The sequence below is a fragment of the Syngnathoides biaculeatus genome, chromosome 16 (genome assembly GCF_019802595.1).
Source record: "Syngnathoides biaculeatus isolate LvHL_M chromosome 16, ASM1980259v1, whole genome shotgun sequence".
In the NCBI taxonomy this organism is placed as follows: Eukaryota; Metazoa; Chordata; class Actinopteri; order Syngnathiformes; family Syngnathidae; genus Syngnathoides; species Syngnathoides biaculeatus.
In genome coordinates this window covers 14,304,050-14,408,854 of record NC_084655.1, presented here as the reverse complement: position 1 = coordinate 14,408,854, position 104,805 = coordinate 14,304,050, and the positions used below count along the sequence as shown (strand labels likewise).

General features: G+C 41.4%; 6 protein-coding genes and 1 non-coding gene across 13 annotated transcripts; 2 read left to right on the top strand and 5 right to left on the bottom strand.

The window, feature by feature from the left end:
• Positions 1-1,259: 1,259 nt before the first annotated feature.
• On the bottom strand, positions 1,260-7,004 carry desi1a (desumoylating isopeptidase 1a). Its single transcript, XM_061845063.1, has 6 exons — positions 6,815-7,004; positions 6,508-6,529; positions 6,207-6,276; positions 5,265-5,374; positions 4,045-4,167; positions 1,260-3,421 (listed from the first exon to the last, which is right to left on the bottom strand). Exons 1-6 carry the CDS (start codon positions 6,903-6,905, stop codon positions 3,331-3,333), a joined length of 507 nt encoding a protein of 168 aa, XP_061701047.1. The 5' UTR covers positions 6,906-7,004; the 3' UTR covers positions 1,260-3,330.
• A 351-nt stretch (positions 7,005-7,355) lies between these two features.
• flii (FLII actin remodeling protein) lies at positions 7,356-19,359 on the top strand. The gene is made up of 31 exons (XM_061845060.1): positions 7,356-7,513; positions 8,655-8,765; positions 9,545-9,616; positions 10,462-10,542; positions 10,758-11,005; positions 11,215-11,318; positions 11,490-11,665; positions 11,752-11,909; positions 12,007-12,091; positions 12,189-12,336; positions 12,541-12,671; positions 12,743-12,850; positions 12,939-13,043; positions 13,134-13,313; positions 13,739-13,821; positions 13,905-13,979; positions 14,142-14,225; positions 14,376-14,547; positions 14,637-14,744; positions 14,949-15,140; positions 15,367-15,465; positions 15,671-15,760; positions 15,847-15,986; positions 16,875-17,085; positions 17,165-17,319; positions 17,969-18,029; positions 18,122-18,250; positions 18,430-18,536; positions 18,805-18,910; positions 18,977-19,042; positions 19,124-19,359. Exons 1-31 carry the CDS (start codon positions 7,451-7,453, stop codon positions 19,256-19,258), a joined length of 3,783 nt encoding a protein of 1,260 aa, XP_061701044.1. The 5' UTR covers positions 7,356-7,450; the 3' UTR covers positions 19,259-19,359.
• Positions 19,360-20,444: 1,085 nt separating this feature from the next.
• llgl1 (LLGL scribble cell polarity complex component 1) lies at positions 20,445-50,953 on the bottom strand. Of its 2 annotated transcripts, none has more exons than XM_061845062.1 (24): positions 50,541-50,953; positions 47,230-47,327; positions 38,891-38,972; positions 38,646-38,806; positions 38,179-38,325; positions 35,855-36,017; positions 35,490-35,625; positions 34,549-34,603; positions 34,084-34,238; positions 33,721-33,941; positions 33,187-33,254; positions 32,566-32,740; positions 31,064-31,168; positions 30,091-30,383; positions 29,857-30,007; positions 29,620-29,758; positions 28,802-29,115; positions 28,114-28,305; positions 27,959-28,031; positions 27,756-27,870; positions 26,162-26,226; positions 25,068-25,203; positions 24,893-24,975; positions 20,445-22,434 (listed from the first exon to the last, which is right to left on the bottom strand). In XM_061845062.1, exons 1-23 carry the CDS (start codon positions 50,619-50,621, stop codon positions 24,897-24,899), a joined length of 3,204 nt encoding a protein of 1,067 aa, XP_061701046.1. In that variant the 5' UTR covers positions 50,622-50,953; the 3' UTR covers positions 20,445-22,434; positions 24,893-24,896. The 2 variants fall into 2 exon arrangements, with proteins under 2 accessions (XP_061701046.1, XP_061701045.1); XM_061845061.1 differs by having other exon boundaries at positions 20,445-21,534.
• trnas-gga (transfer RNA serine (anticodon GGA)) lies at positions 42,628-42,700 on the bottom strand. Its single transcript has one exon. It is a non-coding gene; the product is annotated as a tRNA-Ser (tRNA).
• Positions 50,954-51,556: 603 nt separating the features above from the next.
• On the bottom strand, positions 51,557-86,663 carry myo15aa (myosin XVAa). Its single transcript, XM_061846461.1, has 66 exons — positions 85,608-86,663; positions 85,006-85,313; positions 81,234-82,071; positions 81,000-81,082; positions 80,752-80,815; positions 80,526-80,635; positions 80,363-80,437; positions 79,204-79,294; positions 78,733-78,836; positions 78,589-78,652; positions 78,393-78,506; positions 78,112-78,273; positions 77,121-77,234; positions 75,632-75,690; positions 75,279-75,402; positions 75,004-75,099; positions 74,775-74,906; positions 74,557-74,682; positions 73,657-73,734; positions 73,320-73,477; positions 73,199-73,244; positions 73,006-73,130; positions 72,443-72,560; positions 72,151-72,326; positions 71,771-71,855; positions 71,590-71,643; positions 71,429-71,510; positions 71,194-71,330; positions 70,509-70,604; positions 70,149-70,384; positions 69,871-70,061; positions 69,661-69,733; positions 68,612-68,803; positions 68,399-68,514; positions 67,882-67,976; positions 67,297-67,414; positions 65,556-65,620; positions 64,381-64,527; positions 64,255-64,306; positions 63,814-63,946; positions 63,634-63,727; positions 63,447-63,537; positions 62,975-63,090; positions 62,835-62,894; positions 62,336-62,411; positions 62,010-62,125; positions 61,738-61,856; positions 60,776-60,917; positions 60,140-60,251; positions 59,944-60,018; positions 58,578-58,780; positions 58,320-58,444; positions 58,169-58,232; positions 57,985-58,057; positions 57,835-57,908; positions 57,685-57,767; positions 57,469-57,599; positions 57,290-57,384; positions 57,126-57,203; positions 56,946-57,042; positions 56,453-56,613; positions 56,160-56,293; positions 55,391-55,524; positions 55,194-55,327; positions 53,024-53,164; positions 51,557-52,910 (listed from the first exon to the last, which is right to left on the bottom strand). The coding sequence occupies exons 1-66, from the start codon at positions 86,661-86,663 to the stop codon at positions 52,809-52,811; spliced, it is 9,123 nt and encodes a 3,040-aa protein (XP_061702445.1). The 3' UTR covers positions 51,557-52,808.
• A 7,463-nt stretch (positions 86,664-94,126) lies between these two features.
• Positions 94,127-100,260, bottom strand: drg2 (developmentally regulated GTP binding protein 2). 6 transcript variants are annotated; one of them, XM_061846879.1, is made up of 14 exons: positions 100,121-100,260; positions 98,638-98,730; positions 98,221-98,381; positions 97,381-97,470; positions 97,226-97,286; positions 97,032-97,122; positions 96,880-96,952; positions 96,439-96,529; positions 96,271-96,368; positions 96,105-96,181; positions 95,946-96,034; positions 95,805-95,863; positions 95,671-95,724; positions 94,127-94,437 (listed from the first exon to the last, which is right to left on the bottom strand). In XM_061846879.1, the coding sequence occupies exons 2-14, from the start codon at positions 98,699-98,701 to the stop codon at positions 94,351-94,353; spliced, it is 1,095 nt and encodes a 364-aa protein (XP_061702863.1). In that variant the 5' UTR covers positions 98,702-98,730; positions 100,121-100,260; the 3' UTR covers positions 94,127-94,350. The 6 variants fall into 6 exon arrangements, with proteins under 6 accessions (XP_061702863.1, XP_061702864.1, XP_061702861.1 ...); XM_061846880.1 differs by having other exon boundaries at positions 98,638-98,725; positions 100,121-100,231; XM_061846877.1 differs by lacking the exon at positions 100,121-100,260 and adding an exon at positions 98,946-99,088.
• On the top strand, positions 99,863-103,486 carry gfer (growth factor, augmenter of liver regeneration (ERV1 homolog, S. cerevisiae)). Its single transcript, XM_061846881.1, has 3 exons — positions 99,863-100,287; positions 100,632-100,840; positions 102,636-103,486. Exons 1-3 carry the CDS (start codon positions 100,072-100,074, stop codon positions 102,796-102,798), a joined length of 588 nt encoding a protein of 195 aa, XP_061702865.1. The 5' UTR covers positions 99,863-100,071; the 3' UTR covers positions 102,799-103,486.
• Positions 103,487-104,805: the final 1,319 nt, after the last annotated feature.

Here is a 104,805-nt window from a genome sequence, read left to right as displayed (position 1 = left end):
AATTGTTAAAGGTTTACCTACTATGTAACAGAGCTCACCATGACTAGTGAATTTGCCCCTTATTTCTTATATATTTTTTTTATTATAGGATGAAGACTTCATAATTTTCCGGTCGCCATGGTGTGGATGTTTTAAGCCTTTATTGAAATTACACCATCAAATAGATTGATGTTACATTTTTGTCTCAAGGGCTCTGTTCACAAGGACTTTGCATTGGAATTATATATTTCTATATAGAAGAACCCGCCATTGTGTTTATTTATTTTTTACTATTGTATAATATCTTGATATAATCCCTTGCTGGAGACATGACAGATGACTTAATGAGCACTATTGATGTGTTCCTTGTTCCATGTTGGAAATTGAATTGAAATGGGGGGGGCAAAAAAATAAATATATGCAAATATTTTAATAGCGCCGTGCTGATTTAGCAGCTCGCCAGACAAAGATCAAGATCCGAAGTCTGTTTGCATGCATTAATTATCTATTCTAGGCACTCACCCTTGGGAGGGGAACAGATCTGAGATCAGTTAAGCGCGACTGCTGCACAAGTGTTTGCACAACCTTCAGTAAAATAAGATTTGTGGAGCAGGCACAGTGGCTGCGTGACCTGTGACCGGGCGACGCGTTTTAAATCACAGAGCACACAAGGCAACCAAACTCCAGCCACCGTCGGAGAAAAAAAATGCATTTCAAGTGCAAAACGAGAGAGAAACAGTGTCTCTTTGTGGTTGCGCAGGGAATTGCGGGGATATTTTATCATCACGGTGCACTACCTTCACCTTCAAACTTCCTCCATTGTAAAAATGTGCATGTTGTGCATTCAAATAAGTGTAATTTCAAAATTTCGACATTACCGTAATATTTTCTTACTTTCATAACTAGCTTATATTTTATTATGTGTCAAGATTTTTATGTTATTATCAGTAGTAGTATGTTTACATTATTATGATTATTATAGCTGTTACTATAGCTCAGTATAATTCTACACTTTTCCCACCCAAACACCAACATGTAATACATTTACTTTACCTAAGAACAAAAACAGAAGTGAGGTTCATTTTTTTTTTTTTTTTGGGCGAAAATACTATTGGATCCCCCAAAATATTACGCAAATAGCAAAATTTGCAAATACATAGCGTTCACTGTACGTCATAACAACTCACGTGATTGTACTGTATGGTAGTGGTGTGTGCAGTCCATTCGTGAAGTCACCAAATCGGATTTTTGGCCCAAAATAACACCAGTGACTCTCAAGGTATCGTCAATGGCTTTATATGTAGGTCAAGTAACAAAAACAATCACACAAACAATAGTAACAATATGCAATATCTATAAATATCTGCTGTTTTGAAAGGATAAGAAGATACTTACAATGACATTAAGCGGCAAAACAAAAAGTTTAGTACATTTCAGTGGTCAGGTAAATGTCAGTTAATCGGGTATCATAAGAGCATTTCAGAATAAAATGTTTTTTTGAAAGGATTGGCATGACTTGGCAAAAAACAGGTACTGGATGCAAAACGTTGATGGCTGGCCGCAAATGTAACGTCTTTCTTTTAATGCTGGTTGAATAAATCTTGTTTTTTTTCTCTTCACTTACACGGTGTCATCTGACCTCATACGTGCCTTATCATTTACGTGGCAGCCATTCATTCCCCACAAATGAGAATGAAGAAAGTGGCGGCTTTAGAGATGAGAATGTTGCTGCTTTCAATTAGTTTCTAACGATCTGTATTTAGAAACTTGCAGTTCAAGCTTCCCGAACACCTCCAAAGCTTTTTACACTCACTCAGCACATTGAAGAAGAAATGTAATCAAACATGCTAAGTTCTTCATCAAAATAGCAACAGGGAAATGAAGGCACAGATTTGGAGTACCGCACTCGCATGCACAAAAACACTCACACACACAAGGTCTGGTGTATGAAAACCATAAAAGGTTGCTTAGTTTCAAGCTGAGTTGCTGTTATCGATTCCAAAACTGTAGTGGCTTTCCAGTCAACCACATGCTTACTTCGTAAAGAACAGTGCAACAAAAGGAACGATGGCAGAAGGTAAGAAGGCGGCAAATATTGGCTTGAATCTAAATGTACAAAAGGATCTGCGATGGAAAATTACCGAAAGAAATGTTGTATCATCACATGAGTTAACACTAAAAGACTTGAGATTTCAAAGTTGTGACCCTAAAACAATATATTAAAGATATATTAAAGATGTCTCTGAAATAAATGTGTTCCATTGAAGTCAGCAGCAAAAGGCTCACGTCTCTGACATCATATGAAATTTGTTGGTTCAATAATGTTGTACTTCAGTACAAGCTGTATAAAGCGCTAAACTACTTTGGTGCACCACTTTGCAAGAACTACTTCCAATCCTTCAAGAATGGGGCCCAATCACAGCTATGAAATGGAAGCTACTAAAAACTTTGCAGTATGCCAGTTATATGGTTTGAAAAGTATAAACTATCAGGATATGAGATTGGTCACATTAGGGTCACCTCCACAACTTAAATGTAAATACCAAAGTTTGTCAGGAAAGTTCCAGGACTGGCATCACAAAAGAAATATGTCAATGTTACCAAATGAGTTTGCCCCTTCGGTGTGGACCAGATAATCAATCAGCACATCCACAAGGAGATCCTTTGGGGTCTGCTCCGTTCAGTGCGCGAGAAGAGGAGATAGTTGTGGAGGGCCAAGGAGAACGCTGCTGTGTTAGCGCAACTTCCCAAGTTCAAGGGAGTCATTGATGTGATTGTTTTAAAGATGAAGACAGAGTGGTAACGGCGCTGCGGAGGATCCCAGAAAAAGCCTTCGAGGAGTCCATTAAGATGTGGCTTAGAAGCCTTCAAAAGTGCAAGAGACTTAAAAGGAGAACACTAGTAATTTTGTGGCATCAGTCCTGGAACCTTTCTGACACACCTTAAATATTATAAAACACTTCTTGGTACGATGCAGTGCAGTTCTACACCACCGCAAACTGAAAGCATAATAATAAACTTTTGTTAAATTAATATCATTCTGACAGAGACACTTAAGATGAGTGTAGATTGTTTAGCACAACACTTGTATATCTCACTAGATTGCAGAGGTGTACTTAATGTTTGGGTAAGTGACAAATTAACTCAACCTTTATTGCCGCCTCTAATTCAAAGGCTGAGTATTGCCTTATTATCCAAAGACGTACGGTACCAGGTCTTAATTCCAGTGTTTAGTAATAATGTCTATGCTTGTTAAGGGACAAGAAGAAGTGGAAAAAAAATATTTAGTTGCTGTCTCTTAGCTGCCTGACTACAATGGAAGTGAGCCTATGAGTGAATTGCTCCTTCAGTTTAGATGTTTCTCCCTCCGTTGATGACGTTGCCGCCAGGGGGGGCGATGTGGATGGAGTCCAGAATGGGCCGCAATATCTGCCCAAACGGTCTGGAGATGAAAGCAGATTAGATTGGTGCCCTTTACGGAATCCTTGTACAATTAATGAATAAGTAGGGATTTAGGTATGAAGTAAGATCATTAAACACATATACGGTACAGCTCATTCACGTGCCATGTGTATACAAAAGACCTTTATCTTGAAAGTTAAGAAAAAACTTACTTTTTATGTTCTAATTTAAAACACATCAACCAACATTTGCTCATCTGGATAAAGCTGTCACTTCTTTAGTGCAGGTAAACGAATGTGACAGAAAACCCTGAAAAGAATTTCAAAATGTATTTATATTGTATGTTTGTTTACAAACACTGTAAACGCTATATTACGGTTAGAAAGGATCATTTTCAGCTTGCATGAGTACAGAAGCAACAAGTCACATCTTTTTGTTTGCTTCCATAACCAAACTTTCCTCCCTGACTGATCACTATAAAGGCTACGAAAAGATTGGTCTTCATCCAATTTTTTTTTTTTTTTTTGGTAATAAACCAATTCCCTCTTGGTCATGCCTCTCTTGAGAGATTCTAATCTGAAATGAGACCGACCTGATTAAATAAAGGATAAAAATAAGAAATCTCAGATATTAACACAAGTGGGCGGGCGGGGTTAAACTCACGTGGCGAGGACTTCGGACGGGAGGTCAGTGATGTAGGAGGGGATGGGCATGCCTGTTAGGAACTGAGCCACCTCGTTGCTGAACGTGTTGCAATTGTGCTCAAACAGTCGATACCTGTCACCTCTGGAAAAACACAACGGGGAATACTTCAGACAACTACACCAGGAAAGGTCCTATGGCAATTTTATTTCAGATTTGTCTTTAGCAGGGGTGTCAAACTCAAATTCACAGTGAGCCAAAATTTGAAATTGAACAAAGCGGCGGGCCAAGGATGAACAAATGACCCTTTTAATATGAAACCAAACAAGTTTTGATTAAACAATGAATATTGAACAAGCAAGGCTTATATAGTTTAAAAGTACAGGCGTGCAAAATCAAGTTGCTAATAATGCCACTAATAATAAAAATAGTAGTAATAATAATGAAAAAAAAACATATCAATGTCATATTAAATAAAATTTAAATAAAAATTGAAAGCCTCCTTTCTGTTTGCAGCCTTCTGAGATAAAGGTCAAAATTAGCTTCTTACACAGGCTAATAAATTTGAAAATAAAAAAACAACTATGAATAAATCAACCATTGAGGCCTTAATTTGAAGTTGACTCACGGGCCAAATATAATTACACTGCAGGCCAAATTTGGCCCATGGGCCAGAGTTTGACACCTGTGGTCTTTAGGCTTCGACACAGTTTATGTTTGACATCTAAACTGCTGCCAAATGAGTTATCTTAATCCAATGAAGAAAATAGAAAACTTTTGCCATGACATGTTCTCACCCTGCATACAAATCTAATAGCCAAGTACCCTTTTTTAAAAAATTGTTTGGAACATTTTAGATGATATTTGTAACAACCACTTTTGTGACAAACAGACTTGCCGCAAACATTAATTTGTCACCTGGTACCTGATGAAGTTAATAAGTGCGAGACCGTATGTGCAGTACCCAATGTGAGGATGGTGCTACAGTATTTGTCATCCGCAAAAAAATGTTTTCTTTTTGTTCTGTCATCACTAAAACACATGCAGGGCGAAGCTCCTTTACTAACGTGTTGTTCTACAACAAAAAAAAAAAAAATGGAGAAAAATAGAGATGAAGCAAATCATTATTTCTTGATGAAGATATACGACTAATTATTGTTGCCTTGAAGGCAAAAGTCTCAATATTTGGATTTTTCTGTGGAAAACAAACGTAAATTATTTGAATATGTTTTAAAGGACACCTGTAAGTGCTTTCTCCCAAGGACGAGAGATATTCCATGAAGATCTCCTCCGAAACTTCGGTCTCACCGAGTTCCACAACTGTGTCCGGAGGTCCCAGCATCGTTCCACCCTGGAAAATGCACATCAAGAAGATAGGAAAACCTAACCTTTAACTGAACCGGATCTGAAAATATCTGCTCACTTATAAAATCCCCAAAAATAAACCACACGGGCAATGCCTCAGTAACAAGATGTGAAAATTTAATAAATGAAACATGATTATTATTAGTACTGGATTGAAAAATAGCATTTACTGTAAATCTATCTTTCATCACTTGCCTGGTTGAACATTATGTTGAGTTTCTATTGGACTGTGGTTTACCCAAAGCTAAAGATCTATTGAATTTGCAACAGAATATAGTTGCTATTTTTAAGAATGTGTCATTCAACTGTTATTTATTTATTTTTATTTAACTGTGTTACGTATTTCTGTATCCGATCAAATGTGTTTGCTTAGGCCTAATGTTCATCACAAAACTTTGAATAATATTGTAATAATTTCCCCGCAGATTATAATTAAAAAAAAAAAAAACACAAATAAGCGGTGTTCTGATTTGCACTTTTAAAGGTTCCCTTCCACTAAAATCATTTTGAGTTTGATGCATAACAGGACAAAAGGAGTCTGTCACCTGGTATGTAGGCGGGTCGTGTGCGTTTTCAACCCAATTATTTCACAAACCCGATAAAAGGACAAAGATTATGAAAAATATTTTGCAAAAATGTGATGGAAGGGGAACTTTAAATGCACAACAAACTGATCAAAAGGTTATTTACTTACGTAGTACAGTACTGTGATATGAAACTGTCGGTCGCTCTAAAAATTCCTTTTTTTTTATTGACTGTGTAAGAAATAATTAGCTAATATTCTAAATGTAAAACATCATAGAGTATAAACAACTTACAGGTGAACAGCTGGAGATGCCTTCCCCTCCAAAAAAGAACTCATCCCCATACGCCACTATGGCAGTGTGCCTAGAGAAGAGAAACATTCTATTCTAGAATGGACTGGAATCATTTTCCATGGGTTTTACAATTTTTCTGGAACCAAAAAATAACCCCACGAGAGGTTGGTTTAACATCATGTGCTCCAAAAGGGTGATATAATATCATTTGCCAAGGACAACTCAAGATGACAGGCAAACCTGAAATGACTAAGCGTTTTAAGTAACTACAGGTTAAGATGAACAAAATTTAATTTCATACCATATGCCATCCAGTTGCTTTCCTGTTAAAACCAAAGAAAATGCGTTTGAGGTGATGGGGGCAGGAAAATATACATATATATTTTTTTCAAGCATTTGGATTTGTAGCAAGTGTGCATTTAAACGCAACCAAAATGTATCTTTCGAAATTTGCAATAGGGTCACATTTGACACATTATTTACAGATATCATTCGACGCAGAGAACTACATTTTTAAAAAAATAGACACTGGTTAGTAGGAGAGAGAAGCAGACTGTATGATGCTAGTGAGGCCAGGGGCAACATCTCATTTGGTCCTCTGTACTCACCCAGCATGATAGGACTGAGGCTGCGCGCCATTCCCCTTGATAAATCATAAATATATAACTGTACATTATATCTTGGAGAATTCTTGTCCATAGTGGAACCTCCTAGAATAGCTTTTCAGTGGTAGCCGTCTACGATTGAAATCTTTCGAGTCACAGCTGAGTGGGAGGGTCTTTAGATATGATATCATTGGAAAACGTGCTTTTCCGATTCAACGCATTCAAAATAAAAGAAGTTATGGAGAAAAGGTACGTTCATAACGCTAAATCAGTGTATTTATTTTGAAAAATTATGTTCATTTCCGGCATTTATGTTAAGTGGTAAATGACATGACAGTTTAAGAAGAAGGATATTTTTTGACGTAAATCGAATCGTTACCGAAAGTGAAGTATTACTATTGAAATGAAAACATTCTTTGTTTTATTTACCTCTTGGCTGTAGCACCCCAAATTGAGAAGTGGTACACGATTGAGGCGACCGCCGGGAGGCACTGTCACCTTGGAATTATTTGCGCCACGGAAGAGGGCGCTAACGAGCAAGTGACGCTAACTTTCCTCCTTTCTAAACGTTAAAGAAGAATCGTTGTTACCAAAATAGCCTGGCGACGGCTGAGCAGCTGATGAGATCACTCAGCAGAAATGGCTGCCACAGGAGTGCTTCCCTTTATACGGGGGGTAGACCTCAGTGGGAACGACTTTAAAGTAAGAATTTCAAGCCCTATTCGCACTTTTATTTTAAGTATATGACTGTTTAGAAAACTGGTGAAATGAGGTCCAGGTGAACGGAACGCTAAATAATTGAAGATTTAAACGTTAGCTTACCTTCACGCTCGCTGGGCGTTAGCCAGTTGACAGTTGACATACATGAGCCAGTGCAGTCAAAACAGTTTGAAACATCGTGATTCATAGATTCACAAAATGTCATTCTTGCCTGGTTAACCGTAGTATTTTGTTGTTGTTGAACATTGCTGTTCGTTTCCATTCGCTAATAAAAAGGCAAACTTGGTTCACGAAAATTAAGCTCACCGAAGAGCATTAAAATTAGTTATTTGTGTAAAGGAATTCTGACCCATATTTTTTTGACAGCTGCCTTGAGACGTATGCAATGTCTAAACACTATATTTGCTACACTGTCTGTAATTATTTCCTCCTATACAAGTATATCGTTCCATAACTTCAGTACTAAACGTTTATTAAGGTGCCTGGTGCGGTAATGCCACATTCGACTTAAATATAACTAAGAGATATGCCAGTGAAGCGACATTATCTCTTGTTTTTGTACATCAGTGATTCGCAAAAGTACTGGACATCCACGAAAGTCATAAACGGGACCATCAAGTATCATGAAGTGCTTAATGCAGACAGGTTCAATTTCAGTGAGCTTTCCAGGGTTTATAATTTTTGATGGTAGTTGTACAGGGATGAAGAATTGGCCCATTTAATCATCTTATTTGAGCTAGCTCCCTGGGATAAAAATTAATCAAGCTTCAACGTTGTTTTTCAGCAGGAATGCAAGTTAATAGCGATACAATAATTTATTATCACTATTCAGACATTCTATTAATTTTAAGGAACCTTTACTTACAGTTGTAGTAACCATTGCAGTAACATTAAACAATTTTAGTAGTTACTAATTATGTGGAACTCTGGCATAATCTTACACTGGGTGGTGGTGCAATAAATGTGTACATAATGATTTAATGTTTTTGCCATCAAGTTCAATTTAAGCTTGTAAATTGATTAATTTAGACCAAGCTTACGTATTTGTCAGGTACAGAAACACCCTATGATTATGTCTTCAAGGGTTTAGTAAATAATTTCTCCTATTTTCTGTACCTTTCAGGGGGGATATTTCCCTGAGCATGTCAAATGCATGAGCAGCCTGCGATGGCTCAAATTGAACAGGACAGGACTTTGTTACCTACCAGAGGAGCTCTCCTCTCTGCAGAAGTTGGTGAGAACTCCATTGCCGTTTACTTCTTAGCATGGCACCTCTTTATCGCATAAATTGTGAAGGTATTTTTCATCCACAATGCAAATATTTGTACAGTAATTGGAATCTTTTGCCACACTGACACGGGCATGCTGTCAGTCACGTGTCATGTCTCATTGCATAACAGTGTTGCTACAAGCACACTTGTTTGGAAATGAACGGGGTGAACAAGAAAAGACTGCGTCAGTTAATTTCTTTGTGCCAAATTCATCTGAGTAAGATCCATTTCTGTTTAAACAATCCATATCTGATGATTACTGTGCTCAAAGCGAACTAGGTTGATTGTTCAATTAATGGGTTAACGGGATTAGCTTGTTTACCCAGAGACAGTCACTGTGTTGAGTAACTGCTTGTGGTCACGCAATTTTACTGAAATATGACGAGTGGGAGGTACAAAGAACATTACTATCCTAGCGTTTGGAGTGACTTCTGTAGGGTAAAGCTTTGAGTCGAATGGTGAAAAGAAAATGGGACTGCCTGCTGGAGAGATGCTCCATCTCAGCTAAGGGTTGCAGCCACCATTTGCGTGCCACATTACTCTGAAATCTCTGCTTGAATGCCCATACGAGTGCAGTCTGCATTAAAAAAAAAAAAAAAAGAATACAGCTGAGTGCAAATTGAATTTCCTTTTGAAGTATTCAAGTGTGTGCAAAAAAAAAAAAAAAACAAATACTCAGTGCGGTGGTTTGTTTTTCTTTGAAATAATTGAATTGCAGATTTCTTTTTATTACTTTCCTTAGGAGCATCTTTCAGTGAGCCACAATAGTTTGACTACCTTACATGGGGACCTCTCCAGCTTGCCCAACCTGAGGGTAATTAACATCTACACAACACAATATACAGTCGAAGCTCTGAGGTCAAACCAAATCCGTTGCTGGGCACTGGAAACAATTTTGTGTCATTATAATCTATTCCACGGTTCAACAATGGCCAATATAAAACCTTTATTAATTGTGCAGGCATTAAGTAACATTGTACCATTTAATGGGGCATACAAGTGTAGAAATGTGTTAACCACTGTAGAATATACAATAATTTAGAAATAATACTGTACACATCTCTAACTTGATGAAACAGGAGGACCACATTGCGCATCACACGTCTTAAGCTACAATACGAGTACAATAAAGTGAGAAAGTAACCTTTGAAGACTAAAGCTTAATAGTGTTTCTCACCTTTTACTTGCTCCAGGCAAGGTAAGCAATGTGCAGAAGGAGAATTAATTGCTTTTTCTTGCCACTTAGTATCTTCATTCAGCTGACTGGGCTCCATACAGTCTGTTCTTCTTTTATCTGTGATGTTAACCGATTGCCAGGACAGCACTGTACCGCTTTTCCATTATCACTTAATCACGCACACCATCACATACTTCCTGATGACTCCAAAGCACTTTTGTGGAATTCATCCTTTGAATGCCCACACACAGTACTCAATTTTCCAAAGTTTCAGTGCACTTCATGCATGATGCGGTTTGACCTCTGATATTTGTGCGAATGAAGCATTTTTTTGGGGGGGAAAATTCTCTTCACATCTTATTTTACATTTGTCCTCTGTGACATTGAACTGTAGTTTATGGTGTTTTTGTGCCTACAGTCACATTGTTTAATGTGTGGCAACTTATTTAATGTGGATTAAAAGTGTTCTGCTTTTTGTACAGGCCGTGGTTGCCCGTGCCAACAATCTAAAAAATTCTGGAGTCCCAGATGACATCTTTCAACTTGATGACCTCTCTGTGCTGGTAACAGTTGTCTTCTTTTGCGTTAGGCTCACTGAACACCAAGTGACATGACTGAACGAAATGATCACCAATAAATTACATTCGGCAACTCAAACCTGCACACCTCGTACTCATAACTCCTTACTGTAATGGAAATACTGCAACCTTGTTGTTTTTATCGTGAAACAATATTTTAAGGCTGGAATCCATTGTACACTCATTTTCACGACTCATAGGACCTGAGCTACAACCAGCTGACTGAGGTCCCCCGAGACCTCGAGAACAGCAGGAACATGCTGGTGCTCAACCTGAGCCACAATGGAATCGACTCAATCCCCAACCAACTGTTCATCAACCTGACAGACCTGCTGTATCTGGACTTGAGCGACAACAAGCTGGACAGCCTGCCACCCCAGATGAGACGTCTTGTTCATTTGCAGACTCTCATCCTCAACAACAACCCGCTGATGCATGCACAGTTGCGGTAAGAAAGCTTGACTTCTGTCATTTTAATTACTTTGTGATTAAAAAGGAACAGCAGATCAATAAAACGTGTGTGAAAGGGACGCTTTAGCGGCCTGAATCCTATTAACTTTAAAAAAAGGTTACTAGTCTTTGTATATTAAGATGAGATTTTTTTTTTTTATTGAAGTGGGGGTGGGTCTTTTTTTGCTTCTGCCTTTGTGTGAGCAGCCAGCTGCCTGCCATGGTGGCATTACAGACTCTCCACCTGAGGAACACCCAGAGAACACAGAGCAATATGCCCACAAGTTTAGAGGGTCTGATGAGTTTAGCAGGTAACACACACTCTTGAGCCCAAAGTATTGTTTTGTTTTTTTGTTTTTTGTGACCTACAAAAGTTTGACAACCAAATTACTAACCCAACCTGTTTCAGATGTTCTCAACTGCTATAGATATCACACTCTCCTCACCCCCCTCACCGCACCCCTCCCTCTGCGTCCCTACAGATGTTGACTTGTCTTGTAATGACTTGACTCGAGTACCAGAGTGCCTCTATTCACTGGGCAGTTTGAAGAGACTCAACTTGAGTAGCAATCAGATATCTGAACTGTCGCTCTGCATTGACCAGTGGACCCAACTTGAAACACTGAACCTTAGCCGCAACCTGCTCACCTCGTTGCCTGTAAGGAGGTTTTTTTTGTTTGTTTACTCCACATGCCCTTCTGATAATCGAAATAACTGTTAAAAGTTCACTGCATCTCTATCCAGTCGGCCATCTGCAAGCTGTCCAAATTGAAAAAGCTCTACATGAACTCCAACAAACTGGACTTTGATGGAGTTCCACCCGGCATGGGCAAATTAGCCAATCTCACAGAGTTCATGGCAGCTAACAACAACCTGGAACTCATCCCTGAGGGACTGTGTAGGTGAGTGTGAGAGATCATACAGTGTGTACAATGCGTTGGGATAGGATTACGCTCCACACATCACTTCATCATCACGTGTATCTTTTTTGGTGTGTAGGTGTGGCAAGTTGAAGAAGCTCGTCCTGAACAAAAACCGTCTTGTGACGCTGCCAGAGGCTATTCATTACTTGACTGACTTAGAGGTAAAAGACCTTCATGTGCACTCTTACTAAATCTCCATTAAATGTTTGAATTTTATGAACAACTATTATATGTGTATGTTTATCTTCATGTTTTGAGATACTGGATGTACGCGAGAACCCCAACCTGGTCATGCCTCCGAAACCAGCTGACCAGGGTGCCGAATGGTACAACATTGACTTCTCCTTGCAAAACCAGCTGCGACTGGCCGGAGCCTCACCTGCCACTCTAGCCGCTGCTGGAGGAGGTGTGTGTAAACAATGTATTTTCTTTAACAGCAGTGGTTGCTTTCCTTGTCGCTACCTTGTCTTAAGCTGTGCTTATTTTACAAGACGTCACTGAAAGGCCAAAAGCGTATATGTACTCTTCCAATGTGCTTTTCTTATGTTTTAAATTGTCCCAGCACATGGGTTTTGTTTTATTTTATTTTATTTTTTTGTACTGTGTGCAGGGGCCAGCCCCAAAGATCCCCTGGCGAGGAAAATGAGGCTAAGGAGGAGGAAAGGAGGTTCCCAGGACGATCAGGCCAAGCAAGTGCTGAAGGGCATGAGTGATGTCGCACAAGAAAAGAAGAACTTGGAGGTAAGAAAAAAAAAAAACACTGATGCTGACAGCCAAATAGAAAGATTGATTACGTTGTCAACATTTTGCAGGAAAATGGAGATTTGAAATATGGAGATTTAAAGGTCCGGCGCTGGGATCAGAGTCTAGAGAAGCCTCAACTAGACTACTCAGAGTTCTTTATGGATGACGCGGGGCAGGTAATGTTCTCTCTTTTAAAACAAACCTATGAATTCTCCTCTTTCTGTGTCACAAATGCACAGTAAGCATGTCCCCTCCTCATTACAGGTGCCAGGTGTGAGCGTGTGGCAGATTGAGAATTTTGTTCCCATGCAAGTAGATGAAACATTCCATGGGAAATTTTACGAGGCCGACTGCTACATTGTCCTCAAGGTGACCCGGGCAGGCACCCAGTCGCAGCTATCCCTGACATGGTTTAGTTCCGACTTGGCTCAAAGTTCTCCCTCACTCACTTGCTTGTAGACATTTTTGGATGAGAACGGAGCGTTGACCTGGCAGATCTACTACTGGATTGGCCAGGAAGCCACGCTCGACAAAAAGGCTGGTGCCGCTATCCATGCTGTCAACCTCAGGAATTTCCTTGGAGCGGAGTGCAGGACAATAAGGGAAGAGATGGGAGACGAGAGTGAGGAGTTCAGTGAAGTATGTAAATGTAGCTTCTTAGTGGATCGAACTATGTATTGCATAATCACAGATTGGCAACTGCAGATTGACCGATGGGGATTTTTTTTTGTTTGTTTATCTTCACTTGTTTTTTTTTTGTTTTTTAAGACAAACCATCCCCCAGAAGGCTTATTGACAGTTTGAAAAAAATAAAAACAAACGAAAATTGTTTTTTTTTTTTTTAAATCTCTCCCATTTTTTTTTTTCAATGCAGTTGTAACGGGGCGGGGGGGTCATATGGCCACTTCTGATATTTGTCCTTATACCCCAAAAATAGCCAGGGTCCACTGTACACGTACATGTCAACCTTGACATGTTATTTTACTGATGACTTTCTTCTCAGCCTGTTAAACCTGATGACCTTTACATGCTGCTTTCAATGACTGTTCATATCTGACTTTCAGGTGTTTAACAATGAGATCTCATACATCGAGGGAGGCACTGCCAGTGGCTTCTATACGGTGGAGGATACACACTATCCTGCAAGGTAGGCAACACGGTCATTGTCCATAATATATTGGAGCCTCTCCTTGGGCTAAAAATACACATTTGTGTCTTTTTTTTTTTCAGGTTATACAGAGTTTATGGCAAGAAAAACATCCGACTCGAGTCTGTATCTGTGAAATCTTGCTCTCTTGATCCACGGTAATGCTCTCACTTTTTATTTATTTTTAATTTTTTTTAAATTATTTGCTTTGCTTACAAGTTTAGTAACTGTTGACTGTAATGGGTCTGTTTGTGTTACATTCCTGGTACTTTACACATAGGATATTGCAGTGATTTTTGTTTTCCATCTCTGTTCGGCAGCTATGTGTTCTTATTAGACACTGGACTGGAAGTCTTTATCTGGAGAGGAGCCAACGCTACATTGAGTGCCACCACAAAGGCCAGGTCAGGGAATAATAATGGAATGATTTATTCAGTTTGGCACACATCTATTCTTGAAGTCCAGGAGTTAATTGAGAGCTTAAATCTGTCTTGAAGATGGATTAAATCATTACTGGTGCATAAGAAAGCAGGCTCATTGTTTTCACCTTTCAGGTTATTTGCAGAGAAGATCAATAAGAACGAGCGCAAGGGGAAGGCAGAGATCACAACTCTGAGGCAGAGCCAAGAGCCTCCCAATTTCTGGGAGTTTCTGGGAGGACAGCCAGAGGAGATCAAGAAACACGTTCCAGAGGACTTCACAGCCATCAGACCCAAACTATACAAGGTAAACAAAATTTTTTGGATGAGTGTCACAAATCAATCCCCACAATGAAAGTACTAAGAGGAAAGTATTGTTGATGTGTTGTCGTGCAGGTGGGTTTGGGTCTTGGCTACCTCGAGCTTCCACAGATTAACTACAAACTGTCTGTTGAGCATAAAGACCACAAGATCAAACTGGACACACTGCCAGAGCTCAGACTGGTACGTTAATCCAGTTTAGGTTACCCAGAACAGTTTTACAACTAATCCCGAATGATCTATATAAAGTCAAAAAGTGCATTTTTGAACTGTACTCCGATCACGCTTGCGTTCCTAATCAAATGCCGAGTTTCCATTTGACCTAATTCCATCCACGCAACATTCATCACTTCCTATTTTCACCCCACCCCCACCCCCCCACCCCAGCTGCAGTCGTTGTTGGACACCAAGTGCGTGTACATCCTGGACTGCTGGTCTGACGTGTTCATCTGGATCGGGAGGAAGTCTCCCCGACTCGTCCGAGCTGCGGCCCTGAAACTGGGTCAGGAGATTTGCTCCATGCTGCACCGGCCCAAACACGCATGCGTCACTCGAAACCTAGAGGGCACTGAGTGCCAGGTAATATCGCACCGTAAACTTAATCTGACTGGTACTATTGGTCTTACTTGCTTATGGTTTGTATGTATTCTTATGCCAGTGCGCAAGGTCATTGGTAACCTTGAAACGCATGTAGGCACCCTCATAAAGTGAGGACTCCCTGTGATGTATTAGATGATACAATTCTCTCACCCAGCACATTACGTTTAATAACTGACCTTTGAAACGCTCTCCTCCTGTTTGTCAGGTCTTTAAGTCCAAGTTCAAGAACTGGGACGATGTGCTGAAGGTGGACTACACCAGAGCGGCAGAGACTGTTCAGCAGACTGATAACCTCCAGGGCAAGGTCAGTGATATCAAAATCAGTAATAATAATGCACAAATTTAAAAAAAAAAGCAAACTAAAAAGCTTACCCAAGTGAACATGATTTCCGGACTTTAATGATGATATATTGCATTCAATTGTTACGTTTATCCACCCCTCGTGGCTTGGGACTTTTTTTTTTTTTCAATTGAAAATGTTTACTTTTGGTTTTCAATGCTGTCATCAGGTGAAGAAAGACACCGAGCAGAAGGACCAGATGAAAGCCGACCTCACAGCACTTTTCCTTCCCAGGCAGCCCCCCATGCCTCTCACCGAGGTAGCACACGCATGCACCGACTGACCACGCCACAAACGTCCAGTCCACACTGAGCCACACGTCCATGCTGTCTGTGCTGTGTGCAGGCAGAGCAGCTGATGGAGGAATGGAACGAGGACCTGGATGGCATGGAAGGCTTTGTGCTGGAGGGCAAAAAGTTTGCTCGTCTTCCAGAAGAGGAGTTTGGTCACTTTTTCACTCAGGATTGCTACGTTTTCCTCTGCAGGTGTGTCTCTGTCTCAATACCTCCTTCATACAATCGTTCCACCGAACTGGCAGTAGAGCTGCCATATATTCACCTTCTTGCTGCTTTTTGCATTCAGATTGTTGGTGACATCAGCAACTGCTTTCAGCAGTTCTGCATAGATAGATGAGTAAATAATTTTCCAACTGATTAAGTGCAGTCAATTTCCTGCGACATACCTGATAATCTTTCACTACCCGCTGATTTGCTCTAGGACCAATGTTCCCTCTAAGATGCGCAACTGTGCATTTGCGCACTTGTCGCACACAGATCCAGCACAGTGAATTACAGCCTACGTGTTTTTTTTTTTGTTTGTTTTTAAACACGGCAGCACATAGCCTCTCACAAAGAGCTGCTGCTCAGCCACACCAGGCCACAGCCTCGACTTCCTACTTTACCTGACACTGCCCCCATCCATTTTGAAGGGGTACACTCATAATTACAAGCACCGGGGTATGTGAATAATAGAAGAAAAAATGGTGAAACTGGACAAGACTCTCTTTTTTGAGCGAGAAAGGTCAAGTCTGGAGCCAAAGTAGAAAGTGCAGGGTGAGATGGGGTGTAATTTTGAAATTCCACCTCGGCACGGCCTGATTGAGGATGAAAGCACAGATGACACATTGCCCAAAAAAGCCAATTCTGTGTTTTAAATATAGGAGTTAACATTAACCTTAAAACAAAGTGCATACGCCTGATGTTGCTCACAGTGGTCAATACGAGTGCTCACGGCCTTAGTGTGTTTTCTCAGACACGTAAAAATTTAGAGGGAACATAGTCTAGGACAGTGGTTGCGAACCACTGCCTCAAACACAGGTGCTGCTAAAAAGCTACCCAAGGGTTGTGTAAAACCACCTCACCGTGCTTTGGCAGATACTGGGTTCCTGTGGAGTACGAGGACGACGAGGAGAAGAAAGAGGGCGAAGACAAAGGCAAAGAGGATGAGGAGGACAAACAGCCGGAGGAAGACTTCCAGTGCGTCGTGTACTTCTGGCAGGGCCGACAAGCCTCCAACATGGGCTGGCTCACCTTCACCTTCTCTCTGCAAAAGAAGTTTGAGAGCCTCTTCCCGGGAAAACTGAAGGTAACGTGAGAATGTCTGCACACACGCCTTCTAAATAATGGTCGGATAACTCATCTGCTCCACGTCGTCCTTTGTTCAGGTGGTGCGTATGACCCAGCAGCAGGAGAACCTCAAGTTCTTGTCCCATTTTAAAAGGAAGTTCATCATCCACAAAGGGAAGAGGAAACAGAAGACGGATTCGGCCCAGCCCTCGCTCTACCACATCCGCACCAACGGGAGTGCACTTTGCACCAGGTAAATAAATGTTCAACAGCAGATGTCCTCTGTGTCACCTGTCAGTGGAACCTTCACTTTATAACAGAAAACAATCCTCCCGAGCCTCGGTAAAGTATCTACACCATCTAGAGCTGAGGCATGTCTCAAATCTTAATCAAGAACCTTACAGTTCGACAAAAATGAATAATTAACACCCACCCGAAAAGGTTTGCAGTTCCACATATATGCCACAGGATGGCAGCAAAGCACTTTTTCCCCTCGTTAGCCCCGACATTGTGCCTAGCCCGTCACCCAAACAATTTATACATTAGACCTTTTAATAAATAACCAGGGATATGCGCTGCCCCCCCCCCCCAAAAAAAAAAATGGGTGAATCGACGAATCCTGAATCCCAAGTATGTGGGGATTCGTGATAAATAAGACCTCCAAGCCACAGTTGAACTACTTTCCATGAAAACTGATGCCAATAAGGTCGCATTGGTTAGCTAACAATTCAATAATTACAATCCTTCTGAAAATGCTCTCAATAGCCGCACTCGCTCGCTGTTTTTAACATTTTGACACACTTATTGGGAAGGCACATAGAAGTTTGACTGCCTGTAGAAAATCTCATTTTTCAGACAGGTTTGAGGTAATACATAAAATAACATCTCATCTTTCTCCTCAGAACCATCCAGATCGGAACAGACTCCAGCAATCTGAACTCCGAGTTCTGCTTCATTCTCAAAGTGAGTCGTCTGGTCTTTGATCCAATACGTCGAAAAACTTAACGAGTGACTCTGAGCGCAAACACTAACGAAGCATCCGTGTGGGTGTGCAGGTCCCCTTCGAGAGCACAGACAACCAGGGCATCGTTTACACCTGGGTGGGCCGAGCCGCCGACCCGGACGAGGCCAAGCTGGCCGAAGACATCATGAACAGCATGTTTGATGACACCTACAGCAAGCAGGTACCATAACAACAACATTGTGGCCCTTTATTGCAAAAAAAAAAAAAAAAATCTGTATCCAACCTAAAATAGAGAGAGGCTCACATTGTGTAGCCTTCCAATATAAAACTTTTATTGTGGAAGGATGGATAAATTTGTGCGTTTTTAAAAGTGCACACATGCCTCGTTTGCTCTCGCAGGTGATCAACGAGGGGGAAGAACCAGAGAATTTCTTCTGGGTCGGCATCGGTGCTCAGAAGGCGTACGACGAGGATGCGGAATACATGAAGTACGCTCGTCTCTTCAGGTGAGTTTAAAGGCGGCAGCACACGACGTGACTATTGAACGATTCAGTCGTGCAGCGTGCGGGTTTCTGCAACTAGTCTTCAGGACTAGTTGCTGCCCCTCTGCGACGAGTTTGGTTGTGACTCCAAATGTCCAATTGTAAAATGAATGAGTGTCCATCACAACAGCACAAATGTACTCGCCATCACATCCCAATCTTTCCCCCGTTTCATTGTGGTTCAGTAAAATAACAGAGAAGGCACTTGAAAACATTGCCCTCTTCTTCTCAGGTGTTCCAATGAGAAAGGTTATTTCTCCGTGTCGGAGAAGTGCTCTGACTTCTGCCAGGACGACTTGGCTGATGACGACATCATGTTGCTGGATAACGGCCAAGAGGTAGGCAGCCATTGGTTAAATGTATTTCTTGGGTGAAGTCAAATCTTGGTGTCTCGTCCCGTGCAGGTGTACATGTGGGTCGGTACGCAGACGAGCCAGGTGGAGATCAAACTTAGTCTCAAAGCCTGTCAGGTCAGTAAAGTTTTTTGTTTTTGTTTTTTTTTTGCCATGGTGGATTTTGCACCTCCAACCTTCCCTTGTGCATGTTTGCAGGTGTACATCCAGCACATGCGTTCCAAAGACAGCCAGCAACCCAGAAAATTGCGACTAGTGCGCAAGGGAAATGAGCCGCACTGCTTCGCACGCTGCTTCCACGCCTGGGGGGCTTTCAAAACTCCCCCCGCGTAGATTTACACGCTCCCAACTGCCAACTTCCTCTCTTGCAGCGTGTCCCAAACTTTTTCAGCTGATCAATAGTACACACTGAGTTACATACTTAAAAATTTCTCTTGTCTAGCGATTACAGAATTACAGTACATCAATGTTAGCACAACAAACAATCACAATTTGCCAAGAAATTATCTGCCCGGTTAACAGAATTTTTAATTGATTCAGAAACAACAGCATTACTATGTTGGAACATGTCAAGCTATTTGAATCTCACTAGTGAGGAGGAAAAAGCGTCCTCGTACATGGAATAAATGTGCAAATGGCCATTCCATAGATTGTAGTCTTTCTCCTGTTGCGAATTTGAAGATTTGCAACACAACTGCCTACTGCTGAGAATGTTTGGAGGATTGTTGTAAATGCTTGGTGCCATTTTGCACAGCTCATCTGAAGCTCGTTATTTTTTTTTCCCATTGAGAATTTTAAACAGGCTGTTCTGTGGAATGTTTTTTCTATGTACTTGATACTTTATACCGTACACTGATCGGTGGCGATGCTGCACCCTTCTTTCCTTCCTTATTTTAGCCAGCATGTCATAACACGCGTAACATCGAGATCTTTTGAATGACCTGCTGTGCAATCATTCCACGTGCTTCTCATTCACTTGGACAAAAGTTACTTTCTTGGCGGTTTGCACGCAAATGCCACCACAAAACATTTTATGGGTTCAAAATCTACAGATATTTTAATGGGAGCTCATCTTGTATGACATATCTATATATACCGCCCCCCCAATGATGAAAAACAAACAGACCGGTCATGCGGTTGTCAGAGCATGCCATTTACAAATGTTTTTCCTTTGAGGTGACTTGTGTGCCTGTTGGGCGTGTACAAGTCCTACACGCACTTAAGGAATGTGCACCTACTCCTGATGCCACCTGCAGATGCTTTATTTATGTATTTTGTATTATAAAAAAAATAAAATCTCACTCTAATTATTCTTGTCACTTTACTGCTGTATGTTGCACTTAAGTAGCCAGGCTCTAAATTTAAAGTCTCCAAAAACAACACAATGACATTTAATTCTAAAAGCAAAAGATTGTTGGAAACAAGATCCCTTGATTTTGACCAAATATTACAAACTGGGTTCTTAGTCAACCAATTTTTTTTTTTTTTTTTGGCTGGAAATAAACCAATTAAAACAATGACAGAGTACATCATTTTATTAACATTCACAATCCATCAGCTGAAATGCTAAATGCTATGAAAATACCAATCACAAAACAATGACCCCAAAAAATAACATTAAAAAAAAATAAAGTGTGCCAGCTGTAGCATGGAAGGGTTACTGATTCGTCAGTGGGAAACGAAACTAAAATTACAATTAAACAGAGGTGGCAGAATTTCTACTTAACCTAGATAAGTTAGTCATGAGGTCCCTTTTTAGGCTTGTGATAAAAAGATGCTGGAACCTTTTTTTTTTTTTTTTGTTTAGGCTCAAACATGTGACTCATGTCATTTGTTAACCTACATAAAGAGATCATATGCATACATGTATTTTTACACAGTAAAAGTTTGAGAGAGAGAAAAAAAAAAATACCGGTGATTCAAGCTCCGCAGCCAGCATACATTACCCACAAAGCATTCTTAACACTCACACAGTAGCGCACACTTTGCATTCGAGCCCACTTTACCTTACTCGCCACGCTTCCCAAAAAGCACCACGAAACATCTGCTGTAGAACGAGAAGCTAAAAAAGGTAAAACAAAACGATGTTAAGTCAGGGGGGGTACTTGTCATAACCGTGTCAGTGTAAAGTGGCGATGTAAAAACAAAAATCTAACAATCACAGAACGATCATCAAACTTGCACTTTGTCCAAATGTCACCCAAAAGAGAGGAAGAAAAAAAAAAAAAAAACACACACACGCACACTGGGCATCCATCTTCATAACACAACCTTCTTAAACCAGCTGGACAAACTTCCCTATCAGGCTTTCTTCTACCCTGTACCATATTGTCGGTGGTAGCAAAGGCGACGCGAGAAATTGACACGCACGTCATGCCAAACCTCTCTGGAATGACGTCTAACTGTGAACAGTTAATGGTCCTATGTTAAGTGAAGCGGATGGGGGGGGGGGTCGGTGAGTGGTTTTAGTCCTCCCACTGGGTTTTCAAGCTCAGAGGAGTCCACACTGCAGGCCGGGCGAGTGGGCGAGAGGGCTTCACAGTGGGCTTGAGATATTTGTGGCCCAGCACTGAAATCAAGGCCATCCAAAAGACCACCTGAGCCCCTCCCTGCAAAAATGGAGGAAATATGACAATTTGTCATATCTGTTTCCAGGCAATAGAGGAGCAGTAGTAACTGTTTGTGCTTGACGTTTTAAGGTTTTAACACAGCATTGATACTGTATCGGTCAGAATTTTGGTACCAAACCAACATAAAGAAGTAGAAGTGGACCCAGTAGTTGTACAGAAAGTCGCTCAAGCATAAAATTCTACAAATCAATTTATATACCACTCAACACGCAGATGTCATTTGGTGCAGTTTTGCCTCCCGAGTGACATGTCATTCGACTGTTGTGCGGAAATGTCATAAAGTTGAGGAAAAACGTTTGAGCAAAGTATGTGAAACCACACATCATAAACGGTCAAGATTTGAGAAAATTGAAAATGCCACTACCTAACGGGCCATCGTGAATCAGCCTCTGAACTGGCATAAAGACCACAAGCCGCGCCGCCGCCAAGATTTTCCCTCTATTGAAATTTGGCGGGACGACTGGGTGCAGTGGCCAAGTAAGGGTGCCCCATATGCGGCCAAAGCGGGCGACACGCGCCAGTCCCCGTGGATACGTTTTACTGGCCCTCCGGCAACCACTCTGACCACGTTTGGCCTGCCAACGGGCTCTCATCTGGTTTAGATTCCTCGCAACCCAACTCGTGGTGACAACGGTATGACGGACACATAGCCCGAATGACGTGTAACGCATTACCACTTCGGGGAAGATGTTTTTTTTTATTTTTCCAAGTTGTGGGAATAATTTGATGGCCAACTGCATGTATTACTGGTAGAAGGGAGTACATTTATTCATGAGCAAGGGAAAAACAACTGTGCAAAATGACCGCCGGTGGCGGGGAGCGGAATCCTCGTGACGTCATGGGGCGACTTGTTATCGCCGCCCACAAAGTCAGGAGAATCTAGAAGGTGAAGCAAAGTGTTAAACCATCTCAACAATTCAGTACTACATGTACATACGTCTGTCTTGGCACACATTTACTGTAATTTCCGGCCTATGAGCCGCAACTCCCCCCCACCCGGGTTCAACCCTGCGGCTTATGCGGTGATGCGGCTAATTTGTGCATTTCTTCCCCTCACTGCCGCAAGGGGGCACTCAAGCGGAAATAAGATTGAGACCAGTGGAATACATGTGCCGAGGAAGTGACTTTTACTGGTAGATTTTTTTTTTTTAAAAAACCCTGTTAGCACTAGCATTAGCGCCGCACTAGCATGTTTCTGCTGTGTCTGTGATTTAGGTATGTTTTTTAGAGAAGAAGCAGTAAGTGACAAAGGACAGAAGCGCCCCCAAGTTGATTCGTTTGTTTCCATGAGTTTTACCTCCGGGAAGGTAGCTCGCTGTTCCTTCGTGTTAGCCAAAATGCCGGCTCGTTGCATTGCTGGACATTGCTTGAACACTCGGGAGGATGAATTTACACTTCATAAGTTTGCAAGAGACCCGGTTTGTCGTGAAAAATGGATTGCACGGGTGCAAAGGACGAGAGCTTCGTGGGTTCCAAATAACAGCTAGGTGTGTATACAGCTACTAAAAAAAAAATAATAGTTGGGGACGGACCACGTAATCAGTCTCTAATAACGTAACAAAAGATCCGCGTACGAAATAAGTGCGGTTCGGATGGCGTGCAGCGAAGGCTGCGCTGCGGGCTTGCGGACGACGGCGGCTCTGAAGAACCCCCTAAAGCAGCAGGGCTCAGCTCCATTATAAGCCACCACAGCACCGAAAATGCTGAGGCGCCGCATTCGCCGAAGGCTGCGCGTCAGGCTTGCGGACGGCGGCGGCTCTGAAGAAAACAGCCGACAATGCCTCACTCAGCCGCGTGCGACGACACAGTAAAGCGCCCCGGTTCGACGGTGTTGTTCATCACGTACTGCGGCGGCTATGAACAACCCCCAAAAGCAGCACAGCTCAGCTCCGTGTTAAGCCACCTCGGCGCCGAAAATGAGCCACATCGGCTGGCTGCGATGAGCCACGATGGCTCTTTTCCGCCGCGGAAGAGGATCGGACAGAGAGGCGGTTTGGCCGAGATCGCATATCATCTGAATATGGCTCGAAACAATAGTGTAATATTGCCCCAGTAACTTCACTCAGTTGTGTGGTGTTCTTCCGTGTCAGAAGGGGCGTGTTCGTCTCCCATAGTAGGGTGCACCGCGTGTTTTCATTGGCGAATATCCGGGCGACATCACGGACAGAGGATGCAGTCAATATGGTGCGTTCTGTAGGCCGGAAATGACGGTAATGTATTTAGACAAAAAACACATTATGGGGGTCTTTTGTACACTCTTTGGCTCCCCTAGTAAGACAATTCAGCACAGGCATAAAACAACAATGGTACACTAGTAGAATGACGTTTTTAAACTGGTGTCTACACTTTATAGTGCACTAGTTGAACATTTCGCAAGAGAAGCAAATTATACACTAGGTGACAACTGTGTCCTACTATTACCACTAGTGACAAATATTTTACTAGTGAACATCTAGCACTTCACTAGAAGTCAACATGTTCTTATGTGCCCTAGTCATTTTACGACTACACACAAATGACACAGTAGTAAGTAGTACTAAGGCAGTTGTTTTCCTAGTGCACCCAAGTCAATCTACTAGCGCATTGAATTGTCTTACTAGTGAGGACAAAGAGCGTACTAGTACATTAACCTTAATGTAAAATATTGAATGAATGGTATGATTAGGATATTTCTGCAGTAGTAGGGAAAAAAATGTTACAAGAGAGGTAAAATTCTGCACTTGTTGACATCCGTAACCTCGTCGTACTATTAGTGAAGCGATGTAGATGACTAGTACAACTATCATTTGTTTTTTATTTTTCTTGAACAATGTGCTGTGTGCTGCTTCCCCGCTGTGGAGATCATTAAAAAGATGAGCTTTGATTATTTTTTGAATATTCTTAGCCTAATAGTGCCTGCTTTTGTTCTTTTCTTAAAGTCTTGGTGAAAGGTAGTCAGCCGTCAAGCTCGCCCTAATCAGCGAAGGTTTAATCGAGGCAATTTGATGTTTATGATTTGTTGCTCTTGTGAGGATAAGCGGTGAAGAAAATGGATGATTTGTTGCATCCTGTTTTTTTTTATCGTTTAAGAACTGTTGAGAAATTAGCTTTAAAATAGTTACACTGTTAGGCTAAAGACTGAGCTTCATATTTTACTATTTACAATAAATCTATTTGCCACTTACTTATTGATACATTTGAAAAAATAAATACACTTTAATTAGCCAATGTTAGGACAGTGAATGCAACAAATCCACCAGAAGTGCTCGTAACTCCTCCTGACTCCTAATAATTGAAATGGGTTCTACAACTGGTCGAAGTCAGTTTGGAATGTGGCCGTGTGTTCACCGCTCGTCACCCGTTTAGTTGATGAGGATGCCGGCGGGTCGTCCTTCCTCCTCTTGGATGTTTTTTAGGTTGTTCTCCTCCTCGTCCACGGTGCTGCACGGGAAGTGACAAAAACAGGGTCTGGTGAACTGGCTTTCAGGAGCAATTTCCATCAAGACGGGTCGCGCTTCGGAACGGGTGCCTACGTCAGGAAGTCTCTGACGTCTTCCACGGTGAGCTCCCCGGTGGATTCCAGAGTGACGTCGGCGCAGCTGAGTGGCGAGTCCAGGGGCGTGTCCGACAACGGGGAGGACAAAGAGCTGGGGGTCTCCTCGGCACGTCCTGGAAAGGGACAAAGTCGGAATATTGCGATGAAACATAGAGTCGAACATGTTCGGGCCCGGTTCGAGTATTCTAAAAAGCCAAAAACAACACCCCGACTCTAAAACGGAAGAAAAATTGCAGTATAAAGACCAGGTGACAAAGATGTGATGAAATCTAATTGACCGTAGTTATAATTAGTATTATTCCAAGGAAAAACCTGATAAATAAATGAATGAATTAATGAATAAAGCTCTACTTTGCCAAATACACAATGACAAAAGAAAAATGAAAAAAAAAACGTAATCTTACAGTTCATGTCATCACATTGAAACAATTTAAACAAGAAAAAAAAAAACATTCAAAAGTCACAATTGAAGTCAAAGAAGTTCTAATGTCATAAAAAGTCAAAATAGTTGAAAATATTCTGGTGAAAATAGTGCTAATCCATAAAATATACGAATAACAAGAATATTAAAATATGAACAAGTTGTAATAAAGGGTCGAATGAAGTCCTTTTAATCCCAGATAAATTATTTTGTAAAAATTTTTGGGAGGAATAAATTGTAATGTTACATGATTTTTTTTTAATTGTTGAACAAAAACTCAGGTCTAATATGCAGTAAAAAAAAAAAAAAAAAGAAAGAAAAAGTCATTTAAGAAGAATAAAGTTGTAATATGAGAAAAACAAATGTAAAGTAGTTTTGCAGTTCATTTCTTTACGGTACTAGGAGAGCGGGAACGGGAGAAAGAGCGGGAGCAGGAGCCGGACCGGGAGCGGGAGCCAGAAGTCGTTTGTTTTAAAAAGCAACAAACATGACAACAGTGGCCTCCACAGGCGTCACTGAATGGTCACCCTGGAGACCGGAGGGGACCCCTGCTTGAATGGGCCTCAACGGTCCACATCGGTGAAGAAATGAAGAAGTAGTGACAGATGAGAAAGAAGGAAAACAAGGAATAGAAATGCATGCGGGTGTACCTTCGGCCTGTCCCGTTTGATTCTTGTGCGTCCCATTGGCCTGTGGCGGCGCAGTCATGCCGTCGCTGAGGAGACATGGCGAACACACACATCCACACTTTACTTGGACAGCCACTGAGCAGTGTGTTACTTTCATATTTAGACCTAAGTTACATTAGCAGCCTGAAGGGGGCGCTCAACTGTGGACAACACTTTTAAACATCTAGTGCCGTGATTCCCATGTGTTGTATACTCGTTGGAAAGCCATCAATTATTCTTAGGCACGAATGGTAACAGGTGGCTACACAGTTTAATTCAGGGGTCACCAACACGGTGCCCGCGGGCACCAGGTTGCCCGTAAGGACCAGATGAGTCGCCCGCTGGGCTGTTCTAAAAATAGCTCTAACAGCAGCACTTACCAATGAGCTGCCTCTATTTTTTTTTAATCTTATTTATTTACTAGCAAGCTGGTCTCGCTTTGCTCGACATTTTAAATTCTACTACAGACAAAACTCAAATAGAATTTGAAATTAGATATAGATAGATTGTGTTTAATATAAATTAACTCTCACCTAGTATAGTTCAAAGGTCAGTATTGTGCGCATGACCAAAACGTAGCATTTGTAGTGCTTTCAAAAACAAGCTAACGTTATGACATGAGGAGAAGAGTTACCCCAAAAAATGTCAGAAAAAAAGAAAGAAAACATATTTTCACGAGTTTTTCAGTTTTTTTTTTTTTTTTTTAACCACTGTGAAATGATCCTGCGTGTTTCATTTGCGGGGAAACTGTGGCTTTAGCAAAGCGGCACAATGTGGAGAGACATTTCACTACGTGTCACACAAGCGACCATGTTAGCTACCCACCGGGCAGCGCACTGCTCGCAGAAAAAGTCCACGAGTTAAAGGCAGCTGCTATGATCGGCTGACACACAGGATTTGTTGCTCACTGTAAAGCTGACCCAGAGTTCCCAAACTTTCTGACATGAACTTCATCAAGCACAAAGACAGAACACGCCTCACTGATGCACATCTGCAAGACTCACTCAGAGTTGCAAGTGTCAAGTTTCACACCAGAGTACAACACACTAGTTGACAGCATGCAACGCCAGGTGTCCCACTAACTAACAAAAAAAAAAATAAACAGATAACAGATTTGGTGTCCAGTTCAAAGTGTGACATGATTTATTTAAAAGTTTAAGATTTGACTTTTGTATTTTACATGAGTTATTATTTGTACTAACATTGTGTAAAGGTTGGTGACCCCTGGTTTAATTTAACCTTCTGCCATCTAGTGGAAGATGATTTAATTCAGCTGCATCTCGCTGTATACATTAAAAGCAGAGCCGAAATTGAAATTATCTGATTAATTAACTTAAATTAACTAGTATCATTTCCTGCAGATACCTCACAACACAGTCTGCGCTTTCATGGAAGTTGCCCTGAAAATATGTTTTTCACTTGATGCAGCACAAAAGTGCAACAGTGACAGGGTCCACAGCTCATGGGGATATAAACTCATGCTTGTAATGATTAAAGAACTACCTTTTTTTTAACCATCAAGTAATTCAACATTTTGTGCCGTAGAGATGGGCGCTTTAGTATGCATGCGTGTTACCTGGCCAGTGTGGGCCTTGAAAGTCGCTCCAGTGTGACAGAGCAGAGTGGCTCAGTGAAAACCTTCGCAGACAAGGAGAACCTCTCATATTCCGAGGGGGAGATCAAGTAGAATCCTGCAAACAACAATTGAACACACTTGGAATTTTGACGACTGCTCGATTAATTAGTATTTTAAAGACGCATGTGCTATTTGCGCCTCACCTTGTCCATTTCTGGTGAAGACACACGACGCAATTCCACTGATGTCCTCTTTACGGATGCAATCGTAACGCACCTAAAAGCAATTTGACCGATATTAGGCAACTTTAGGGAAGAATGACAATTTGCATCAACAAGGAAAAGCTCAAACAAATTACCTGTGGTCTGAGGCCAGGTATGTTGAAGAGGTGCATGTCGCCCATGTTAGTGAGGCACACCAGCGTGTACTCGTTGTAGTCTTCCTGAGCCGTGGAGCTGAAGCTCACCAGAGCGACCTTCCTCACCCGGCAGCCCTCATGAGCTGTAAGCTTGAACTTCGTCTTGGCGCTAACTTTAGGGAGAGAGAACACCTAGAGAGAGAAATCCACACTATTTATGTTGGCATTGAACTTCACAACAAGCAGCAGCAGTTTGGCACGCCGTAAAAGATCCCATGTGCTCGCTTCAAGCGGTTTATTGCTACTCCCATTTGAAATTTACTAAAGAGTATTAAGGCAAATAAATGACTTATGCAAGTCCGCTACCTTGATACTATATGAGTACAAATCTAACAATTATGAATTATGAAGCTATTAAAAAAAAAACCTATTTCAACCAAAACAGAAGTAACACATCCAGATAGTACAATAAAAAGTATATACAGTATATAAAGTACAATAATATACAGCGTCTATGCCTCAGTAAAACACGTTTTATTTGTGTTTCTTGGGGCACTGGAATGGATTAATGGCATTTTCATTGTTTACAATGATGAAAGGTGATGTGAGTATTTTGTGTTATGATGTTATTCACAGAACAAATGAAGCATGACAGACAAGGCACCACTGTGCTGTATTTATACGTTACCTTGAGTTGTTCCTCTGAGGCAATGAGCACAGAGTGAGGATTGGACATATCGGGAGCGATGGAGAGGTCCTGGGAGGCTTCATAAGGGTCCGGTAGAGGTTTGGCACGTCCATCCAGCACGGAGATGGACACCACCGGTGCTCTGTGCATGAGCTGGATCTCTTTGCCCAACACTGCCTCCACGCAGGGGGCGGTCTCACCCGCGACCCCCCGCTCGGCACCACGTCCCGATCCCACACCAGGCACCTCAAGGGCGTAGGCGTACACGCTGCCCGAGTTGGTGCCTGCCCACAGCGTGGGTCCGTGGTGTGTGCCTGGTACACAGTCGGTGCGATTAAAAAGATGCAACACTAGATTCATTTACATTTAGACGTTTATCGCAGAGCATCCCGTACGAGCCTTTAAATGGTAAGCAAATCTGCAATTTTGAGAGGCCATATGTGGGAACATTTAAAGCAGTAGATTCCTTCCCACACACTTTAAACAATTTTATGCACATTAGTAAAAAAAAAATAAAATAAAATAAAAAATGATATGATAGAATGTAAAGAATCTATCATACGTATTGGAGTGTCTGCATGTTTTTTGGGGGTTTAAAAAGGTGAAAAAATTTGATTGTCAAATGTGTTTTTAATATTGGGGGTGGGTAGTGGGGTCACTGTAGCAGGGATTTAACTGCGAGAACTACAAGTTGTATCAGGGCACAGGTGGCTACATGGGGCAATTTTAATTTCAATGTAGTACATTGTACACTGTATTACATTTTATAATTTGAAAAAGGCAAACATCTTCTAACACCTTAGAGCAAATTAACACACCGTCACGTAGAAAGGTGTCAGCGAAGCAAAGACATCGAACAACTCCCGACAACGAGTCGTCTGCTGATCGAGGTTCAATCCTTCGCTGGATGGGAGCCATTTCCTCGTGCTCAGCCAGGGCAGCGTTGGCCTCTTGGACCTTTGCAGAACACAGATGCACAAAGAAATCACAAAAAAAGACAGAAATACATTCAGGCAATCAGTCTCGTCCTTCTTCCACAATAAACAAGCGTATACCTTGCTGGTGGGTGTAGTAATGGTGCGTTTTTTCCCAGACACTCTACTCTTGCGGATACGCCTGAAACTCTGCCGTAAGGATTTTTTCAAGGACTTGACTCTTGAAAGAGGACCCTCCATAGCCAGGGAGTCATTAGGATGTAAGGTGCATCTAGAGGGCATATATAGGGTTAGGAGTGAGAACATTGTAGCCAAAACCTAATTTGTTGAGATTCAATAGGCATGTTGTAATACCTGGCCAAGACAGCATTTCTCCTGTGGTAGTCAAAGAGGCCAAAACCGTGACTTGTCCCGAAAGCAATGAGGTTCCACTCGGCGTGCAGTGCCACGGCTGTGACCGACGCTGGCGGCATGCACTGCACCAGCACCTGAGGCTGAAAACCCGGCGGGAAAGGAGCGGGTTTGAGGCGAGGCTCCAGTCGGTCGTGGCCTTTCCACGTGAAACCCTCCCTGTCCTGCAGCAGATCCACCACAGAGACGTCTACTGTGTGGTCTGAGCACTCATCGCTCAGACCCAACACGATTACCTGAGGGAGAATGAAAACGTGCAGGGCTCACTCAGTCAACACAATGAGGGTCTGCTGAATAGCAAGCAAATGTTATACAATAACAACTGTAATAATAATATTAACAACAAAAAGTTAAACTGCTTACTGACAACGAAACAGAGGAGCAAATATGTCCTGACTAAACCCAAGGATAAAGTTGTATCATGGAATATCACTCCATTAGGTTTCACACAGAATTACTGTTACACTCGGACCCCCCCCCCCTCAAAAAAAAAAAAAAAATCCTAAAACTACAAGGCCAGATGATCCATTAACTGATAAAACACAAACATGCAATATGTGAATGGAACTCTAATTTTTAACATTATATGTTCATACCTGTTTTAAGTGATAAAATAATTGAAATAACTTCATAAATGATGAACAAAAGATACTATTTTAGGGTTAATACACAGTAAAGCCCTTCAAATGTTACCGCAGCAAGATGTGAAGTAAAAATGCAAGACAATCAATATGATCAAATGTAAAACTAAAGAAAGCCCTAATATTGGGGGTAGCAATTGTGCATGTTGGTGATTTACAAATGTGCATGCAAATTGTACATGCATGGTGCACTTATCAAATGTTGCAAGACGAGCTTTGTTATATTAATATCGCACACAAAGGTGAGCGTGCGTTTTAACAGTCCACTACTTTACCTGCCCCGCTGTGCCTGCCACGAGCAACTTGTTGCTGTACTTGCATAAGCTGATCTTTTGGATCCCCAGACGGGGGTCGTCACTGTAAGGATCAAAACAGCCCACCTACACAGAGAGACACGCAGACACCTTATTCAGGAAACCATTGCAATGTAATCCATTTATTGAGACATATACATGAATCTGTTTGTCAGTAACAGAAAGGACAGAGGCCAGAAACACAAGTGGCAGACAGGAGCCAGCTGGAATGCAGATACAGTTAGATAATCTTCATCTCACCAGTTTTAGGAAGTAGTGGCTCTTCCTAACACCACCCACCCCCTTCGGCACCCCCCCCCCCCCCCCCACAGACACACACACACACACCCCTGCCCCACTTCACTACTTTGAGTCTCAAGTCCACCATCAACAACTTACATTTTCTTTACACAAACAAGGCTCTCTTCAAACTCATACATACTCAGGAAAACATCCATTAATCTCTCTCTCGTGCTCTCAACGAATTCCAGGAGAGTCTTCTCGAAGTTGGTCACAGAAAAGAATGGGGTGACGGGTCTGTTTTTCATTACTGAGGAGGAAAAAAAAAAAAAAAGGAAAAGACTCATCCCTTAAGAGGCCCCCATTCCTGGACATGCAGCTCTGTTACCACAGGATACAGCAGATAAGAGTGAGTGTTTGCATGGAGGCAAAGTCGTGGGAAGTAAAAAGAATATGAAGACACACCAGACAGGTGGATGTTGTACAGGTATAATCGCAATTAAATAGAATATGGCTGAAAAGTCAATTTATTTCAGTACTCACACAACTGGGAAAATTACCAGCCTAATTTTTATGTTGAAAATAATTTCCAATGTTTGTTCATTGTTTTATATGTAATATTTTTGTTTATACAGGTGGGGATTTTTTTTTGTGGGGGGGTTGTTTGTTGTAAGGAAAAATCATTCAAGAGTATACATGTTAAAAAAAAACATGAAATAGTTAAGAGTGTGTGTATTGCACCACTATGAGTTTGACTTTTTGCAATGAGCTGCCAAACTGGCTTGGGATTTTAACACTAAATCAAATGTATTGTGGCTGTGTATGAAGACAAAAAGAGCAAATATATTGCTGATAGGCGATAATCTGGTCATGACAAAGGTCCCTCAACAGTCTAACTGAAAACACACATACATTGACATGTCCAACCACTCAATTTAAATATTCGTCTTTATTTCCGATCAACAGCAAGCCAGTCCCGCATCCCTCTTGGTGTTCCAAGCTCAATTGCACCCAAAACAGACATTCTAGAGCAAGTTCTTCCCTTTAGAGTCATGTTCTAATAAGGGAAAATGTGGTGAGTCTGTCTGAAAACCAAATACATGAAACCAAGCTGATGTGAAATGAGGCCACTGAACACACGTTTGTGCACATGGCCAGGCCTCTTTTGATTCTCACATTGCTCCTGATGATGAAGAAAGACATTAATTCGCTTACTCTTCCACTCTCATATGTTCCGTTCCCACCTTCTTGAAGGGAGGCCATTCCTCCTCCTGCTGCATGTCTGGGTCGTCGCTAGGGTCCCGAGGCTCGTCGCAGGGGTCGCAATCTGTGTGGAAGACGTTGGCTGTGCTCAGTTTATACAGCGGTGTGAGAGCAATCCCGGACGCGTCCCAGAAACGCACGGTGCCATCCTCATGTCTGTAAAACACACATTGTGTAAAGAAATCTTGTGGCAAGACACACTTCGGTGTGCCAGCCTGTGTCTTAATTGTGACGGTTCTGCAGTGTTCAAACAGTGAAAACTTTGGTATGATGGTGGTCGAGTTTGAAAGTGGTTTTTAGTGACCCAATCTTTGCTGGACCCTTTAAAAGTGCCTCTTATTAGTATTTGAATTGTGGCATTTCCCTAAATTCTAATGAGCCCAGATGTCTCACTTCCTTAGCTCCCAGCCAGTGCTGCTTTTGCCAAACATGCCTGTTATTAAAGTGTGCTCTTTAATGGTTGCCATGGCAACGCAGGAAAATTTCAGCTTGTGAATGTGGTGGAATAAATAATGCTCAAAGTGAGAAATTTAAAACTACTTCATCATGACTGAGTTTGATTTGAAAAATCACTGGATGTATGTGCGTGCGTGTGGACGTACCCTGTCAAAAGCAGCTCTTGCTGTTTAGGGGGAGGAGCCAGGTTTTTCCCTCCACATATGGGCCAGCTCTTCACAAACAAAAACAAATTACAATTTCCAGTTTGAAAAAGGAGCACAGAAATGATGAATACGCAATCAAAATTACAGTGCACTGTGGTAACAGATCAGTGGATAGGATCTGACTCACAGACATGACCATATGAACGAGGGTGTGAATGTAGCAGATAATGCTTTAGTCGGCTTTGCTCTCAGCGTTATCTGACTTGGCTTTGCACAGAAAGTAGACTTTGATTTAGTAGACTTTGGAAAGTAGATTTATGAGCGCTTGATCAAAGCCGCAAATTTTTTGCAAAGCATTTAAACTGCCAATACTGTATCTTCTTGTTCACTAATAGCTGAGTCATTGTCATAATAATTACAACATCCTAAAATTCATTCACAGATAATTACAAGATGTGGTCGAAGATGTTGAGTCAAGATATTATAGAAGCAAAACATTTATCAAAAAAAAAAAAAAAGCAAGGGTGTTCTCACCCTGGATGTGTGTTCGTGGCCCTGCTGCGCTTTGCCAGCGCTGACCAGCCTTTCCCACAGTTTCGGGGGGACGCTGGTTATGTGGCACGAGCACGTGATGGCTGAGGAATGCAGAGGAGCCAGGTACGGAGTCGGCATAGAGGGCCAACCAGGAGTCTGGAGGTCAATCACAACCAGCTCCTCTTCTAACAAGACCACCAATGCCGATGGGTCATCGAATTCTAGAAGGAGAAAAGACTTATCAGTCGTTCTAGCATACCTGTCACACCATATTGACTAACACCAACCATGAGCACTCAGAGCATTCAGTCAAGGTAAGTAAATACAAAACGTGGCCATTTTAATGTTTGGTAGCCCACTGACCTTTGTGTTGCTCAACATTGTGGACTGTAAAGAAGTCAATGACCCTGGAAGTGAAGTCCAGGGTGACGTGGTCTTTGTCCTGCTGAATGGTCAGACAGTGGCGGTCGCCATAGCTGGCTCTGGGCATCCCTCCACTGTACAACAACACTGGTGATCTACAGAAGAAAAAACAGATTATTCACTTAAGAAACCAGTTGGGGGTAAGAACTTTGTCTTGGAGACATATACAATGTAATAAACGATAACTGTTCTACATTGTTTTTGTACACTATAATTTATTCAGAACGTAAATGTATAAACTTTAAAATTATATTCATATGCATTTGTCTTTCACACCTCGCTTACAGTGCTATATAAACTGCAGCATTGTCTCCCAGCGAGATGAGGTTAGATAAATTTGACCATGGAATCCAAACAAAAAGATATGAAATAAAAAATAATCTGCATAATTGATAAATTACTCACCCAGTCTCTGTTGTCCTCCATAGGATTTTGTTGATAGCTTTGCAGGGAAAAGGACCTGGAAAGAGAACCAAACAAAAGAAAGCCGCTCAATCTTTTACTGTGAAGCTAATGAAAGTCCTCAAATACCTACACATTACTACAGTGTAGATAGTTTATAGAAGTCATTTCTATTTTCTCCATGTACTATTTTTATGGCTCTTAACCTTTGTTTCCTTATTGTTTTCTCTCCTTGGTTCAAATCAATTTTAAATTCCTTTTAGTCTTTTACCCAATGACATTTCCTGACTGCTTTCTCAGTCATGCTGCTTGCTGTGTCCCATGTTTTGACCCTGATAGAGTGATTGATTGATTGATTTGAGTTTTGCAGCAATTTTACTTGCCGCTTAAGGTTATAATGTGAACTGCAACCAAATCACTTAAATTCAAATTAGCTATTGCAGAAAGGAAAAAAAAAACAGTTGAAAATCAGTTAAAAGTTTTTCACTCAGTCAAATTACAAAGGTTAGGTTTTGGAGACAAGGTGAGAGAGAGCAGACTTAGATGGTTTGGACATGTTCAGAGGTGAGAGCGTGAGTATATTGGTAGAAGGGTGCTGAGGATGGCGCTGCCAAGCAAAAGAGTGAGCGGAAGACCAAAGAAAAGGTTGATGGATGTTGTGAGGGAGGACATGAGGACAGTGGGTGTTAGAGAGGAAGATGCATGGGATAGGCTTAGATGGAAAAAGATGACTTGCTGTGGCGACCCCTAACGGGACAAGTCGAAAGGAAAAGAAGAAGTAGTCAGATTAGAGAGGTTGCTTGAATACATGGGTAAAACAAGCCCCGTCAGAACCATGTCTCTGTCCCGTAACAGTCAAATGGAAGCACTTTGACCATACAGCACTTTACAGGTTCCTCAAACATATTCCAGGTGGTAGTCACAGACACACGAGTATCCCTCACCATATGGGATGGTAGAGGACACCGGCTGCTGAGTGTTGGAGCTTCCGTCGGCAACGGCCCACACCGAGTACCCACCATCGCTATGGGAACTGACGAATAAGTTTCCCGAAGATTCCCATACCAGGCTCTCCAGCTGCTGTAGAGGGTTTTCATGAACATGTATGGCATTAGTATATCTAGACTATGTACAAATGAACTAGGGTTAACATTTCTGCAACTTGCATGTGCTCCCTGTTCTCATAACAGATTAGAATGTGTGCTGTCAATTGAGCAACTTGGATATTGTTTTATACAGTTCTGGGAAATATTATTGTAAACAGTTTAAAAGGAACACTATTGATCACTTTCTGAGTTTGGTCTGTTACCTGCTTGCCAAGGAAGAGCTGGTCTGTCTGACGGCTGCTCAGATCCCACAGGACCACCAGGCCTCGACTGTAGCCAATTAGCATCTTCCCTGCTTGTCGAGGGTGCTCCTGAAGAGATTCCACAGGACCTAATGATTTCCCACATCTGTAGTCTTCTGGCAGGCTGAAAACATGAAATATCTTGTTTAACAGCAGCATCTCGTTATCTGTAACTTTTAGCGGCAACAGCTAAATATTTATAAGTCCAAACAAACAGACAATTAACATTCTCTAAAGATTACAGATCCCATGATGCTAAGTATAAGATACATTAGTGGCAATTACCACTGAGCAGAGAAAAAGATTCATCATACATTATTGTATAACTAACGTGTAAATATCCATCTTCTCTCTACACCAGCACCAATAAGCTAGGGCCTATGCCAGCTGATTTTGGGCAAGAGGCAGGATAAACCATTAATTGGTCACCAGCCAATTGCAGGGTACGTATAGACAACCAACCATTCTCACTCACATTCACACCTACGGACAACTTAAGAGTCTACAATTAACCTCAAAAACGTGGGAGGAAACCAAAGTAAAAAACCCACACAAGTGCATGTAAACGCGACATAAAAGCCAGAGCTCGGATTTGAACCCCAGGAGACCTCAAAACTGTGAGGTGGATGTGCTAACCACTCATCCGCATCGATTATACCCTCAAATATGAATGTTTTGCCATATGTGCCTGTTATTTTGCATCTAAATAAAATTCTGAGATTTGAGGCCATCTTGTTCCCCTCTTTGATAAATCAGTGACAGTGACACTTTTGGACTAAAAACAACAAAAGCCATGACTGTATAATTGAATGCACTTTATATAGCTCTTGTGTGAACTCGAGCTAAGGTTGCTCCTCCAACAGCACCAGTGAGGTCAATAATAAACAGGATCTCAACTGCTGGACCTCGCCAAAGAGACATTCCTCTGAGGTAGCAGAGGAATGTTCAACAGGACACACCCTCGAGATTTTGGAGGATTCCCTCAGCATAGGTCAGGGAAGAGAGTGGGAGGAAACAGTGGTTTAGATAGTTGAGGAGTACTGAGGACTTCAATCAAAACAATTTGGGAATAGATACGAAAACACTAGCTTTCCAGAGCTCTTTGCTGGGCAACAAACAAGGCAAAAAGAACACAAAACCCGCATCCTTCTTTCTTTCTCTATCACTCACACACACACACACACGCACGCACGCATTGGTAGGGTTCAACAAGGAAGATCCTCTCCGGAAGGAAAAAGACTAACTTCCATGACACAAAATACCAGCGTCTTTATCAGTATTTTTAGGGAATCCAGCATCCTGCTACAGGGACTCAGACATGAGCCTGTGTGTGAGTGTGTTGTATATTCAGCTGAAACACTTCCCAACCGGAACATTACGTGTTGGCAGCTGGTACAAAGCCTCACTGTGTAAAACCTCCCATCCTTTAAACTCTCTTGCACACACAAACATCCTTATCGGGGTCCTCATTAGGCCTCTGTCCTGCCCACTTCCTTCTATAAGGCTGCTTAATGAGGGGTTTGCTGGACCAGTCAGACAGTTTAACAGCAGAGAAGCACTGCGACACGTCGTCAGTGCAAAAACATTCAATAACTTTGCTGACCGGATAAAAATAACTTATGACCTCACATAGAAGGAGAAAAACAATACTTTGCTTGCAACCACTGGGGGAAAAAAATGTCATTACATTAGGCTTGTACATGATTATATTATTTTACCGCTGGTGCTCTCACAATCAAATCATTCGAAAAACAGTTGGCTGAATATGCAAAACTTGGGCTAGTGAACTTGGCCTGTTTTTGAATGTTAATGTGGAGATGATGTACGGGCAGATCTAGGAGTCAGTGCCACTAGACACTGTGGAAGTACATGCCAAAAAACAAAAAAACAAAAACAAAAAAAAAAATCATGTTTGTGTTGCACATGTTTTGTCACAATTTCTAATTTAGCAACCGTGTAACGAAGTTGGACGAATTCACTTTGTGATAATGTGCAGTATTTTACCTTGAAAAACACAGTGATAAATCATTTTTTCACATGGATATTTTTTGTAAGAAAAATAAAAAAGAGGCAATTGTGATTCAGTCACTCAAGCACCATTGGATACATTCATACACAAACTCAAAATACAAAGTAGACTGTGCCTTCGATTTTTCAGACGCATGTTCTGCTTTAGGTTGTGATTGCTACATGTAAAAAAAAAAAGCAACATCAACTTTACAATTTCTCAGTTGTTTCTTTAACCTTACTATCAATGAAGTCATACTTGCGACAGTCTCACCCACCTCTGTGTGACTTGATCCTGAAGCAACGTTTGGCTGTCGTTAAGCGTCAAATTGAGCAAATCCAGAAAGAACACACCCCCTCCTTCTGTTCCTATGCAGAGCAGGTCACATGACCTCAGCAGGAGGAGGACAGTCACTCGTGTAGTACTGGGGGTCAAAAGGAGAGGCAAGATGAAAACAGTGTAGAACCGTTGGAGTCACAATGTACTTCACTCTGAAAGATGAACAGGAGGGGATTTAACTGCTTCTGGTCTTTTTCGCGTCTTCCTGACAAAACACTGATGATTATGAAGGACACTAATTGAGTAAAAGAGTTAGTAAGACAAGTGGTCATAAGGTACATTTCACATTGTTTTGGGTACAAAAAAAATTAATACCGTCCTGTTAATAACCTATTGCATTTCCTACATGACAAACACTCAAATAGTAAAAAAAAAAAAAAAAAAAAAAACCATGCTCATCAGTACCTGCAGCTCTCAATGCCTGGTCTTCCTGGAAGGCTGTAGCTTCCCACTTCCTGTAGAATGACCCCACCATCTCTCTTTACCCCTCCCACCTGCCTGGGGGCTGTGGTAGTCAGCTCCCACAAGTGAATGGTATTGTCATCTAGAAGTGACAACAGGCGGCCCTGTGACAAACATCATACCACGTATTAATAGACCCGTATCAATATCATTTGAGATGACATGAAGAAGACTGGCTTTGTTCTTACCTGTCCAGGCAGGAAGTGGATTTGTATGACAGCAGTAGTGTCTTGGTGTAATCCTGTGAACTCCACACCAGGCGCCCCATAACTGGTCATACAGTTAAGAAAACACATCCAAATACTGTTTTTCCAAACATTTCTTTAATCATACATATCCATACACCATCACTCTATGTAACTGGGAGGGCCCCACTATGAAGACATTGAAAAGAGGTAATTGTGAGCTGTAAAGCCAATGAAACATACTATTTAAATGTAATAGTAGAAAGGTCATTGGAGCGCCAAAGAAAGCTCATAGCAATTTCAGATGACGCAAATGTCCAAAATAACGCCGCCATGCGTATGTAATCAAGAGCAATTTTCGTTGGGTGAATTAAGCGCAACGGGACAAAAAAAAAAAAAAAAAGGCGGGGATGCCATGTAAACAACATTGTTAAATGTCAACAGGAATTGCCAGCCATCTGATAAAAGCTTCACATACACATTCGGAATTGATGCAGATTAGTGTACTTGTATGCCTGCAGTCATCTGGAATGGGGGAAGAAAAAAAAAAAAAAAAAAGCAGTCCTTTTGTTATATTGGCATTGGCATTACACTGCACTTTGGGGCTCTGTAATGCTGCCAGAATCAGCTTCAGTTTGTTTTCTTTGTATTATACGTACCTTTTTTCGATATATGTTTCCAATACGGTATAGCATTATGGGCTCTGTAATTAGCTGAAAGAGGTTAGTCATACTCGTTATTATGCTTTCAGAATATCACTTGTCTTGTGTACTCCCGACAGGTCTACAACTGTCACGCATGATCTGCAGCTGGTGTGTTGTAGTGAACATGTCACAAGGTTTTATCAGTCACAGTAAAGGCAATAAAGCGCCTATTCAAGCTCAGGGGACTATTTGGAAAAACTAGGGTTTTTTTTCCCCAGGTTTTGTAATATATGTATTGTATTAAAAATAAAATCTTTGCTCATAAAAGAAGTACAGTCTTGGAATGAAATAGAAGAACTTGATTTATGACAAGTTGATCTTCCTGGACCAAAGCATTTTGTCATAAATCCAATTTCCTGAAAATATGTTCTTCATTCTTACATACTGTACATCAATACTGAATCTCTTCATTTCCACTTACGCTGGAGGCCTAACGGTGTTATACAAGCATTCTCGAGTGTTGTCACTTCCTGTCACCTGTTTTCAGTTGCTGCAGTAACACGCATCTCAAATAGCCAAAAGGTGTGAGGGGAGACTCGCACGAGTCCGGTTATAGCACAGGTAAAACACACTTGCATGTCAAAAGAATGGAGCCTCGATAATACAAGGCAAGGGAAAACTATTGTTTCTGCTGTGATAAAGATAGACCAATGGGACATTGTGCTTTCCTAGGAGTGAAATGAAATAATTTGAAGAGGTAAACATTTGCATATATATATATATATTCATGTGCCGCATCTACATGAGTACACCTTGTTAAATAGTTGACTTAAAGTGAGAATGCATCAATATAATCATTGTCTTGATGTAGACGAATAAAACTAACATAACCAAAGGTAATTTGCGCAAATGTGTTTAAGCGTTTCAGAAGTGTGCGTCAAACTGGTAGGGTCGTCCATATTATCAGTACACAAGAAGAGGCCCTCATTTTCAAAAAAAGGTCAGTGACTACGCCAGACACTATCCTGGTCAGCAGCACTTCTAAAAACAAGCAGGCCACTGGTGTCAAATGAATATGTCACAGAGCACAAGTGGTTGAGTAAAAAGGCGCGCACACACACACACGCACGCACGCACACACACACAGCTGAGGTGTAATGTCTACAAGCAGTTCACATATCACTCCCCAGATACTTCCTGGCATTAGTGATGATGTCATAAATGAAACCTCATTTACCATTACTGCATTGTGTGTTTGTGTTTAAATGTTTCGGTTAACTTCCTTCCCCCAAGATGACCTGTCCATTAGCCACATTACAAGATATCAATTGTCCTGTAAATATGTTGGATAAAATACACACACTGACAACATGCATACAATCGGTGCCTTGCATCGATTTCCTACTCAAGAATCAATTCAATACACACGTCCATCCATTTTCCAAGCAGTTTATTCTCAATACAATTCAACCGAATTCTTAATCAATGAACACATTATGTCCATCGTTTCTTATTCTATTTTATATATCTTCATCCTCACTATATAATTCCAGAGATTTAGATTCTACCAAATGTGAACCTCTTGATTGAATATTAAAACAAGATTTGAGGAAAATGTGTGTTCAACCACTGTTTCCATAGGCGCATTTGTGGTTTAAATATGACTCAGAACGATTGGTCTTCTGGGGACCATAAATAACTGCAGCTAAATCTGCCATCATATTCAATCAGTTGGTTGTGAAAATATAGCAGCTGAATTGTAGCGTGGATCAAACTATTTTACCCTTTCATGGGTGATTGACAGTTACTGCATCAAAATTATACTTTTGATGAATGACCATTTAAAACACCACAGAAAGCAGTGCTTCCAAGAGAATACAACTTGTGCAAAACTGACACACGAAAGGAGCTGCCACAAACTATTGGGAGGCTTTGCCAAGAACATCAGATGCTTCAAAGACGAACACACACAAAGTAATCAAGGCCAATAGTATGTGACAAGTTGGAAATATCAGCAATGCAGTTATTAGAAAGAATTCTCTGAAAGGAGAAAATAACCCGCTTACTCAAACAATTAATAATGCGCATGGAAGGCAGCATTTTCAAGAAAAGAAAAAATTAAACATTCAAGAATGGGAGATGTCTCGTGTATCTTGTTCATCGTGGCTAACGTGTTGAGTGGCACAATGTGTTCATTGATAAGGCTTGTCCCAAAATGTAAAAAATGCCAGTCAAGAGAAACTTCCAATCATTGAAGCGCGCGCACGCACACACACACACACACACGCACACGCGCACGCGCACGCACACACACACACACACACACTCTTGGCCAGTGATGCAGAAAGAGTGTTAACAAGGATAAAGCGATTTCACGGTCTGAATACAGACAAACAGAAGGTATTGTCCTCACTGCGCACACAACAGGCAGTACACCCATTGAGACACACACACACACACACGATATGGATGTGAGGAAGGAAGGATGACGCAGAATTTTTGGAAAAAGATGACCACACATCCTTACAAAGACACTCCATTATAAAAAAGTCAGAGTTCAATGCGTTTAAATTCATGGCTGAATTCCAAATAGTGAACAACTTCCTCACAGCAACGCAAACTTTTTAAATGTCTGCCAAATGATGGTCTCCGCTAAAAAATAGCAAAACAACTCCACCCACCCACTGGAGACACAATCAACATCTAATTTGCATCTTTGCCCTAACTGGGAATCGTTGCGTCCCACTTTTCAAAACTGCAACTGATACACTTGGCTTTGAAATCAAGAAGAGAAGCCTCAGGAGTTGTGATATTTCACAATAAGGAACCAATCATTTGTAATAGCCCACAAAATGCCATGTTATTCTGCCACGAATACAGTAATATAAACCCATAATTTGAATACAAAAAAACTAAAAGCTCAATCCTTTAAAAGACACCTCACCGCCATCCCTCTGCACTATAGATAAGTGTGTGTTTCTTTCGGCTTGTCCCTTTCGGGGTCGCCACAGCGTGTCATCTCAGATGAACGCACATATGTTTGGCACAATTTTTACGCCGGATGCCCTTCCTGACGCAACCCTTCTCAGGGAGTGGAGGCCCCAGTGGGATATGAACCCACAACCCCTGGTTTTCCAAACCAGTGCTCTAACCACTGAGCTATGGGGCCTCCCTCTGCACTATAGATAAGTATTTTTTTAAATTTTATCCTGTTTGCCTTGCTGTTTAAGGATCAATCTCAAAACCTCTGTTGGACTCCGTACATGAGGGTGTTACATTCATCGGTATGTGTACGGATGAATAAAAGGAAGTCAAAAGCAAACTGAACAGCTTTTTAAAACCCCAAAACGCCCGTATTAACAAGCAGCGTAGAAAAGACAAGGTTAGTTTGGCTAAGTCAGCTTTGCCATCAAGCCTATGTGCTTATTAGCAAACGCTTTTTTTTTTTTTTAATAAACCTGGATTCCCTGCTAATCTATACGCTAAAAAAAAAAAAAAGATGTAACATTGCTATCAGTCTGTGTAATCTAGAGCTGCAAATTTCATTCTGATGGCTTATCGTTTTAAAATTTAACATGGGAATTATACGGAACATGTTTATGTCCTTTTATCTCGGCCAAATCTCATCGGATGAGGTTGCTTACGTAGGATTTCATAACTGACATGATGTCGGGTTTGATCCAGTTCCTTAATTCTGTTGGAAGCCAAGTAAACAAGATATCGGAAATATACATTCATCAGAGATCTGCACTGAGTCATCTTGCTGAGTAACGTCAGTATGATGAGTGGCATCAGCTTTTTATTTAATATACATAAGAGACTTGAAAATGATGGCAATCTTATCTAGCACAAAGTCCCAACTACCATTTTTTTCGACTTTTGTCGGTGAAATTACCTTTGTGTGTGTGTGTGTGTGTGTGTGAATGGAGAGCTGAACTCAGGGTACACCCTCACACAGGCACACACAACATCAAAGCAATGTCCTGTGCGTGTGTGTATGTGTAAATATTAGCTCCTCCTCAGGATGTTAGTCACCAATACCAGAAGTGTGCGGTCACCAGGTTTTGTTGCGTTTGAGCACATACAGAACAGAAGGTACAGTACAGTTAAACTTTACTATTCTTTTATAAACCAAAGCAGTTGTTTTGGTTTTTTGGGGGGGTGGGGGGGTTGCAGGCCAAACACTCGTCTGATGTGCAGATTTTTAAAGTCCTCCGGTCAGAGTACTTCAACCCAGGCAACTGCACTGGTTGTCCTGGAAACCAATTCAAAAGCTCTCTTTATTAAGACGAGACTGAGCAACAAAGCTCTTACTCACCACACACACACACACACACACACACACACACCACACACACACACACACACACCACACACACAAAGGGTTAACCCAGGGCACACATTCCACGACAGGAGACGGGAGTCCTCAGCATTGCCCGCCACCCCCACACATTATCTCTCGCTCTCTTGCTGCCTATCTTGACACACACATAAAAATTACACAAGCATTGTCCCACTCTTCACCGAGGCCCAGACTGTGATTGAAGCAGAAACTTTAAGCCGTAATATGACTCTGCCTTTATAAACAAGTAGTGGGAGAGTTCATGAGAACAACTGTGAAGAAACAGCATGTTAACAACAAATACTGTAAATGTTTCACTAGGGACAGTTCCCCACTGTCAACTTTTTAACAGCCACGCAGCACTTTCCTCAGGTGGGTGTGCCACACATCTGGCAATACTGTAAAGTGAGAGTGTGTACTGTAGAACAAGTATGCTAGCATAGGCCTCCAGGTCACGCTCATGTCAAAGAGTCAGCTCTTTAGAAAATGTACACACCGGCATATAAAATAAATAAGGCTGTTTCCGAACTAAGTTCATGCAAAGGGCCAGGTGCAGCTGTGTGTGAGCCAGCCAAAAGCTCACGATTGTTTACCTATTATGAACGGAGTGTGTCCTCATTGTCATATTTTTATTTGATATGGTTGATTAAGTGTGTGGTTCTACCTCAAGCTGCTACACAAATTCTAACTGTAGACGCTGGTGATTTCAGACATGCATTACGTCGTCTGACATTTTCTCCTATACAAGACGCCCACAAAGATGCACATTAAACATTTCTGCATAGTTTGCTAGGAGCACAACGCTTTTCCACTGGAACTTATGGAGTTGTAAAAAATTGTCAATTCCACAAGCCTATCATTAGCATGTTGAGCCAAACATCAGCATACCTCACTCGCCCCAAGGTCAAAGCATCAAAGTATGTTTTGTTTTTTTCCTAGACTTGTGGCTATTTGTATTTCAACAAAGATGTTACACGAAGAAGACTAGGTACCGGACCAAAAGTTACTTACAGGGCTCACATTCAACGCGGTAGGAGTCAGTCATTTGTTTTATTGCTTCAACATGTTACTATGAACAGTGAACTTTTTATTTTTTTTATTTTTTTTTTGCACATAGTTTTCCCACTTTGTTTGAGCATATGAAAGAAATGTAAATAGCCAAATAGCAACCAAGTAAACCTAAAATGTCTTTAATTAATGATTTCATTTAAGATAAAAATATGATCATTAGATCATGAATTGGCAGCACGGTGACTCAGTTGGTAAAGCGTTGGCCTCAGAGTTCTGAGGAGCCGCGTTCGATCCCGGCCCCGCCTGTGACCAGTTTGGATGTTCTCCACGTGCCTGCGTGGGTTTTCTCCGGTGACTCCGGTTTCTTCCCAGATCCCAAAAAATATGCAAAGTTAATTGGACACTCTAAATTGCCCCTAGGTGTGACTGAGTGCTGCTGTTTGTCTCTAGGTGCCCTACGATTGGCTGGCAACCAGTTCAGGGTGTATCCCGCCTCCTGCCAGTTATCAACTGGGACAGCCTCCAGCACTCCCTGCGACCATTGTGAGGATAAGCGGCAAAGAAAAATGGATGGATAGATCATGAATTAATTGTAACTAATCACAATGATTAATTTTTACTGATCAAAACCAAACCTAATTACCTCTATCCAGACCCGCCCTATCAAGAAATATCTTAAACAGAAACATTATCAAAGTTACATTTATGTTTAAAAAAAAAAAAAAAAAACATTTTATGCATTAAAAATAGCTTAGCCGGTTTTAAATAATGTATGTTGTGTGTGTGTATATATATATATAATATATATATATATATATATATATATATATATATATATATATGGACATTTAACTTGTATTTACTAAAAAAGTATGAATTATTTTCTCAGCTGTAATTATTTAGTATCAGAAATGAAAACATCCGTTTAAACAAATCTCAGTGGGTCCAAGCAATTGCTAACCAGCTCTGTGGATACTGCATCAAAATGACTCATTTTCAAGTTTTCCAGATTCCCTGCGGGTGCACATTTCCTCGACTTTGTATTCTTTGCAGACTGTGATGACTTTCCAGAAATTCCAGCAGCAGCTGGGACTCTTAAACAATGAGGAAGACTTCTCTGGGTTTTGCTGTATCAGTCATTTCGAAAGAGTGCTAGTAATTTTCCCGTCCCATATGCCACATACAGCTTTCCTACAGTATAGTATTGCCACTATTTAGCTGCATAGCGCCATTCCACCACTCTCTCTCTCTCTCTCTCTCTCTCTCTCTCCAATTGCCTGGTACCACCACCCTGTCTCAATAACTCCCCCTCCTCCCTCTGCCTTGAAAAGCTGCATTTCAGAGAGCTGATTCTCCTGTCTAATGAACACACACACACACACACACACATCTTCCCACACAATGATAAATGAGTGGATATTGGCAAAAGAACCGTACAGTTGCTATGCACAGACATCGGTATGTTGGTGAATCCTGTTATTCGGTGAAGCTCCAAGACTCGCAAAATGAGAAATGCGAAAGATCAACAAGAACCACGTAAAGAAGCTACTGATATACAACACAAAACACTCCATCAGACCTGTCCCTCTCAGTTTATGAGCCACTAAAATTCTCCAGCTTGAAAACAACCAGGTAAAGAACAACATGATATACAGAATTTATGGAATTCTCAAATTGAATGAGTGAAATTGCATATGGGATGTTTATGTTATTTGATTTCCTTTCTAATCCAATATTAATGGTTCTAGCCACCACTTTAGTTAGTACACATTATAAAAGCAAGATTCCACAGGTGTTTGTTAAATAAGTCTTTCAACTTTTGTCACCCTAGGACCTGAATTTCCTCAATTGTCGCAAAGTTGTGACCAATATATTACTTTGTCAAAAGTAGCATTCAATCATCAGCTTTCCAATTGTAGGCTCCAACACTCCCGCGACCCTTGTGAGGATAAGATAATGGATGGATAGCTACAACAACTTTTAACAAAGCACCACATTGCTGTACTCAACTGTTATTTACAAGAAGCTGCAACTAAAACAGATTTGTACCCAGTTAAATGATAAAAAATAAGTTGTAGAAAAAAAAAGACATCCATTGATCCACTGTGCCGTGATGTTGGTTGAATACATATCACATCATAACATGAGCAGAGGACGTAAGAACATGAGACAGACATTAAAAACACTTCAGTACAGCCAATGTGAAGGAAAACCACTTTAAATCACACCAAACAAGACATGTAGCAGACTTATTTGACTACTTTTCATAGGATTGTACTTGATGTCGAATCCTACCTCACAGATGAACTGGTTGGATGCATCAACTTAACCTTGAGAAAGGATACACTTTGACAGCTCCTGCCTTCGTACCGATAGCCATGAGTTGCAGCTCTGGGTCATAGGCCAATGCGCTGGGCTGATGCGGGAATCCATGCTCCACCGTCTGTGGAAAGTGACACCCAGACAGAAGACAATGAATGCACAAATCTATGATCAGCTTTCTCTCAAATGGTGAGCAAACAACACATTTGACAACAGAGGTGGATGACCAAAAAGCAACTGTTCCAACATGGCAACCAGGGTACACATATTGCTTCAGGCTCGTCAATGAGAAGTCTAAATGCATTTAATTTAAGGCAAAGAAGTGTGTTCACCACAGATTCAGAGTGTCTGCACCATTAAGACACACCCAGGTCTGCATTTGTTCATACAGGTCAGACTGAGGAGTCTAAACGGGAGGACAGCCTTAATAAAGTTCCTGAATTCCCAAAATTGCCAGGGTTCTTTTATGGGGAATGCGCTGCAGATTTAGTTAAATTAGATCCACACAAATTTAAAAGTTCCTCCTTGTGGCCTCAGACAAAGCAGCCGGGAAAGCATTTAGCTTTAGCTGCAAAGAAGAAACAACATTTGTAGGACGAGGCCTATGTCAAGTTTGAAAGGGAGGGATTTCTCAGAGACCAAGTGTTCAGAGAGCAATGATTTGATTTAAGGAAGGAAGCAAAACATGACACTTGAAATGTTTAAGGGCCTGAGACGTTCTAACACACATGCGCGCAGTAATGCTCCTGTTGAGAGACCACTGCTGTGTACGTTTTGGCAGCTGGTGTCCGACCTTAAAAAGTATGTGTGAGGATGTTTGTTTTTACGGCGCAACCAACACTTTATGGACCACAAGAACCATAAGAACTTGGAATCGCAAATGAAACTGCTTTCAGTCATATGCCATTAGTATAAATTGGAAATTGCACCATATTGTTGCAACACCTGCCACCACTGACAACTAAACTGCAAAACGTGTAAAATTCAGTGACACACCAAAAACTGAGTAGTTGAGTTATGTTACTGATATACATCAGTAATTGTTCATTTTCAGTGCTCTAATATTGGTAATATATATAGTTCCATACATCCATTCCCAAAGTGTAAGGCTTTTTTTTTTTTTTTTGCAAAATTTCAATATCGAAAAGAAAGAAGCATCTTTAACGGTGGGTGTTGAAAGACTGTGACAAGAAGAATCTACACCAAAGGTTATGTGAAACAGGGAGACTTCAGTGCTCTTCAAAATGAGTGTCCTTTATTAAGAGAGTGCTACAATAATTATGACGATGATGATAGCCACATGGTTGAGTTAGCATAGGACAGAGCAGTCATATGCAATGCATCGTGATCATTGCAAGGTTGAAGACACGGGGAAGTCGTATTTATCCACAAAGCTTCCTGCTGTATGAAAGATTACTCACTTATTACAAAAGGAATAATGTTTTAGTGGTAATATTTGACCTTAGGTCAATGGTTAACTTGTGTGACAGTTCATCTTGAAGGAATACACAGACAACTTTTGTTTCATGCCCATCTTATTTGTCGAGAAAGAGTGTGAAGACAAGGTCAGAAGGTTATTGCTAAACACTGCATTATACGCACTGATAAATAGTTTATGGTGGTTTATTAAGGTAGATTTTTTTTTTCAAATCCATACAAAATTTCATCAGTAATCTTAAATAACATTTGTTTGACCTTGCAGGTTTCACCCAGGTTTAAAGTGCATGACCGATAGCCAATGAGTAATACACAATTTCAACTGTACAAAGTGATGTTTACTTAGTCGTCTCGACACGTCAACATGTCCCGTGTGTGCACTAAATTCTCCATTTGAATTTAAATACGTTTGGGCAGCTGTGCCCTGTGCTCTACTTTACAAGACTGACAAGAGTTTCCAGGTTTCCACAATGCACAGTTTGTCGTTTACACAGTAAATTACCTGAAACTAAAATATGATATGCATTGACAATACAATTTGGCAACGAAGCAAATGAGCAGCTAGCAGTTTCTTTTATTAAATCCCTTTCTGTCTTCTTAAAAGTGTGAGTATGAAATGTCACCTGACTGTATTAAATGAGAATTTGCAAGTTGCTAGTATTTGAGCAAACTAAAATATGATATGCATTGACAATACAATTTGGCAACGAAGCAAATGAGCAGCTAGCAGTTTCTTTTATTAAATCCCTTTCTGTCTTCTTAAAAGTGTGAGTATGAAATGTCACCTGACTGTATTAAATGAGAATTTGCAAGTTGCTAGTATTTGAGCAACTATTACTTGGTATAATTAGCAAGAAACCACTGCGACCCAGGATAAAAAAAAAAAAGTAAACAAAAAAAAAAAAACAGACTTGCAGCTCTGCAGCCTCATACTGACCCTTTTGTTACCTTGGGCTTCAGGAGCTTTGCTGAAACTATTGTGGAAAATTGAAGCAGGATATGCATTCTCTAACCATTTATCACAACTAGACACCTTATTAATTGCATGCAATTACGAATGCCCACGCCTGAGAATTGCGCTCATGTATGTTAGTGAGGGCTGTGACTTTGGCCAAATACTTGGAGGGGGAGAAGGATTAGGAATTAGTGAAGTGTGGAAATTCCAAACCCTGCTAGCACTCTTAACTGCAAATTTCCACTTTAAATTGGGGAAAATCAAAGAACAAGAACTCTTAAATAGAGCCTGGCGATCTTAGTGTTGTGACGAGAACCTTATGCAGAATTGTTTACATTTTATTTGAAAAACATCTTTTTGTTTTTATTAGGATACAAATAAAATGGCAACAAATACTGACTTGGATTTTGGAAATGTGTTTTAAACGAGTGTGGATGAGATGACAGAATGGTTTTAAGAAAAACACTTGGGCACACAAACCCGAGGGGTCTTGAGTTACAACTAAGCTGTATTTTTGGATCCAATTTAAAGAGGGCGCAACGTTCACACGCACAAACTGGTGTCTCACAAAAAAGATTCAACAGAGTTTAATCTTGCTAATCTGCAATGATGACGATAATCCTAATCGGCGCTACTGGTAACAAGCTTCAAATCAGTCTAGTGTTCTCTTGTTAAATGTGGGACGCGGGCCTTTGGCCAATTAACATGACGAGCAAACAACTGAAGCCAGCAAACAAGTTTATCAACAAAAGCGTCCCTGCTTGCGCCACAGCGCAGCCGCGGCAGTTCCTGCTCGTTTTGCAAAACTCGAGAACCAGGAAAAACGTCGAAGGCGACCAGTAGTTTGAATAGCGCCCACAGCCCGACTTGCTCCATTCAAGCGAGACTTGAAGAACATTAGCTGTAGTTTTGGAAAGGCAGCGTCTCGTCCCCTCACTTTACCTTGTTGAAGGCGAAGAGCTCCTGTTTTATCTTCTCCCTCTGCGGGTCCGTACCCTGCCGACGAAATCGAAACTTCATCATCTTTAAGCGGAGCTGGGGGGGGGCAACAAGCGAGGGCGTAGACGCGGACTGGAGCGGAGCAGGTATCGCCCAAGCGGCGCAGTCGGACCGAGCTAAACTAGCTTAGTAGCTTGCCGGCTAGCCCATGCAGGCGGAGCGCGAGTACGAGGCTGCGACGCTACCGCGGGCTGCGATTCTCCTCCTTTTTTCGTCCTACTGACTCGGCTTGGGTCGGAGATGGTTTGACCACCGCTCCCCCTTCTTTCGGTTCACACGGACTCCATTGTTGCTAACCAATAGGAGCCAAGAAATGTGCGGGCAATTACTCAGAGCCGCCCACACGCCCAATAGCACAGTGCGGGGGTGTTGGGTTTATTGCACGGGACGCACCGCGCCGGATTTATGCCTCGTCGACACCTATCAGAGGGCGGACTAACGGCATGTCATTGTGAATAAATCAAGCTCAACATCACAATGTTCCGTGAAAAGAATTTCCCCACCTTCTTCATTTCAGGTTTTTTGTTTTCGTTTTTTTTTTTTTTGCATGTTCGTCACTGTAAAATGTTTTAAATCGTCACACCAGTTTTAATAGTCACCCAAGTCAAGACAAAATGCAATGTATAACGAAAATGTTATTTATTAACTGGGTGAACTCAAACCTATCTGGCCTTATTTGGAAAAAGTGCATGCCCTCTTTTGTTAAATCATGAGTTAAATGATTAATCAGTTTTTGAACAGCGCAGTTGAACTTCACCAGCCAATTCCAGGCCATTTCTTGAAGCAGGAAATAACTTCAATAACGCAGTACCCGTCAAATTAAATATATTAAGTCTATAAACACTAAATAACATTTTGTATTTGCGTTGGCTGTCTTCATGACATTAAAATTAATTCAATGATCTACAATGTTACACCTGATAAATGCAAAAAATACCACTTGAAATCAGGAAGAACCCAAACACTTTTTCACAGCATTGTAAGTAGGACGCTGGTCGAAGTTAATCTATTTCTCTTAAGTATACATTTGATATGAATTCTTACTGTTTTGTGTGTTGGTTGCTTGCTTACAAGAACCTTGATGGGTAAAAAATGAAACATTTGTAGAGGTGTCCATCAATGGGACTCTTTGGCATTGGACAGGCAATAAAATAAACACATTTGCTCATTTTCTTTTAGTAATGCTACAAACCTTAATTAATTCACATGCCTTTATTTTGTACAATAAGTATTTTGCATTTTTACAGAAAATATTGACGTCTGTACATAAATATTGTCAAAATACAAATGTTAAAATGGTCTCTCCCTTTGAATTATATGTAGGAAGTAAAATGTATTATTTAATGCCAGGAGCATCCTTCCTATTATTTACCACTATAAACGCAAAAATTATTTTAAAGTACAGTTGGAATGCCCGCCACGTGCATTTCTGCGAGGACAAACAAACAGGAGTTGGCAGCTACCACAGCAGAGCTCCTTACTCACTGTAAGAGCACATTATAGCAATTTACATTTAGTCGCTCGGTAATCAAGGCCAATCAAACCACGCAGTTCTTCTGAAAAGAAGTCCGACTCATTCCAGTTTCCAAAAAACTGGGACTCACCAAAAAAGTTCAATCTATGACAACAACCTCCCTGACACAAGCTCACGTCCACTTTTGATTCACATCGTTTGCTACAGACATTTGAGTGATTCACATGTCTTAAAGTAGCAGTGTGGCATGCAGAGGCTGTTTTCTCATCTTATAAATATACACGTTTCTGTTAACTGTATTAAATAACATTGAATCTGACAAATTATATATATATATATTCATGTAATGGTCCAGAAAAATTGCAATTATAAGGGATAATCCAGGATTGGTTCCATATATTTATTCGTTCTTCACTATTACAAATGTTTGTAAAGCTCTAAGTCAAATTGGATTGCTATCATTTTATCATTGAAGTGGTAAACAAAAAAAGGTCATTAAGAAAACAGAGGTAGAAGCTGTGGATTGAAGGGGCATGAAAAAAATAATGGTTAGCGTTTACATATGTGTGTGTACGTTTCCCATGTTTGAGCTTGTCTTTTTTTGCATGGCACAAGTTACCCATGACATCCCAACTTTATTGGATGGAGGTTTTGGGTGGTCCATACAAGAAATGATAGAATCAGCTCCTCTTACAGCAATACACCTTATATGTGTGGCCCTTTCTAATGTTTGTATGTTATAGTAGTGTTATTTCACTCGGAGGCAACGTGAGTCTCTTTTCCCTGGCAGACAGCATGTTCTCCATGTGCATGGCAACCACTCTACACAGCTCCAGACCCTGGAAAACACGTACCACACACACATATATACATAGACCACTTAAAAGATGTGAGTGAAACTCACAAGGCAACCAATTCTAAACAATGACAACCAGACACTGAAAACACACACCTGCTCCAGCTGTAGCTGTGTGATGCGTTGGTTGAGCAGGTCTCCGATCATGATCTCAACGTATGGGTAACTTGAGCCTGATGTTGGTCTCTGAGTGCGGGTGGATTGGACCTCCTTTAAAGGGAAACGCACCATCACCTCCTAATCACGCACATAAATACAAACATAATGTGAATGTATCAACGGTAAATATACAGCAGGCTGACACTTGTAAAAAAAAAAAAAAAGATCTCAATATTTATCACAATAACTAGACATAAAACACTGGATATGCCTGTAATGACAAAGAATTGTGCCATGTCAGACTTTAGTCTTGATGACAGCAGCTGGTCGGTGACATCAACTTGCTCCCTTTCGGGGGCCAGTGTTGTTGTATCATCAAGTAAAGTATGATACTGAATACTAATTTCCTTCCTGCTTGTGAATGTTAATGGGAAGAAAAGAACGAGGTTAGCGATGTTTGGAACCTAAATGTTGCTGTAAAACTGGAGTGTTTTTGCCACTTTTTTTATTGAATAGCCATTGTTTCCCTGTTTTGCATAAGATTTTATCGACTGTCGGTCTCGTGGTCTTGGTCGTTATTTTAAAGGGTTCATGTAGTTTGTAGTTGGTCTCTCAGAATTTTCCTCAAACAACTGTCGATTGATTTCCAAAAGGATACAGTTTTGTTTGTTGTCTGAGTTTGTTTGTTTGGTTCACTTAATGAATGGTTGCTCTGAATTTATTGGGGGGAAAAAAGGAAAACGTTTCAAAAAACAATTCCCTCATCGGTAGTTCCTTTTGTGGGCTTCAAGTGAAGGGTCCTATTTGTGCTCTATGGTGGGTGTATCAGGACCACTGCTCGTGTCTTCTCTTGATGGTACCTGGATTTAGTCAGAGATCGTTCACTTTCTGTGGTCCCAGGACCAACAGTCTTCCTGGGGCTCTGTAGGTCCCTCAGCTTGTCAAGGAAATCTAGGAAATTGTACATCTTGGAGCTTCTCTTCCATCCCTTATTTATCCATCTTTATCTGTTGCTTTGAGGAGAGAAGGTTGGAAGCGTGAGTCAGAAGCTGTCCTTTCACTGAAAGTGTAGCTCGGTCTCCGAGCCTGAAGGTCCCCAATGATCCACAATGCAGTCTCGATGTTCATCCTCTCCTTTATCCGACTTTCATGGAGCTGATGTCTGACGTCAGGGATTATCTTCCAACCTGAGATTGTTTCTCACTAAGATGCTCCTTTTCTGCAGAAGCCTTTAGCTTCTCTCGAAGAGGAATTACCTCCATGCACAACTGAGATAGGTTAACCCCATGTAATCTCCTTCTTTGTAGATGGTCTACAAACGCAACTTGGTCACTCTGTTTGCTTTTTACTCCGTCTCTCTCACACAGGTGACATGATACGAGATGAGTTCTGTTGGCATCAAGCAAGGTCTTTAGTTATATTACACAGGAAGTTATCAGTGTAGCAACACCAGTAATTATCCACATTAGTCATGTTGCTCACTGTCAAATGGGCTGTTTTCAACCCTCCATATCTTCTTCATAGCAAAAGATGTTATTTAACTGTCACTATAGTCTTATGAAACATCACCATAGGTGTCATCCGTGATGTCATTCATATTAAAAGGCACAGATGAAATGAGAAGAGGTTATTAGCATTATAAAGAACATTGCAAAGGACATTTAAATGTATTCATCCATCCATTTTCCGTATTGCTTATATGCTCATTAGGGCTGTGGGCGTGCTGGAGCCGATCCCAGCTGACTCTGGGCCATTTATAATAATCATGCCATCATATTAAATAATTGCCTCTGCATTTGGTTCTCACCATTTTATGATTAGTAGAAAAATTGGGGTAAGCTTTTACAAGCCACAAAAAAATTTACATGGACATGGCTAAATGTGGCCTCCAGGCCTTGAATTGGACACGTGCTTTAGCTGCTCACTTGATGTCTCATTAGATTTGCTGCCATGTCATGTGACAAATGATGAATGCTTGAACTTTTGTTTGACTTTTGAGGCATATTTTTTCCACAAAACGTAATTTCACTAAACTCCAAATGTTCCTACTTATGGGGCTTTTGAATATGGAATTTCAGCTATATTTCACAAAGGGAAGTTGAAGAGAAAATTCTTCTGGTGTTGCTGATGCTGTGAGGGGTTTGTGTGTGTGTGTTTGTATGCGTACATGTGTGTCTTTGTTAAGAAAGTGGAATCCATTTAGATTCACCGCCAGGATGCACGGAGCCTTGATGGAGGCTGAGCTGGAACTCTGGATGTAGAAGAAGGACGAGCCAAACATGGGAAAAGGACTCACCAGACCTGAGGGAATGCACATAAAGTCTCACTACTAGCCTACATAGGGATTGTGATGTGATGTCTCACCAAGAAATTGTGCACGGGCCTGATGTGGGTTCAGAGGCTGGACTTGTTGCATGTGTTGAGTTGCCATATTGAGCCACTGCTGTGAGTTCTGTTTGCTGTAGAACTGTGGGGGTACACACTCCTGCAACTCAAGTCTGAAGACACACAAATACCCACAAACTATGTTGTTTTTTTTTTAACATATATAAAACTCCCAAGTGGGAGGATTAACCATGTATTGTCATGAGATGACACTAAACAGCCACAACATATGGAGTGTTCATACTGCACTGAAAAAAAAATCCTTTGAATTTATTTATCAAACATCCAGACAGCTCATGATTAAAATGTATCAACATTATTTCATTATTTTTGATGAAAAGAAGGGGAAACAAATCCCGTTTTTAATCGCATCTGACTGAAAACTTTTTCACTGTATTTAATGAGATCTAATACAAGAGCTGTGTAGAAGTCAAAGATAATATTGAGAAGTTTTGATATAGTTATTAGTAAGCATGAATTATTGTTATTGGTGTTTGCAGTGGGGTCATACTTCATTATAGCATAATAAAAGGTGTTTTGAATATTTTTCCTACATTTTCAGCTATTTTCTTGGCGTGACGCAGCACCATTGTGCACCACTGTAGATTGAATTTTAATTCAATTTCAATTTTTTTTTTCAATAATGGTCTATGCAGGACTTAGTTTACAAATAAAGTTAAAAAAAAAAAGTACCCATTAACTAAGGTATATATTGCCCAAAATAGTGTAGATGTCAGTGTGTATTTACAAGGAGGGCAGATAGACGGAATCTTTGGCACGGTGCTGTAGAGCAGCCAGTCTGGCGAGCTGTTGCAGATGTTGTTCCCTTGCCTTACTGGGAGGGACTACACTTAGCAGGCCCTTCAAGTAATCGGGCAATACCTGCCACAGACACAGATGGATAATTCATTATACCAGTTCAGTAAATGTAACATTAACGAATTTCAACTGGAGTAACACAAGGCATACGTTGTACATGTTATTAATCCCAATCTAATGGAACAAATCCCTCACAGCAAGCTAACAGTATTAATTATTTACCTGGTTATAATGCATAGTAACATAGAGTTCATTATCAAGTTTCAAAGCAAGGCTCCATGTGACTCTTCGGAACCAAAGACTGTAGTTGGCATCTATTGGTTCGGCTTCTATAGCAACATCCAAGATGTATTCCCTCTTGATCACGGGACGAACATTCTGACCTATAGTCCAAAAAACACACGTTGGCGTTCATTCACTCTATGTCAAACAGCAACCTGCAGCAATTGAGTCTATTCCCTGTCCTAAAAAAAATAGGCAGCATTGATATGAGTAATATACAGAATATTATTAAACATCAGATTTTTTCTTTTATAAGATACTAGAATACACAGTAGTCCCACCAGAGCAAGAAGAGAACATATAAACTCCACACTGGACAGGTAAGATACACGTTAACCACATATGCAACGAGTGAAGACATTTCTCAAAATGGTATGACTAGTCATGATCAAATGTAAAGGAGTGGTACAGTAACAGGAGTGATCCTAATTACCTTTGTGTGTGACCAAAAAGATGGCATATTCATCCAAAGCCTCCACTCTGTGCAGGTCCATTTCATAACAAAGCTCTTCAATAGCATCCAAAGCCACCTGACACAAACAATCATGTTCAAAATATGACAGAGACAAAGATAAAACATTTGGGTGAATCCACTTATTGAGCATGGACTTACAGAACATGTTTTGATTTTCAAGTGCCTTTCCATTCCACCTGGCAGGAGGAACAGTTGTCTTTTGGAGCTCCGCCCTGCCTGCGCATACACAACCGAACGGAAAGCTGTGTTAAACAAACACACCAAAAACGTACGGGGGAAGAATAGAGGGTCTTGACACTCACCATCATTGCTTTCAGTTCCATGCTGTTTGGATACTGCACCCGCCCTCCGTACTGAAACGTTTTCCTCAGATTCTGCTCACATGCCTTGGCAATACCTGTCAACAAACAACGCTCAATATCACTGGAAGGATGGATGAATGGATGGATGAATGAATGGACAGTTGGATAGAGTGTTCTACCTTGGTACTGCTGAGCAATGCTGACGGAGGCGTCATGGAGAAAGCTGAAGAGGAATGGCTTCATAACATGTGAACAGCGATGGAAAGCAGTCAGGATGTACAACAGCCTCCATCCCCTCTGGCAACTGTCTCTACACAATGAAACACGACCAGACATAATCACCATTTTATAAACATGAAGCCCAGAGTCCTTTGTGTGTTTGTCATGAATCTCACGGTTTGGAGCTGTTGTTGGCAGTGACTTGCTTCATCACCTGGCAATAGGCTTCATCCTTCATTAGGCCATGATCAGCAGTTAACTAAAATGAAAAATGATACTGGAAAATATTATAGAAAATAAGGTATTGTGTACATTGAATACTCTACCTTCAGTATTATGTTGACAAGGTCCTGTTCAGTCTGACCTTTCAGCGGCAAGTCTCCCATGAACCTCATGATGGCTGTCAGTAAACATTTTAAACAATTATTGTATTCAAAGATGATTGATTAAACTTACTGATATAAGTCTTCTCTCACCCAAGGAGATGTCAGAAGCCACTTTGTTCATTCCAATGTCTGAGAAGTCAATCAGAGACTCATGGAGTGGAGACTGGAAAGATAAACAAACAGATAGGAAAGAGGTCATCACAAAACAGCTGAGCTGCATTAAGTGAAATTGCAGTTTAAACATGAAGCCAGAAGACTATAAACATAAATGTACCTTGGAGAATTTGATCATATCGGCTGGATCCCTGCCCTCTCTCCCCCTTTTGGCCTTTGGATCACTGTGGACACAATACAGGTAGCAGTGGCCTTGTGTGAAACTACATGTGTGTCCTTGTTTCATCCTAAGACGTGATGGCGTATCTTACATCCGGTTTGTTTGTGCCTCTCTGAAGAACCTCTTGGCAAACTCAAGCATATGGAACTGGCTGCCATACTGCGACACATCATCCAGTTCCGCATCCAGGCTCTCCATATAAGTGTCCGTCACAACCTGACACCATTAAAAGCACTGTGTTATTCTTACACTTTGGTACTCTATAAACACGAAATTAAAAGTTAAAACATTACATAGCTATGAAAGTTGAATATTGATTGTGCTGTACTAGGATTAAACACATTCATACTTCTGTTGAGCGGTCAAGCTCTTGGGCCGCGACCGCTGAGCCCATCGCTACGGCAACAGTAGCCGATGCAGCGACGCGTCCTTGTCTGTCGCGAGGCTCCACCCTCTCTGTAGGGAGAAAAAGGAAGTCTGGAGCAGCCACCGGTCGAACATGTTCAATGGGAAACGCTCCAGACATCCCACACACTGCTCCGAAACGCCAGCCTGTACGCACAAACACAAACAATAGATCAATTTCTAATATGGTTGTTGTCAAATAATAATACCTTTATGGAAATACAAGCATAGCAATGCTTCTGTGGCACATATCTTCACAAATTAATACTGGAGGTAGCACAACTTTTTCTTTTTTTTCCCCAAATCGACACTAATACGATGAAATTCAAGTTGACGTCAGTGATATTTTTTAATAAGGTCATACACAGGAAGAGGAAATGCTTTCCGATAATCTACAGTTTGTTCACCGACAATGGAACGTCACTCACCTATCCATCCATCCATCCATCATCCATCCATCCATCCATCCATCCATCCATCCATCCATCCATCCATCCATCCATCCATCCATCCACTTTCTTAGCCACTTATCCTCACAAGGGGCGCAGGGAATGCTGGAGCCTATCCCAGCTGTCAACAGGCAGGAGGCAGGGTATACCCTGAACTGGTTGCCAGCCAATCGCAGGGCACAGCGAGACAAACAGCGGCACTCACAATCACACCAAGGGACAGTTTAGAGTGTCCAAATAATGTTGCATGTTTTGGGGATGTGGGAGGAAACCGGAGAGCCCGGAGAAAACCCACGTAGGGACGAGGAAAACATGCAAACTCCACACAGGCGGGTCCGGGATTGAACGCGGGACCTCAGAACTGTCAGACCGACGCTTTCCAGATGCTCCACCGTGCCACCCAAACAACACACATAAAAAAAAAAAAAATGTTTTTAATTTTTAAATCATCTCATTCAGTATGCTTCCCGCTTGGACAGCATGGGAGGCCACTTGGCCGTCCGGGGAAACCTGGTCTCATTCTGGGCTGACCATAGCCGTGTGTTTTGCTTGGTATGGGACTTGGAATTTGCAGTGTTGCAGTATAAATGTTAATTTGGGACACTTTCAGATAACATACATAGCAGAACTTAATGTCACTGTTTCTTGTTTTTTTGGATCACATGTTGTTTTTTTTTAATTGAGAAGTGGAATAAGTCCTGAACTGAAGGCCCAGGTACCACAGCCAATCACTGCAATGGTTTCACGAAAAGAGACACTTGCTACACAATTACAAAAATGCATGCAAACACTATGTTACCACTGTTAATAATATGCCAATACAATCCAGTCAACAAGAAGGCAAAACCTTTTCCAACCCACCAAAATCAGGGGTGTGTCTCTTGAGTTCTTCCAACAGCATCACCTTTTTCTTCACAATGCAGCCATAACGTTTGCCTAAACACAAGGATGTGCAAAAACACGTACACAATGGGCATGACATGAAGCCCAGACACAGTGTTCGGTAAACATCAACTGTTTGTGGTTTACAGCATAACAATGCAAGTGTGCATCTCACCAGCCTCCAGGCCCTCCATGTGCTGTAGTCTGATGATATCCCCTTTGTGGAAGCTCAGCTGCGTCCCGTCCTCATTGATGTAGTTCCTCACTGCCACCATATACTCCGAATCCTGGCAGAGCAGGGACACAGCATGTTGACAGGTTATGTATGCATATCTATGCTCTGTTCATACATCAAGATGCATTGTTCATGTTGATAGAGACCGATCACGGTCTCAAATAGAAAAAAAAATATGTGAAGACGTGACAACCATTCAAAAAGGTTTCTAATTACAGTACAAGAAGGCAACAAATCAATAAGAGAGGGCCAAGGCCTCACTAAATGAAGCTCCTTTCCTTATGTTGATATAGTTCCTTGGCCACAAAATGGTGTCAAAGCAATATTTTTTTATATTAGACATGGCTTTGGCCTGAGCACACAAAGAAAAAACTGAATAAAGATGTTTTTCAGCGAGTAACGGAGGAAAGGTTCGGCAAAAAAAAAAAATAATAAATGGGACTCATAATATTGGCTAATGCCAATCTGCTAATACGTGTTGGTTCACAGTACTGGTATTACAAGATTGTTACTACACTAGAGTTGAAGCAGAAGTGTGTCTAAAATACATACACTTTCAAAGAAAAGCTCTCTGACCTTCTTAATCTCTGTGAGGAAGTAGTCGATCATACTTTTGACCTGCTGGGCTCGAGCCGAAAACAGAATCAGCTTCTCATTGACCAGATTGAACTCCAACATGTTTTTGGATGGAATGGAGACGAACAAGATGTCCGAGTAGCTGGATAGGAAGCGATATACACAAACATATGAACAAACAGCCAGTCACACAAACACATACAAAGTTGTCAATTAACCTAGCGCACATGTTTTTGGGATGTGGGAGGAAACCGGAGCGCCCGGAGAAAACCCACACAGGCACGGGGAGAGCATGAAAACTGCACACTTGGTAGGTCGAATTTGAACCCGGGTCCTCAGAACCGCGAGGCGGACACTGTGCCACCCTGTATGCTAACAATGGATCTTAACTGTTCAATTTACTAAGACCTTTTTAATTGGATGCTTCCAACTATTAGTATAAGAGAACAATCAAGAAAAGGTTTTTTCTTCTTACAAGAATGCTAAGATGAAACAGAATGCATATATTCATTCATTTCTTGCATATGTAATGGCCAGACATTGCTAATCCATTTTCCATTTTCTGAGCCACTTATCCTCGCAAGTATTGGGGAAGTGCTGGAGTCTATCCCAGGTATCATTGGGCATGAGGCGAGGTACACCCTGAACTGGTTGCCACGGGGCACATAGAGATAAACAACAGTCGCACTCACAATTACACCTAAGGGCAATTTAGTCCACAATTAATGCATGTTTGGATGTGGTAAAAAAAAAAAAAAATGTGAGTGTCCGGCGAAAACCCACGCAGGCACGGGGGAACATGCAAACTCCACTCAGGCGGGTCCGGGATTGAACCCAGGACTTGAACTGTAAGGCAACAATTTACCAGTTCCCCCACAGTGCCGTTGACATTGTTCATAATATAATTAAGTGTTTTCATTACTTTATTGTGTTTTTTTTATAATATCCTATGTAAGATGCACCTGTAAGGCCTTAGTACTCTGAAGTAGTCTGGACCAGTGGAGCTTTTCCTCACCAACTTAAGCAGCTTAATCCCTTTTTGTGACACGGACAACACCTGCACTCCTGTCCCCACACTGCCCTGCAACACACAACAACGCACAATGGACAGCTGAGTATTTCCAAGGTCAATACATCCTCAATGAAAAGGAACAAAATCATGGGTAAATATTGAAATAAAAAAACAATTATTTTAAACCAAAACGAGTGGACCTAACGAATGCCAAGAACTCACAGAGGCTGGGAAAAGGCGAGAGAAGTAGATCTCCCATGAGTCTCTTGCCATGGCAACCACCTTCTTCTTCACATTCTCAGTGTGAGTTCCAACAACCTGATCCACCTGGTTTTCAACTGCAAGGAAAATAGTATGTAACTCTTAGTCTGGAACGGGAACGACTGGTTATGTGGCTAAGCTGTCATATGGCTGCATGTCTTACAGCTTCCCAATGACCATACAGGACAAGTTGTATAATAAATTCCTACATGTAATAACATTAGTCTGAACTCCTGAGTGTGCAGAAAAGTTAGAAGTGTGGAAATCGGTTTGATTGGTTTACATACCGAAGAGAGTTTTCATCTTTTGTCGCTCCTCTTGAGTAATACGAATGCAGGCCTCACAGAATGTGTCATGTACCACCTGGAGAACTCAGAGAAAATGAGCAATACAACAAACATCTTAATGCCAGAAATGAATTTCATGTCTCATAAAACCAGTTGCTCAACACTGTAATGTATGTAGCAAACAATGTAAATTACTGACTCTGAAAAGTCAAGAATGTAGTGTAATAACAATATATAATGAATACATGAAACAACCTGTCCAGACATGTCCAGAGGCGAGAGAGTGAGTATATTGGTAGAAGTGGGCTGAGGATGGAGCTGCCAGGCGAAAGAGCGAGAGGAAGACCAAAGAAAAGGTTGATGGATGTTGTGAGGGAAGACATGAGAACAGTGGGTGTTAGAGAGGAAGATGCACGAGACAGGCTTAGATGGAAAAAGTTGACACGCTGTGGCGACCCCTACTGGGGCAAGCCGAAAGGAAAAGAAGACTTGAAACAACCTGTCTGAAGATCAGATCCAGCATCAGCGGATCACTGAGGTTCTCTTTCGGATAAAACACCTTGAAGAAGAAGATTACTCAAAGAATCAAAAATGATTGTAGAAAAAAGCATATTGGTGCTGAGCAATTAATAGGGTCACCTCCTTCCTCAAGTAAAGTTTCCAGGGGACATTGGTGTAGGTGTAATAGTCATCACTGGTCCTGCTGTGGAGTTTAGTCTGGATGACCTCATTTTCGACCGGCAACTCTCTGCAGACTGGACGCACGCACACAAATTAGTCATCAACATTCATGCAAAGAACCGCTGGTATAAATAGTACAGGACTGTAGATTTCCTGGTATGTTGTCTACATTGTAAAATGGTGCACCACAAATCACTTGAAAATCATAGATCATCCTTGATGATATAATAGATATGTTCTAAGTAATACAAATGAAATATTTCATGATTTCACTCCAAAGGCAGATATTTCTGGGAGAGGCATGTAAATATGTTCCACAAACCCACAATAGGTGAACCAAAATATACAGTATCCGGTATACCTTTTTGCCAATATTAAATGTTCATGGAAAGCTGAATCTCATATTCAATCAAGTACATGAAAAACTCACCTGCAGGAGGAGCGTGGCCCATGTTGGAGTTGGGCTTTGTAATTTTACCGTCTCCACTCTCCTCTTTATGATGAAAAGATTGAGACTTCCTCTGAGTCCGAGACCAAAAGTAATCGTCAAAGTGAATTCACATTTGCATGTAAGTTATATGAGCACGTGTGAGCGTGTGTATTTGTGTGCAATGTACCGGTTGAGGTGGATTGGCCATTTGGTCTTTAAGGATCTCCATGGCTTCGTCATGGGGGTCTGGCTTCTTCGTGAAAACCTTTCCCTCATCTTTCCTGAACACATGTAACCAGGTGCCACTGCAATCATTTGACTGATATAATCACGTGCATTGAATATGTGCATGCAGTGTGTATGTTACCGTCTGACGGAAGACCCAGAGGGAGTCATGCTGGCGGGCTTGTGCTGTTTGATGATGTCTTTGATGTCGTGGCTGGGCTCCATGCGTTCGGTGTTACTCACACTGGCACGGACCACATCCTCTGGAGGGGGACCTCGTGTTGGACCATGAAATGAATTATTCAATATCGTGAAATTCGCTGACAACTTGTTGAACTTAATTTTAGCTATAATGTATATGCTTTCCACGTTATTCAAACTGACTAGTGCAGATATTTCAACAAAATGTCATGTGAAGATATTGAAGCTCTGGTGTACTGTTGTGTACAAGCTATCGAAATACAGTAGTAGCATCAGGTTAACTTTGTGAATGTCCTTGACTGGCCCAGCCGAGACTTGAATCCGACCGAACGTCTCTGGAGGGGTCTGAAAATGTGCTGTGCAAAGCAGAATACGCACGTACTGTTTTTGCGCTGAGAGCTGAACCTTGGTGGTGAATCCTCTCGCTCTTTCATCTGCAGAGATTGAGAAGGTCACATGTGGATTGGCAGTGGTCTGTCACGCATGCTTGCAGAAAAGTAAAGTATACCACGGGTGTGTTTACGCTTTCTGGGCTTGGAGTGTGAGAATGTTGTGGTGAGTGAATGTAATAATGAAGTGGCAACGACTGAGAGGCAGGGAAGGAGGACATCATCTGTTGCTGGATGGCAATGGCCTGCATGGTCATCTGCTGGGCCTGTAGAACACACGGAGAACCATGAGGGAGGTCAAAATATTGACCGAGTCTTCGCGTGAGTATTTGCTTGCACACATGAAGATGTGAATGCCTGCTAGGTATGACACTGACGTGGCAACAGGAGCTCAAACACTTTAGGTCTATTCACTGTAAGTGCTTTCTAAGAAATGGTTTCCTGTTTATTTTGCAGGATGAATTTAGCATGTGTGTCATTTAGTACATTTCCACTGACAAAAGCTAGTTTGTAAACGGATGGACGAAAAAAATCAGAGAGAGAGATTAATGTAGCACTATAAATGTCGTTTGAGGCCAAAATTTTGTTACAATGGGTTTTTAAGTTACTAATGTTTAAGTTGCTCAATCTTATTTACAGTATTTATGATTTCTCACAGAGAGGACTCATAACATTGTTAAAATACAAAATAACGGTCACAAATATTATACAGTTAATGTATAAAAAAATAATAACGATGCATGAGTTACCAAGATTTACTGGAATACCTGTTTAAACAAGTGTGGTTTTAACTGTTTTATTTGTTTATTTTAATTCTACACAGGAGACAGCTCGTAGCTCAAATGGAAGTCCAGTCCACAAAATGGGGGCAAGGGACTGCTAGGCTTTGTCACGTTTGGTTTTTAATCTTGTGTGAGGGACAGGGTAAAAGGATCTAACGGGACAATAGAATGACACCAGATCCACCAAGTATGGAGGAGCCTGACCATTGAGGGTTCTGTAATAACTTTAAATTTTGCACTGAATCTTAAAATTAACAAGAAGCTAGTGCTAAGACGACGGAATGTGAGTGATGGGGCTGGACCTATGGGATCAAGACAAACAGGTAGCTTGCAGCATTCTGAACTAAATGGAGACAGAGGAGAGAATTGCAAAACTTAAGACATTAGGAGGCAAAAGTAGAAATGATTTTTTAAATATTTTCGGGGTGGGAAAAAGGTGGAATGGGTGATTTAATGTAGTCAAAAGTTTATTAACTACAATGAACATTTCAATTCTGTTATAGTGTATATACCAGAATGATGGCTTGCTGGTTGATAATGGCTTGTTGCTGTTGAGTCAGTAATGTGTGCTCCGTTCCTGAAGGACAACCAGATAAAATACTTCATGTTCCTGTACAAGGGAAATAAACTGAGAATCTCAAAAATAGGAGAGGAAAAAAATCACTACAAGCATTACAACACACTGTAGAATGGCTGTAAGTCACACTAATGTGGAATATTGTTAGAGACATCTTTCTTCATCACGCCCTGAGGCCACGCATGCTGAAGAACATTCCATTGTTGCAGCTGACGCACCTGTCAAAATAGGCAGCCCTGGAATTACAGGCACGGGGGAGAATGGGGGCCACCCCAAACCTGGGACACTGGTGCCGTGTGATGCAACATTGGGAGCACTCACAGGACCAGGGACCACAGAGGGGCCCACAGAGGGGGCATGATTGGATGGCTGGGTGGGGTTTACATCGGAGCAAGTGGACGAAGTCACTTGACAGGAAGAGGGCTGAGGTCGGTTGTATTGGTGGTATTGTGGCTGCTGCTGCTGTTGGTGTTTTTCATGGTGATGGTGGTGAGAGGGGATGGGCATAGCTGGGATAGGTGGCATCATCCCTCCTGCTACTGGGAGTACTGGCACAGCTTGAGGAGCAGCAAGGAACATGTAAGTTAGGAAACGTTTCTCATTCTCATTTTTAATTGGAATATAACTGCTATGGTCATCTGGAAAAGGAAAATACATTATGTGGCTAAAAAAAAAAAAAAAAAGGAAATGTTTCACCACAGGAAGGTCAGACATTTTTAGCAGATTTGGGAAGTAGCAGAAAATATTCTCAAACACACACATTCAACACATCCTAAAATAATGTGCTACAAAGATAACACATAATACATATACGGTAACATCCTGATGATCAATATACCTTAGGAGATAACAAAGATACATTGTCCATTAAAGTAGTAGTATGAACAACTGATACAAACTTGTAAACAATGTCAAAATACTATTAAGAAAATAAAATAGCTGCAATGTAAACACAAAAACACCCACGCCCTTACACGCAGAACAATTGAAAGGTTGGCAGCAACAAAATGAGCGTTTAACCGGAGAGGGAACGAGAGTAAAGGAGATCAGATGAGCCATGTGTGCTTACACTGAATAGTTGTCATTGCATTAACCATGAGGACGAACAGTGCCCATTACAGTCGCTACGTTTAATGAAGCGTACAGTTAGCGCCTTGAAGTGCTCAATGTAATGTTAAAAAAAAACTTTAACTTGAATGATATGTGCCAAAATCACACATCTTACAGAATTACCGCAAACCTTGGTCATTACTTTAGCTATAGTTCAAGATTCTTCATTTTTTAAATTGGTCTATTGAATGCGCCAATTTGTATCCAAATTACGCTATTGCATGAATAAAAAAACTGATGCTTATTTTAGTCTAAAAAAATCATCTTAAATCCTTAGGTGCCATATGAAAACTGTTGGTGTACGTGTATTTATAGTATCCATACTTTTAAAATTGTACTATTCATTGCACTGACCAAGCATTTAACCACAAACCTGAATAGAGTAACTGATGGAACTTGAAAAGACAAAAGTAGGGATAATCACATTTGCATACCAATTGATTCTGTAATGTATGTAGTCAAACACAGCACACAAAAATATAAACAAAATTGGTGGGCCAGTTACAGTATCAATAAACCAATGGAAAACACCTAGGAATGTAAAAGTAATTTTTGGGAATGTTTACCTCCAGGGTGTATTGCACGCGGAAATGATCGACTCGGGACCGGGTGACTCTCCTCCTCTTTTCTTTCGCCTCTTGAGATGCCTCCACCCCCCTTAATCCTTGCTGCCAAAGTTCCAGTCTTTTCCGTTTCCACAAACAAGGAAAAGTATGTAGGACAGGCACAGAAACAAAAATGAAGCCCACTTCATCAAACACAAAGGGCTGTTTAATAGAGAGTAGATAACAACTAAAAACATCCATAAAATACATGGACGGTATGTATTGTGCAGCATTTTCTTGCTCAAAGTTACAGTACATTATTGTAAGTCACTCTGTAACCTAATTTTATCCCTTCCACACTATATCAAAGCTGAGGTTGAAATGATTCATCCATCAGCACTGTTCTTCATCCATGAATAAAAAAGAGGAGAGGATATATGGCATTGATTTTACTTCCTTTTTTTTAATAATTCAGGGCTTTTAATTAAAAAAAATGCTAAGTGCTGCAAAATAAACATAACGGAATTTCCCATGTGTATCAACAACGCAGTTCAGATATGTGTGATATTTGATACAGTTACACTTGTCGATGAACTGTGCACTCACCACACTGCTGTCCGACAGCACGGGCTCGAACAGGCTGTCCAGATAGCGGTCCATTCCTCTCTGAGTCTGACCATCACTGAATGCATCGGACTCGACTGAAAGTAAAGCAGAAAGACCCTTCGCTTCATTCCAAAGCACTGATACACACACTGGCAACCTCATTAAGTATAAGTGTTAAGTGCAAAACTATTCTCTCATGTGCCATTTTTCCACCTTAGCAGAAGTCTGCGCTCTCACGAATATTTCAATCTTTAACGTTTTTAAGATTGTGTATGTGTCTTTGCAGGAGCACATACATTTACTCTCAAGTAACAAAAGTATTAGCTAGGATGAAAAGAAATGCATGAAAAAATAGAAGAAGTGAAAAAGGCCCATTTGTCTTTAGCCTGATGCACTAGCATCATTTCTGGGAACCTCACTGAATGCTACAGTTTAAAGCAAACACATTAAGCCTATAAGAAACCAAATTATACAGCTGTGGAATCGATATATCAGTGAAAGATGCACGTGTGTGCACCGTGGCTGTGGTAACCGTCAGAGTCAGACAGGCTGTAGGGTGGTCTGCAGTCCCCGCTTAGAAGAACAGAAGGCAGAAGTTCATCATCTGAGTCAAAGCCACTACCAAATAATGTTCTGGAACAAAACAGACATCTGCTTGGAGCAAAAAAAAAAAAAAAAAGCTTCACAGTACTGTATCAGGTCGTGAATGGAGAGTTACTTGTGTACTCACAGGCTAGCGTTGGCTCTGACTCTAGTGGGGTTGTCAGTACTGATGATGAAGTAGCTCTTCTGCTTTGGGAAGTCATTGGGAAGCTCCATGTCTGCAATGAGGTCCATCACGTAGTCGTGACCCGCTAACTCCACCCACTGGCCGTGCTCCATCATCAGGATTGAACTCCCTCTCCACCATTCGGACACACCTCTGCAAGATCCCCACAAAGCAAATATTATATTTCCTCCAATAGCGTAATATTGTATTTAAAGGAGATTGAAAGTATTTGAGATGGGCTGCGTTTTATTTCCGAGCAAAAAAACAAACTACATGCTGTTGCACTTGCCACGGATGTCGAACTCGTTTTTGTCACGGGCCACGTTCTAGTTAGGCCCTCAGAGGGCTGTTATGATTGTGAAACCATAAAAGCTCTTATCACCTCATCATAAACATAAAATTTATGACCTAGTTTCGGAATCTGCAATCGAAGGTTTCTCAACTATTGTTGTTTGGTAACACAAAAATGCTTACAATATCTTAACGTTACCATTTATGATATGACAATTGGAAAATTTGGTACAGATTTTAACATAAGTCATGGGAGTTGATACACGTGATTTGCTTTCGCAGGCCACAAAAAAATCATGCAGCGGGCCGTATCTGGCTTCTGGGCCTCAAGTTTGACACCTGTGATTTCCACTGTGCATATATATAGAAGAAGAAGAAGAAGAAGATTTTTCATTTCAAATATCATTAAAGATTGTCCTGTTTGCACAAATGAGTTTGTTTTAAATTTTGTTCCTTCAAATGCAACAACTATGAACCAAACCATACAACCAAATAATGTGTTGGTTGAATCTTTTATCAAGTGGAAACACTGACCTAATGAGGTGGTGACGTACTGAACTGCATCTACAGAAAATGAATCTAACTGCATTGGTTGGTGACAAAATCAGCCCTTTATTTGAAGGATTGTGTCTTTTAGAGTAGAAGGCAATATTCGAGGATATATTGGAAGGTCATTTACAATGTCTTTCATTAAAATTGATAAACCTTTGAATGACCACCTGTGGCGGAGGACATCTCCCGCTATATCCTCGCCGCTGGTCCAGGAGTGGACGGGACACAGCAAAGACTCTCCTACATCATCATGAATCATTGGACCCAGTTAGTGCTTTAAAGTCAAAACTGCAATTAGACTTTTGTTTAAATCAAATGAAATAACAACGTCATTTGATTACAATCATTGTCAAAAACCCAGATGATTTTCTTCTTACCATCAAAACAATGCACCTGTAACACCATGTTAGCTTTTTTCCTGTTGGCCGTCCACTCCAGTAGCGACAGCGGGTAAATCCGTGAGGTCTCAGAGGCGGGGCCTGAGTTCTGCTGCATTTTCTGACTGGCCTGCATGAGTCTATGCTGTAGCAATGCGTGGCAACCAGTGGCAGCGTGGTCAGAAACAAACCTAAAGAGCAGTTACAAATTGAACACTAGACCTTTGATTATTTTTAGCATATACGCATACAGTAGATCATCTAATTATTGTTTTTACTTGAGTAGATATCTGTCCATCTGTGGTGAGGGCGCGAAGCTGCAGACACATCCAAGCAACAGAAGCCAGCCTCTCTCTGCGTTGTCAGCGTTGAAATTTCGCCACACCTGGTTGACCACCTGCGCCAAGATCTCATCCCGCAAGCCCGGAGATGAAAGACCTCTTTGGACGATGTAATTGCCAAAAATGTTTTCCTGTGCCCCATTGAGATGAGGGTCCCCCATGAATCGTAACACCTGTAGGTGAATAAATGGAGGCAAACAAAATAATCAATCAGGATTGCGGAGTTTGTGACATTCTACTTTGTGTGATTTGTCACATTTGACTTAAATTTAAGCAGTGAAAGAAAGGTCCACCTACCATGTTGAAAATCTGCAGTGCTGCTTCTTTCAGGTCCTCTTCTATGCATGTTAGAGGTGCTTCCAGGGGTGTCAGCAACATCCCGAACTTGGGCTCCTACCACAAGGATGCACTGATTGTGTCAGTCAAATTCTAGACAGACATTGTAGTATTTTTACATTGCATACGTTTTTGGGATGAGTGTGTGTATTATTTTGTCATTATTTCACAGCAGTTAGGGTAGGGGTGTCGAACTCATTTTTGTCGCGGGCCACATTGTAGTTACAGTTTCCCTCAGAGAGCCGTTATGAATGTGAAACCATCAAAATCTTTCACATCATATTTACAGATTACATTTATGAGCTAGTTTTATAATAACAAATCAAGGGTAATGGGTTTTTTAACTATTGCTGTTGTTTGGGCACAGAATATTGCTTGCAATATCTCTGTTATCATTTATGATATGACAATTTGAAACTTTAGTACAGATTTTTTTTAATCATGGAAGTTGATTGTTATCATTTTCCTTTGCGGGCCACATAAAATCATGCGGCGAGCCAGATTTGGCCCCCGGGCCTTGAGTTTGACACCTGTGAGTTAGGAGCTTGGGGTACAGATGACATTCTGTTTTTTTAAGACGTTCAGTGGAACAGATGACGTGACAGACTGAAGCTAGTTTTAAAATGACGCTGGCAGGTGATCTTACTCTGAAGTTGCTGAGCACGTAACGATAGAAGGGGTAGTTGTTGATGTCCAGAGGCAGAGTGAGTTGATTGGAAGAGGACTCTTGGATATGAGGAGCTTGAAGCAGGGCCAGGCAGTCAGAGTGTAATTCTCCCCTGACTGACCAAGAGAAAAAGAAAACAAGTACAAAAAAAATGTAAAATAGACTCAATTACCAAGCCCTTGCATATATGTGTCAGAGAGTAATGAGTACAGACCTCCTGCTGCTTGCAGTAGAGTACCAAGCTCTGCAGGGATCACCAAGTGTGTGACATTTACCACCTCTCTCTTCATCAGCTCCTGTTAGAAGATTGACTTTAATCTAAAATGGAGTCAAGTGTGCGTAATAATGTGGGGAGGAATGTGAGATTGGTATTACCATTTCTCTCTTCTTCCTCTCCTCCTCAGCTTTCCTACGGGCCATCAACTTCATCTGCATTTAGACCGCAACGAACATAAACATGTCAAGTGAAAGATATTGGGATGCAAAAGAAGGGCAACAGATTTGGATTTGAAATATTTTGTTTTATTGCTTGCGTAGAGAGTCTCCACTCGCATACCTTGACATATCGTTTCTGGGAGATATAAAAGTGGACGAGGGATCGGAACCGTACCAGGCTGTCTTTCATTTTCACATAGTGCCTTCTAAAAGATAAACACAGGGGAGGCCAGGCCTGAGCCGTGATTCAAACCCAGACTTCAGAACTGTGGGACAGACATGCTCCAATTATTGTATCGTTGTATATATTACGACTGCACGAGCAATTTTAGCAGTGATAGAACAGCTGTTGTGATATAAATTATTCCCACACCCCACTGCATTATTTTAATTTCTCACATCCTCAGCAGGTGCCTGGGGTACCTTTTCTTTTGTTTTGCAGTGAATGAAATATTATTAATGCTACCACCGTAGTGTTGCAATGAGGATTTTGTGGCCCACCTCATCAGAAACCCTCTGCATTGGGCCTGTAGCCTGATGATCATGTTGCGGAGGTCTACGTAGCGTTTCCTCACAAAGTACATGCGAGCGTAACGCTGCAGGGTGAGTGCAGCAAGCCTGCGACAGTGCTCCCGCTTGCACTCCAACAGCTGGTAAACAGCCTCCTTCACAAACAACTGCAACACGCACAAAGCTACATGTGATGCACATTATGGGTGATACATTTGCATGTACTTTGTAATAATCTGAGTAGAACATCAAAAGATCAGTTTGACCAGAGGGAGGAGCAAACCTTTGTGACCCCGACATGGTAGTCTCCTGTCTTGAGGGGGCACAGTTTGCTGAGGAGAAGCACACAGTTGTCTCCGGTAGCTAACGGCAGTTGTTGAATTCCCACCAGGGATTTATATCTTTGACAGAAATACAAATGATTATATTTAGTGAAATTCAAACTAGGCTTAAATAGATTTTCCATATAGCCGCTTTGCGAAAAACTGGCTTATGAGAGTGTATTTCCATTCATTTTCTGCAGTGCTTTTCTCCACTATGTTTCGGGATGAGCTAGAGCCTACCCCAGCTGACTTTGGGCGAGAGGCTGGGGACACCCCCGACTGGTCGTCAGACAATTGCAGGACACATTCACACCTACGGACAATTTCGTGTCCATCCATCCATTTTCTTAGCTGCCTTATCCTCAGAAGGGTCGCGGGAGTGCTGGAGCCTATCCCAGGTGTCACAATTTAGCGTCTCCAATAATTTTTGCTGCCCATTACAAGTGTACTGTCACACAAATTAAGCTATACTGTTGGATAAGTTTTGTTGTTACAGTATAAATCAACATATAGAGCTTTTCACCTGAACAGGAAGACGGAAAATGCCATCCTGACAGGATATCCCTCTTTGCGGATCCTGATGGTTTCCATAATGCCGGAGTGTCGTAGTTGACCTTTGACCAGGTCAACCTCAAACACACCTGCGTGCTGTCATGTCAACATGTGATTACTAATTACATTTGTGTGAATGTCAGGGGGCTGTTTTAACAATTTACCTTCATGTTATTTGGCTTAATGCAGCGGACAAAAAATGGGTTGCACCTGAAATACAATAAAAGAAACACAAGTGATGAACCTTCAAGTGTTTTTTTTTATGTCTCGATCCGTGTACTTCACCTCTCCATCTTGTCCACGAGTTCCAGGAGGGACTGTTGGAACTTGCTGCTGACGGTGGATGCTTGGTATTTCCTGGTGACCGTGCTGCTCTTCGTCACCTGACCTCCTTTCTGCTGCCCCATGACTTCGGCATGAGCCAGGAAGAGGTTTGACACCATCTAAAAGAAGTTAGAGGTAAGGGTGACCATGAACAAGATTATATATATATATATATATTTTTTTTTTGTGGGTCAACACAACATAATATTATCCACAACCAGGTGGTAATCTGGTTCATGTTCAGTTTCATTTGAATTTAACTAATTGTTATTTTAATATTTGAAGATATGCCGCTCACCTTGTTCCTGCTCTGAATGAACAGGTCCAGGACATCTTGACGAACCTGGTCGTAGTTTTTATCAAGGAACTTGTAAACCTGCAAAATTGACATCATGTCACCTGCCAATTTTAGGTTTGGGTGCTCCATTACTGTTTACGTTTCTCTGAACTTCCTGCATCTCAAATTGTATGTATAAGCTAATTTTACACTCTGGCACTGACCAATTTCAGCACTAGCAAAAATGTGATACAAAAACTATATAATAATTTTCTTTCTTTTCAAAGGTAATAAGGTTAATTTTGAAGTGACTTATAACGAGGTGGTAATTAGACAATGCGCTCATTATTATGGTTAGAGTTCAAAGTATGGGCGTGAAACGGCTCCAATGCGAAGTACAATTTTCACTAGCCAAGGGACATTTCTTGAAATATGATTTGGTCCTGACATACCATGTAGCTGAAGTCCTGCTGCTACTACCACTGATGAAAAGATCACAGCACTAGCGAAGGCATCTAGGCGAAGCCAGGGAAGGTTTGACATGAGGGCTGCATTGGAACTCACCATTCACAAAACTTTAACACTATTGCTACATGATAGCAAAACTGTAAACAATACAGCTGTACTCATACTGGGTTCACATTGTTGTAAGGCCTCATGCTGAAACTTATCATTTTCAACGATCTGAAAGTCTATGTTGCTAATAGCGGGACTACTGCGTAGTTTGTCAGGAACAGATTCTTCTTCCAGAAATCTACCAAGGATATAAACAGTACACATAGACAAAGCAGAATGAAATAAAATGTGTCATATACAGGAGGGGACACACGTTTCCATTGATAGGAAAAATATTTTGATCATCACACATCTTTTTAGGGTATATGAAATACAAAACATAAGTACAGAAGTAAGTATAAAAACCTGATAGGTGACACATCCAGCAAAATGTTTGATGGTGAACTCAGGGATGGGCATCTTTGGCTTCACATACAATGGGTTGTTGCCATGGTGATAGTGACATTTTTGGAGAAATGTATGATCTGTCGCCTATAAACACACCAGAACAAGGACTTGCAGAATAATAATAAAAAAGTGTCAGAATTATGCTTAAGTATGCATTAGTCATTCTTCTCGCTCACCTGTGGGAAACAACTCTGATCATCTAGGATTCTTAGTATGCCATGAGGCTTGGCGGCAATGAGGTCGATACAGGGCTGGTTGTCATTAAATGGAATGTCCTGCCACGGAATTTGTTCCCTGCTATACTCCTCCTACATGACAACCAGAAAACTGTTCTGTGCAAAATAGCCTACATTTTGGATGGATACAACTATCCAATGAGATGCTTGCAGTCTGCAAGCGACTTACCTGTTCTTCCCGGAAAATTATCTTGTTAAAGAAGAACTGCAAGTACTCGTTCGCATAATTTATGCACAGCTGCTCAAAGCTGTTGTATGCCAGATCCTGTTGTTATCACATCCACAAACACACACACACACAAATATATATATATATACACACACACACGGAATGGTCACATAGCTGGTCATTCACGACCTGTTATTTAAAATGTCTGGCTGAGGAAGTTGAAGTATATGTTCTCTATTCACAAAATCTCTCCGGAAAATATTGCAGTAGTTTACCTCAAATCCATAAATGTCCAGGATGGAGATGGAGAGAGTATTTTGGTGAGGATACACCTGAGCGTTGACTCTCTCTGTTAACCAGTGAAAGAGCAGCGAGTACAAAATCTTGGCAACTGCATCTCTAGAGAACAGATAAGAGTGGTCAGCAAATTTTTTAAAAAAAACAAGATTTTAGACAACAAATCTGACAGAATATGGGGCTTGTTATGATTGTTTTTAGTGCTTAAATGAATGATCAGTTTACTGGAAACTAAATAGCTCATTGCTGCTAATTCTGGCCATTTATGGTCATCTGATGGCCTACTTTAACAGTGGAAGTAAAACATGCTGGGTATATGACTAAGCATCACCTGGCATCTACAGCGCTTTCCACAGTCAGCGGCGTGTAAATCTTGTCTCTCATCGTCTCCTGTGAAGAAAGAGGATGTGCCATTTATGCACATACAGTGTGCACTGGTGTCAAACTCAAGGTCCGGGGGCCAGATCCGGCCCGCCACATGATTTTATGTGGCCCGCGAAGGCAAATCATGTATGTCAACTTCCGTGATTCACGTTCAAATCTGTACCAAAATTTCAAATTGTCATATCATAAGTCATAATGTTGAGGTATTGCAAGCGTTTTTACGTTGCAAAACATCAACAATATTTGAAAAACCCATACATGATGGGTTGGTAACCTGATTCCAAAAGTAATTCATAAATTTTACGTTAATATAATGAGGCGATAAACGATTTTTATGGTTTCACAGTCATAACGTCCCTCTGAGGGAAACCGGAACTACAATGTGGCCCACGACAAAAACGAGCGTGACACCCTTGGCGTACAGCATCAACTGTGCGTATGATGAAAAGGAGCCAACAGGTTGAGCATCTGCGTTAAGGTAACTGATCCTAATGTGCAAAATTAGAGTGAAGTAGTAGTCGACATTATGTAAGTGACAGGGCTGACAAATAAATGGTATCTGCAGGGTAACTATTTGCAGTTGCATGATCAGTAAGTAGTTAACATGCAACAGTTCTGTAGTACACAGTAATTTAGTTACAAGAGGCAGAAGTCAGTCGATTGATGAATAAATAAGACGTAGGTCTTAAAAACTCAGTTGAAAGACTTTTTTTTCCAAAAGGGTAAGTAAAAAATAAACGACTGTGCATAACCCTAATAACTGGGGAAGCAAATGTGCTCAGAAATAACAAATTGTACAGTATTTATATTCATGTTAAATGGGAGTCAGCACACATCTGCAACTATTTGAAATGCCTCCGATTAACCCCACATAATTCCCAACATTTCTTTTGCTTGCTAGCAGAAACCTGAAGGTTTTGTGCTTACACTGACAAATATTTTGAAGTGATCATCATTTTTTCCACCTTGTCTAAGGCCCAGTTCCCGAAGAAAAACAGCCCCAAAGCACGCTGCTGTCACCGTCATGCTTCAGTGAGTGTGCGCAGTGTCATGTTTGTGCCAAACATACTCTGCCATTTGGGCTCATGGCCATATACTTCACCCTTGGTTTCATCAGACCATAACAATCTCCCAAATGTGTTATCGACCCATGAAGCAAGGTTGAAAAGAAGGAGGACTGCACTACGCCACGATTTGTTTATTTTATTTTATTTTTAATCTAACGGAGCCGTCGTGAGGCGAATGTCCCACAACCCCCCAATGCAATGATGTAAATAAGAACTTTCTTCAAGAGGATGATGTAGCCCAATTTCCTTATAATCACAGCGATCAGACAACATAAGATCCAGTCAAATCATCAGTAATAACTTGGAGGTATGTGGCAAACATACGTATGAGATGTTGAAAATGCCAATAAAACAGGTTTCAGTACTGACCATGACTTTATAAGTGATGGATTTCTGCAGGCCATCAGGAGAGATCTGCAAAAGTTCTGCTACCACCCTGATCTCTTGGGTGCTCACCACTGTCGCCACCTCCTGGCCGTCAGCCTGCAGGGCAGCAGAGGGGAAACAAGGGCTATTCGAAAAACTAATTTACGCTCGTCAGACATTTACTGGGAACACTCGCACAATCTAGAAAATTCTGCACATCTGTTTTGAATGACACTGACAATTTTTATTTTTTTGTGGGTTTTTCATTGTCTAATATTACATTGGTTACCCCAGTGGTGGTCCATTCTGGACAGCAAGGCCTATGAGATATCAGAATCACTACATTGTACTTTTATATCCACTGCAAAAGGTATTGATGCACTACATTGCATATACATCGATCCATCCATCCATTTTCTTAGCCACTTACCCTCACAAGCCTATCCCAGCTGTCAATGGGCAGGAGGCAGGGTACACCCTGAACTGATTGCCAGCCAATCGCAGGGCACATCGAGACAAACTGCCGCACTCACAATCACACCTAGGAGCAATTTAGAGTGTCCAATTAATGTTGCATGTTTTTGGGGTGTGGGAGGAAACCGGAGTGCCCGGAGGAAACCCACGCAGGCACGGGGAGAACATGCAAACTCCACACAGGCGGGTCTAGGATCAAACCCAGGACCTCAGAACTGTGACGCCAACGCTTTGCCAGCTGATCCACCGTGCCGCTATTACATATACATTCAAAACCTAAATTCTAATATTTGTTCTATAAGTTTGTGTTAAATTATTCCCATTGTTTTTTTTTTTTTGCTTGCAAAGGCGATTTCAAAGGCCGCAGAACTGGTCCCTGTTAACACCAGCATTTTTCTGCAAAATTTCAGTCAACTTTTATTTTTTTTTCTGTTGCATTTAAAATCTGAAATTAGTTTTCAACCCATCAGTATCACATGATAAATATCCAGATGTATGAAAATCTCCATGGAAACATGACCTGATATTTCTCAAAGTAGACGTTGCCCAGGTGCAGTATGGAAGACAAAACTCTGAAAATGGCCGACTGGTCATCTGAGGTGAAGCGAAGGATCTCCATGGCAGCAAGCAGACGCTGGAAGTCCTCCTCATCATCCTTTCCTGTAATCCCACAATCCCCTCCCTGTGAGGGAAGCGAGAAAGCACAAAATGACTTCATGATAATACTGGGTTTCCCTCCTTTTTCAAATTTTATAGAAGCCTGAGAAAGATCGCCAAATATTGCAGCAAAGCGTCACCCACCTGGTTGAGGTAATAGTAGGTCTCAGCCTCCTGGAGATAGAAAGTCTGCTTCTGATGAGAAGGAAGACCTGCCAGCATCTCATAGAAGATATGATAGTTCCTCTCATCTTTGGCCTGGAGAAGAAACAAACATTTCCATAAACGCCTCCTTCGATAAACTATGAAAGTGCCCTGACGGTGTATCTGCAGGAATCACCTGGAAGACGATGCGAGACTTTTCTAGAAGATACTGAGAAGTTATGGCACCACGGATCACACCACTAGGCAGGAAATAAAGAAGACTTGAAAAGGGAGTTGGAGGTGCCAAAACCAAGAATGTTTGCAACACTGTTATACTCACTCATCCATGAAGACCTCCATGTGTTTCCCAAAGCGACTGGAATTATCATTCCGTACAGTTTTGGCATTTCCAAATGACTCCAGGAGAGGAGCCGCCTCAAGTATCTAGCAGCCAGTCAAATATAAAGCATTTAAACATATCTCTGCTGGATGATAATGTAAAAATGCAGTATTTTGCTGCCGCAGTTTAACTTTTAACTTCATTAATTATAATCAGTGGATATAAATATGGTGACATTTAAGGACCCCACAGCAAAACACAGCAACTGTGATGGCACATGTGAAGATGGGTTTGTACAGTAAAGAAAGCATGCAGGGAACCTTATATGGTACTACCTCAATCTGTGCCCACGTTGAAAGAAAACACACAGAAGGATATTAGTCATCGTTCAAGTTCAGATTAATGAACAGGTTTGCGAATGTGTGAGTGGGTGTGTGTGCTTTCATGTATCACAGTAGTTTGCATGGATACCTGTTGGGCAAGATCACATGTGTGATGCAACGCTACAAGGTAGCGAAGGACAAGTTTGGTGGCCTCTGTTTTCCCAGACCCGCTCTCCCCACTGAAAAAGAGCAAAAATGTGTCATGCTCAGCATCGCATACGCCAGTGTTTTCCCCAGCTTTAACTTAGCCAAGGCGCCCATTTTACATTAGAAACTCTCACAGCACACCACCAAATAAAAATGACACAAAAGTTATCCATACTGAGATAATGATGATCTTGGCTCAATTTGGTCACAAATGTGGTGACACACAAATTTAAAGATTTAGTCACTGAAATCTGGGCCAGTACACTGTTGTACTTGCAGGAAGATTAATTTTTTTGTATGAATGGCCACAGGTGGGTACACAAGTTTATTGTACCTTCTGTCATCTAGTGGAAGAGCATTAAAATTGTTTTGCCAGTAACTGTACATCTCTGGGGTAGTTAGTGGAAGAAAGATATATTTGCAATGAATAATTATCCATCCATCCATTTTCTTAGTCGCTTATCCTCACGAGGGTCGCGGGAGTGCTGGAGCCTATCCCAGCTGTCAAGGGGGCAGGAGGCGGGGTACACCCTGAACTGGTTGCCAGCCAATCGCAGGGCACATTGAGACAAACAGCCTCACTCACAATTACACCTAGGGGCAATTTAGAGTGTCCAATTAATGTTGCATGTTTTTAGGATGTGGGAGAAAACCGGAGAAAACCCACGCAGGCACGGGGAGAACATACAAACTCCACACAGGCAGGTCTGGGTTTGAACCGTGAGGCCAACGCTTTCCAGCTGAGACACCGTGTCGCCATGAATAAATATTTTCAGAGAAATTAATTGAAACTGGATAATTTCTTGTAGGACACGAGTTTACCATGGGAGAATCACACGAATCACTTGTATACAGGACACCATTGAAATGTGTTTTTAGTTTAATAAATAAATAAATAAATAAATAAATAAATAAATAAGGCTTTCCTTGGTAATAAATGACAGTGAATAGGAATTAAAGGGAACATAAAGCAATAAAATCAGACTGACTGACTATCGTACATGTCCTTGTCATCTTGGTTTGCACATTTACGCAATGAAATGAAGGGCCACTGAAACAGTTTATTTGTGAGATCAGTATGGAGTCAATCAATCTCTTACCTGATAATTATGACCTGATTATGTTTGGCATCCATCATTTTGGTATAAGCAGCGTTTGATATAGCAAACAAATGTCTACAAAAGAAATAAGTGTCACTTTGGCAAGAAGATGCCATAAACTATTTGGTGTATTGATTCCAAACCACTTGAGATAGTGACTTACGGAGGGTTCTCGCCCAAGGCATGACCCTTGTACTGCAGGACCATGTCTGTCCCATAGATGTTATACATCTTATAAGGGTTCACAGAAACCAGAATACTACCTATATAGGTCTGAAAGGCATCATTAAAAAAAAAAAAAAAGAATGAAAGTGGCAATAATACAGATAGAAATTGTGGAACTTTTGAATACAACATGCTATCTTGAAATAAATTCTTGTGACACTTACGTAAATAAGATTCCGTTCAAACCTCGTTTTTAGATTAAGAAGAACAGCATCATCGTGCATCTCCCTAATGAAAGTATAATAAGCATAATTTGAATAACAAATTCTCCCCCCCAAAAAAACAACAACAAAACAAGACAACTACTGTACTACTTTGCCCGTGTCTCTCTGTGCTCAATTTAAGTGTGTTCTGCCTTGTGTATTCATTGCTGAGAGGCGGTAATTTATGGTACTGTGTATGAAATTGTTACTCAAGCTGTGTCATGTCTTCAATGCCGTCTTCCTCTCGTTGCTCCGGGTGTGTAACTGTGGGGAGGCTTCTGATTGAGTACATCTGAAATGACAATCACAAATGCCAAAAATCCATTCTTTGATAAAGGTCACATCACTAAAACAATTGTTTATTGTTACCACATTTTTGTACTTAAAGACCTTAAATATTCACAAATACATATGGATACAGATCCGCTGTCACGAACATTTACCTTGTCAAACCATGGACCCTGAGGTTCCCCTTCCCTGCTGAGATTACACACCACTGGTTTATCCTCCATGTTTCGCTGAGCAATCAAGTGCTGGTGGTCCATTAGCTTGTCTTCTCCAAACACGGACCACTTATTGAGGTTTTGTACTGTCCCATGAGGTAAGACTTTGTCTTCACCCCATGCATCCATTTCTTGCTGGGTGCCCATAACGTCAACTCCGGGGGCTTGAGCCCAGTGCTTTTCAGGAACAGAATCCTGGACATGGGGTGACACCACAGCACATGTAGAAGGGAGGCGATAAGAGGCCCCCTGAAGGACTGGGTTCTGGAGTGCACCGGTGAGATCTAACGAGCAGGACTGTGGGGCATAAGGGGTATCTTGTTGAAGCACTATATTACCATCAGATTGCTGGATATCTGCCTCGCGAATGTTGGTGCTTTTTGACAAAGCACTGGACAGGTCAACTGTTTCATGTGTAGATGAGGACTGGTGGTGAGCAATCAAAGTATTAGTTGGCAAACGGTAGGTGGGACGACTGATCTTCGGGTTACTAAGAGCACTGGAAAGGTCAACAGATGGAGTCATTCTGGCAGCAGTCCCTTGCAGTAGTGATGGGTTAGAAAGCCTGTATGAGGAACCATAGATGCTGCTGTTCAGCAATGCACCAGAGAGGAGAGGCCCATTGGAGACTGATGTTGAAGCTTGAATTGTGTGTGACGATCCATCTGGAAGCCTAGACGCTACCTCACTAGGATCAGAATTCATCTGTGCACTGGGTAGCATTTGGGTTGAACTTTCAGGGTTTTCCATTGCTTCCCTTTGCTGAATTTTAATTGAACTGTTTGGCAGTTGATAAGAGGTCTTTAGGGGATTAGCATTTAGAAGTGCAGAAGACAGCATAGGAGAGGAAGCTGTAAAAGATTCAGATGAGGGTTTGTTCCTCAAAACCCTAGTACCCTCGGGCAATTGGTATGTAGATTTTTTAACTTTGGGATTAAGTAGTGCAGAGGAAAGCATAGGTGAAGCAGGGATGGTCGCGGATTTGGGTTTTGAACTCGTCCTTACTGTGCCGCAAGGTAAGTGATATGTACTTTTCTGTAAATTTCTTTTAACCAACGCAGAGGGCAAGACAGGGGAAGGAAGCGAATGTCCAGGAGAGGATTCAGCAGGTTCACTTTGGCTCATAATAGTCCCACCATGTAGTTGATGATCAAAAGGTGGGCTCTGCAAAGTACTGGAGTGAAGAGAGGGGGAGTGATTGGCTCCACCAGCTTCATCAACTCCATCAACTATAGTAAATTGAGTTTCTACAGTGTTTGGGGGCAGTGTTAAAGTGCCGACTGGGAGATCAAACATGGATCTTTGGATTTGTAAGGTCTGAAGGTTAGAAAGAAGTGAAGAGTTAACACTGACAGTCTGCTGTGCAGAGGAAGCATGAGCGATGAGAGAGGGCTGAAGGGATGAGGTAAAAGATTTGTCGCGTATCTGGGAATTATGTAGAGCAGAGGACAAATCTGAGGTGGATGATGTTGATGGGGTGCAGGGTACTGCTGAATGTGTATGAGAAGGAAAGGTGTTATCCGGGTTGACATTTGGCTGTAGGGGAGATGTGTAGGTCCTCGGCAGGTGAGAGTTGTGCATTAAAGTGTTTGCTAGATCTAGAGGGGGATTTTGACTCACCTCTTTGACATTCTGAGCTTCATCCACAAGCTCTCCAACAGATGGGTGAGGATAAATTTCTTGTGTTTGGTTTGTACGGTGGGTGAGATAAGGTAGAGAAGAGGGAATTTGGTAGGAGGGAAATGGGGTACCTATACTTTTAAGGTTTTGAGAAGAATTTGTTAGAAATGAGGATGTGCCTGGCTCTTTAGCTGTGTAGTTCACATGGTTCATATTCTGAGAAGGTTGTGCTATTGGATAAGGTAGAGGACGTTGAAAAGATGTTGTGCCTACATTCTGGGGACTCTTAATCCTATGAGGTAGGGAGGAGTGTGTGTAGAAGTTATGGTTCTTACGATAGGCTGCATGGCAGGGCAGGGTAGATGATTTCTGAAATCGTTTTGGAGACTGCAATCCATTATGGTGCACATTCCTTAATGGTTGAGGAGAAAAAGAACCATCCTGTTTCAATAAAGGCTCCCGAGATACTTGAGGCCTTGAAGGAGGTTTTCTTAATGATTGTCTCAATGAAGGGGTGGAGTGATTTCTGGGCATACGTACTAGTGGCTGTCCTCTTCCAATAGGTCTTTGCAAGTCCATTTCAGGTTTTGAGTCCTTTGGTTGGGAGCATTTCCTTGATAACATGGGGCCTCCAACTACACCATTCTTTTGTCCAGAGGGAGTGCCTCGGCCACTGCGAATAGAAGACCTGAACGGTGCTACAGGTTGAGTAACAGGTAGTCCACGTCTACTTCGTCTTCTTAAGTAGGCATTAGATGTAGAGGGTTTCACAGACCCCATAGGGGCATGATTTTGACTTCCTGAAACACGTCTAAATTTACGAGTGGAGGAGCGGTTCGGTAGGGGCTGGCTGTTGTTCTGTGACTGGGAAGGAGAGGGAGGATGATAGATGGAGGTAGGCTGAAAAGCTTGATGGGAAGAGTGTGCAGACTCGGATAGAGGAGGCCTCTCTCTTTGTGAAGATGATGGAGGAGGTGAAGGCGATTTTCTCACTTGTATTCTTCGTTTACTTTGTGCTCTGGGAAGGGGAAGAGAAGAACCAGCAGGATAAGGTTGTTGACTAAAAGAATGTCCTGGCTCAGGGGGAAGGCCTTCTCTCTTTCTCAGAGATCCTCTTGGTGACAATATGGGACTTGGAAGTTGGGACTGGGGTTGAACCCTTTGAAGTCCAATTCCACTCCTCACAGCTGTTATAGGTGGCTGGGCGATAACTGACACTACATTTCCATGCAATTGTGAAGAGGCAGGAGGGCTTGCTTGTCTCTGTGGAGAGATTGGCCTTTGGCTTGGCATTGGAGATCGGTATCTAAAGTCTGTTCTGCGTAAGGGAGGGGGAAAGTGGTCTGGCTGGATGTGTGGTTGAAAGTCCATATGATCTGGTGACATTCCTGGTCTTGCTAATAGAGGGGGGTTAATTCCATACTCTGGTTTTGGTGAAGATAGTTGGGGATATGATGGTGGATGCCCTAATGAAATATTCTGTGTTTGTATATGTGGGACTCTTGATGTCATTTGTTCCACGTGGAACTTGAGTGTTTCACCTGGGTAAGCATGGTTATTAACCTGAGTGGGAAACTGTGGTAAAGAAAATGTTGGCATGTGATGTGGGGTAGTGGCCAAAGGGGTGTGAGTAGGATGAGTTGGTTGCTGAGTTGGTTGCATGTACTCATATTGAATTATCTCGGGTGTTGGTGAATATGCTATGATGGGGGTTGGCCGGTGGTTACTGGAAGTTGGGAAGTGGGGCTGTGCTGGGATGTAAGTGGGATGAGACTGTTCATTTTGATTTCTCAGGTCAAAACCAAGTGGAGATGTAAATATGTGTGCAGAAGTGGGTGGCGGTAGTGGTAGGGTTTCTACATTCAGTCTTTCCTTTCCAAATAATTTAACCTGAGGCCTCGGAACCCTGAACTGCTCAGGAATAGAATTAGCAAAAGGAACTTGTTCCTGTCTGTAAATATGTTCTGTTTCTGTAGCATCCACATGACCATCAACAAAGTATGGTTGCTGGTAAGGGACATGAACTTCAGCAAGGTCTAAACATTCCTGCATTGAATCTTGATACACTGGTAACTCCGGCAGAGCAGCATACCTATCATTCACTATTCCATACTGCTCAGACATCACTAAGTCAGCATCCATATTAGGATCAAAGTAAGAATTTGTGTACATCTCAGACTCATATGGATTGTAGATATTTTCCATGTCATTGTTGGAGTAACCAAATGGCTCTTGCACAATAGCGTAGAGCTTTCCATCATCACCATAGTAATATTCCACCTCTTCGTCGCCATTAAGCTCACATTCATCATATGGGTAAGTGTAGTAGTAATCCACATCACCATCAGCATAAAATTCGCCATCAGGGTAAAAGTTGCCATCATCCTCATCATTTTCCCACTCATCATCATCATCATCATCATCATAGTATTCAAAGTCCTCTGTCTGCCCATTGTGATAATCCTCCTCAGATTCATATTCATCGTCATCATAATCAGAGGCATGTTTGTAATACTTGGGACGTCTACCTAATGTGTCTCTGTTTGCAAATGACAGTCGCTTTCGTCCTTGCCGCTTTGCCCAGGCCCCAAGACGACCTCTGCCCTTGGCACTTGGCAGCCCTTCTAGCAACCACGTGGTTGCTGCAGCTATCCTCGCTAACATCCATCCTTTTGTCTTGAACCTTAATCCTACTTTCTTTTTGCCAAACATGCCTTTGAACTTTGCTCCCAATCCCTTTGCCTCTGCAGCCATGCTCCGTGTCCCTGCTAAACTGGACAGGTCTACTCCCTTTTGGGGGGGAGGAGGAGTGGAATTGCCTGGACTGTTCTGTTTTGTGTTGCCGAGTTTGAAACCGGACATACTGGGCCTTTCCTCATCAGAGGTGTCTTTGGCCCCAAGTCCTTTTAAAATTTTCAAACCTGAGGGACCTGGCTTTTGTTCCTCAGACGTGGATTTAGCCCCAAGGTCATCTGGAACTTTAGCTGCGCTCATAAGAGGTTTACCAGAAGTAGTTGGGTTCTCCTTTTTCTTGGAGAGAGGCATAAAAAGACTGGATGTACTTCTAAGACTCCTAATTGGTTTGGGTTTCTCTGACTGCTTTTGTTTAATGGGAAGACTGAATGGGGAGGCCCTTCCTGTGAGGCCACTGATGACTTTTGATGCCCCTCTGAGGTAACCCTTGGCATCCGCTGTCTTCTGCAACTTTCCTCCAACCATGTTTTTCTGTTCTTCCTCAGCAAAGCCCATTGTGACTTTAGAGGCTCCCTTAATTTGGCCATCACTCGTATTTTTGAGGTTGATTACGTCCATCCCTTTTGTCCCTTGTGACTCCTCTTTGTCTAGCTCCTCATTCTCGTCATCCAATGAAGGTGAATCACCCGGGGGAGGCTGAGAAACCTTGAGGGCTGTCACTTTATATGTATTTTTAACAACCGCTTTACCTTTAGCTAAATCAAAGGGAGCTTTTACCTTTGCAACTACTTCTTCTTCACTCTCATCACTATCTGATTTTTCACTCCTCAAGTTCTCTCCTTCTTCCTCAGATTCCTCCTCTGACTCACTGACAGGTTGCTTTTGTTTTCCTTTCTTACCACCACCTTTCCCCTTTCCCTTAGCTGGTTCTTCCACTTTCTTTGCTCTTTTCTTGTCATCCTTTTCTACCTTTTTGGTGTTCTTTAGTCCCTTCTTTGTCTCCTCCAACTTGCTTTTCCTGGCCACCGATTTTGCATCAGCTTTCTTGGATGGCATGATACTACTGCAGATAAGTAGCTACGCTGTGATTAAATTGAAATGTAAATGTCATGAGAGCCTTCTCTCTTCATCTCATTTGTCTCGATAACTTCAGGTTTCTCTCAAGAATCACTGCACAATGTAGATTCTTCTCAAAGGCAGTCAATGCTTAAAAAAATAAAAAAACCAAAATAAACATGTTCCTTCAGTCTTGGTTCCAAAATTTTGTTTTACCAAACAACGCTCACTTAAACATGCTGTCAAGCCTTTGAAAAAATAATTGTATCCTGTGTTTGTCAAACGAATCAGAAAGATTAGTCTAGAAGTCAACTAGTTAAGACTAAATAATGAAAATCTTTGCTCTTTAAATGTAATTGCACAATTATGAAGCAATTTTCTTTTTGCCATTTATACAAATGTCTTGCCTTTGGTTTCCCGAGTCCTCAAAAATGTAGCAAACTTGGGTTCCTGGTCCTTGTTTGTTTCGGTAAGTCATGTAAATAAATTTTCAGGGTCACACAGAGAATAAAAAAGGCCCAGCAACGGAGTCTCTGTAGTCCTTTGTGTGGCTCCCATGATCAGTATGTCCTGTGAGTCCTGCCTGCAGTGCATCCTCATCTTGGCCGCCACACGATCTTCATCGGGATGTTCCGTCAGCCAAGAGAAGTGATGTCAAGTGCCGGTTTGTGTCTCGATCCTCAAGACTGCGTTCCTTTTTGTCCGAGAGTTGGTATTTGTGTGCGTTAGCAAACCCACTCTCAGAGCCTTGTGACCTTCTGTGGTCTGCTAATTACAGAGACTTCATTTTAATTTGATGTCGTCACATGCTCATTCTGATCGGATCTCCATGAGAATGTGTGTTGTATCCCCTCGTTGCAAAGGGCACCTTAATGTCCCTGCTATACTGTCTGAAGGTAACCCTACCTGCGTTGTGCTTGTGTATGAATAATGCAGGCTGGCTGAGCTGTTGCTAAACTGTGTCTGAGAGGCAACGCCGCAAAGAGTCAAAACACAAACACCTGTAGCCCCCGTGGTGGACATTGAGGAGAAACGCCTTGTTGCTCAGTGTCTCTTCTTTACATAAACCTTCACCCTCATCAATGTTGTACACGTTGCATGGGGGTTTCCTCGTGTTAAAACGAACTGATTACCCGCTCCGCCCAAGTTGATCCTTTCATTCACAACAATTTTTTTACTTGACCAAAACAAAAGTGACACCACTATCTGGATAACTGATCCCCCATTAGTCTTGAGCCTTCTTCATGATCAAATATGGCTATTTTGGACATTTCCTGTAATTCCAACATACTCAAGAGTCACGTACATTAAGGTTCAACATAGTTACAAATATAAAAGCCTTTTCTAGCCATGCTTGACTCCTAGCCCAAAATATTGTAATTACAATGTAACAACATGAGTTGGTCCTCACTACAAGGTTTTATTCATTTATTAACGGCATGATGCTAATTCAATGACGGGCTGATATTCAAGGAGGTCATTTCTGAGGCAGATATGAATGTTTGATGGCTGCCACTGTGTCCTGGCTAAACAGCAAGGATAAAACATTTATCACGGGCCACTCTAAATATAACACAACGCAGCACCTCCCACCCTGGCACGGTCGCTGACCGACACACTACACGCGTGTGCAAGTGTCAGGGGTTAACAGCCAAATAGAGGAGGGTAGATGTAGAAAATAAAACGAAAGAGCCAATTATTGCTGATAATGGGCAAAATCCATGACCACAATAGTTGCCAGAAATACTTTGGGAATCCCCATATATAGCAGAGACTGGGAAATGTCAAGCAAAATACAAATGCGAAGTATCGCACGCAGAGATTTTTCGGGCTTCTTATCTGAATGGGTACAGTCAATGAGAAAAATTGGGGAAAGCAGTCTCAGTTGTATAGTTGTATGTAATACGTTGGACCAATGTTGTAAGTTACAGTTGCTTGAGTAGTGTTGTCCTGTATTGAAATTTACGAGTTTTTGTGTGAGTGCCACTTAAAGGATAAGAAATATCAACTAGATGGAATTAACGGATAATAGTGCAAGAATTACACATATGCTTCAAATAAATTGTTAGCTCCCAAGTGGTTTTTTTGAGATCTAACAGTCAGGAGACAGCCTAGAATAAGATGGGATCTTAAAATCTGGATCACATATCCTGAGGAGCAGTGACCATGAAAGAGTGCAGGCACGCACACAAATGCGCAGTAAAGGTCACCCGTCACCAAGGTACAGTAAGGTAGGAGATATTGTTGGGAAAGTAAGCTATCTTGGGCTCTGTTGAGCTGACAAAAGCAATTTGATGGCAGACGATGAGTAGAATCCCAGGTATGTTTAACATATCACCTCGCACACAAGATTTTTAAACAAATTTATGAAAAAAAATCATTACATTGCATTTGATTTGGAGTGTGCATAAGTGAAAGCAGTAGTATGCTACAATTGCAATCATCATCAATCATTGTATTGTGTTTTTATTTATATTTTACACGACATCCCAACTAGATTGGAATTTGTAAATACTACATATATAGACGTTTTTCCTGTAGTACTACTAATGTAGTTGAATTACTTTTTGTTGTTGTTGTTGAATTACTAATTTTCCAAAATTACAATACAATTTAAAGGAAACTAACAAACAACTATAAGTCTCATGAGCCGAAACACGCACGCATGATGGACACTCACATTGTTTTTTGTTGGTTTTTTTTTTTGTTATTTTTTAAGATCCACTCAAGTGTTAAATGGACAACGATGGACACCTGCTGGTGTTAACAAGACCTTACTACTCCTGTAATAAGCATTCAGGCCTCCACCTTTCAAAATGAAAACATCACAAATTGTTGGGACTAACAAACGCAATAGACCCGATTACTTTCAGATGCGTGTTCATTTGTGATTCAGGCAATCATTTCCTATAGAGCTCGTGCACCTATGTCATCAAATCACGTCACTGGCCAGAAGTGCCAGTCAAACAAACCATTCTTCAATGCTAAGTCGACACAAAAATTCAGACAGAGAGGGAGAGCGAGAGAGAGAAAGAGGGCGGGAGAGATGAGAGAGAGAAATAACAAAATACAGTGATGCCACCTAGTGTTTAACTGAGTACTCAACCCAACATGCTGTTTTAGAACTTACTGAATATCCTAGACTCTTTAGGGTATAAAGTAAGTTTCTTTCGGCTTGTACCTATAGGGATCGCCACTTGAAAAAAAAATAAAAATGTGGGATTGTCATACCCCCCCCCCTCCAAAAAAAAAAATCAAACCATGCATGCCAGGGTTATAAGCTTTCTTTAAAAAAAGAAAGAAATCTCCACTTCCAACATAATGGAATGTCGATAAGTAATTTTCCCATAACCCTAACAAATACCCAAATCATAGAAAATATATGAATGGATGGTAGATAAACTACTCAATCTTAAACCTAATAGATAATGCAACAATTATTAACAAATCATGTGTGCACTGTAGATACGTATTCATCATCATCATGATCATCATCATCATCATCATTAGACTGGGTAAACTTGTTAATAAAGTGAACCTGGCATGGACTTGCTCCTTCATTTATTTCCAATTTACTTTTAAACTTGAATGTACATTTAGGTGCAATGTTTGAGTTAAAGTAAATTTTTACCGGCTGTATTTTGACAGGGAATGAAATGAAAAAGAACAAAACAAAACAGAGGTAATGAGCATTTAATTGCATTTGGACAAAAACCTCTGAAAAAAAAGGATGAGTATGCATTTTCCATACATACAATACAATACAATAAAATGTAAAACATTTACAGGTGATTATAATGCTCTGGAGATGGTTCCAGTGTCCTATGGAGTGATGCAAAGACGGGTTCTTCAAAATTGTCAGGATATGAATGTTTTTCAACGTTTATAAAGATCAACATGGTAAATATTTGTCCATGGCTCTTTTGTCACTTTTTGCCCCAAATAACAAAATCTAAAATACTTGGTAAGGGTATACACTGTATCTAACTTTGGGTTTAACATTATGTCACACATTAACATTAAATATCATCATCTTTTGTGTGTGTCCACTTCTCACAAATGTGACAAATTAGATGAATATATGACCAAATGTGGGACTTTCCATCTACCCAGTTATCCATCTCTCATTCATGCACGCTATGATTTTAGAAAGTAGATAAATCAAGAATGATGATGGAACATGATGTACGCCTGACTTACCTTCCTGCTTACGTTGAGCCACAGTCACTGGTCATTGTCTGCAATAGACGTTGAAGCGTTTGCTGTTCCACACACTGGCTGTCTGGGTAGACCTCAGAGATCTTCTCTGGTACATCTGCTCCCGTTTTATACTTCACTAAACACACACACATACACACAAAACAACATTTAATGGATTACATGGCCATTCCTAGAACAAATGCCTTATGTTTGCTAAATGTAGCCATTGCCATACTACTTCTATGGTACAGTCAATAAATTAGTGGTGCCATATTCCATTTCTTAGTAAGATGCTTCCCTTATACATTTGTGTAGCCTGGGTAAACAAGCGGACAGACAGAGCTATTGTGCGTTGACAGGTGGAACACCACACGCGCACACACACACACACACACTCACGACGCTATCATTATTCCACACAGGTCTCCACTGTGAAACCCCGCTGACAGAAGGTTGTAAGGAGCTTGCGTGCTTATCAGTGTACCACACATAGACTTGAAGCAAAAAGACGTGTGTCGTGTTCTCTCTCTCTCACACACCCCCACCCACACACACACACCAACAATAATGGTGGGATGTCAAGGGTTGTGCCAAACATACAAAGGAAGACAATAGACGGAAAACAGTGGATAGCTGGGAGAAAAAGTATGTGAAGCCTTTGCAATTTCGCTGTATTTCAGAATAATTTCGTTAAAAAAGCTGGTCTGAGCTTCATCTAAATCACACACTAACATTTAAATTAATACCCTATAAATAAGAACAGTAGGCTGGAAAACGTTGGCCTTATGGTTCTGAGGACCCGGGTTCGATCCAGGCCCCGCCTGTGTGGAGATTGCATGTTCTCCCTGTGCCTGCGTGGGTTTCCTCCGAGCACCCCGGTTTCCACCCACATCTCAAAAACATGCAACATTAATTGCCCCTAGATGTGATTGTGAGTGCAACTGTTGTTTGTCTCGATGTGCGCTGCGATTGGCTGGCAACCAGTTCAGGGTGTACCCTGCCTCCTGCTTGTTGACAGCTGGGATAGGCTCCGGCACTCCCTACGACCCTTGTGAGGATAAGCAGTTAAGAAAATGGATGGCTGGAGAAGTACTGTATACGTGTTCATGTTTTCATTGGACATACTGTGTAAACATTCACAAGGTGCAGGGTGAAAAAGGCAAAACTGCTTTTTAAATTACGGTAATGAGTTTTAAGAGTTAAAGTAAGTCGTCGGTCAAGTTAGACTCCAATCAATGTGATTGGATTGGAGGTGTTAAGGATGACATAGTGAGTGTTTTGCAGTGGCCTTCGCAAAGACCTGACCTCAGTGCCAGTACCTCAAAAGCTATGTCCGAGCAAGGCGGCCTACGGGCTCGGCTCAGATGCAACAGTTCTGTCAGAAGTCATGGGCCAGGATTCCTGCCAACTATTGTGACAATCCTCATTAATCCTCATTCTGGCATTTAGCAAATAGAAATAATTTCGGTCATCGTAATTGAACTAAAACGGGAACTTACAACAACACAGACTATGAATGTGTTTAGAAAGTTGCTATAGGACTGCTGAAGCGCAAACACAACATCCACATTTCCAGTGTGTCAACAGTGATGTGATAAAAAATGCGCTCTTCTTGCATACTACACATCAATGTTCTGACATTGTGTGAGATCTACTCATATGTCATTTATCAGTAAGATTTAGCACTGTAAACAACCTCTTTCATTCATAATATCCACTCAAATCACCATACCAGGAGGCCCCGGTGTGATTGGCTAGTGACAAGTCCACAGTGTACCCAGACTCGCCCAAAGTCAACTGGAACAGGCTTTACACTTTACCCCAAAGGGGACAAGAACGATAAAAAATGGATGGATGGCATTTTCAGTGGTGTAGAACTGCAACGTATCATACTGACAGTTGTATTAAATAATTTGGGTACACCATGGCAAACTACAATATCAGTAAGATCTGTAAAATTAAAGCCAGGATTTTAATAGTCTGTTATAAGACAACTAAATATGGTGAGTGTGGTAAAGAAGTGAAGAAGCGGGTCCAAGCGGGGTGGAACAGTTGGCGGAAGGTGTCTGGTGTTCTATGTGACAGAAGAGTCTCCGCTAGGATGGAGGGCAAAGTTTATAAAACAGTGATGAGGCCGGCCATGATGTACAGATTAGAGACAGTGGCACTGAAGAAACAACAGGAAGCAGAACTGGAGGTAGCAGAAATGAAGATTCTGAGGTTGTCGCTTGGAGTGAGCAGGTTGGATAGGATTAGAAATGAGCTCATTCGAGGGACAGCCAAAGTTGGACTTTTTGGAGACAGGGTTAGAGAGCAGACTTTGATGGTTTGGACATGTTCAGAGGCGAGAGAGTGAGTATATTGGTAGAAGGATGGAGCTGCCAGGCAAAAGAGCGAGAGGAAGACCAAAGAAAAGGTTGATGGATGTTTTGAGGGAGGACGAGGACAGTGGGTGTTATAGAGAGGAGGATGGACGAGATAGGCTTAGATGGAAAAAGATAGCACACTGTGGCGACCCCTAACAGGACAAGCTGAAAGGAAAAAAAAGATTTTATGAGAATTAAATGGGCCAGAATGACGAATGGAATGCACGTGGCCCCCAGGGCATACTTTCGTCACGCTTATACGATCCAAAAACATTTGTGTATTTTTGTTTTGAACTGACGAGAACATGCTCTAAAAGGCTAAACCTGGGCAGCCATTTAGTATTTCCTGAAATTGACCTTGTCGCTTAGAACGAGACAAGTTTGTGTGACAGGAAAGTTTATGAAAGAGCCAAAATGGAGCCTGCGTACATGAACACGCCGCACACACTGACCCACTAGCATCAAGTGTCTGCTTCCACTCACACAACGCACGCTCAGTCCACTGTACCTTTCTTCTCTTCCCCCTGGCAGTCATCCCTCTATCATTCCTCTCTTCCTACTCAGGTCATTTCAAAGCTCTCCGTCCACAGCTGGCCCGCCACATAATGAGGACATCTTCAGTTAAATATCTTGAAAGAAGACAGGAGACACCAAAAGCCCCTCACTTGGGTGAACCGTATCCCCACTTCTCTTCATCCAAGAGAGTCTCCTAAATTTTTAATGTAGCCATTGTGCTTGGGTGTACGTGTGTTTGAGAAGTGTGTACATTGGCTGAGTTTAAAAAAAAAAAAGACAAGCAGCTGAGTGGTTTTTCGAGAAAGAGAGGAGTGAGGAAAGGTTTAAAGGTGAGAGACTTTACCTGCTGAGATGTTTAAAAGTACAAACAACTTTTTGGTCTTAACGTTATGTGGACTTTATTCTTTTTTTCATCATTATTCGCTTTGTAAATGAATTATTCCTTGATTCCTTTTTTTTGGTAGGGGAGGGCTGTTAAAAGTAATATAAAGAGATTTGTTGGTGCACTTCTGTTGCACATGGGTTATAGGTACAACATTTCCAACCAATGTAATGCCACTGAACTGACAGCTCTTGCAGAATGTCCCAAATGACTGAAGCCCTTTTCACTTCTTGACTATCTGGATGACGTCCTCGTGCTCCATGATGTGCGTCAGGCCCACCCTCTGAGGACTGTACTTTGTGCTGGTGCCCTAAAAACAGGTGCAAAAAAATATTATGGCACACTTGTGACAACTCTTAGTATATGCTGGCCGGAATTCAGGCTTTCACAACAATATTCACATCCAAATACAGAGGTATCGCAACTTACAAGTGGATTCGACTTGCGAGTTTTTCAAAAAACAAGCGGTTACTAGGCCTTTTTTTCGCTTTGACTTGCAAGCAAAAATTTGAGATATAAGCCACAGATGATTGCAGCGAACGTCACGTCAAACAGCAGTTTGGTAGCGAGTGAACAATTGTTCCTTAGGAAAGAAAGCGGCCAAATGCTTGCTTCCACCTTTTTATTGCAACTCTGAGTTCAAATATACAACATAGATACTGAAAAGTGTTGCATTTAAAACATCCACGACTTTCCCTTTAAAAAAAAAAAGTCCACTAATTTGAAGATAACATGATGCAAAGCACCACACAGGTTAGCATCAATGTTTGTGTAATAAGCCTTTTACAACTAAGACTTAATAACAAACACATGTAGAGGGACAATATAACAATAATCAGAAGTACCGTAATTTCCGGCCTATAAGCCGTGACTTTTTCCACAAGCTTTCAACCCTACAGTTTATGCGGTGATGTGGCTAATTTCTTTGTTTTTTCTAACAGCCACAAGGGGGCACTCGAGCAGAAAAGGTAAGACATAAGACTGGTGGAATATATGTGCCGAGGAAGTGACTTTTACTGGTCCGGCCCTGTTAGCGCTGCGCTAGCGTGTAACTGCTGTCTCGCAGTGATTTTCACCAGGATGTTTTTTTTTTTTTTTTAACCGGCCCTGCTAGCGTTAGTATGTGTACTGTCTTTCTTTGTAAATATGTTTCAATGTAGGTTTCAATGTGGGCGCTTCCGGCTTTTACACAGCTGTGGCGTATGTATGTACCAAATGGTATTTCCTTTACAAATGTACTGGGTGAGGCTTATAACCAGGTGCGCTCTATAGGCCAGGAATTTCAGTATACGGTCTTGATTTTCTCTTAAAAAAAAATATATTTGCATCTTATTGAGCAATTGTGTTCTTCGTTTATATCCAAACATACTGCATTCTACAGCTACCCCCTGATGGCTAAGGCATGCAGACCATTTAATTCTTTACATTGTTTAATTATTGAATTACTGCAAAATATTTTCAAAGGTTACTCATCGATCAAGGACAGACAACCAAAAGCCTGTCCCTGCAATCAAAGACACTGTTGAGCTGTGTAAAAACTTACCCAAACCAGAGCATACTTGAACTGACTTGCTAAGGTTCTGTGGATGCGATGGCACTGCAAACAAATGCGCGCACATGTTGGCCTCAAGTCAACATATCAAAAGTACTACATATGGCGTGTGGTTATCTACTGACCACGTGTTCTACACTTGCTCCTCGTCTCATGATGATGGCGTCACCGAAATCGGGGCGCTCTTATGGGGTGAGAAGAACGTGTTGAAAATGAACGCAGAAAGGATTACAGTGGAAGCTGCGTGCAATGTGTCGACACAATACCTCCTCTTTTCTTGGTAAAAATGCAAATCAAAGACAAGTATTCCCAGAGCGTCTCTAGAAGATAATCCAGGTTGAGCTTCATGCCACAACTAGGAAAAGAAGAGCAGTCGGTTAACCACTGATTCAACTCCCGCCATAGCACACAATTAATTGGCCGACCTGATGACAACACTGTGAGGTCTGTGAGCCAGGCGGTCCACCTCCTCGATAGAGATTTGATCCACCTTATTGTACACCTAGTTGATGCGCACAGACTGATGTGAGTACATGTAAAAACATACAAATTGAACAGCAACTCAAAACAACCCTTACAAAGACAACTTACATATAGACAAGGCATGTAAACTCTGTTCCCGACAATGACATCAATGAACTCGTCGGGCGTGCTGTCCTCCCTGAAGAGGACTTCTGCATTAAAGATTTCTGAGATGGCCAGTCAACGAAAAAAAGCCCATCAAACAGTCCTTTTTTTTCCAGCCTTGTAAAAGGATACTATATTCATGTAGGATGAGCTGAACTAGCTTCTCCGAGCAGTGCGTCAGAGGTACTGTGGAGTTGTAGGAGAGGCCTCCGCCTTTCTTTTGCTGTGGAGACATAGTGGAGGAAAAAGATTACTGTAATTTCCAGCCAATAAAAGTTTTTCCTTTATATATGAAAACTTAAAAACAGCCTTTTAAATTGATTTGGGTTATATTTGATATTTACAGTTGTTTGATGATCTTATAGTGGGGACACTGCAAAAATATAAGAGTTTGAGAAGGGGGCAATTACTTTTTCATGGTATTGGGTCCAAAACAATTTTTCACGATACACTACTACATTACAGTCGTTAAGATATGTGGAAACTTGTGAAAAAAGGTCACTCAACAAAGCTAGCAGTGGCTTTTGTGTGCACGTTACTTGCACGCAAGTGATAAAGAGTAAAACAACTTACCTTGAAGTATATGTTGGGTTTTTCCCTGTTCAGCCTTATACCTACAGACTCCAACTCTTTTTCCAAAAGTGCTCTAGAGAGAGATGACAAAGATCATGACTACAGTCTGGACTTTAAACACAGACATGGACGCAATCGTGTGCACCACCCACCTCTGGACGTCCCCTTTGGTAGCATCCAGCATCATGATGACAACGTCTGCTGTCCTGGCGACAGCGATGACCTGACGACCCCTGCCCTTACCTGTCAGCATATCACAATTGTACAATTATCATCCACAATGACACACTTTGACGAGATGGATATCAGTTGCTCACTCAGCAGACATGAAAGGACGGTAGATTACCTTGAGCAGCCCCCTCAATGATTCCTGGCAAATCAAGCAACTGGATATTGGCCCCTTTGTACTAGTAAAGTACAATTACAAAAAAAAAACATACCAGAGTGAACGGGACAGGAGCCATAACACTGAATTACGTGTAGTGATAGTAATAAGTTTACCTCAATGACCCCTGGTATGCAGGTGAGGGTGGTGAACTCATAGGAGGCAGCTTCACTGGCGGTTGATGTCATCAAGCTGAGGAAAGTGGACTGAGAGACAAAAGAGCATGCCACTTTCACAACATTTAATGTATGATATTATATACTGTAAATCTCATAACGGGGTTTGTAAGCACAGAATAATAATCATCAAAGTAGGGCTGCACCGATACCACTTATTTCAGAGCACGTATACAGGTACAAAGATATTTGAGTGCTCGCCGGTACTGAGTAGATACTTATTTCATAATGCTATTTCATCTTACCATGGTAATAAAAATGAGTTTTTGATTATTGTGAAGCATTAAATATTTATTCTTCTGCGTTTTAGGTATAACACTTTTTACCAGCTGCGGTTACCCTTGTGCTCTGTCAATAAATTTGAATTGTGTACAGTTAAGTTAGGTGGTGTCTCACTCAGAAGACTGAGGGGCTCTATAGAGAGGCCCAGCTACTTAGTGGCCAGCTGTGACCACCCCCACTTTACTACTTGACACAAACTTTTGTGGCTGTGGTACTGCCACTGGATGAAATGAGTATTCACAGTAGATAAGAGTTAATGAACAAAAGAGAGAAAACAGTCAAGTGGATGTAAACAAGAGGCCAACAGCTCTCGGGAAACTCAGTGCTTGCCAAAAGACGACCGCCTCCGTTGGCACCCGAGCACAGTTAATCATCCATTTTACATTTGCCTAAAACTGTGCGCTGACAGTATCGCCACACAAATGACAGTATTATTATTATTAGTGCTCAGATTCACACAAGGGACCATAACTCCGTCACCAAAATCTGAACACATACCTTACCCACTGAGGGGAAACCAATCAGAGCAACACGCGCATCTCCAGATTTCATAACATCGAAGCCTTCACCTTTGGCCCCCGCCGACTTGGAGGGCTCCAGCAGCTGCGATCTGTATTTGGCTAACTTGGCCTTCAGCAAGCCCAGATGGTACTCAGTGGCTGCCCAAGAAAGGAAGGAAAGCACCATAAACCAGTACTGTTATTCTGCAAGTGCATGTCAAATTCAGTTGATTTGGAAACACAAAAGCCTAAAAAAATGTTACAAGTGGTCACTTTGATTCAATAGCAAGTGACGGCAACATTTTCGAAGCAGTGTTTCCCATTATATGTTTAGACATGCCACTGCCATAAAACACTCAAAAAGTTCTTCTCTTATCATTCCTGGCACTAACCTCGCCGCTTACTCCCACTTTACCTTTGTTTTTCTGCGTCCGAGAAATTTCTCTCTCTATTTCAGAGATCTTCTCCAAAATCCCCATAATGTCACTTTAGATGGACTGCAGCTGCACTGTCAAATAAAGAAAAGCCGATGCAAAAATGTGTCAATGTAGCTTCGCTAGCCAAACCGCTAAAAAGCCAAAAAACGCATCGCAACTGTCAGGAAACCATTTTTTTTTTTTAAAGAAGGTGAATCGAACCCACAGTTGCTCAAAGGAGAATCCGCATTCAAAGCGTGTGGAGTCTACAGCTTAGAAGGCTGCAAAATACACATTTACACTTTACCATAAGCGCCACTGCTCGGCATGCTTCGGATGAGCAAAAGTCAAGCAGCCTGGTGCCAGGGAAGGCACCGCTTCTTCGTTGACAGCGTCATTGGCTCAACAGCGCCATCTTCCGTGAGGAGTGTGAATACAGTACTAGTTGAAGCCGCTCTAGTACGACAGTCAGCGAGGAACTATAACAATAATATTTGTTTGCTATAAAGACAAAATTACAACGAGTCAACATCTGGAGCAATGTAGTACAGTGCACGAACACATACTGACGTTGATGATCACGTGTCATATTATTGTAATCACTATGGAAAGAACGTTCAGTGCTGTACCAAAGCCTTTGTGGCTCTGCCCTCTCACTGCCAGTCGTGGAGCAACCATTATTCACAATGCCGGGTGTCATTTTGCTGCACAGTCATTGAATCGACAATTCCGCCTATTGTTCCATTCCATTCCGCTAGATGGTAGTGTTTACCAACGCCTAAATACGTCGAAGACTATAGATACAGCTGTATTTACAGTACAGTACAGACAAGACAAGGCACGCATATTTTGAAGTCAATTCATTCCGTGTGTGTGGACCACCAGGAAAACATAAATACCAAGGATTTCCATAAATACCAACGGTTTCGGCACTTTGTGCTTCATACGTTAGCGTAAAGCGCCGTACAATAAACAGCGATGAAGGTGGACGTTCTCTTCACTTTTTTTTTTTTTTTGGCTAATATAATTTCAGCATGAAATATTTGAAAAGAAGCAAACATTGTGTGATTGACGAAGCAGTAGCCATCATTATAGAAATGGCTGGGAAATGAGCAAGTTACGGCTCGATTTCTGTGTTTTCTAGGGGAAAGGCAACCTTTTCAACATGGCTCCCAAGTACGCATGTTGGCAAATCTAGTTTGTATCTATGAGCTGGTCTCTGTCACATCTTGTCGTCACACCCGGAAAACCGTCGGCACCGCGAGATGGTCGCTTCCGTTAGAGGGACCACCCAGTGCAGGACTTATATCACCCGGGGATACATGGGCATTATTCGGTCACCTTTAAGAATACTAGAATTGACACATGAGTCACTTTGTATACTGAAAGCTAGTCAATAAATAACTTTTAATTTAGCAGATCAGAGAACCAACATGTCGGCTTCCTCATCCCAGAAAGGCTCAGCATCAGCCTCTAACTCACCTGCTTTTGACGCTTTCCCTTTTGCGGTGCCGGGCAGAACTTCCGAGGACAACTCCGGCGGGGAGCAGCAGCCAACGGGCGGCGTGAAAAAGAAGCCGTGCCGCGCTTGTACGGACTTTAAAACGTGGATGAAGACAAACAAGCAGCAGACGACAGCTGCTGTCCAGGTGACATGAGGTCAATGCACGTTGGCAGGTGGTTTAACACGTGTTTTTTTTTTTTTTATTCTTATTAATTTTTCATACTCAAAGAAAGGCCGATTTGCTGATTTTTTTATTTTTTTTTTTTTTGGGTGGGGGCGTAGATCCTCCGCTTTTGTACTCAAAAGTGTTACCTTGGTACCATTATTGATCAAGACTGATCAATGATTTTTTTTTTTCTTTTTTGTGCAGTCTCCTGATAGTTAGGTCCCACTGTTTCCGAAACTGGAGTACAAGAAGTGCCAAATCAGGGCACATTCTACCGTCCTGCATACAAATTATTATTTAACATTCATTTCAAATCCTTTCAGGAGTCTCAAACTGAGCTGGAGCCGCAAGAACCCGAGTGTCCACTGGACAGGCAAGAGTTGGGCCGCAACACCTGGTCCTTTCTGCACACCATGGCCGCTTATTACCCTGACAAACCATCTGTCAGCCAGCAGCAAGAGATGGGCCAGTTCATTAACTTGTTCTCCAAATTCTTCCCATGTGATGAATGCGCAGAAGACCTGAGAACCAGGTCAGTCCACATGACATAGATTTACTCAACTACATCATTCATGGGTGTACAAACTCATTGCGGGTAGGATCATAATTTTCCATTTTGTTCCCAAATTCTGAAGAGCTTCCACAATAGGCAGCTAACAAATGATTTACAAACCAAATCCACTGAAGTTGTGATGTGTTAAACAAAAATAGAATACATTGATTTTCAAATAATTTTCAACATACAATATATTTAATTGAATGTCATGTCATGGACGGCCCTGCTTATTTCAGCAAGACAACATCAAACCACATTCTGCACGTGTTACAACAACTACAACTAAAAAAGTGGGGCCTGACTGCAGTCCAGTCTAGTACCTAGTCAGCCTCCAGTTGGAAAATGTGTGGCACATAATGAAGCGTAAAATACAAAAAAACGAAGACCCCGGACCGTTGAACAGTAAAGGTGTGCATCAAGCAAGAATGGGAAAGAATTCCACCTACAAAGCTGCAACAATTTAGTCTCCTCAGTTCTCAAACGTTTATTGAATGTTGGCAAAAGAAAAGATTATGTAACACTGGTAAACATGACCACGTCTCAGCTATTTTGGAACATGTTGCAGCCATACATTTCTAAGTTAATGATTATTTGTTAAATCAATCAACTTTCAAGGAGAAAACCAGTGGTTTGCATTAACAATGTATTCAATAGGTCATGTAATATGTCCTCTATCTTGACAATGTGACGTTAAATCCTCTCTCATTTAATTGTGACTTGAGAAGATTTTTATCAACAATTAAGAATTTTCAGTGGCGCTGCCATTTTCGCGAGTCACATGACCTACATGCGCGGATGTGACGTGTACCGTGCCTCAACAAAGGCTCGATTACATGGGACACCATTTATGCCCAGTGCTGATTTCTCAGATTTATCCTCATCTGTTGAAGAAATAGCAGTCTCGGTTGATTGGGAAAACGGAGGAATACTTCCAAACACAGCCATGAGCGGCTCCACCGCTCGGTTGATCAGGAGCCACGACATGAGTGCCGCGAGCGGCTGTAAACAATGTTGAATATTCGGATGTTTTTTTTTTTGGGCGTAATGACGCAGAGTCGGACGAGCTCACACCCCGGTTCAGCGAGCTCACGGCTCCGCCGCTCTGTATGGAAGTAGGACGTTCCTCATCAGATGTGGATAAATCCGAGAAATCGGCGCTGCGCATAATGGTGTCCCATGTAATCGAGCATTTGGCACGGTACGTAACATGTCACATTATATCCACGGAGGTCATGTGACTCGCGAAAATAGCAGCCCCTGAAAATTTGTAATTGTCGATAAAAATCTTCTCAAAACACTATTAAATGAGAGGATTTAACGTCACGTTGTCAGGATAGAGTACATATTACATGACCTATTGGATTCATTGTTAATGCCAACCACTGGATTTTTCCCCTTTAAGTTTAAACACTAAATATCTTTGCAGTGTATTCAATGAAATATAGGTTGAACATGATTTGCAAATCATTGTATTCTGTTTTTCTTTCACACAACTTCATTGGAATTGGGTATTTACTTTGGTGGGTAATTTCACACTTGACTGGTGCGTAGGCCTTGCAGAGACCCATTTGTGCATCCGAAATAGGTTTCCTTTAAAACCATCAGGTCCTTAAATAGTTTACTCAGAAAAAAAACAAATGAAATTAACTCAGTTCATATACTATGTCATCTTATTGTTTGAGGAAGTACAGTAGCTTGTCTTTTTTTCTCTTCATCACAAGCACGTTGGGTTGTTTTTGTGTGTATAGGTGACATCATTTCCTCCCCACAGATTAAAAAGCAATCAGCCGGACACCAGGAGCCGTCACGCTCTGTCCCAGTGGTTCTGTCGACTCCATAACAACATCAATGTGCGTCTGGGCAAACCCGAGTTTGATTGCTCCCGAGTTGATGAGAGGTGGAAGGATGGATGGAAAGATGGCTCCTGTGACTGAAAGGGGGGGAAAAAAAAACCTTCCCAGAACATTTGAGTGTGGATGTGTTCCGCTTTGGAGCAACGTCACGTGAAATGGAATTCATTTGTCATGGAGCTTGTTGTTTACCAATATATTTTGTTCCGTAAACAAAATTGAGGGTGCAAACAAACGGACTTTGTATTTTGCATCAAAGGGTTACTATCACTAGCCACCAGAAATTACTTATTCAGTTAGTGTAAGTGACAGAACATGTGGACACACAGCAGGACACAGAGGAATCTCTTAAATTGGCTTTCCCACAATTTTTACCTTTTTTTTCTTTTTTTAAATTGGGTGCATGTCATTTTGGTGTGTATAATAAGTGGTTAAAGATCTCCCATGTTATAAGGTAAAATGAGTCATTTTGATCATCTGTATTTTCATAATCGTTCTCATTTTTGCATTGTACTGCGTTTAGTCTGATCGTTCATATTCTTGGCGGATAAGGCTGATTTAATTATCACAACAAATTCTGAATTAAAGGGTGTTTTTTTTTTTTTGCAACAACACTAAGTTATTCTGTATAATGAGGTAACTTTTTATGTCTGGAAATATTAGCATAACCCTTTGAAATTTTGAACTGGATTATCGCATTGATTCCTCATTGGTAGCAGTTAGTCTTGTGCAGGCCAAACGACATCTCAGGTAAAATGCGACAGAATCTGTATGTGCATGTGGAGTCTATAGAGCTCGCACACCTACGTCATAAAATCACGTGACTTTTGTTTACCTCGCTATATTGCCGGTCAAGGTAAGCATTACTCAATACTAAGGCGTTTGGAGACGACACGGAAATATGTCTTGGAGCACGATGCCCAGAGTCTTGTCCAATACTGTCAGACTTTTAGAAGGAGAAAATAAACAACGATACGTGGAAAAAATTTATTAACTCAGCATGGAGGGCCCGTATTTAATGCCGAAATGTATGTTTTGGATGGTTAATTTGCTTCCGCTTGACTTGGACAACTGGATATACGATCTGGTGAGTGAATTGTCGAGATTTACACGGAAAAGTTTGAAAGCATATAAAAGTCTGGATGCATACGAATACTTTGTTGCTGGATCTGTTCTCATCAGGAATAAATCCCACATAGTGACGGTTTTGACGGCTCGTGAACGCGGAAGTGTGTTTGACGAGACGCTAACCTTTGCCGGAATCCATCGATCTTTTCAGATAGTATTCAATACAAATACCAATATTTAAATTAATGACCTCTGGTTTTACACAAACTCGCATTCATTAACTATGATTGAAAAAAAAAAAGGGGGACGGAGTCGTCTCCATGGAATGTACATGGAAGCAATTGCGGTCACATTTAACCTCTGTAAACCTCTGCGACAGATGATTTTTTTTAAACACGCATTGTTCTCAAATGAGCCAACTTGGCATTATAGATACTTTTGGGTAATTTGAAATTGAGAAGAATAATTCCTACCTGAAATGAAGTGATTGTTACAGGCGTGTGTGTATTTTGGCTGGGCACCATCCATCATGTTTAATTAAATCCATTGATATTTTCTGGTCTTTTCAGCTGGTATTCCAACAGCACAACAGGTCTCGGTTATTATAAATATCCTCCTCCGTTTCAATGTCTCCCACACTCTGTTTGACCGGCAAGATGGCACCGTGAGAATGCTGACGTCACGTGCACTAGCTGCATTCATGAACAACCAAATCATGTGGGGGTCAGTCCTCCTAAAATAGGCCTAGCGCCGCCACTGCCTTGCCATCAACCATGGAGTTATGTATGCATTACACATCTATTCATGGCAGGGTTTGCCTCCTGTCAGGTTACTGTATATACTACACTGCCCACTGCACATTCACGGAATGAAAATGTGGTAAATTTCTATGATGGATGTAGATGCAGCAACTGTATAAGGTCCAACCTGGAATTGTGTAATTCATTGATTGACAGAGATGTTTCCTTTCATTTATGACTACTTCCTCACTTATTGACCTCAGCTCAAATGGCCACCTAAGCA

Excerpts from the sequence above, each read along its gene's own strand:
- desi1a (XM_061845063.1), bottom strand. The coding sequence starts at position 6,905 with ATGGACAAGAATTCTCCAAGATATAATGTACAGTTATATATTTATGAT. Across the intron at positions 6,530-6,814 it reads CCTCAGTCCTATCATGCTGG|GAAAGCAACTGGATGGCATA; the intron begins GTGAGTACAGAG and ends TGGTTTTAACAG. Across the intron at positions 6,277-6,507 it reads AAGCAACTGGATGGCATATG|GCACACTGCCATAGTGGCGT; the intron begins GTATGAAATTAA and ends TCTCTTCTCTAG.
- flii (XM_061845060.1), top strand. The coding sequence starts at position 7,451 with ATGGCTGCCACAGGAGTGCTTCCCTTTATACGGGGGGTAGACCTCAGT. Across the intron at positions 14,548-14,636 it reads TCAGACCCAAACTATACAAG|GTGGGTTTGGGTCTTGGCTA; the intron begins GTAAACAAAATT and ends GTTGTCGTGCAG. Across the intron at positions 18,911-18,976 it reads TGCTGGATAACGGCCAAGAG|GTGTACATGTGGGTCGGTAC; the intron begins GTAGGCAGCCAT and ends CGTCCCGTGCAG.
- llgl1 (XM_061845062.1), bottom strand. The coding sequence starts at position 50,621 with ATGATGAAGTTTCGATTTCGTCGGCAGGGTACGGACCCGCAGAGGGAG. Across the intron at positions 34,239-34,548 it reads TGGAGGACAACAGAGACTGG|ATCACCAGTGTTGTTGTACA; the intron begins GTGAGTAATTTA and ends TTTCTTCTGTAG. Across the intron at positions 29,759-29,856 it reads TTACTACACCCACCAGCAAG|GTCCAAGAGGCCAACGCTGC; the intron begins GTATACGCTTGT and ends TGTTCTGCAAAG.
- myo15aa (XM_061846461.1), bottom strand. The coding sequence starts at position 86,663 with ATGCCATCCAAGAAAGCTGATGCAAAATCGGTGGCCAGGAAAAGCAAG. Across the intron at positions 61,857-62,009 it reads CTCGCCTTTTCCCAGCCTCT|GGCAGTGTGGGGACAGGAGT; the intron begins GTGAGTTCTTGG and ends TGTGTGTTGCAG. Across the intron at positions 56,294-56,452 it reads TTACTATGCATTATAACCAG|GTATTGCCCGATTACTTGAA; the intron begins GTAAATAATTAA and ends TGTCTGTGGCAG.
- drg2 (XM_061846879.1), bottom strand. The coding sequence starts at position 98,701 with ATGGGGATTTTGGAGAAGATCTCTGAAATAGAGAGAGAAATTTCTCGG. Across the intron at positions 96,182-96,270 it reads TTTACATGCCTTGTCTATAT|GTGTACAATAAGGTGGATCA; the intron begins GTAAGTTGTCTT and ends CGCATCAACTAG. Across the intron at positions 96,035-96,104 it reads CCTCACAGTGTTGTCATCAG|TTGTGGCATGAAGCTCAACC; the intron begins GTCGGCCAATTA and ends TTCTTTTCCTAG.
- gfer (XM_061846881.1), top strand. The coding sequence starts at position 100,072 with ATGTCGGCTTCCTCATCCCAGAAAGGCTCAGCATCAGCCTCTAACTCA. Across the intron at positions 100,288-100,631 it reads AGACGACAGCTGCTGTCCAG|GAGTCTCAAACTGAGCTGGA; the intron begins GTGACATGAGGT and ends AAATCCTTTCAG. Across the intron at positions 100,841-102,635 it reads GCAGAAGACCTGAGAACCAG|ATTAAAAAGCAATCAGCCGG; the intron begins GTCAGTCCACAT and ends TCCTCCCCACAG.